At 40.6% G+C, this 124,417-nt stretch overlaps 3 protein-coding genes across 10 annotated transcripts; 2 read left to right on the top strand and 1 right to left on the bottom strand.

The window, feature by feature from the left end:
- The first annotated feature begins 4,434 nt into the window (after positions 1-4,434).
- MNS1 (meiosis specific nuclear structural 1) lies at positions 4,435-12,877 on the top strand. The gene is made up of 9 exons (XM_068143891.1): positions 4,435-4,639; positions 4,829-4,956; positions 5,823-5,925; positions 7,251-7,480; positions 8,179-8,395; positions 8,472-8,579; positions 10,029-10,286; positions 11,192-11,317; positions 12,581-12,877. The coding sequence occupies exons 1-9, from the start codon at positions 4,547-4,549 to the stop codon at positions 12,677-12,679; spliced, it is 1,362 nt and encodes a 453-aa protein (XP_067999992.1). The 5' UTR covers positions 4,435-4,546; the 3' UTR covers positions 12,680-12,877.
- On the bottom strand, positions 10,167-35,554 carry TEX9 (testis expressed 9). Of its 6 annotated transcripts, XR_010987988.1 has the most exons (13): positions 35,477-35,553; positions 35,314-35,399; positions 34,305-34,368; positions 32,838-32,908; positions 29,362-29,410; positions 28,380-28,465; positions 27,991-28,166; positions 25,930-26,012; positions 23,582-23,755; positions 19,433-19,567; positions 18,835-18,969; positions 12,641-12,726; positions 10,167-10,832 (listed from the first exon to the last, which is right to left on the bottom strand). XR_010987988.1 is itself a non-coding variant. In XM_068143892.1 (12 exons), the coding sequence occupies exons 1-12, from the start codon at positions 35,525-35,527 to the stop codon at positions 14,131-14,133; spliced, it is 1,191 nt and encodes a 396-aa protein (XP_067999993.1). In that variant the 5' UTR covers positions 35,528-35,553; the 3' UTR covers positions 12,933-14,130. The 6 variants fall into 6 exon arrangements, 5 of the variants coding, with proteins under 5 accessions (XP_067999993.1, XP_067999997.1, XP_067999995.1 ...); XM_068143892.1 differs by lacking the exons at positions 10,167-10,832; positions 12,641-12,726 and adding an exon at positions 12,933-14,211; XM_068143896.1 differs by lacking the exons at positions 10,167-10,832; positions 12,641-12,726; positions 23,582-23,755 and adding an exon at positions 12,933-14,211 and having other exon boundaries at positions 35,477-35,554.
- Positions 35,555-61,949: 26,395 nt separating this feature from the next.
- On the top strand, positions 61,950-116,845 carry RFX7 (regulatory factor X7). Of its 3 annotated transcripts, none has more exons than XM_068143890.1 (9): positions 61,950-61,968; positions 87,372-87,405; positions 95,373-95,455; positions 96,209-96,331; positions 102,295-102,415; positions 104,878-104,958; positions 105,522-105,729; positions 108,301-108,596; positions 109,524-116,845. In XM_068143890.1, exons 4-9 carry the CDS (start codon positions 96,222-96,224, stop codon positions 112,833-112,835), a joined length of 4,128 nt encoding a protein of 1,375 aa, XP_067999991.1. In that variant the 5' UTR covers positions 61,950-61,968; positions 87,372-87,405; positions 95,373-95,455; positions 96,209-96,221; the 3' UTR covers positions 112,836-116,845. The 3 variants fall into 3 exon arrangements, with proteins under 3 accessions (XP_067999991.1, XP_067999988.1, XP_067999989.1); XM_068143887.1 differs by lacking the exon at positions 61,950-61,968 and adding an exon at positions 62,029-62,350; XM_068143888.1 differs by lacking the exon at positions 61,950-61,968 and adding an exon at positions 75,544-76,657.
- Positions 116,846-124,417: the final 7,572 nt, after the last annotated feature.

Below are 124,417 nucleotides of genomic sequence, written 5' to 3'. Positions count from 1 at the left end.
TTATTGTTGTAAAGATCCTTTCTGCAAACTACCTAAGCAGTCTGTTTTGATGTTATACTGCCCTTTTAACTAGAATAACAATTATTTCATGTCTAACCAGAAAAAATGCACTCTGTAAGAAGCACGGGAGTGTAGTGTCACTGTGGAGTAAAATGAATCTGTGGTGTTTGGAATTTGTGTACTTAGTTGTTAGAAATAGGGTGTCTTCTCAGAAGAGTAGATAGGTGCTTTATAAACTTGAGTACATCAGTAACAGATATTAATAGGAAGTGCTAAGAACTCTGAATTTGCCCAGAAACACATGCAATGTGATGCTGTGGATATAAATGCTTTCTAATAGTTTTAGTCATGTCAGCCTTTAGACACTCAGCTCACCATTTTACTCAGTAGGACTGAGCAAATGTGGAAGGCTAAACAAAAAGCAAAGGAAGTACCACCTGTAAAAGACTAAATTTCTGTTCATTCCCTTTGCACAAACATTCTTTCTGGCCTGAGACACTTCATTTAATCTTTGAAACTCAATACTAAAGCTAAATATTTATTTATTAAGCACTGAGTATTTTTGTTCCTTAAAGTATTTCTCTTTACAGTCCATAATGTCATAAGTAAAAGATCACTTCTGCTTACTGCTGCTGTGGGACATATTTTCCCTACTACTGCAGGATAATTAAAAAAAAAAAAAAAAGGGAAAAGAATTGCACTAAGATTTTTCTTGACAGTGATAGCCCCTTAGCTGCTGAATCTGCTATCCCATCCATCACTAATCCCAAGCAAAGCAAGCATTAGTTTCTCTGCGACTTATCTAGGTCTTTAGTAGATCAATAGCACAGCTCAGATGTTTCAGACTCTTGCCTGTTAATTCACATTTATCTTTTCATCCAAAGAAGGTAAATTACCTCAAAGAAAAGCTGTGTTATCCCCAGTAGTGGCTTATAATGTTGCAAAGTCAGCATGACCCACATATCTTATCTCAGCTGGAACGCATTTGTCACTGTCTTATGTTATGATCATCTGCTAAAATGCCCTAGAAAAGAGGTAAACCTGCAAAAAATGGCTTCACCGTTTTCATTTAATGACCTTTTCTGTTGTGTGCTCCTGCATCACCTTCAATTTAGACTGCTAAAATAAAGGGAACTTTCTTTTTCCCTTTAGTGCTGCATTTAATCATTTTTATCATTAGCAAAATTTACATTCCTCAGCAGTCTTTATTTTTGCTGTCATGAGTTGATCAGTAGGTAGTGATACTGAGACTGAGAATGAAATCATTTCTTCATATGCTATGTTAACCCTGAGAAAGGACTCCTGCGTTTTACACTACTTTTGTATACAGTTCATTGCTGGTTACCTAAAGCTTTTCAGGCCCTGGGAGTTTCATGCTGTTAGGAAAAAGGAAGGAGAAGGAGGTCACTGTCCAGTAAGCTGTAACCAGGCTGCTGCAAGAAGAACAGTTGCATGAAATGAGCCTGGTACACAGCTGAGACTCATTACTTTACGAAGTACAGTAAAGCAGATATTTCATTATCTGCTTTTATAAAAACTTCATAAATTGTATTGTGTAAAGAAAACTTAAATGTAAACACAATGGACTGTAAACACACTGCTGGCTGCAAAACCAGTATGTTTTTTAATCTCTTCCTTCAGATGAGCTGAGCAGCTCTGTTGCCCAGACTGAACTCTGTGTTCTGCAAGTGTTAAGTTCTTAGATTTTTAACTGAGTAATTCGTTGGTGCCACCAAGGAGTTCTGCTTTTTCACATGAATAACAGGTAGGTCTGCTTTCAACACAGCACTTGATTTCTTCACAGGTAAGAATACAAGAGCGAGGCCCCTACATGGAGCAGCAGCTTGCTGTGACTGCACAACTGGGAGAGCAAAAGCAGATGCTTCATCCTCAGGTGGCAGTGGATCATCTCACTGAGGTGACCTTGGTATGAAGAACAGGATAGGCTAGAAGGGCACAGGACAGAAACCCTTGCCCAAGTGCAGGTGCACTGCCCATGTGCCTGCAACCCCCAGCAGCTTTGCAGGTAGCCTAAACAGGGAGGAGCAGTCAGTGCCCCTCGGGTACTGAACAGCAGCCCCCATTGTCATGGGAAGGGCACTGCAAAGACTAAACTGACAGAGAAGCACAGTGGGGGTCTGAGATATCAACAGTCACAAAATGAAAAAGAGGAAGTTCTGGCTGGATGTAAGGTGGGGGGGTGGAAAAATAAGGTGACCAAGCTTTAGGACAGGAGCCTGAAGTTCTTGGGGGAGCTCTCAAGAAGAGATGAGACCAGCAGTTGTATGTGGATGAAATTATTATTACCATCTTTAAGTATTCAGTTTCATGAAAGGAGCAGGGCAAGGGTACTTTGGGTGTTTCTGAAGAGTTTCTGGAGTGTTTTCCCCTCAATGTGACTGAACATTCTGAAAGGATATTCACCTTCCTTTGGAAATCTGCACACACAGTATGTTTACTGAACTCTCCCTGTGGCTTCATTGTTTGGAGAAAAAAATAATTAGTATGTTAAAGCTAAGTGTTTCTGAACACAAACTGTCCTAAGATACCAAAGATAAAAGAATTCTCTAGCTGCTTTTCTTCTGCAGCAAATCTGAAGAGCATGAGAAATAAAAATGAGGCACTGAGGCCTTGAAACTTTTCTCTTTGGGATCTTACTGGGTATTAGTGCTGTGTTCTGTCCCTTCTGTGAAAGAGACACTGCTCACGGATGCTGTTTATATGCAAATACAAGCCACCTCTTGAGAAAGAACTTTGTCAACTGACTTGGTTGGGTTCTGATACACAGGAGTTTTATCAAGCAGTTCTACTCCCACTTTTCTGTCCAAATGCCTTGCTGTCCTGGAGATTGAATCAAGGTGTACTTTTGTTCTCATTTTAGAGTGTAGCTGTTCCAAATTGAGGATATAATGTGAGCAAAGATGAAATGTCACATCTGAAGGTTATTCGCTGTTATTTCCAGGTGTGAGGTGAGGGAGCCTGAATTTATTTTGTTTGGTAAGGAAAATATTACATTTATTTTTAGTGAGGCATATAGCTGTTTACTGAGAAGAAGGAACAGCGAGAGTATCCTTTGCACCTTTATCCCTGCCACCACCTCCAAACCTTGAGCACTGACAGTGCTGTGCCAATGTAGCTAAAAGTTTTCTCCTTCTCTTCCTTGCCTACTGCTGAAGAAATGGAATGGTTTTGTGAAGAGCACTATAGTGGTAATACCACTTCAAAAGAAGCAGGGAAAATTTGATCTCTTTGTCTCATCTCTCTGCTTCTGTCATTTCAGTTAAAAATGTGGTCTCCTATAGTTCACTCCCCCCCCCCCCCCCCCCCCCCCCCCCCCGTAAAGCTAGTCCAGAGAACCTCTGGATTGATTGGTTGTGAACTGTGTAAGGTCTGTCTCTGGAAAAATTAAGGGCTGGATTTTACCTATGAGATTTAAATGAGGCATACTATATGCTGAGCAATCTTGTGGAAATCATGTTTAATTACGTATTTTGGTGATGTTGATGGTTTATGTTCTGGCTGTTGATTTCTCTCCTATGACTCTCTTCTAAATTCTTATTTGAGATCCATCGTATTAGTTATGAAGGAAATTCTTAATTAAATGCTGCCACCTAGGTGTTGTGGTTATAGGTGACTCAGGTGAAGCGAAGTGAGGAGCGAAGAAATGTTTCTCACTACTTTGGGGGCATTTATTTAAAGCTGTTTGTGTAACGATGTGCTTAGCTTTTACTGATTCCTGGTTCTCCAGCGCAAGGGAGAGTGAATGTGTGCGCCACATACTCAGCACAGGATGTTAGTGGCTGGAAGTGACCTCTGAAGATCGAGTCCAACTCCGCCGCTACTTGTCTTGCCACTAGGGTCCCCCGTCCGCGGGCTGTTCTCTTTTCTAGAATTCTGCTTACGCACTCCTGTAATGTGGCTCTGTGTGTAAAAATGCGTAGCACCTGCTGCTCATTTATACTGGAGCCCCAAGGAGACCGGAAAAAAACTTTGTCAGCACTGCGCCTGCTCCGGTGTGAGAAGGCTTGAGCCCCAGCGTGGCCCCCAGCAGGGCGCGCTGCTGTACGTGGGTTTCTGCCCCGCACCGGCCCTGTTCGCTCCTTCCTGAGGCCGTCGGCTATCAACCCACAGAAGCGGCCGCGCAGGGAACGGCGCTTCGGGGCTGTGAACTGCGGAAAACGAAATTCCACTTCTCCGCGGCCCAGCGACCTCTGGCGTTCTCCGCGTTCTCGCCTCGCCTGCTGCCTTTCGGGCAACGCTAGCCGTTGCCGGGAGAGGCCAAGGCACAGGGCCGGGCCGCCAGAAGCCGCTACCCCCACGGTCCCGGTTGCTCGGCGACGGCAGCGAGAGGCTCGAGTCACGTGTCGGGGTCGGGTCGCCCTCGGCCAATCAGCGCGGTGTCCCCCCTCCTCCCGGAAGTGAGGGCATGTCTCCCCTCCGCTGCGGCTCCGCTCGTTGCCATGACAACACTGCGCGGCCGCTGTAGGAAGGCCGGGGCCCGCCGCTCTCTTGTGGCCCACGGGCGTCTGTGCAACGGGACTCGGGTATGGAAGCGGAAGATCGCAGCGGTCGCAGGCGGGCTGTCAGGCTGCGGGCCACGCTGGAGCACGAACGGCGGCTGGAGGAGGCTCTGCTACGGGTAAGAGCGACGAGAGCGGGCCCCGAGGGTTTCAGCGTGTATGTGTGAGCCTGTACCCCGCGTCACCTTTCGTTAGCATCCCCCCCGGAAAGTTAGTCATGAACCGAACAGTCTTGGAACTGCTCGCTGGTGAATGTGTGTGCAGGTGTGCGGAGGATACTTGATATGGAAATTGTTGGTTCTGATTAGGCAGAAAAAAACAGAAAACGAAGAGAGTTGGAACTGGAGCAAGGGAAGAGGCTGGCGGACGAGTTGGCGAGGCTGAACCACGAAAAGCTTAAAGATGAGAAGATGAGGCAACAAGTAAGACAGAACAGGTAATGTTTCGAAACTTCACCATTCTTTTTAGCGTTACTGTAAATCAATCCTAACTCTGCAAAGGTTGTTTATAAAAGTGTTGTCACATTTTGGATGGAACACATGAGCACATTTTGGACTGGAGTGAGCCCGAAGCCTGAGATGTTTTCAAGGAACAGAGAGGAAGTTTTACTACGTTAAAATCAGTTGTACAATTTATTTCTTTAGAATGGACTTTCGTTTTTTTAATATGGGCAGCAGAGACAATCATATCTGGAAAAAAACATAGGAGAAAGTAGATTTTAAGGAGTGCTTAAGAGAAGGCTGTGTAATCAGGAGAGTTGGTCCAGGGGCTAGGAGAGAGTGTTGGAGGTGATAGCAAGACAGGAGGGGACAGGAGGTGTGACAGCCTGAGGTCATGTCAGTTAAGTAAAGACAAAGACAGTGTGTGAAAGCTGTAGCAGAAGTGGAAATGTATCTGACCTAGAAGGAAAATGTATTTGAACATCAAGGTACGAAAATAGTTAATTTTAAGGAAATTTCATCAATATGAAAAAAAAGTCTTCACAGAATTTTTATTTTGATTATGCACTAGATGTGTGCTGATAAATACCTGTAAGCATGTGTTCATATATGTATGCATTCATACAGTTAGCTGTACAGTATGCAGAACTACTGGTAGTGTATGTACAACCAGAGATAACTCTTACTTTAAAACAGATTCAGGGTTTTGTTTTCCCTATGCTCCTATACCAGAGCAATATTTTTCATCAAAAATTGTTAGTTTCCCTGATAATTGTTTTTTTTCTCATTGTGTTTCAATAGTGGTGGAAATTTTTACTTCTTTGTAGTAGGATACATATTTTATTTCTTTTTTTCCTCCCAGTCCTGAACTTCGAGAGTTAGAAAAAATGCTGAAAGCTGCTTATCTGAATAAAGAGCGAGCTGCACAGATTGCTGAAAAAGAAGCTATGCGGAGTGAGAGAATGGTAATGGGCTTCTCAGTGTATCCCAGCACCTGACTGCTGGAACTCTTTGTATGGGTTGTGCTGAAAATGCCTCCTGTGAAGGTGATCTTTTTATCCAAAATATTGTTAGCTTTAGGCATTCAGTGTTTAAGTGGCCAGCAGTAACCAGTTAGAAGAAAAAGCTTTACTTTGCCACTGTAATCTAAGTAGTAGTGGAGTAAGCTGTATGAATGGGTATAGTTTCTATTTTACTGGGTTCATGATATTTATCCAGGTTAAAACTGTGATGCACTTTGAACAGTGCATGCTTCTTGTGGTGAATCCTTACCTCAAAAGCCAATTGCTGAAAATGTTGTTACTTACATAGAAGCTTTGTAACAGTATCTTCAGAAGGAATTACAAGCTGGAATGTTGCATCCAGTTTTGGGCTCCCCAGTTCAAGAGGGACAAAGAACTACTGGAGAGAGTCCAACAGAAAGCTACCAGGATGATTAAGGGACTGGAATATGTGCCCTGTGAGGAAAGACTGAGAGCCCTAGGGCTTTCTAGTCTGGAGAAGAGAAGAGTGAGAGGGAATTTAATAAATGTTTAGAAATATCTGAGGGCTGGGTGTCAAGAGGAGGGGACAGGCTCGTCTCCATTGCACCCTGTGATACAACAAGCAGCAATGGATATAAACTACAGCACAGGAGGTTCCATCTCAATGTGAGGAGGAACTTCTTCACAGTGTGGGTCACAAAGCACTGCAACAGGCTGCCCAGGGAGGTTGTGGAGTCTCATTCTTTGGAGACTTTCAAGACCCATCTGGATGTGTTCCTGTGGGACCTGTGCTAGATTCTATGGTCCTGCTCTGGCAGGGAAGTTGGACTTGATGATCTTCAATGGTCCCTTTCCCACCCCTGACATCCTATGATTTTTGCCTAGGCAGATGACTTTGGTGATGTGACTATTTTATACAAAATTCATTTCATGCAAACTGCTGTAAAGACCAAGAATTTGTTGAAGATATTCCACATAGTTAAACCACACTCCAGTCATCATGCTGATGAGAGCTGGCTTCTCTCATGCTAAATGCTCTATTTTGTCTGCATTCAGTATGTATTCTCCTTCAAGTATTGGTAGTTCTCTGAGTTGTTTAGATATTGAAGGTTCCCTTGATGAACGTTCCACTTGCTGAATTCAGCTGTTAGCATGCTAAGGCACTGCACTTATAGACTGAGGTGGAAAACATTCTGGGTTTTGTGTTGCAGTATAATTCCTTTCTATCCTGTGTGGTTTTTCATTACAAGTTGTATTAGTAGGAATACAAATGAAGCTTTGTGTTGGTTTTTTTTTCTCCCTTACAGAAACAAGAGAGTGAAATAGCCCAGAAGATGAAGGAAGAGGATGAACGAATAATAAAAGAACAAAGTTCTGCAGAACAGAGGCGAAACGAGGAGAAAACAATGTATCACCAAGAACTGGAGAAACAGCTTCAGGAGCAGGAGAGGAAGAAACAGGATGCGTACGAAGAATTTCTGAAAGAGAAACTTGTGATTGATGAAATTGTACAAAAGATCTACGAGGAAGACCAAATGTTAGTTATTATGAGCTTTTATTCTTTATTAACTTAAACCAAACATACAGTTCTGTGTCAAAAGTTAATTTGTCTATGTTTAGTTCATAGACTCAAAGGCCCGTTTTAATTCCTCTTGGTTGCACGTAGCACTAAGAGGAGACTAACTTGTCTGGATTTTGATGTTTAAAGATCAGAATGTTTTTGTCACTCCAGTCAGATGCATGTCCTTGTTCCCCAAATGTGGAGTGCCCATCATGCTGGAAATTCCTGCATGTCACAGAGTTCTGCCTCACCTCATGTCTCTGCCTCTTCATGAGATGTGTTGTATACCTGTCTTAGGGATCAGAAAGGAGGTTTCTGAGGGCAGGGTGGTAGAGGTGGGGACAGAGTTGAGTATACAGAAATAGTTTAGGAGATTCTGGTGCCCTTAGGCTGTTAAGCTTCCTTCTCCTTTCCATTTTGATGGTGTATAAAATGCAGTAGTAGTGAGTACCTACATGTACAGTCTCCTCTGAATAAAGAAGTTAGACATGAGATTCCCTTTTTGGAGTACCTGGTTAATAAGGATTTTCAATTTAGATATCTAATTTTGAGATGAATGAGTAAGGAGAGTCATTTAAATCTGGGATATCTTGTTAGTGCTGAACACATGGTCTCTTACATTACTCTGCAATATGTTAAATAACTAGTTAAGCATCTTTTCCCATCTTTTACAGGGAAAAACAACTGAAGTTAGAGAAAATGAGAGCAATTCAAACATATATTGAAGAATTTAAAAAAGATCAAGCTGTCTGGAGGAGAAGGAAACAGGAAGAGATGGAGGAAGAAAACAGGAAAATTATGGAGTTTGCCAACCTTCAGCGACAAAGAGAAGAAGATTGGAAGGCTAAAGTGCGAGACACTGAGGAGAAAAAACAGAGACTTCAAAGCATGGTATCCAAACATGAAATTATAGAAAAAAAATTATTGTACATCCTTATCTTTTGTTGAGCAATATTTATTGTAATAGATTGCCCAGAGTCTGGAAAGAGAACAACAGAAGCGTGAAGAACTGGAACAAATCCGCCAAGAGCTGTATCTGGAAGAGCAAGCAGAGACAGAAAGGAAAAAGGAGATGGTAAGTGCTGGCAGGCAGATGAAGTAGTACCTGTGTCTGTACTGGAGGGCAGGAGAAATAGTTGTCTTTTGCTGGACCTCTCCTGCAGACACACACGGATATTTTGGTACTTGTCAGATAGTAGGTTTTTCCACGTCATATGTCCCTGTACATAAACTGTTTAGGGAAAATGGAGGTGGAGCATTGCAGCTTTGCCATAATCCCTGTGGAACGTTCAGGTTAGCAGAGCTAGTCTGGATGAAACTTTTCAAAAGTAAAACTAGTGGTGTATAAACAGGAAAGCACATAATTTATGGAGCACTTGTAGTTATGTCTAGACTAATCTAATTTAAACAGGCCAGACAGGAAAATTTCAAGGAAAAAATGGCACCATTTTGAATGACTGATCTAGAAAATAAAGTAAGTGCAGGAGGCAGCATAGTCCTCTGTCTCTTCCCTTCTCATGTCTTTCTGATAGTGCTCCTTCAGTCTTCAGATAGTGTCATTGGAGCTGTGATGCTGTAGAATATTCAGTGAGACTATATCCCACAGGCAATTCCTTCCTCAGCTGAGGATGCTGTTTGGTGGCTGTGTAACTCCCATATCCACCACCTTTCCCCTAGCAGTGCTGGCAGGGTTATTTATAAACTGCTCCCTGCTGGGATTTTGGGTTTTTTGACACTGGGTTTGCTAATTCTGTGGTGTTGTGACATGGAGAAGTTTTTTTGAGGGACTCCTTGAGCCAGTGTTGGTCTGTAAGCTGTCTCAAAGTGAAGAGCTTAATTCTGACATGGTTTTAGATGTGTTAAATGCATTTGTTTTCAATTCTGTTCTGGCACAAAGTGCCTATTTCCAACACCATTTCCTAAATGTTTTCAGTAGATGAGCAGTTTGTGTGTTAACTTAGTTCTTGAAGAGAAAATTCTGTCCTTTGAGTTTCTGTTGCTGTCCCTAATGTATTTGTTTTAATTTCAACCAGGAGAAGTGGTGAATGATTTGAATACCTTTGTGATCCCTTGTATACACCTCTTTGTCTCCTGAAGGAGTAGGCCAGTAACTTTCGAGTTCAGGTGTCAGCTAAGTAGGTTAACTAACTGCTTGCTTTTCCCATGTCCACTCAGTTTTTCCTACGGACCTGCCCACATTGTCTTAGAGTGATAAAGGAAACGGAACACAGGCTGAAATACTTAACACTTGCTTTTAGAGAGTTGTTGAGGAGGACTGATTTATGGCATCTTTTCATGCTGGAGAAAAGGAAATATTTTTATTTAAAATTTCATTTTGAAGATCTTGAGATGTTTGCCAAACGCCGGTTAATAGCGGAGCGTGCCATCAGGTCTGGAGTGTTTGCTCTAGTTGTTTATGCTAGAAGGTAACTGCCTCAGGAAATTTATTCCAAGATACAAACTGAGGAGACTGGCTTATGGTGATCAAAATTTTCCAAAGCATTTTATTACATTTCCTTTATAGGCAGAAATTGAGAAGAGAATAAGGCAACGCCTAGACTTAAGGCAAATATATGAAGAACAATTTGCTCTAAAGAGGGTAATGCAACAAGCTGTGCAGGAAGAGGAAGAAGCCTTCAGGCGACAGATGTTGGCCAAGCTCACAGAGGATGATCGCATTGAACAGATGAATGCTCAGAAACGAAGAATGAAACAGCTTGAACACGGAAGAGCTGTGGAAAAACTTATTGAAGAGCGTCACAAGCAGTTGATAGCAGAGAAAGTAAGAGCTTTCACATACACCTTCACTTTGTGCTGAAGTGTTTCAATATGAGAATATCTCTGCTATTTTAAGTGAGAAGACTACTGTTACTAGGAAAAGGTGACAGGGGAACTGCTGAGATGTGCAGGGGAGAAGCAGGCCTTGGGTTGCTGACAAGGGAAATCTTTTTGGAGCTGACATTTTGTAGCTCAAGAGTTTAGTCAGCAACATCCCTACACCCCCGTATCCCTGACATGCTTTGTAAAGATCTCTTCAGGAGCCATGGGATGACACTGTTGTCCAGTTCAGCACCCCTGATCTGCAGTGCTGGTAATGATGTGAGCTAGGGAAGTTCCAGCCTTGATTGTAGTTTAAGTCTCTTGAATTATCAGTATGAGAAGCCATAAACTGAAAACAAGTCATGGAATCCTGTGCTGCAGTTTTCAGATCTGTTTAGGGTATAAACCACAGGTGTAATGTGAAGTGCAGTTCCTAGTCAGCAGCACAAGAATGTGCACCCATTTCTTCTTTTCCTGGATTAGAATAGTAGGGCAGGAACAGACTCGTCTGAGAACAAAGAAGGAAGCAGAACTTAATACCTAATACCAGAACCCCTTAAATACCTTTTAGAAGGGCTTCTGTTAGGATACTGAACACTTCCATAGCCTGGCTAGCCTCATATCTTGCCATTCTCTTTTGTCTGAAACTTGCTAGTTAACAAGCATGCATTATTTAAATGCTGCTTTGTGGGTTTTTATATGCATTCTTTCATCCTTTTCTAACTCAATTATGTGATTAGGAGTAAGTGGAAGCTCAAAATCTACTCTGCTAAAAAAAAAAATATCTCTTTATAGTGTGGTATTGGTGGCAACAAATGTTCACAGAGCTGAAACAGGACTGTTACAGGAACTGCTTGCTCATTGTAGGAACGTGAACTTGAAGAAAGGCAGTTAGAGGAAAGAAGAGAGGAGGAGATGCGTGCAATTGTTGAAGAAGAGAGACAGAAACTCCTGAAAGAGCATGCATCTAAGTTACTGGGTTATCTTCCTCAAGTAAGTGAATTGTATTTAAAATGCTTTAGATGTTTATTCTGTCCATCAGTTTTCGTTTGGATAGTTCGAAGTTGCAGAGCTGTAAGGTTTTGGAGTCAGTGGATGACCTTCTAGTGTCAGCTTTCTTGTGCTGGGAAGCAAATTTACAAAAAATATTCTTTCTGTATGGGGGCTTTGGGCCCCACCTCAGTACTGACACCTTGTACAGAACTCACCACAAAGCTTCCTCAGTGCTGTGTTCACCCCCTTCTAAAGCAGGGCTTTTCCAGCTGGAAAGGAGTCCATGTTGCTACCAGATTTCTCAGCTGGGATTTTGGGAGCTACTTCTTACAGTGTTGGCTGTCTCTTAAGTCTTCTGTTACCATGGTAACAAGGCTTATCTCTGTTGCAGTGCAATAAACTGCAGTGCTTGCAGCATTTCAAAGCTCACTCACTGTTCATCCTTGTCTTTTGAAAAGTTGAAAAGATGGAAGCAGTTATTGTACCAGGAATCAACTACAATTGATTTTGTATTGTGTATCATCATCAGAAAGATCACCTGATGGTACACAAATGAACAGAGGGCTGCTTTAGGGATGTAAAAGTGCAGTTAGAGGAGGGAGGGAATTATCCAGCTCTTTAGAAACTGCAAAATGTTGTAAATATAGTGAAGTGCAATTTTTATTCACTCAGAATGGTGCTACCGAATTCTGAAGTCTCCAATAGAAATGCTATTTGAAATTCTTTGTTTCCAATGCTGGAAGGTTATGTTCTTCACTTTTAGTCCTAAAATCAAGTTAGAATTCATTAGAAATTCAGATTTCTGTGTTCCCCTGCTTCCCTTCCCCAAAAATATATTCTGAGGTTTTCAGTATCAGTTGATTTCCAAAATATCTTTTTTCTATGGGCTAATTTCAATGCAGGTAGGGGTGAAGACAGACTCCCACCACGGTGGGAGGCAGTGCCTCTTTTCAGTGAAATTGTTTACTAAAGCTGCACCTGTGCTGTGCTGTCTGCCACTACTGTTGGAAAGAGAAGGCAGATAAACATTTTCTTATGTGTATTGTGCTCATGGCGGAATCTTTATGGGGTTCTCGTCGTCATTTGTATGAAGAATAAAAGAGGCTGTTATAGGTGAGCAGCTGAAATTCATCTGTTGAACTTTTGTGACTGTTTTCAGGACTGTACCACGGATACCAGTTACTGCATTTGCTTGCAGAGATCCACTATAATCTCCCTACTCTGTTTTGCCTTCTGATCTGTGTTTTTTGTCCCTTACTGCAGGGAATACTCAAAGGCGAAGATGATATAAACATGCTTGGAGAGGAATTTAGAGTGGCTTACCAGAAGAGAGGAGGTAACGCCTTTTCAGGAGAGCACTGAAATTTCCCTCATCTCCTGGTCTGCCACTAGATGTCACCATCGGATGCCTAAGGAAAATTGCCATTTGCTGTTAACAGTGAGAACTTTTTATTATCATGAAGTCTCCATTTTAAGACTGGAGCTCTAAACAAATGAGCAGTTATTCAAGTGTATGTTGTGCTTGCATCTGTCATTAATAAACCGTTAGGAACTTCTTAATTATTCTCAGTTAGTGATGTAGCAACATTAAAAATGTTTTCACCAGCAACCCAGCAGAAACCTAACTTAGCATAAATTCACATTTCAGTATGAACTGTCAGCTTTTTTGAATTCACTCTGTGCTGGCATTGCCCTATAAAAATACTAATCTAAATGTAGCTTATTACGTCTGAGAGAGGTAAGTCTGAGTTACTTGCTTCACTGTTAGTCCTTGCTGCTTTGCTGGTAGGATCTAAGCAGAGACACTTTTCCATTTTGAGGTCAGAAACACCTTTGGTACCTTTCAGTGCAGAAATTTCCTATTAATGTACTCTGTTCTTATTCAGTTACTTTGAGGGAAGGAATCCATGCAAATAGCTGTGACAGGTTCATGCAAGCAGCACAGGCTTTTGTTGCTCCTGTTCTTTAATGTACACATGATATGCTCAGCTCACCCACACTCAAAACCTTTATCCAGTTCTTGATTTTTAATGATGACATCATGAAATCTTTTAAGCATACAATGCTTGTAGTGCACTTGTGGGTATGGAGCCATCACTTCTGACTATCTCAAAGCAGCAGCTGATGGCCAGGGAAAGATTCAATATTATTGTTACCAATTTTACGTAACACAAATGCATCAGCTACAGCGTCTGTCTGGATAGCAAGGGGCAAGTCTCATCTGTTTTTGCCACCAGGGTCTAAGGCAGGGTCTAAGCTACAAGAAGTTAAAATAATTTCTGTACAAGAGCTGGTGGAGCTTAAATTACACGCCAGCCAAATTTTCAGGGGAGATCTGTTACAGGGAACAGACAAGGCCAATTTTCCAACCACGTGTTTTAAGAAAGGACATGACATTTTCTTCTCAACTGGATCACTGGTTTATTTATTTCTGTTGCAACAAGGTATTTTCTGAGACTAAACCCTGACTACTTGGGACTGAATATTACCTTAGATAAGGTGCTGTTTTAAATGCTAAAACAGAGGAAACTGATTGCAGTGTTCACCTGTTGGAATGTTCCCTGCACGGTCTGTACTTCTCCACTCATTGAGGAAGGGACAGTTTAGCCTGAAACTTCCAACAGGAATTTTTATTTCATGTGATAATACAACACTAACCATCAGGCTTAGAAAAGTGAAACAATTTGAACATAAGCAAAATCAAGAAAATCAGTTCACTGGGATATACAGCTATTAACTGTTAACAAGGCGCTCATATGCAATGCCAAACTAATGTACCATCTGACTTGCATTTCAAGCAGAAGTGGGGTTTTTTAGCAGTGATTTCCCCACTCAAGAGCTGTCATGAATTCCTCTTCAGTAAAAGACAGCATCTTAGCAGCTTCAATATGCATCTTTAAAACAAAGGAAAAAAAAAAACAACAAAAAAGAAAAATACATTAGGAGCCAAAGGTAAAGTAGTGTGAATGGCTATACAGAATTCTGCTTCAGTGGGGCAGTGTCACATCTACTGTGCTCTGGTTCTTGTACTGTGGTATTGATGGATGTTCACCTGTTTAAACTAGAGCTGTTATTCATAGTTTTCTGCAAAAAATCTGCAGTGTAGTGATAATATGGTAAGTTTTGTGCTGAACATTGCAACTTCAGCTCTAGTAAAACAGGACCAATAACTTTTCTTAACTCTTTATGTTGCTTTTATAAGATCTCAATTTTTAGTGAGGCAATGACAGAAAATCCAGCAGCTCTGGTGACCACTAGAGAACACCTATAAGACAACCAGTAATACTTTCAAGCTGATCAATATACAGCTTAACTTTTAAGCTATTATGATTCAAATACATCTTTAAGATCATCATGCTAGTGCTTTTAGTATGTTACTTAATATTAAATGAAGATTTTAGCAATAATGACACCATTAGAATTCAACAATTAGCATAAACCAAATGCTAACTCTGCTATACCTTAACAAGAAATGCCTGGTAACTGTGTTGCCAAGAATCACACCCGACATCTGTGGTCCATAATGGGACATATAAACCCTCTCGACCCTCCACCAGCTGTACATCTGTCTTAAGTTTTAAAATGGTAGCACTCTGAATGTCTCTTTCCACTGCACAGAACATAGTATGTTGCTTTATATGGAACACTGAAAGGAACAATTAGAACTCTTTAACTTAGAATGAGGCTATTTTCTGTTTAAATCATGCAACTGCATGGGAAAGTGTCAAGATCATCAATGTTTGATGAGAAAACAAGTACTAAAGGGTCGGTATTTGCACAGAACTACTGATCAAAAAGCTCCCTGGGTTCCAGCTGATGTCACAGCAGAGGTTGCAGCTGTGCCACACAGACACATCACCACATCCCAGTATAATTTCTAGCTCTAATCATTCCAAGTGGAAAGAAAAGTGTCCTAGCTAAACAGTTTCTACTGAAAATGTTAATAAAATGCTTGTGTTTTAAAGAAACAATTCATGTCTACACTGAGTCTGTAGTTGTTGGTTTTCTATTTAAAGACACAGTGTCAGTTCAAAACAACAACAAAGTGTATCGCAGTTACCACAGGTGGAGTAACATTCTCCCTCTCCGTAAAGCTCAGACTAACTTCCCTTTATCCTGTTTAAGATTTTCTGTTACATTATGTCTCAAGGGAAGCAGAGAATGATTTGAAGAGACCAGCTGGAAACACTAGCAAGCTACTTGCAGCCAGCTGCATCTCATCCTAGTACTGATATTTAACACCTTTGGAGGATGGTTTTGGTTTTGTTCCCCCCTTGCTGTGCTTCCTGTGGTAGCAGTTCAGGCAGGCTCTACTTACTACATGCATCTGAGTTTGCCACACAAATACTATACAAATAGTCCAAATCAGGTATTTCTCATTCCTTCAATAAAAGGCTTGTGTGAAGCAGACGTCAAGTTCTCCAGGTGGTTATGTATGCCAAGCACACCTGAACTTCAGCTGCCCTTCCCTGTGCCTTCTGCCAGCAGCTATGAAAGGCAGTTAGCACTATTCTCTTTCAGGAACTTCCAGTCACTCTACTCTGAAATGACAACTACCAGTAAGTATCTGGTTTTGTATGAAAAGGTAATTGGCTTCCCCTACTATCTGCAGTCCTGATACAGTAATTGTAATTTCAAAAAAATACATTTAATGAAGTTTTGTGAAGTTTATCTGAGCCTATTGTCTTGGGTTAACACAGTATGTTCTCACCAGCCCCTTTCCCACACACACAGATTGGAGGGAAAGGAACAAAAAAACCTTTGGGTGGGATGAAGAGTTTTATTCTAAATGATGCAATGCACAACTACTTTAGATTATGTAGAGAAAAGTGCAGCAAAATGCAGCAGCAGAAGCAGTTTGCCCCACCCAACCATGCAGAAGCTAGTCTGGCAGAAAAAAACTAACACCCCAAAACTGGGAACCAGAACAGGAAGCCTCTCATGTTACAATCTGAACTTCTAGCCCCATGGTACTTTGCTCCAGCCAGCACTTCTGTTTTGAGGCTGGCATGACAAGAGCATAGCAATGAGTATCAGCAGCAGATTCAACTCAACCTATGACAGCTCTACTTTTAGTGCACAAACAGAAATACTGCTCTTTGGCACTCGTTTTGGTGAACTCATGTTCCAGAGGACAATGAGCTACCCCACATGTAAGTGTGTTCTGAGTGAATGCTGGGGGGGGTTCATTCTTTTAAAATTAAGTCCAAGAGCTAGAAGGGGTGGCCAAAGGCTAAACTGGCACTATTTCTGTTAGATGAATCCTTGGATCTCTGCAGCCTAACTGCCAGAAAAACTCTTTTCCACTAGAACCAGACAAGCAGTTCTAGTTTGTCTTGCAGTTATCTCCTCCTTTGTCCTGTGGTGGAGAGTATTCCACATTTAAGGGTGTATTTCTATACTGCAATTCCCAGTTCTTAGGGATAAGTATGTGCATTTTGTTACATGAAATGGCTACTCCATACAAAACTATTCCTTCTCTGGGAGGGACTCAACAGCTCCAAGAGTGGTTACAAAATGTCTGGAGATGACTGTAGTGCTGAAAGGGTAAACAAAATGTTCTGTTTTCTTATCTCAAAGGCTGACCCTTCTGCAGTGCTTCTGCTCAACAAATTGCTCGCTTTAGCTCTATTTTACAGCTTTGGTCTGAGAGTGCTAAAAGAAGTGCACTAAATCCATTCCAGAATTAAACATGTAAGTTCCAGCAGAGTAAGTAGTCATGGGTGACACACACTGTGACTTTAAGAACCCGTCTAGATTACTGCGAACCCCATAGCTCTGCACACATCTTCCGCAGCCTCAGAAGAACCTGAGGGTTAAATCCGGTTTTAGCTATATTTCATCTGAAATATTTCACACCTTTCTGCAAAAGCTGTATCACTAATTGTTCAGCATCAATTGTCAGTAAGTATTCTACTACTTATCCCCTGTTCAGTTTCAGCTTCAGCTGCTAAAGCAAGGAAAAGACAAAGGCCCCTACCTTCCCTTTCACACCCTGAGGGAAGGGAACAGAGGGAGATAGGACGTCACTTTCAACTCAAACAACTTTCAAAAGTAGGCTAGCTGCAAGAGTATCCATGCAGCCACGTGGGTGTCACTACAGAGTGTCTGACACATGAGAGCATAATATAGTACATGTGAGTCTCTGGAGACTTTCCCAACCTGCCTGGATGCATTCCTGCACATTCCCTAGGTGATCCTGCTTTGGACAGAGGGTTGGACTCAATGATCTCTAGAGATCCCTTCCAACCCCTAACATTCTGTAGTTCTGTGAAGTACAGAACACTTCAGAATATAAATACAAAGAAACAATATTGATGTAGGACAGGCTTTGAGAACCCAGGAAGAACGTAAATCTTAAGCCTAAGGGCTCCCTCCTGGGAGGGCAGAGTTACAGCCACTGCTGCCCTAAGTAATTTGCTGGGGGAGGGGAAAAAAGAACAAAAAAAGTCACAGAGGCTAAAAAGGATTCTACTGATACAGCACCAAAGGGAGTGCTGTTACTACCTGTACAGTATTTGTTCCTGAATCAACAGATACTGTTGGTCCTAAACCTTGTCAGTAGTTATCTTTCACCAAGACAGGCTGTGTTCCAAGGCAGCAATGAGGTCAATTCAAAAGACCAGCCTCCCCTAGGAAGTGATGGTGAATGTTGCCACATCCAGCTGGCAGCCAGTCACTAGTGGTGTCCCCCAGGGATCAGTGCTGGGCCCCATCCTGTTCAATATCTTTATCGATGACCTGGACAAGGGGATTGTGTCCATCATCAGTAAGTTTGCAGATGACACCAAGCTGGGGGCAGGTATTGATCTGTTAGAGGGTAGGAGAGCTCTGCAGAGGGACCTTGACAGGCTGGACAGAGGGGCAGAGTCCCCCTCTACTTCGCCCTGGTGAGGCCACATCTGGAATACTGTGTCCAGTTCTGGGCCCCTCATTTCAAGAAGGACAGGGAACTGCTTGAGAGAGTCTAGTGCAGAGCCACAAAAATGATTAAGAGTGGAACATCTCCCTTATGAGGAAAGGCTGAGGGAGCTGGGGCTCTTTAGCTTGGAGAGGTGGACACTGAGAAGTGACCTCATTCATGTTTATAAATACGTGAAGCACAGTATCAGGAAGATGGAGACAGGTACTTCTCAGACGTGCCCTTTGATGGGATAAGGGGCAATGGGTACAAGCTGCACCATGGAAGGTTCCATGTGAACATAAGGAAAAACTTTTTCACTGTGAGGGTGACAAAACACTGGCACTCTCTGGATATATCCAAACCAGCCTGGATGCATTCCTTTGTGATCTGCTGTAGGTGATCCTGTTCTGGCAGCGGTGTTGGACTGGATGATCTTTTGAGGTCCCTTCCAACCCCTAATGATCTGTGATTGTGTAATAAAAGTGAGGCTGCTGCTCCCTTGCAAAGAAACTTCCCAGTCTTGGGGTCTGGTTTCCATGATTGCCTTACCTGACTAAAGATTGTTAACTGAAAGAGACTGTTACTTTAAATGCAACACTGTTCTGGTCCTTACCTTTTGTCTCTTTAAAATATCAATTAACTTTAGCTGCTTTTTAAAACCTGCCATTAGCTCTTCTTTTTGTTTCTGTAGTTTCTTGTTTTCTGTTTTCAATTCTTCAATTATTTTCTGTTCTTGGTTAGCCATGTCCTACCATGGTAAGAGAAGACAAAATGCATTATTTGTGGAAGCAGTGCTTTAACTAATGAAACTGTAATTTTGTTATATAATGCCAAAAGAACAGGTAACATTTTTGAACAGGGATCGATTGAAGCATTCTCACCTCAAAACTTAAAACCTCAAAGACAACAGCCATGGTTTACAAGTGTATGTATTAGGGATGTGTGTGTACTGCTCCCTTTTTCCAAACCCATCTAATTTTCACACAAACAGGTAAAATCAGAATGGTATAACTTTGTACACTTCTTTCTCCTGCATAGGGTGCAGTAGTACTGTCCAAGATAACTCATCAAGCCCTTTAGTGATGTGCTCTAAGTTAATGTTAGGACAATTTGTAGAGAAATGATGCTTCCAAAGCTGCTCAACCCTTTTGTCTCATTCTAGCATTACGAAGCAATTATAGTCTGGAATTTCTTTTTCTAAGTCATTGTACCTTGTTACTTTGCTTCAGTTTATTCAGCTCCACTTTATATCTTTCCACTTCTTCCAGAGCCCTGTTTAAGCGAACCTCTGTTGCATTCTGACAGGTTGTGGCCTGCTTTTGTACACGCTTTAGATTCTCCATTTCCTATTTAAGAAGCAAAAGATAAACCCAGACATTATGATCATTTATTCTTTAATAATCCCATATAGACAACACATTTACAGTAAAGCTTACCCTTGCAAACTGAAGAGTCCATGGGCTGCTTTGGCCTGCAGGTAGAATCTGTCTCAAAGATAATTTCACTATTCAAACACCACTTCTCCTTTGAGATCTTGAAAAGGGATCTGTCTAATTTTGTTTTAAAGGCTTCTCACAATAATTATGAAGCTGATCATGTAAGACCACAGGATTGACTGAAAACCTTGTATGTTCAGTCAGAAAAACAAAAAGAACCGTTGTTGTGTCCACCTGGGCCAGATTTTGGCACAGTGGTAAGTATTCCCAGCTCCTCCTTCCTACCTGCTCTTTTACTACATGCAATTACCAACAAAAGTTAAAATGGCCTACTGAAGATGGCTGAGGGTAGCAACTATTTCATCTGGCAGAAAACAGTTGTTCAGGTGCTTAGGGATAGTATTTCTGTTGATAGTATCTCTGTTGATAGTATTTCCTAGTGCTGAAAGTGAGGAAATGAGAAAAGGAGACCAAGCTGAGGAATAGAATAATGTGCTTAAAGGTCAGGGAGTATTGATAAAAGAGGAAGAAATAAACAATTCTGGCATTGTCATTTGTGTCAAAGAAACAGACTTCTTTTTAAAAAAATAAAAAACACTATCAAAATTTTACTAAAGGGGATGCAAAGGTTCTTTTAACCAAATCAGGACAGCCATGGAATTTGCTAACCCTTGTTTTTTACCTTTAGATTGCCATACTTCTGAGTAATTTTTCTGTTTTCTCAATTCCACACCAGCTCTCATGGTGGTTGCTTATGATTTCTACATCACTTATCCAAGAAGTAAGTACCTACTAATTTACAGGTGTATGCAGCAAAGTTGTTATAATAGTTATGATAGGGACAGGTATTTCTGAGCAGCTTTGAATCTTCTCCAAAATGGATGAAGAAAACAAGAGAACAAAATGCATCTAACTAATCCTCAAAAATTCTGTTGGTGAATGTGTCTCCTCCAAGACTTTACAAAAACAGATGTTGCTTCAACATCTGCATTCTGAAGTTCAGGCTGGAGGTCAGGAGGAAGTTTTACACAGAGAGAGTGATTGCCCATTGGAATGGACTGCCCAGGGAGGTGGTGGAGTTGCCGTCACTGGAGGTGTTCAGGAGGAGACTTGACAGGGTGCTTGGTTACATGGGTTAGTTGATTAGGTGGTGTTGGGTGATAGGTTGGACACGATGATCTTGAAGGTCTCTTCCAACCTGGTTTGGTCTATTCTATTCTATTCTAACCTGTCCATCTGATTGAACACAAAAAGATGAGTAAAAGCCTGGCTAGTAGGTAGCAGAGCCCTCTTTGGATCACTTGCAAGTGCATCATCAGGGACCACAAATTCATTTGCTGGGAAGTGCCCCCACGCTTCCAAAGAAAACAAGCTGCACAGCATGCAAACCTTTTTGTCTTGTATCAGAATGATGGAGCTGTGAATAGAGTCAACTCAATCTTTTGTGTTATGCATTTTATTCTGCATTAATATAAAAAGCTTTGGAATATAGCCTTTTGAGCACTTAATGACCAAAAAAACCCGTCTACATGCAGTGCAGATGCTGTATCAGCTAATCATATGATTTACTGAAAGAATTCTAATAATTCTTGTAGGGATTTTTGACATTGACTGTCATAGATAGTACCTTTATCAAGGATTTTTTTGCAAGTCATCCATTGATGGTATGTTGTTAATTATATTCAAGTTTGTCATCTTAAAAGTGCCAGAAATAAGCATTTTATTTTGTAAATAGACAAGGATTCTGCCAATTCTTCAGCACTTCAGGTAAAAGCTGTATTGATTTTCTCATATAATGTCTCTCTAAGGTGGGGGGATTGAAACTGCTGTGTTCTAAAACTGCATCTTATGTCAATCTCTGGATTTTCTCCACTGTTCTGACATAGCTGAAGCACTTGAGTATCAGTAGGGGGTGTGATATTAGAGAGCTCCAAGAGTAACCCTCCCTGCAGGCTTTCTTCCCTCTCAGTAGCAAGCATACACAGCACTTCTATCTTTAGAAAGCTCAGCAACACCTGTCCACCCCAAAAAACATTTGAGAGAGAATGTTTGCCTAACGTAAAGCTTGACTGAATTAACAAGTGAGAAGAACACAGAGGAAGGTTGGTTCTTGTAGAAGGGTGGAGAAAGACAACAGGAGAGGTGCTATTATTTTTTAGATCAACCAGATGGATAAAAAGAGGAATAATGGGAACAATAGGAAGTTTTGGGGAGAATCAGAATTTGGCTGCTGCCTGAGGTGGGTGCTCCAGCAGAAATGGTCACAGAGACCAAATAATTAAATATAGTAATGAACTAATTACCACATTTCAGATAAATTACAAAACTACATGAGAATCTTTGCCTAGACACATTAAAAATATATGTGAAATTGCATAAACTGTTGATAATCTAAGGAAGCTTGTGAAAACATTTATCATTACTTAAGTCTTCCATCATTTATGTTGCAATAGAAATCACCAAAAAAGCAACAAAAGCCCCAAAATTAGAGGTTATATTTGTGCTAGCTCAGCTATACAGAAACCATTCTCTAGACTGGCTGTAGGAGTCTTTGGAGTTTAGTGGTAGAGCAGTATAAGTTTAAGCCCATGTTTGCCTATTAGGAATGATTAAAGCAACCTAAAACAGCAAATCCAGAGCAAAGACAAGTGAGGAAAGCATCCATACTTTGTATATGGTAGTTGCACCATATCCAGAAGTCAATAAGCCTTTTTTTCCACAACAGACATCTAATTATCAGGTTAAACTTTCCAACTCTGTGTACAAGAACCAGCCAAGACTGTCCAAGGAAATTATGGAAACTGCCATCACCAAAAGCTTTGAGTACAAGTTAAACTCACATCCAGATTATAATCCATGTTCCTGTCTTGGTTTAAGAGAAAGGACTAAATGACTTTGTAAATCTCATAGCCCTGTTTCCTGCTAGCTAAGGAGCAGTATGAGTACTACCACTGAATATTTTTTCCTGTCAGAAACAACAGTCAGGGTACTCTATTAAGGGAACTTAAACCTTTCAAGTACCTGCACAAAAAAGCCACAAAAACATTTTGGTTTTCAAATGCCAGAAGTACATAACATTAAGATGAAAGCATACCTATACAAATGCATAGTATCATTCAATTGAAGTATAATGGGACTTGATTGGGCTGCTTTTTGCATTCTGTATTCCCCAACTTAAGTGAAACATTTTTTGGTTACATGTGACACACAAATACTTCTATTACGTGATCTTGAAGTGACTATCTCTAGCTCTAATTAAAGGAAAAGCACATGCTGCTTTTACATTAAGTTCTAAACAAACAAAGCTGTGTGTGCAGGCCATCTGCTACAACTAGACACATACACAGTTTTGCATATGTGGCCTACAGGAGGAGCCAGGTTGATTCTGATTCATCCAAGTTGGAGTGGCTGGTTTTCAAACAGTCCATTTTCATGAGGAAAGACACAGCCTTTCCTCTACCTGCAGAAGATACTAATGTAAGATGCAGGTGGGTTTGGGTTTTTTTGTGGCTTTTTTTCCCCCAAAATGTTCACCAGGCTCCACAGTTTACAGTAGCCAGGACTAATAATTACCAAGAATAATTTTTAACAATTGTATTTATCATTATTTTTCAAGATTCCTTTGTGAACGTGGCAGCAGTTCCTGACAAGGTTGTTTTGTCTCTTTTGGGTCTTATATACAAGAATTTAATTTTAAAATACACAAATATACGACTGTAGAAGCAGAAGAAAGGTGATTAGCATAATATATCACTTCTCCCTTTAAAGAAGTGATTGGAGTATTTAAAGCCACACTTGTTAAAACTGTTATCAGAGATTGAAACACTAATGGGATCACTGGATACAAACTATCAAATCACCAAGGGCGATTTGATGCAGGTTTTTCCCCTTTTTTGAGAAGAATGAGACTAGTATCTGCAATACCTTTTCCAGTGCAAAGACCTCTTGTTTTAACCCTTCACCTTTTTTGTTAGCTTCTTGTGACAAAATTTTGTACTTTTCACTCTGAGCATGCTGCATACTGATGGCTCGCTGCAGTCTGGCGTTTTCTTCCTCAGTATCTTTCAGCCGAGATTTTAACTTTTTATTTTCATCATCCTGTTTGACAGCAATTAGCATTAAAAAAAAATACATTTTTGCAAGGAAGCAGAAGGATAATGAAATAGTAATGTTTTGTAAATGAAAGGAGGTAAAATTAAAGGAGGCAAACAAAGAAAATCCAAATACCAATTTATCAGCACAATACTTCAAAAACCAGTAACACTTTTTAATTTCATTTCCTGTAGTCTTTTACTTGGAACTATCTTGTAGCAGTATATAATACATTTAATTTCTCACAAGTCAAAGGTTTTGAGAACTATCAGAATGCTACAGAATAATATGAGAATATCTGTGTGCCACTGTTATTCACCAAAATGTCACAGAATAGCTAAATGCAGACATTAGGAAAAATTCTGAGAAAAAGAACAGAATAGAATCAGCAATAAACCAATACATTACGTTCTGAAAGATTCTCTGGTTTTGACTTAAAAGCAAGCTAATGATCTGAGATACATCAAGTGTTCAAATTTAAGATTCTCTTAGCATCAAATGAATCCTGTATTAGATTCATGACCTACTGGCAATTACATCCCACATTGAACATTATCATTTCAAGGCTTTTTTCTTTTATAACCTTTTAAGCATTCTAAGTGAATACTAACGTAGACTATTTGAGAGATCCATTATACCCTTCATTTCCTTAAGAAAAAGAAATCAAGCCATACACAGAAGTGGAGTTCCTATGAAAGTAAGTCTTTCTCTCCTGTCCTCATAGTCCCCAGGAATATATAGTTCCCACCTGGGAAATATGAGCTTTACTCTTCAGTTTCACGTGATTATACACACCTCAAACTTGACTTCTTTATAATTAAAACATACTTAATGCTTCCTAATAATAACTGGACTGTGAATTGGAAAAATACCCAGAATCAGTCTCAAGGCTTTGCCAATTTGACATTCTTCTGAGCTTCTGAATGTAATAAAGTTCAGAGAAATTATTATCCAAAATGATACCTCTGGATATTTTGGAGCGCTATAGGAGTGGGATAAGAATAGGTACAAGGTTGTCTTCTGGTATCTGCTAGAGTAACTGAATCCTGTAGTATTTTTGACATTGAATGATAAAGGCCTGTAGTTACTGACAAAATTATATTTGACTTGAAAATGAAAAAGATCTTTAAAACCTAATGCAACAACTTTGTATTGATTGTAGTATAAAAACATTGAAATCCAGAAGCATCTGAAGTACAGGTAAAAAATATTAAAATCTAATTTCCTCTAAAGTTTTTCTCCAGGTACCTATCAAAAATAAAAAAATCTCCAGCTCCTTAGCTCTAAATTAAAAGCTTGACATGTGTTTTGAATATCATCATCACATTTTGGCCTGGGGAATAGGTGGGTTAAAAAGCGTTCTGAAGGTAAGACCACAACTAAAAATAATCTAATTGTGTAAAGTGGAAAGTTAGTTTAAAAGCCTTGCTTGATTTCACATGTGAAAAAGAGGTGATCTTCTGGCAGAAAGACACAAACAAATTTGAGGTTTTACAGAAGAGATGTTTGAGCGTCAGCTGAAAACACACTGCCAGATAAAACTCACTTGTAGTACACTCTAACAGGAAAAGTTTTAGTGCAGCTTCAGAACGCCTCAACTTCAGTTTGATCTGCCTAAATACAGAATTCCAAATACAGTTCTCTGCTTCAAAGGTAGCCTTGAGAATCTTTTGATTACAATACTCCACTGAAAATGGATCACAGATCTGCTGTTTCTACACCAAAAACACCCAAAATTTCTCATACTTACTTATTTCTCATGCTGCCCTAAATATCCCTCTCCTCTCATCACCCAGCTTTGGGCACCACTCCTCTCTATAATCCAAAGTCTGTATTTGATGGCTATTGTATCCTTCCTCTGTTCCTCGGGCTCTGCTAACATGCTCTCCCCAGCAGCAAAGAACAGGGCAGCACCCCAGTGTCCCTACAGCTGGGACACGTGTTTATTCTTAGTGGTTCTTCCTCATCTCACCTCAAATTCCTTTTCATGAAGTATGTTTCACAAGCTTTTAGCCCAAGATCATGTTTATACAGAAACTATGATCCTTGACTCGAAATTCTCAGGAAATAAAAACAAACTTTAGCTCTTAATATTTGAAGAAACTGAAGAAATTCTGATGTGATTATTTGTTAAACAGGAACCTAGTCCATTTCTACAGGTAAGAAAGCTCACCTCTTACCTTTTTCCTGTATTCACACACTACACTATCCAGCTCTTCCTGCATAACACGTAACTTTGCCTTCAGAAATCTGATTTGAGTTTCTGTGAACATAAAAAGTTACATTTAATATCCACAAGTACTCATTATTCCATGCAGACAAAAAGCTGATGGAAGAACTTTTGTCTTGTTTTTCAAACACACTACAGTATTTGTAGCTATTAAAAATAGGCAAACAAAACTTCAGATGTCGAACTAAATGTTGCACATTTCCCACTCTTAGAGCAAAGCTTTGTATAGATTTTTCCCTTTAATGACTGAATTTGACATCTTTAAAATGTAAAAGATTTACAATTCTCAAAACTCTCATCACAACATGATACATTAGAGCATTCCTTGAGACTGAAGTCAAGAAAACTGTATTGCAGGGTACACCTACATTGCAATCAATCTGTAGCTGTGATTTGTGCAGTTACACCCAAAGTAATTTGAAACTGCTAACAAGGAATTAAATGTAAATGGCAAAACCCTCCTAACAGGTAAATACCCCTCCCACACAGCAGTCTATGCTTTCTAAAGTACACTGATAACATTATTTAATTGATAGTTTAGAATCAAATCCATTTAATCAGAAGTTTTTTTCCAAACAAAGTATTTTATTACTCTTGGGCTGAGAGAAAATGTATTACTGCCATGACAAAACCAGCTGCAAGTGAACAGTATGTTCTTTTACTCCCTGTTCCCCACCCTTTCCCCAAATCATTCACAAGGAACTTCTCCTGAACTCCCAGAGACACATGAAGCATGGGAATGTATGAGGATCAAGTTGAACAAGACAGGAATAACTATTATTCACAATAGGTACAAGAGAAAAAGAATAAAGTGGAGGAGGAGTATCTGGAGCTGAACAAGATGATGCTGGATGGGTGCATGTGTTCATTTGCTGTAACAAGAACTCTTTTAATTTCACCCACATTCCTTTATCAACTGTCAACTGCAGCTTAAGTTGTAACTCTGCAGGGGCAAATACTCAGTAGCATTTAGGAAAACACTACCAAAAAATAAGATGCAGACTGGCTTTCCTAGATTCTGGTAACTAGTGGCTATCCCAACACTGAGACCATATTGAAGCCATCAAGTTTAAAGCTCTTTTATACAAGTTCCAGATGTTTGATTTTCTTCATAAAACATATTGTGATTTGGCATTTACTAAGTAAATTAAACGTTATGTGAATGAAAAACTGATCTATAAAGAAATTTCTTTGGACAGCACTGAAAGTTTACACCAAATAAGAAAAGTATCTGAGGATCTGTTCTGCAACATGTATCAACAGAAGATGTACACAGAATTACATGATATTAGAAATCAAGCTACTTCTGTGTTGGCATGCTTGATGGCATCAAGCTGTTACCTTTGAAGAAGAGTTTGGGCATTTTGTACTACTGCAGTGAATCTCTGAATTAATGCTTGCTTTAGCATACATAAAATCACTTTCGCCATACCAGAGCCAGAAAGATGTATGTGCAATCATGCCTTTAGCTTCACTGGCAAATGCTGCAATCCCCCTTCTAGGACAAACACACACACCATTTTGATTTGGAAATTACTTGGAGAGCTCTTATTCAAGCACTGCAGACAAAACATTACTTCATTTAAGCCATTTACTAAGATCCATAGCACTGATCTGACAAAAGGCTGTTTCCTCTAAAGGCAGAATCTATGTGAAGGACTGAAGCTCCTCTTTTTGAACACACAAGCTTTGTATCATGTATTTCTGTTTCCCCAGTGAAAGGGCTCAAATGTTATGCACATATTCAACACATGTAACCACCCAAACATCATCTTACAAAGGTGGAAATCAAAATAAAAATTTACTTTCCCCCATGATTATTCATGTGACCTGATCTTCTTTCTAGGACTACCTAAAGAAGAAAAACCTTCCCTTCATCTTCCTTTAAGTTAAGGGCTTTAAAATCTTTCCATGTCATTTCTAAAGACTCTCTTTTCTGTTTTTCCCCCAGATGAATCCATATCTAACAGTCAGGAAGAGTAAAAATGCTTTACCATGGGCAGAAACCTACCTGTTTCAACTTCATTTCCAACACATGGAATGTCTTCATCCAGACAATCTGGTAAGCCTCCTTTCCTCAGTTTTTCTTCAGTTTTCTGTATTGCTCTTGCTAAAGAAAAATCCGTGCAATCCTCCAGGACCGCAACACTGTCAGCACCTTGCACTTCCAAGTTTCTTATTTTTGAACTATAAAAAAATAAAATAAATGCTACATTTAAATTTATCATTTTAGAAAAATTACAAAAAGAGTAGACAGAGAAGGATAAAAAGGTTGATACATTTATTTATACAACTGTATGTAACTGTAGAAGCATACATGGATAAAAATAACTGGATGGCCAAAAAAACCCCACAACTAAAATACTTTATTACTAAGAAAAAGAGATGTGTATAATATACCTTGAGGTTGTTCTTTTTCCCTTACTTCCAGAGTATGGTCTGTTTTCAGTCATGGGCATGGAACCACCTTTCTTCTTGTTTGCTAGCTATAATTTTTTTTCAGAAAGCAATGATTTTGAAAAAAAATTAGTTAGGCATTACTTTTCCCACCCCCATCCCCCTTTTGGTCTTTATCTTGTTCATATATTCAGACTCAAGGATCCTTTTCACAGTACGCCTTTCAAACTTTCAAAAGCACAACTTTTAGTTTTCATCTGCACGTATGTTGCTACTTTCATGTCTGTATGCCCATACTATAATACATCCACTTGTCATTTCCTTATGGGGATTTTTATGTAATTAATTAATACATATGAAAGGCTCTCAGCTATTATCAAGATATTAACTACTGGACTGTCAACAAAGTCCATTTATTTGGAAAATCTTTATCATATGTTCAAAACCAAGCAATTTGTATGCATTATTTTAATCTTACATATTCCCTGAAGAAGTAAGATCTAACAATATTTTTGTTGCTTTCACATAAATAAATATTATTAAAAAATGTGGGGGTCTTATGCTGATAAATTCTGATAAATAACTGAAAAAAGTATTTTTGGAAGCTCTATCTCACCTTCTAAAAATTTAACGTAATTGTAATTATAGACTATTGATTTTATTCCTACTATCAATCTCCTTTTCCCATTACATTTCCTTTCCCCTATTCAATTATTTTGACTGTTTATTAGTACATCTAGAAGTAGCACTGCTTTTAGTGTTTACTGCTGGGGAGGGACAATAGTGTTTTTAGAGCACAAACCAAAATGTGATGTAAGTCTGCTCAACCAGCAATGGCATGGCTCCTCTAGCACTGCTTTGAACATTGTTTCCTTCTGACTTTCACCAATGTAAGCCCCAACTGTGGCACAGCCTTAAGACCAGAAGTAAGATATCGAAATTCTACTGGAAGAGAAATTAACCAGGGTGGTTTTGACTTTGATACCTTGGCATGTGAGTGTCTAAGAGACAAAACTTCAGGACAGAGTGGATCTCTGGGGGGAAAAAAAAATAAATCACTGAATATGTGTAACAAAATAATCTTCCCTGTCAGAATCAGGAGCATAGCACTTTCTATGTCTAGAATAAACAATATAGCTAAGGTAGGAACATATACTGAGTTCAATCACAAATTCAGTCTCATTCTCCATCCTTAGGTTTTTACCTTATTTCCTATCTAAACCACCTGGTGAGTCCAAGGTACCCAATACAGCAGTTTATTAATTACTAGAATCTGAATCTCATCTTGTGCAATTCAGGTGATTGCTGCAACTACTCATTTATGAGATCAATGATTCTTTGTATCAGCAAGTACTTAGCCAGTGTGCAGGGTGTTATCAGCTTCAACCACAGAGATTGACAATCCATTACCAAAGATCACCAACAGCTCAGTGCTTAATGCGCTTGACATACAAATCCCTGAATTAATACAAAGAAAATGAAGACGTAAACCAGTGTCCTCTGTACCCTAAGAGGGAATGGAATTGTATGTTCAGACTGACTGTTGTCAAGTCAATTGGCAGGGGCTACTGAGTGAATATGAGGTGGGAGCAATGTATAAATTAAGCCTCACATAATTTTCTCTGAAACACAGGATAAATATTGTATCCATTTTACAGATTAAAAAACCCCACAAAACAAAACAACAGTAAAACCCCACACCAGTAATAAGAAAAGCAGCTTGCATGTCTGGCTGAAAACCATGCTTCCTAGTGACCAAACTTCAATGATTCTTACTAACATCTGCTGGAAACAAGCAGAAAGTTTTAGCATGCACTGTGTAGGTTGTTTCTTGTAACTATTTTGCTTTCAGAATGAGTTATGTGAATCTGTGTCACCACCCTGAAAGGTCACTGTTTACTACCCTTTATACTGTTTTACTTCAATTAAAATTCTGCTTCACAAAAGATTTGGAATAAAATTTAAATTTCAGGCACATCAAGGTCACCTCAGTATTTTTGTCTGTCTGATTTGAGCAAATGTCTGGATGCAGCCTTTACAAATTTCACAGACATCCATTCATCAACAAGAATTATCTGCACAAAGCTCCATATTTCATTAATCCCAAAACAAAACCAAAAACCAGGAGGAATCATCTGCATGTGGTTGGCAACAGACTTCCAGAATAGGATGATTATGTTTTGTCTATTTACCCTATTTTCCTCATGCTTCCTTCCTATTGGCTAGCTCTAGGAGCATGAAGAAGGTGAGTAGTTGCTGCCACAGAAATAGCAGTTATGTGCTATTCTGGAAAATATGAAAATACAGCACTATAATTAATAAAACAAGAATGTTCTTTTCATCAGTAGACTAATTTGTTCCTACTATATTTGTTGTCTCTTTTCAAATCAAAACAAATAAAAAAAGGCACAAAACCACCAAACCACCCTCATTGTTCACTAAATTCCTCAAATTGGTTTAACCTTTCCCCCCCCCCTTCCCATACGTTATAACCCATTTTAAAAACTTTATCATACAGTTCTATAATTGTGTGGCAAGTGAAAAGCTATACAAATAAGTAGCTAGAGTACTATGGCAACACTGAAACAGAAGCTAATGTTTCACAATTTCATCTCTGCATGTAAAGAGGAGATGTATGTGCATGAGCAAACCCTTTGTGTCTGCTAATCCTATTCAAAGCCTATAGCGTGCTTGCCCATGCGCGTGCAGTTCCCATCGCCGTTGGCCTGGCAATGCTCTCCAGAGTGAGAGTGTAAACAAATGCTGATTTCAGTGTGGTGTCACTGGAGCTGCTTTGTCTCTATGTAATTCAAGTTTCTCTGCACAAATTATGCTAATAAAAAATCCACTACAACTTTTTTTGAAATATACTGACTTGGAGAGTGGCTCATAAATGTTTTTTTTGCTTTTGTTTTGGGGGTTGGGGCATTTTGTGTGTCGTTGCTAGTTTTGTGGGGTTTTTACTTTGCATACTGATCCTTCCCTTTTAGCCTGTCTTTCCTTCCCTCCCACCCCACATCTTTCTTTGGTTCAATTTCTCCTCTTATTTCCAGTTGTTTTAGTGTTCATTCTCCTTAAAGGAGTCACTGGAAATTTCACATGGGTATTTAAAAACATATCTCAAGTGTTTCCTTTAGATTTATGCTCTATATGCTGGCACAACTTTGAAAGAAAGAAAAAAAAGTAATTAAATATTAAATACTTGGAACTAATCTAATTGAATTGCTCCGTGTTCACTCATGGATAATCAGTGTGCCCAATTCCTAGCATGCTTTTCTAATTTTTTTTTTCACTATAGCATGGGATTTCCATTCTTCTCTCATATAAATGTTGACCACAACATAAACTGGGGTTTTTTTCAGAGTATTTTAATTTATGTAGGTAATTGGTAGATCTGACATGCTAACTGCCAAGGTGGGCTTTTTTTAATTCTTCCAGCACTCCTCTGTATTTCAAACGTATACCATCGAAGTTGTGGGGCTGAATCCTCTGCTCACATTACTTCCTAAAACAGCCCTGTAACTCAACTCCAGTTTGAAGTTCTTTAAAATTTTCTGTCCACTCTTCAAAATCCATCTGACAGAATATAAAACTAAAGCAATAGCCAGAATTTGTTCACAAAACATGATTACACTGATAACACGTGGTGCTTCTTATTTTCCCCCCCTCTGTAAGACAGACAATTTAAAATAGCTCAGGAATACTTTTAAGCATAGTAGCAAACTTTTGCTTCTGTCTCAGAAGTAAATAATAATGCTCCTGACAACTAAGTAAATACAGCAATACAGCCATGTATCCACTCCAGAGCTAACGGATTTGAACACACAGGCCAAAGCCCTCAATTTTATGCACGCTCATGCAAGACAAAGATATGTTGGCCTCCAAACTGTAATGATAGCTAAGTTCCAGAAGGTGGCAGCTGCATGTTTGTTTGTCTTAGAACCGGGTTTGGGTTGCATTGTTGATTTTATTTTATCATGCCCTTCCTGTCCTAGGAACATTTAGGCCATCTTAAATATAAACCAGTACCTATTTATTAGTTTTGTCGGTTGAACTGTTTAAAACCCATCTGTAAACAGCTGTTTAGCTGTTTGGGTGGGTTGGATTGGTTGATGGGTTGGACACGATGATCTTGAAGGTCTCTTCCAACCTGGTTTGGTTTATTCTAATAAAGGTTATTTTATTCTACTGCTGAGTGTCTACAACTTGGTACTGCAAAGCAGCCTGTTGCCTTACCCTGCTTTTTAACAGATGTCAGCACTACTTAGCATCCTAGGTAGAACAGTTCAGCCAAATTGCTTGAAATAACAAGGAGCAACACTTACTTAGTATCAGTTGTTTTAAACAATAGAAAAAAAAACACATTATATTCCACCAGTACAGTAAAGATAGGTAAACAGGAAAGTGACTAGGGCACAAGTGAAGTGTGCAAATTACATGAAGCACTTGTAAAACACATACCTCTCTCTGTTGTCTTCATGTGACTTAGTCTGTACTGAAACTGGTCTAGATAATAGTCCCTGTTGGCCTTTCTTTATTAAAAGAAAAAAAAAAGGTAATAAATTTTGGGGGAATATAATCTATTACAGATGAATTATTTTGTACATCACAGATCACAGCAATGATATTCTGCTATGAAAAAGAATGGAAACCACGGTGTACTATGGAAAAGGACTTCTCAAACACAGGAAAGGATGGATAAAAATTAAAATGCCATTGCCCCAAACATTTATTTCTGCTCCACAACAGAAAAGTTTTGTTCAAAAAACTTTTGCCTAATTTCACATCATCCTTTTTCTCTGAAATACAGAAGCAGCAAATGCACAGCATGTGGAACAATTTTTCAGTTTTCCATATTGCACAATAAGCCTTAAAAAGAAGTATGTATTCATCCAGTGTGACCAGAATTGGACATCGACATGTTGCATGTACTTTAGAGAACAATTCAGTCTGAATGTTCAGATAGCTTCCATGTTGCTAAATTACAGTTAGAAAGCATAATCCAGAAAAAAATCCACTTGTCCTGTTTGGTGTTTTGGTGTTTGATTTGTTTTTTGGGTTTTTTTTTCACACCTATGACTGTTTTTCTTTGGTTGTTAAATGTATGCCCAACAGTGCCATGTGGTAAATCAATTGTCCTAAGAATATTTGATCTTCTGTATTTAGAGAAGAAGAAAAAGTGGTTTTGTTGTTACTGTTTTTTAAAGGAAAAAGACTGAATGCAATTTTGGCTGCTCCATCTGCTTCTTTTCAAATGACAAGCCGCTAGCCTCAGCCTGTTACAGCTCAAGAGAAGGACATGTTTGCACAGGACATAAAAATGAAGTTTCAACAGTATTGTTTTCTAGAAGTGGCAATTAATTGTTTTACAAGCCTTATTTATTTGAGTATGTTTACAATTCATATATCTAATATGTAGAACACCTTCTCCAAGCTATTTTGGGTATAATGCATACCTCCTCTGTTCCCTTCCAATTTCTGGACGAAAACTTGAGCCTAGGTGGTACGCAGCCACATCGACATCAAAAGGTAATACTGACAATACATTTGCAAATTTCCTAAGAAATCTGTCTTCTTGCTAACTATGTAATTTCAAAATCTGGTTTTCAACATTTTTTTTTGTATTTAAGACATAAAACTATCTACAGACGCGTAACTAAAGATTTTTATGCGCTTTTATGTACGTATCTGCACAAGCGCTCCACACGTCTGTGTAAACATGTACCAACATGAAAAACTTCTGCAAAAACTACTTTTGGATTTGTTTTTAGTAGGATTTTACAAGTTTGAAAATTTACAATTTGGGGGTGGGAGACTAATCAAATGTTTAGTTTGCATTTGAAAACAAAATACTTTACTTTTGAAACCTGACCCTGTGGGCTTGTGGATCAAGGCTGAATTATGTAACAGTATGCATAACCTACTCACCATTACTTCTTCAGCCTGACGCACCAGTTCTTCTGTTTTTGCTTCCAATTCTTCATTCATTCGCCTGAAAGAGTAAGAATGCTTGTCACTAAGCTTTGAAAGATTTAAAAGAAATAAATGTAAGCATGACAGGATCTCTTGCCTGAACTAAGTGAAATTTTAATTCCTACAAAGGAACATCAAGATATAGTTCAGGGTATTAACAAAGTTACATTTCAACAATTTGAGTTCTGTCAAGTAAATTGTAACAAAACATCTACACTCGTTCAAGGGTTAAGACTAAAACTGTAATTCTGAGAGGTAAACAGTGTCCCTGTTTTTGGCCATGGCATTTCTTAATACACATTTTATGTCTATTTCTTCAATACTTTCTGGTTTTAGTGCAGTCCTTACCTTAGGTGTACCTAGCAGCATGGGTTGGGAAAAGAAACATTTACAATGACATTACTTGGTCACATAGCTAAAATGCGGCACTGTATATACATACGGTTAAAATAAGCTTGTGTTCTTGCATTCTTCACGTTACAGCTTTTCGTGCAGCATGAACAATTATCTGAGACACGGATCCTCGTACATCCTCACCATTCACAGGGGCCAAGAACTGACAGGTAACAGCAAGTGCTTTAAATGTGCTTTAATGTTTGTCACAAGCGTTAGATCTTTTATGCCCCCTTTATACATATATATATATCTATAAAAGCCTTAAGCACTAATATATTCGTACTTTTAAAAAGTTTCTTGTTTAAACGCAGAAAAACCTCACGTCCACTGCTGCCGGACCAAAGCGAAGCCTAAGGCAGCATGCAGCCTGCCCCGAGGCCCCTGCGTAAAGCAGGGGCAGGAGAAGAGGTAAACATCGCTTTCGGTGCTCCCCTTGGTACGGTCTGTGGACACTAGCTGAGGCGCTCCAATACAGCAGGTTAACCGTAAACTTTGCCGGGACAGCCAGGAGCGAGCGGGACGAGACTGTGGTGACAGGCCCTGGCCGCCGCCCCCGGCCGCTCCTTACTTGTACTCCGCCTCCTTGGCCAGCAAGTCGCCGCTCACCACGCTGGTCCCCGCGGAAGGCAGGAGGGCGCCAGGCAATCTCGGCATCTGCAGCGAGGACGAGTTAGTATGCGGGACGAACACGGCATAGCCACCTTCGCCCGCATCCCTTCACACCGCCTTACCCCGGCTAGCCTCCCGCCCCGCCGTCCCCCGTCGCCGCCGCCCGCCGCCATTTTGTTGGCGCGCAGGGTGCTGAGTGGAGGCTGCTGCGTGGCGTCTGCTTCGCCAGGGCAACCGCCCGCCGCCGCAGAGGTAGCGGCTCTGCCTCCTGCCCTTCACGGCGTGTTTTCCTTCCCACCGCGGCCTGTGGCTCTGGCCGTGGCTCCTCCTGACGCTGATGGTTACAGAGAGCAGGGACAATGGCAGTCCCGTTTCATCCCTTGCTGCCAGGCCGTGGAAAGCTGAAACACTTTGTTCCTTTTGCCATGGTACAGTTCGGTGACAGGGTGACGCCATGTCAGGACCCCTGTGGCAGCAACTGCAGACCCAGGGCATGGGGAGAAGACTCATGACCAGGCATCAGCCGGCTCCTGGCATGGCACTGGCCTGCCATGGACATAGGTGAGGGAGAAATTACAAGGTCTGAGGGTGTATTACTTACTAAATACTTATTACTACCCCTCTGTTCAAGCCTTGTTGCCCTGCTACATACTGCCAATCCACCCTCCCTTTATTTCAGTGTATTAAGCATCCACATTTACAGCATTACAGCAACTGTTCCAGCCAATTTACTGCTCTTTTGTGCTGTCGTCTCTCTGCGTTTTCTCTTCCCAGTTTCTGTGATTGTTGGCTGTTTTTAGCCCTGTCCTCTGCCATGTGTTTGAATCTCTCCATTATTTTTGTCCCTCACCCCCACAATGTTTGATTTTGCTGCATTTCTCTTTCCCAGTCACCCACGAGCCTGTTGCCTCTCTCATCCCTCATCCTCCCACTCACACGCTCATTCACTCTGGTTTCCTTTCCCAAGTTTCTTAACAAATACTGCCCTTCCATGTGACAAAACCCCCAATGTCCTCACCCATACAGGTAGCTGGTAATCTGTGCTGCAAGAATAATGCAATTCTGTACCTCGAGTTACATGGGCTGTGTATGTTTTTAATGAAGAGATTTGCACAAGGGATATCGGAAGGGCTTAGCTGACTGGAGGTAGAAGGTCTGTGTGTAGTTGAAGGATTTCTGCAGAAGTATTAGTTGCAAAACAAGAATTGCTTGGAGATTAACTTTGAGCACTGAGATGTGCAGTGTAATGGGATAAATGGAGGTGAAATGAGAGACAGGACCAACGTGCTTAGTGGAAGGCAAAAAATAGAAATACCAATATAGAAAATGAAAATGCGTTAACAGTAATGTTGATACAAAGATACTGACATAAAAGAGTAAGCCTGTGGGGGGAAAATTAGACATTGTGAGAATTTGTCAGCCAAGAAGTCAGCTGATTACAATAATTTTAAGGTGTTTTGTTTTCTTTTTTTACTAATAAGAATAGCAAGAGGTTAATGGTGGCCTTTCTTTTAAGAGAGAGAAGTTAGAGAGAGGAAACAAGGTTGGCAGGATGTAAGCTACAAGGACAAACATGCTCTTTCCAAAGCATTATTGATTTTTTTCCCCCCTAAAAAAAGTACTGTTTTTGCAGAATTAAAATATCATCATAGTAATAATTTACCATTTTTAAAGTTCTTGTCCAATATAGCTGTAAGATCATAACACTTTTAAAATGCCAAAAGTATCAACTAGAGAATCTCTGCTAGTTAAATACCGAGGCCACAAAATCACTGGTTGAGATTAGAGAGATTAGAGCCATGGGTTTCCTAGACAGCTTTTAGATAAGTCTTAATAAACAAAAGAGGGGTAATTTATTGTGTCATAAATGATGAAATATGTTAACAAAAACAGCAATTCAAGGTTCTTTGTGTTTAGAGCACTTGGGGAACAATAACAAATACATATTGGGGTTGCAGATTTGCACATTTTTTCTAAGACCCACTACCTGATTTATTTCACATGATTTATAGAAATAGTGTAACAACTGGAGGTAGAATTAAACTATTTAAACATACTAATCCTTTCATATTATTTCAAATATAGAAAAGTATTTTTCAGTGAACTTGAAAGTATTTCTCCAGAGATGTACAAAACAGAAATAAGAGATTTTGGTACATCCTTGATCTGTTACTCCATTAAGGTTTTATCGCTTTGAAGTTGACCACGTGTGACCTTAACAGTTGTGGTTAATTCTCTAATACATAGTTGGTAACTGGGCAGAGAATAGGCTTATATTAGAGATGACAACCAACAGCAAGATACGTAATGAGATAGAAAAATTCACCTCCGTTATTTATCTGGGAAACAAAAGAAAAAAGGTTTTTGAAAGCATAGCATTGGTATGGTAAAAGATTTAGTCACCATTATTTATTGGCAGATTCTCATTTTCCATTTAATCCATTTTTTAAAAGTTGACTCAAACATCATGTCTGTAAAATCAAGATGGTTTTGTCATTTTAAAATGAAGCATACATCAGATTAGATGCAGATTTCAAACAGATCGATGTTTATAATGAGCTGTACTTCAGATCTATTGTTTGGGACCTCCATGATTAGAGTAACCTATCAGGAAACTCTCTTTTCCAAGTGTTTCAATTGTTCTTTGTTTTTGAGGATTATCAGATGCTAGAATTAAATGGCTCTAACAGAAATGTTTGATTCCAAATTAAGTGATTCACTGCATCACCACCGTTGCTATCCCAGTGAAGGAGGATTTAGATCACAGAGCAAAACAGATCAATCAATATAGCTGGTAGAAGTGGCTAGGGATAGCAAGGAGTGCATAGCTGAGTTGAAGATTAGTGTACACCAACATGCATGCATTATTTGTTACCTATGGCCCTCTTCCTTCTGCAGGCACAAATTTTGTGATTTCCCTTTCCTCCCCCAGTACAAATATAAAATATTTTTGTATTATGCTATTATCTTTACACCTTTAGACACGTTTTTGTTGTGCTAAAGATTAATTATGCAGAATTTTCCACACTTATAAAAGTTATGATGCTTACTAATGATCTAAAATTGTAGGAAGGGACACTGTAGGAAGGGACAGGATTTCACGGTATCACATTACTTGTCAGAAACAGAGACACTACAGTGGTTAAGGACAACATTTTCTTCCATAATAATCATTGCAAATATATCAGGCCAAACAAACACCCTTGCTCAAGGTTTATTTTTCATAAGTCCCATGCTAAACAAATAAATACCATTATGTATATGCAAAAATGCTTACCATCTGTGGGCCAAGAATCATTTAAGGGCAATATATTCTCTTTTGTATGTGGTAGAGCTAAATTAAATTAAAGTTTTTTATATATATATATATATATATATATATGTATGTATGTATATGTATATATATATCTATATCCTGTTGATTTCACTTCTAGAAGGAAAAGTCTTTACCAGGACTTCCTGTTGACTGTTGTACCTCCATCCTAGGAAAGAGGGATGCCATGTTTTTAGGCATAAGAATACAAAACAACCCAATCCACACTCAAAGGAGACCTGCATTAACACCAGGGCTGCCCCTACTGCATAGGTCTGCCATATCTCATGGTCCACGTGACACAAGCTGCCATTCACATTGCCTCTTACCAGCGTGCTTCACAAGCCGGGCATGCACAGGGAGCTTCACACAGAACAAAAACCACAGCCTACACAGGCTGAACCCAGTCGTAAGGAAGTAAACCAGAGACAGTCTGACTAGAGCACTCACAGATAAAGGCAAAGAATTTAATGCAAGCAGGCAGTTGTTTGTTTGTTTATTTATACTAAATGTACCAGAGAGGATGTCAAACTTAGATCCAAAGCATATCACTGTAACTTAAGCAGCTGTAATAATTACAGCCCCTTCACATTTGGATAATTTTCCTGCCTCAAATTTATGCTTAGGTTTTTTAATTACAGTTTTCAGGGGGAGGGAGGAAGAAGAGTGGACTTTTTGAATGAATTGTAGGTGAAATTTAATACTTAAAAGCTTTCTCAAAAACTCAAGATTTATTTTTTTTTTAGCTCTAAATACTCATGTTGGGTTTTGCTTTAAAAGATATAGTTGCTATTTAATATTCCTGTTGCAGGGAGTGGAAGTAACTGCTAATCTTATGTTCACACCCCAAAAAAAACCTATACTAAAATGCATAGATTTTGTGCAGTAATAGGAAAAAAATAGTGTAAACTCATGTACAGCATTTTCAGACATTAGTGGAGTGGTAGGATGTAGACAATGTGTAGCTATTAAATCAATAATCCTGACATCAAGGGAATTCCCCAGACAGCTGTTGGGTTTTTCCCCCGATCAGTAATAATAATCCAATGGTGTTTGAAATGGCATGAGTGTATACTGGAATGTATTTGTGTCCTAATATTTTCTCATGCATCTCTTAATGGCTCCCTAAAATAACAAAGATGACCAAATATTATGAATAGCCTTGTATTGCTTATGACAAAGCTGCTGGCTGTTTGGATATATGTACTCTGCAAAAAATCTTTAGACAGTACTGACAAATATCCTAAGCCAATTTACCGTTAGTACAACCTCACATGTTTTGTTTTCTAGCAGACTGACCTGATGGATGTTAGTTGCTTGTGTGGAGTTTTGTGTGGCAGGAGTCAGGGAGGTGTGTGAAAACAGAGTACACAGATTTTGAGGGACGACGTGTTTGGGGGATGGGCGAGCTGACCTTGATTTCCATCTCCAGTGTCTCCAGAGTTACTTTCATTCAGATTTCAGTGCAGTGGAAATGTTTCTTCTGTTTCTAGTAGTTGTGTAAACATATGCAACACCTGGTTTCTAGGCTACTCTGGTTTGGTTTGGTTTTTTGTTTGTTTGGGGTTTTTTTGTTTGGTCTGCTTTTTTTTGGATGGATTTTTTTGTTGTTGTTAATAGAGCTACAACCAGCATATTTAGGCTATCCAGGCTGCTATTTAAAAATGCAAACATTTTTCTTTGTTCTCTGCTTTGCTGCTCTATTGGGGCTTACTTATTTCAGTGTCATCCTTCCTAACCTAATCCAAACAATAACCTTCGCTCAACAACTTAAACATATTGAATCCCCAACCAGAGTAGTTTTCCCTAGTAATACTCTGATTACAGCAGCTTTTATGTCTGAACAGGAAAGGACCTTAAACACTAAATCTCATCAGCACTGTAAAAAATAAGTGGTGAGCATCAGTCACATTTTCTTGAAATACCACAAGTCTTTCTTAAAGCCTAATCCTTTAATCTCTGGATTTTGGGCACTTCTGTTCTGATTACTACAGATCAAAAGGTTTGGCAAATACTCTTCAGACCACTCTTCAAAGTGGCCACTATATTATTATCATGTTGTTATGACAATTGTATGATTTTTCATTGTAGTGGTAGCTGGTATTCTTGAAGAAAATAGGTAAGTTAGTTTATCAGTGCAAAAGTTTGCCACATAGCAAATAATAAAAAAAAAGCACTTGGTCCTCCATTACAGTGGTTCAGAGGATTTCAGAATGTGACAATGTCCAAGTAACAGGGAAATATCCTTCACTGATAATGGAAATTCTCCTACTGTGTTAGACACAATTATTTTTTTTTAATGTAGGAGAGCCAGACTGCTGCAACATATACAAATGCTGTTTTCCTAGATTGTTCTCAAAGCAACAAAGTAATAATTAATTTTTACTGAAACTAGAAATCTTACCAAATTTCCCACCTGAAAAGCTGTCATGTTCATTGGTCTCTTCTGGAAGCATACAGGTTTTTCTTAAATGAGATTATTTCCTTACTCTATTTCAAACAAAAGCTACATAAGAAATCGGTGACTTGTCCTCCCTGAGTTTCATTTTTACTTATGGCAAACTAGAAATACAATGTTTTTTTCCCCCTGTATTTGATCACTGGGACTCCTAAAGATCATCACTTTGCATGTCAAATCTCTGTCTAAAGAAATCAACCCAATCTCACTTAAATTTGAGAGAAGTAACAAGTTGCTTTTAAGAAGAAATTACTCACATGGGCAGATTTGAAAAACAATCTTGTCACCTAGATGCAGAGCCCTGCAGTTATAACAGGAGCATGTGTAAATCTGTCCATGCTATTCCTGTTCATCACAGCCTTCATTACTGGCCTGCATTTGTTTTTCCTGTCCATAAAGTTGTCGGTAAGAAATCCAGTCATGTATTTAGTACCAAAAACCCTGGAGCCTGAAAGAGACAAATACTCTTCTGCTGTTTCATTAATATTTTATTTGCCTAGGTGTGTCATGACTTGTATCTGAGTCTTCTTGGCTTGGAAGATTATGTTCTGCTAGGTAGCATAAAATTAATTTGGGCAATGCTTTTTGATACTGTTGCTTTTACGGGTCTTGCCACATTGTATGTTTGAGCATGCATATCAAGGGTGAATGAAGATGAAGTCTTTCAAAATTACTTTGCTGTGTTCATAGCAGTACAACAGATCTGACCTTTATTATCAACTTGCACATTTTTATTAATTTTTCATTCAATGCAGAGTAAGACATACTGGTTCTGAAATATGGCATCACCCAGCAAATTGATATTATGTAATGAATACAAGTTCTGACATTTTTAATGTGTCAGTGTTCACATTCCATGTTAAACTAGAGTGACACCAGTTGTGCCATTTGCTCATTCCATGTTACTTGCTAAAAAACACAGTAATTCAGCCTTTATTGTCAGTTCAGCCCTTGGCTTCGCTGTTAATGCCTTCTCTCTGTTAGAAAACTTGTTCCCATGTAATAAAGAGGTTTAAAAGTCAATCTACATGCCCCAATGTAAACTACCAGTATGAACTCACTTCACTTGCTATTGCATTAAACTGTGTTGGAAAATTATTGGAGGTAAGAGGAGGTACAAACGTTTTTGCTAACGGTAGTAGAAGATGCATAGCTCAGTGTTGGCTGTGGGGAGAGTATTAGTTTGTTATCTTTTGCCTGTTTTCATAATCAGATTCCAACAGCAATTGTTGTTACTGCAGAGCCAGCAGAAATTGATCAGGGGTTTTGTTGTTGTTGTTGTTGTTCTACCACACAGAAAAGAGATGTTATTTTAACAACAGAATGTTTGATAGCTTTTAAAAACACGAGGCCTAATTTTTAGGCATGCTAAGCCTCCTCAATTGCCATTGAAGTTGGCTCTTGCTGCAGATGTTGCACAGCAGTCTAAGATGTTCCTCAGATTTGAGATCCAAGTATATCAAGGAACATCTCTGATATGAGGATGGCCACCAGAAAAAGCACAGTGTCTTTTATTTTCTATATGTGAAGTCAAACTGGAATGAATCTTTTGAAAGGTGCGTATATTGAGTGTGCTCATAAACTTTGCCAAGGCATCATGGCAGTCAGCTTAGCAGTAATGTTCAAGCTAGCTTAAACTAAAGCAGGGCTTTTTAATGGAAATTGCTTTGTGAGAGGGAATGAAGAGGTACATTTTGGACATAATTTCTATAGAGTCACAGAATCATACTTCATTTGGAAAAGACCTTCAATATCATCTAGTCCAGCCTTAGATTAGTTCAAGGAGAAGAGGAACAGTTTCCCCTTGAAATCATATTAAGATACTGAGTACAATAAAATCATCTTAATATTTTATAATAATCTAACTCTTACCAGAGGACTAGTTAGTAGGTTGAAGAATGCTCTCCTCCCCCTCTATTCTGCCCTGGTGAGACTGCATCTGGAATACTGTGTCAAGTTCAGGGCTCCTCAGTTTAATAAGGACAGGAAACTTATTGAAAGAGTCCAGCACAGAGTCACAAAAATTATGGGAGAGGAACATCTTCCTTACAAGGAGAGACTGAGGGAGCTGGGGCTCTTCAGTTTGGAGAAGAGGAGACTAAGGAGTGACCTTATCAATGTTTATAAATATGTAAAGGGTGAGTGCCAAGAGGATGGAGTCAGGCTCTTCTCAGTGATGCCCAATGACAAAGTTGAGGCATAGGAAGTTCCATGTAAACATGGAGGAAAAAAAAAATCACTGTGAGAGTGATGGAACACTGGAATAGGCTGCCACGGTGGGTTGTGGAGTCTCCTTCTCTGCAGATACTCAAAACCCACCTGGACGCATTCTAGTGTGATCTGCTATAAGTGATCCTGCTCTGGCAGGGGGGCTGGACTAGATGATCTTTCAAGGTCTCTTCCAACCCCTAACATTTTGTGATTCTGTGACTATGAGTTTCTGAGACAGTACCAGACTGTCAGTGGTTTGCTCATAGCATTGCTGGTTTTTGTTCTCTTGCTCTGTAACAAATTCACTGTAGGCCTAACTTACATGTGGTATTTTGTTCCATTCACTGGCCTGAGGCACAGTAAAATAGTGTCTGTCCCATGTATAGAGGGTTAGAGGGAAGGAATTTTCAGTGGATGATTTGGGAGACGATGCTAGAGAACAGTGAACTGAGGAAAAGGAAAACAGATCTCCTGAAAGGGTTGGCAGAGTTCATTTAGCCCTGGAGGATAATCTAAAGAAAGGGTCTCCAAAGTCAAACTGGGATAAGAAAGTTAGAGCTATTGAGAGTCTAGCATCAATTGAGAAAGAGCAATGAGCAGAGTCTGATGACCGTCTTTCAAATCAAGCACATGGAAAGATGAAGAGATCACTTGACCCACACACAATGGGAAATTAAGGACTGGAAAAAAACTTTGTAAAATATTGCTTGTGAAAGAGGGGGAAAGGAAAAAAAAAAAAAAGCAGCAGCAGGTAGTGGCAGTGGAAAAAATAAAAGCTATTTTTTTCATTATTTATTTTCTTTGAGGTCAGTATAGGATAAACAGCAATCATGCACCCTTTCCCTGTGCTGCTCTGCCACCCTAACTCAGTGCTGGCCTGTAGCAGAGAAACCACCTACACCAAGGTTATGGTTTACTTTCTGTGCAGTTTTTCCAACTACTATTAACCATGAAGCTACATGTAATGGTATTCCATGCCATGTATAATTGTGTTGTTCCTTATGTGGTCAGTTGTCCAACAGGAAATTAAAATAAAATGCCTGTTTTCTGGGCCATGTTTAACAACCACTGGATAAGTGCCAACCACTTGTGTGTTTGAGTATTCACTGTTTTATAGAGCAGTGTCCAAGCTTGTGTCCCATTTTGCATAATATTTTTGTAGATCTCATCTGACAGAGATTTGAGTTTTGTTGGAGATTTATTCTAATGTTGGAGCTGTGCTTCAGAAAAGTGGTTAAGCTCATATATAGTGCTAAGCATGTGAGCTGTTATCTAACTACATTGCTGAATCAGATTTCTATATTTGTTTCATCTCCACTTGAATGGAAATTGATCCATCTTCTGAAATGTCACTTATGCTAATCAAAACTTTTTTCCCCCCCCAGAAACACAAGATAGTTGAGTTAATATTTGTCTTTAAAGTTTGATTTCTCCTGGTGGAGGAAATAGCTTATATCTGGGCTACAGATATAAGAGATGGGAGAAGCATATCCAGCATTCCTGCAAGTAATATGAAGCACCCTATTTTAATATTTGCTCTATGGCTATGCTGTGCTATTTGAGATTAATAAGACTTCATCTTTTGCTTCAAGTTTGTTCCTAATTTTTCAATCCCCCAAAGTATTTATCCCTTAAATTAGTAACATGGTATGAAACAGTTCTATCTCTTTCAAAGTTAATTTAGAATTTACTTTTATACATGAATTTAGCTCAATCTAAACCAAAAAAGTGCTTATGTTAGCCCTTTCCAACCTCTACTCCTTCACTTATCTGTTTATCAATTTTTTCTGTTCTTCTGCAGATTGTTTTTATGGCAGAGACCATCTTTGGGACTGATGATGTGTGATCTGGAGTCTTTGCAATGTGTATTGCAGTCACTGTCAGAGGGTAAGTCTAAGGTCAGTAACTCAGCTTTCCTCTCACACTGTGATATTTGTGTCTAGGTGGCTTTAACCTTTTACTCTTAAATCTTATGTCATTGTTACTGCCTCTGGTTCGGCACCATGAAAGTGCTAGTCTACAGACAGTTCATACTACATTCAAGTTTTTATGTTGTAGGTCAACTAGTCTTCAGACAAAATAGTGGCAGAAATGGGGAGAAATTACTCCTTTGGTTGAGGGAGAAAATGCAAAGAATGAACCCGCATTTTGTTACCTCAAACCACAAAGAGTGCTGACATTGTGAATCTGTTAGCACATACACACAGTTTGAGAATAATAGCCATCATGCCCAAATTTCCATGGCATCAGTTCATAATAGTCCCTCTTTCTCCATAAAAATCAAGGTGTTTGTGCCCTTTCTGAATTTGTTTTCTGCTGAAAGCTATGTATCTTAAAATGTGGATGCAGCTGAACTCTCTGGCTAAAGCCAGTTCTTTTTGGTTTTTGTACTTTAACCAAAGGATTGCACTGACAACTTCCTAGGATACAAAATAGTATTTAATCTGTTTACAGAGCTGCATTTTTTTTTTAATAAGAAAGAAGGAAATTAAAATGGCCAAATCTACATCAGCTGGTAGCTGTTCATAGGAAGGAGTAATTATTGTCTAGTCCTCTTACCTGGGAAAGCCCTCTCAGTTGCTTCATGTACCATGTAACTGCATCCTCCATGGACTCAAAGCTCAAAAAAGCATCAGAAAGCAATAAAAACTAACACACATGATTAGAATGAGAGGAATTAGAATAATTCCTGTGTGAACATATCCAAAGGTAATTTCACTTGTAGTTGTCAAATTGAGCTAAACTGGCAACTGAAAGAATGTGCATTTGTAATCAGTAGCTGTGCACTTGCAGTGAAGGAGAGACTCGAGCATGGCACGCTTGGACAGTATCACCTCTTTCAAATTCACTCAGCCTGTACAGTACCCTGCATTTTTTCTCTTTGCTTTTTTTTGGTCAGAGCTCACAAATCTGTGAATCATTCAAGGGGAAAGTTTGAGAGATGCTATGTGTCAGGTCAATCCAGGTTCATTCACTCTATGTCCTTAGAAAGCCAGAAACACTGGTGTGTAAACAATGGGGGAGGGGAAGGGAAGGTTTAACAAGACAACCAGGGCTAATCTTTCCTTTCAATATTGCATATAATTTGGTTTTCTGATTACACACTAAACTACAGTTGTATTTTCTTTAATTCAGTTATACAAACACAGCAGCAAAGGATGAACAGGGAAAATCTTTGTTCAGGTTAAACTATATTCCTCTACACAGCAACAGCAAAGTAAATGACGGCATTAATTCAATCCAGAATGCTTGGTAAATTGATAGGGGTTGTTTACCTAGTGTATGAAAAAGTCTCTGGGGATGGGTTTTATTGTGATCTGCATAGTCATCCATCTTCTTATACTGTCTGTGCTCATGTTTGTGAGCAAAGCATACACAGTAATTTAGTGTTCAGGTAATCCCACAACTATAATCCAGACAGATTTAGCTCAAATTTCTCCAGGATTTCTATTGTCTAGATTTAGCAGTGTGGTGTTGACTGGATGTTTTAAATTGCTGCAAATGTTTTATTCTGCAATAAACAACATACATTAATGTTCTCCTAATTGAAGCTGTGGATTCTTCCTGGCATTAACCACATGTAAAAATCTATCTTTGTAAGGACAGTGATTTCACTGCTGGAGCATGGTTTTAATGTATTCCAGCTATTTGACTACATACCATATAAGATCATACACTGTTTATATGAAAATCAATGTCACATATATGAAAGTACTAATGAGGATAATCTGAAGAATGCCATCTCCACATGGCATCTATTTGAAAATTAACTCAACTGCTTCAATTTTATAATGTTTTACTAGAGTATATTAGACAATATAATAATATGGACCCTGACTCTCTTGCAGCACTTTTCATAAATAGATCAGCGCTTTTATTGTTTTCACTTACATCAGACAGAACTTCTAGGCTTCTTTACTCAGCAGTTCTGAAGGAAGAAGGGAGTCCAGGGGAGGTAGAGCATCATTATCTGCATGAAAGGAGGGGTTATTAAGTCCAAGTGCAATGGGTACCTTCCACAGCATACCACCCTTTGTCATATGTTCCTCTGATTAACTGCAATTGTATTCAAGGGAGCAGAGCAGACACTGCAGAGAGGGTTCAAATATTCTTGTACCACAAATGCCAGCCATCCCACACTCACTAGCAGTGATGGAGCTGCAAGAGTAAGAATGCTTGTGTGGGAGATTTTTTGGAGGGGAGTCTACTGTGGGGAAAATTGTAAAGCTGCTTCTTTTACCCAAGTAGCTTGAGTGAAAGTGTCTGAATTGAGATAAACTGCAGAGCAGGGCAGTGCATGTACTCTGCTCTGCCTAGTAATTGTGTTGCAAATTCACAAAATATATTATTTAGCCACAGGCCAGATTGGAAGAGGCTTGTGCATGCTTGGCAATAATTTGATGCTAAGATTATGTCATCCATGAGTGTCTGAGAAATTCAAAATAAGCAAACTACTTGGAAATGTTTGGAAAACAAATGGTAATAATTTGGGATGCCATGTGTCATATTATTGCTCTCTGAATAGAGGATTCAGGTAGGATTCACAAGGTTAATTCAGGTATGCTGCCCCTGAAAGCACCTTCATCATACTGTGTTCCAGCTACTTTCTCTGATTGTGCGATATTGCCAACCCAAGTAACTGTAAAAAATCTTGAGAGAGAATTTCAGTGTGAAGAAAGAGAGAGTATGTTCCTTTAATCAGTTGTGATAAAGCTATTTAAGTTTTAAAATTTATTTGCTTAGTTCCCAAACTGCAGATTTGCCAGAAGGATGGGAAAACAAAACAGAGAAAAAAAAAATCCCCAACCAAACATGAATGAGAGAGACTTTTATAGCTGACAGTCATGATTCTAGGTAGAAACCTTCTGAAAGAAGTATGCTCCGTCTGTGTGGCAGTACTTTTGGTTTCATACCTGGTCCGAGTTAGTCTCTGCAGCACTATAGTGATGGGGTTTCAGAAGCGGCAGTATTTACGTACTTGCAGCGGAAAACAAGAGTCAGAGCGTTCACTTGCTTCGCTTCAATGCCCCTGCTGAAGCAGTGGGCCTGCTCCTATCACACTAAAAGCCCCCACTTCTGATGTGAGAAACTATATTTATGATGAAGTATCTATCCATATCCAAGTTTGTTCCCGAATAAGTGAGAACTACAAAGCTGTAATGTCAGTGAGATGGAAAAGCAATCTGATAGCTCTTAAACTGTTCTTTCTTTCAGACCCTGCCTAGGGCACCAGCTGTTGTAACTGGGAGTTTTCAAGCCCCAATGGTGTTTTTTCTCAAAAGGATTTTCCTTAGACCCCTGAAAAGTGGTATCAAAAAACCACAGATGAGCAGAGGAGTTTAAAATGGACCTAACATAACTGTGTATTGGCTGCATCCTTATTTGAACAGAAGTATAAATTAATTTAAAGTTTTACAGTCAGTGTCTGAGGAAGTTGCAAATGCACCCACGCCTTCTCCTTGCTGCACATAGCTGCTCAACTCACTAGCTGGCGTCTGGTTGCCAGCTCTTTTTTCAATTTCTTTGGGTTTCATCCTGTTGTGCTCTGACCTCTTATTCAGCAATTATTCTAAATCCCACTGAGGACACTTTTCCTCACTCCCTTTGGATTTTCACTTGCTAATGAAAATGCATCTCAAAATATCATCTTCCCAGGTTATTAGATCCAAGGCTTGATCATGCATACTGGGCTTAGTTGAAGTATCAATCCAGCGAAGAAAGACCAAAAATGAAAGAGTGCCATGTAAATATTGACAGACTGGTTTTATGACGAAGCTATGATTATTCTTCATTAATTTGCCTATGCTTACAGAAAGGAAGGGAGGAAATTTGAAAAGCAGAGTGTAACTTATTTATGACAGCAACGTTTGCTGTGACTGTAGAATTTTTTGTTCGAGAAATCCCTCAAGATCAAACAAATTCAGAGTAAACCCCAAAAAACATCTTTCAGTGAGACAAGTCTGGTACGTTTAAAAGTAACATCAGTGTGTTCTATGACTGCCTCTGTAATTTGAGATTAAATATGCTGTGGATAAGGTCAAAACCATAACCTTTTCTAACCACCCACCAGGCAGTTATGCAGCATATTGTTTCCTTTTTCTATGGTTAAATTGCTAGTAACAAAGTTCTGTATCTCTGGCATGACAGTGTTTGTCCTCTAACATCATTGTCCAACTGCATCATCTGCTATGAGGTGCCCCAGTACAGTGAAGGAAGAATCTGGGTCTATAATATATAGTTAATAATTCTATATGTCATTAACAGAGATGACATCTTTCTGTTTCCTCCCCATCTCAGTGCTTGAAGGAATAAAGAAACTCAAATTAACCAATTGCTGCAATACTGAAAATAGATTTTCTGTGGAAGAAGTTGTCATTTGCACAGTCATCCTTTTTCTCTGAGTAGCAAATAGCCAGAAGGTACCAAGTCCCATCTCTGCTTTGCAGAGGGAAGAATCTCAGTCATGGCTTTGTTAACTGTGCTCTGATGGTTTTTTAACCCATTGAGGTATTTTCTAAAGATGCTCTTATTTCTTTGTGCTTAGCTGGTGTTATGGTGATCATAAGTGAGTATATCAAGTTACTGGTATGGGAGTAGCCCTGCCAGGAAGCCAGAGGGCATGTTCAGTGCAACTGTTTTTAGAAGCCTAAATAGGCACAGCTCTAAGCTGGGTGCTTGCTATGTTAATAAAAGGACGAAACATTACTTTTCCTACCTCCTGAACATGGACAGAACACAGTCTGTATCTGAGAAAAGGCTTACTCCTGGGCTGATGTCATGATTAACTAGATGGCCCTTATAGCAGTATGGAAATAGCAGTATTCTTAAACTGGGGTTAGACAGTCAGATTTTTGAGCTTGAGATCTGCTAAGATGTGGGGGGCAGGACTTTTTTTAAAACTGAAAGGAGGGAAAATAAGAAGCAAACAGATAAATGCCCCTTTCCCTTCTGTATAGGAAATTTCAGTGAACAAAATATGATCAACTCATTCTAGGGGTTAAAGCAAAAAAGAAGAGCAGAGGGAAAGCTGCCCCTACTTCCTTTCTTCCTGATGGTTAAAGAGAAGTGTTCCTTGCTTTATGAAGGAGAAAAAATGGTCTGCCTCAGGAAAATCAAGCTAGGAAGGTGACCTACTCATTTATTTATTTTACTCTTCTCATAGGGGTATAAAACTGCAAAGTGGAGTGGTTTGTAAACTGAGCTGCCCCACTAGAAGTTGTTCAGATTAAAACCACCAAAAACCTCAGAGCACCATCCCAGTCAAGTCCAGAATTTCATCAACCTGAACTCTCACGTTCTCCTCCAGATGATATCTGTTGTAAAATGGCAGCTTTTAGCTAAATGTCCATTATTTCACACATAATATTTATTAAAAATCTATTGAAATATATCAGTCATCTCTTAGGTTCACTTAAAAATAGCAGAGGACATGAAGTGCTCTCTTGTACTGATGTTTGTAACTAATTCTGGTCTTCATTTGAGTTGTTAGAGAAATGTTAGAAGCCTGACAGCAAGGGAACAGCTGTTTCTTGGCTGTATGCAGTACTTATTTTTAAGAGTAGTGATATTATAACTGTTTGAATAATTAAGAAATTGATAAAGCATCTTGATAAAGGATGCCATTCTTTTCCTATCCAAACTGATTTGCAACTGTTTTTTTTGCTGGGTTGAGCATTCAATTCAAACATGTTGGTTAAGACCACAAATATTCCTGTAAATACTGAGAAGGCTATAACCACCACAGCTGACTCATTCACTGCTACACTCACCTGACATGGGAACCACTACTCAGGTTTTTCCTCCTACCCCTGTTCACATGTTCTTATCTGCTCATGGACTGTGTTCCCTCAACAGCCCTCTGGCTTCATCCTGATCTCAGTAATGTGTTTCCTGATAGCCCAGTTTTGGCTCTGAGCTAGATCCAGTGCCTAAATAGGATAAGTACAAGATTTCAGCCAGATGGATCATGAAGAACATTTTCTTTTCAATGTTCTTGGCTCCAACCCTACTGAAGATTGCTTCAACCCAACAGAATAAAATCCCATCCTTCAGGCAGCTGAGCTGATTGCCTTACTTTAGCATGCAATATAATTATCCTGTATGTTCCATATAACATGTATTCCACTCAGAGCTTCTGTTTTGCATCTGGAATCTGGATGTGCTGCTGACTTCAAGACCACACAGTATGAACTTCCTTACAAAGGTAGCTGAAGGTATTAAGAATCTGAATGTATATATAATATCATAAATAAACTGTCTTTAATTTCTTATATTAAACCCTGATAAGAAAAAATAGTATCCATGCTCTACTGAGCTCTATGCTGGTGAAGAAAACTCCCTGTGAAGCCTATGAAGGTATTCAGTGCAAATAGATAATATGACTTTGTTTCCCAACTTGATTCAGGTCATAAATACATGAAATTTAGTTTTCCAGTCCTTACTAAATATTGCTATAATCACATATTCATGCTGAAGAAGACCTTTCAGTGAGATTCTTTCGAGGATAAGTCTTTGCCAGCAATTGAAAATGGGATCAATGCAGAGATACTAACATTTTCCTGCTACTTATCAAATGCAACCCAAATCTGCCCAGCATCTTTGTTAATTATTTAGTGCGTAGAAGCCAAAGCTAATAGAATTAGTATTGGAAGAATTTATGATCTGTTATGAAATGAAAGCAGTATTGGGAGGAACTGCCTGTGTGAAAACTTAAACTGTATCTGTGTGCATAACATTCTTGTCTCCCAGGAAGCAGTGGGAGTAATACGTGAAAAAGAGTTGTTCATAAATCAGTATCCTTGGGAGCTCTCTGGATGACTTTTCAGGCACTTTGTGATATTCTACAAAAAGACAGATCTTCTATCCCCTTCTTGAGCCTTTTTATATCACAAACTGTGCAGACAAAGCCATGTGCATAACAGCTCACACTTCAAAGGACACAGAATAGGATTCAAGTACAAAACAAAAGCTCCAGTCCATGATGGTTGTTACAACTACAAATCTCAGTGCAAAATAATGTTAATCATTAAACCAAAGGTGTTCTTAAAACTGTCACCATTATTGAAGGCTGATTTATCTTTCCGTATTATAATGGAATGAATACTGAACAAGCCTTTGCATTGCCTTCACATACAGCTTAACAGGAATCATGAATAGTTTTCATAATGAAGTCCACAGCCTGTAGAAGATTTGTATTCCAAGTGTATGCATAGACCCTGTTGCTCCAGATTGTACTTCTTCCTGAAGCATGCACTGACAAGCTCTTCAGTATGTTTACTACTGTACAACACTGTGAGCCAACTAATGTTTATTACTGGTTGTGCACTAGGTCTGTTCAGAGTTTCACCACAAGAAGATACATTTTCATTGGTGTCTGAAGGGCACTGTCCCATATGGATCAGCTTAATGTTGAGAAGAACCTGCATCTTAATAAGCATGGGCTGAGCTCCTACCTCAGCTGCAGGGGAGAGTAGGTGGAGCAACAGGTCCTGTCTTTGTATTCCCTAAGCATGACTACTCTTGATTTGTATCTGGCCTTTTTCTAGAGCTCTAGGATGGAGGAAATCCTCTTCATGTCCTGCCTCACTCCATATAGCTTCACTAAGACCAACCATAATTACTGGTATGTGCAATTACTGGTATGTGCAATTACTGGTATGTGTATTAAGTTTAATAATGAAGTCCATGTAACATCATAAATACATATGCATTGTGCCTAAATTACATTCGTAGAGCAAAGATGCATCCATAAATATATGTACCAGACTGCTACACACACAGAAGACAGATGGTGTTTATTCTATATTAATTAATAATGCATGCAGAATTTCCTTCATCTTTAAATATCTTTAAAATTCTTATTTAGAATCTAAATGTACTCATACAGATTTTTTGTTGCTTTGACAGCTGTCCATTGTATTTTATATCCATTCAACAAAGATGGCCTTGGTTTGTTCTTATAAGTACTGTCTTGTGTACCTTCAGTCTAAATATCATTACTGTAATTCTACTTTCTGCTTAAATTAATTTTATGATTAAATTATTTAATAATTTTAAAGATGGAAAAAACCAGTGGTGCTAACCCTCTTAACGTTTGGAGAGCTAATAGGTCAGGTTTAAAATGACTGGGGTCTGCAGGTGTTGGCTTCACTGGCCATCACCTTTTTACATAGTTTGGTTTTCCTTACTCACTTGTTTCAGCCTAATATTAAGCATAAGGATGAAATCCAGCCACTGCTGAGATTTTACTGCTCAGTGTAACTTGCTCAGAAATACTGCTTGAGACATGTGGGCTTTGCCATTGTACTGTTACACTGGAACATTTCTGCCTTACAACTACAGCCACGTGTAGATGTGGCTAAAACCAAAAAACCAATGGTACTGTCACAAACATTCAAACCCCATTGCTTTAATGGAAACTAGGCCAAAAACTTGACGTATTTTTAAAGGCATGGCAATCTGTTCTTTTAAACTATCATTCACACTTCATTGAGTCCTTCTTTCTTTCCTGTACCACGAAAGCTATCGTACAGACGCAAGATTCAGAATTATTCTCTGTATTGTTTCCCATACCAATATTGCAAGTTGAAGTCTCCAATTTGATAATTTAATGTTTCTCCACCACTGAGCTTGAGAACAAAATAATCTTAACAATTAGAAAATGTATAAATTGAACTAAGTACGTGTAGCTAACTAAAATTGCTACATCACTGCACTTTCTTCCTAGAGTTAGCATCAAAGGATCCATTTGGTAATTAAAAGGTCTTAGGATTTTTGTTTCTAGAGAATTCCATGTTTTGCATTTGAAAATCACAAGCAGTAAGCCATATTTCTCAGATATTTTGTTTGAAATCAGTCTGTGAAACTCTGTTTACTTTGTGTTGGACTCCTGCCAGAGGAGGCCTGATTTTAGCAGATGGTGGTGGAGCAGAGGCCAGACGATTCATGCTGCGTCCTGACGAGGCACTGATAGCACCGCTCCCAGGCACAGGCAACACTGCCTTCAGCAGCCACCCATGCTGGAGGTGTAACGACTGCTGGCAGAAAGGTGGTGAAGATTCTGTAAAGCAGCCCTAAGGGCAAAAGCCTTTGTGAACAAGAAGTTCCAGACTCAGTGCTAAGTGGTGGTGGAGCTGCTGGCCAGAAGATGAACAGGGAGAGGGCTTGAGTTTTGACCAAGAAGAACTGAAGTGTTAAAATCATATGGACATAAACTAGTAGTGATGAGATGTGATTTTTTTGATTTTTGACAGGACACACCACTGTCTTGTCATAGAGAGCTGAAAGAAGATGAAATGGAGGCTATACCATCCTACTGTTATGTGGGTTTATCTGTCTGCTCTACAGGCATGATGCAGGTAGCATTTTCTTTCCCCACCATTTCTGGAGTGCAACTTCTCTGAGAACAAAATTCCTTGGTGTGTCATCAGGCTGGTGTTTGATCATTCAAGATGCTGTCTGTGCACCAGATGGAAAATCAAAGGGCAGTGCCATAATCACAAGCACTTCTGTATCACTGGATCACTGTCTTGCCAATTTGCATATAGGGGAAAATGCAAATAGATTTCTCAGGATTCCTTCAGGCAATAGTAAGATTGAAGGCATTAGTTTATTGGGAGATCCAGAGCTTGGATCAACATAGTCAACATGCTTCTTTTGCCATGTGGCTCTGCACTTCAGGATTTGGTGCTCTCCCATCCTCTCCTATCAGATAACTGGGGCCACAATATTACCCTCTGAGGTTTATTTGGGTCATGATTTTGTGCAGGTAGCAAGGCTTCTGTGCACTGCAGCTGGCCCTCTCCTTGCACTCCAGCCATTCTGCAAGTAGGCAGGTTTAGTTTTGAATGCTTGTGCCTTTCCAATTTACTACTGGATCTCAAAAGGAAAAAAAATCAAGTAAAGATTGAGGTGTTGATTGATTAGCTACATGAAGCTTGCATATATTTCTCTCTCCTTGGCCTTGATTCTGCCAGAACCTTCCTAAAACTAAGCCTAAACACAACTGACAAGGCATCTGACTGAAAATACTTTACTCTTCTACATGAAGGAGCATCAAAGATTCAACAAGGAAGGATGTCTCTGTTTAAAACTTCATTCAGTCAAATATCAAACTTTGATATTTCTTTCAGTGCCATGGCGAGGGCAGGAGAAGGGCAATGAACCCTTTTCTCGCCACCAGGAAGCTGAGCTGCTTGGAGCCACCAGCACCTCCCCCACTACCAAGCTGCAAGCCAATCCAGATGCATGCCCTCTGGTGGAAGCCCCTTCTGCTCTCACAAAGGACATTTAAAATGTCTGTAGGGGGTTGATTTTTCTTAAGCCTCTGGCACCTTGCTTTTGTCCTTGGGTGCTCGGGCAACTAGCAAATGGAACATGACCACATGCTCAAACTTGAATTGGGTAATAAAACAGGGTGCTGCTGAGAGCTACCCCCCTGGTTTCTGGTGTGCTCTCTCTCCACGTGGAAAGCAGCTACTAGCAGTCAGGAGAATCTCTCCATTTAGAAAGGAATTTAAAGGAGTCTCACTCTCTCTGCAAACCAGCTTTTGTTAGTATAATTCTGGGTCTCTGGGGAGATCTTTCCTTTTAGAAGAGAGTGTGCAGCTAGTTTTGGTTCATCTTTCCAAATACTGCAATACTCCAAGTAATTGATATCTGACCAGCTGTAACAGAAATTCTCAACTGGAGACTCAACCCACACATTCTGGTTTATTGCAAGAAAAACAGATCTAATTGTAAATAAATCAGAGTTTGTTTTTATGACTCTTCTGGTTTCTCTGTCTCCTTTGTAACATTAAAATGGTGCAGTGAGCAGGGTCTTCAATCGCAAAATTTCTTTATAATAATTGTTGTGTGCCCTCAGTTCTTGATACTGCGTGGGCTAAGGAAAACTGGCATGATCGCACTGCAATTGTGGAAAAACTGGAGCAGAGGTCTGCAAAGTTTTGGCATGGCACCAGTATGGTAGCCATGTGTGCCATTTTAGGAGCTTGTTTAATCCAGACACATGAATGTGCTAAAAAGCTTGAGGGCGAAAAACAGCATTTGAAAAGAGCTGCACAAGGAGAGAATGCAGACCTGTAGGCTGCTTGACTTGCTAGTCTTACAGGTAAAGGAATCTTCTGCTGCTTTCAGAGTTCAGGAAAAACTGAATTTCCTGCTTCCCCCAGAGTATTGGAGCAAGTAACTGAAGCTCCAGCTACACAATACAAATGGGCTACATGCCCCCACTGAGTCTTGAAAAAAGTAAACAGAAGTACAGATTCTGGGTCCTCAGATTCAGGATCATGCAGAGATTCTGAGGAAAGCCTCTCTGATATAAGATCCTCTGGATCAGAATTACTGGGGGGAAAATGAGTGAGACCCATTATTAAAACAGAGACACAGATGAAACCCCATGGTGGAAACCCATGGACAAAGGTTTGTACAACTCCCTGATCTGGAGCTGAATTAAATGACCTGCAGGAGAGATTCTCATGTAAACCAAAGGAAACCGAGACGAAGTACTTGTGGAGAGTATCTTTAAATGGAGGAAACAGAATATTGCTTAGTGATGATGAAGCTACAGACTTCTGGGGTCTGGCTGGGTTTTTGAATGATGGTTCCCCCAGGGATCAAACCATTATTGCCTGGGTAAAGAATCTCACCCTCTCTGCAAACCAGCTTTTGTGAGTATATTTCTGGGTCCCTAGGGAAATCTTTCCAGTTTTGGTGCATCTTTTCAAATACTGTAATACTCCCAAGCAATTGATAATCTGACGAGTTGTAACAGAAATTCTCAACCGAAGACTATCGTATTGCAAGAAGAACAGATCTAATTGTAAACAAACCAGAGTTTATTTTTATAACTTTCCTAGTTTCTCTGTCTCCTTCATAACACGGCCTTGTATAGGACAGCCTGAATCATCACTTTCATGAACCACTTTCCCCTTCTAATTTTTTTCTTAGGCTGTGATAGTTAGTGCCTTTTTCTTCCTTATTGACTTGATTCAGCTTGAAGGTAAGTATGTAGTATACACGAATGCCATACTCACAACTTCTTCAAGCTTAGCAGCTGATCCCATTTGATATTACATTGAGACAAAGACTTATTGTACTGTACAGAAGCAGTCTACAGAAAGGAAGAGTTTCAAACTATCTATATCATCAAAGAACCTGGATGGATCTTGGGAATTTAATCTGGTTATTGTATTTTACAGAATGCAAATGTATGTTACCCCAGAAAAATGCCGTACTCCTCCTCTGACTGACCACAGCAACCTTGTGTGAGGCTTGTGTGAGCCTGGGCCATGGCTGTCTTACACCTGATGACCATCCACCTTGTCACAGGGTAAGGGCTGCATAGTCATTTCATGAGTACCTTCAACTGCCTTGCAGAGATATAAATGACTAAATGGATGGCAAAACAGAGAACTGGAGCAGTGATTGCCATGAAAACTGTTTCCGTAACTAGTCAGAGTGGTAGATAATACTCTCGCTTTGCTGGAGAAGGATTCATGATCATGGGGGCTACCTCAGACTTCCCTAGCATTTTTCAAAATGTTTCTCATTATTTGCCAGGTTGTGATACTGCCCATGACACAATGCTTGCACCCACTCCAAACAGATGCTACAAGACCCAGCAAAGCTTGGCAAACTCGTTGTTAAGCAGGCTTTCATTATAATTAAAATAGCCCCCTTTTCACTGCCAGATTTGAACACAGCCTGCTTTCTCCTGTCTGTATGATATGAGTTTGAAGGTTTCCTAGGTAAACTGGCTCCTCTTTTAAATAATTGAAACCATAAAAGCTGTAGTATTCATTAAAATTGATCAGATTAATTTCTAGTTATTGCACTTTCATTTTACAGGTACATATGAACAGAGATAACACAGAGAACCAGGGGAAGATATCTTGGGCACAGCTCAGGATACATGGAAACAAACATCCCTAGGGAAGAAGAGTTTCAAAAAGGCATTGAAATGGAGTTCACTGAACCAGCATTTAAAGTGTTTGGAATATATATATATATATATATATATATATTTTTAGCAAGCTTTTAAAGTAAATTATTCTCACAGAATATGTTTTACGTTTGTCTTGAGGATAAAGATAGTGAGGTTTCATTATTTATCTGCCTCATACCTCACGTTAGTCTTGAAGCGTGCAGGACTCTGGTCCTGTACTAGGCAAGAGGTAGCAGATCCCTACTGACAGGAGAGCAGGAAAAGCACCTTCCCCTCACTGAGGCCTCGAGAAAGGGCAGTGAGACATTCCTTCTTGAAAGCATAAGAGTGTATATCCAACCACTGTCAGAGACAATTCATAACAAGGAAGAAAAAACAAAATAAAGTCACACATAAATATACTAAAGAAAATCTCAGAAAATAGGTTAAAGAGCATGTGAGCACATCTTTTCACTGCAGGGAAGGCTTGTTAGATCCTAAGCTCTAGAAATGGAGATTGTCTTTGGGCAGACAGCTGGCTCTTTTTTCCCCAAAACCAGCTTTTTCATTCTCTTTTGAAGATCAGCCTCTAATGAATATATCTGTCTGGTGCAGCAGATTTCCAGCACATTGGAGATAGAAAAGAGAGGAATTTCATCAGTAATACAGCAACATCAATTTTTAGACAACAAAAATCTGTCTACAGAAAGGGAGAGTAGGACAGGAAGTCCCCGGCCTACCTGCTCTGGGCTCAGCTGCTGCACTTTTCAGACATTTGAAAGAGTAGGTAAGATCCCAGTCTTGCAAATATTAGTCAGGTTTCTGACACACTTGAACTTTCACACATGCCTTTGTTTACCATAATGGGACTTATCATTTACTCCTTTGTACTGTTTTTTGTGTGTGTTTTTATACAGCACTGACCAGGATCTCAATCTCTTAAGCCAAACAAAGGCATTATGTACAGAAACTCCATCAGGCAGTTGCAGTGATCCTTGGTGGAGATTACCTGGAGGTCTCCAGTCAGTCCATCTGAATTCAGGTTTATCTTTTGGCTGTTAAATAATTCTCCTCAGTGTCTTCAATTTAATCCTGTCAGCACAAACTGTTTATACAATCATTCTGTTCTTTGCTTTAGTTGTATATAATCACGTTAACTGTATAAACTGCTGCCGTTTTCCTTTCACCCATTTTGCACAGGTGCAGAGACCATATGAAACACAAGGCAGGTTCAGCTGGTTATATAGGAGTCAGCTAAAATTATCTCCATTTATGGGCCTTACCTATTACAAAAGGCAAAAATTTCCTCACTTGGTGTTAAAATAGGGGTGTAACAAACCTGTACCAAACTCCATGCTCAGCTCCACTGAGGCAATGTGATTAAAGCACTGAAGGGGAATTACACCTAATACGACAAAGCCTCTTGGAGGGGCACAGTCTGGGCCTCTCTGCTGTAGCTGTACACAACACAGCCCTGTTTATGTCAAGTATCATGCTGGGAAAAAGTGTTACATTCTTCTTTACTGTTAGGCCTGAGGAGGAAATTGCTTTCTTACACAAAATGAGACCCTGATCTCATTTTGGGCCTACTACTCAAATCCAGCAATAGAAAGTGGCTTACAGTTGAAAGGCTTCACAACAAAAAAACACCGGTAAAAAAAATTTGGTTAAAAAAAAAGTGAATTGATGGTGAGATATTGGAGTACAGACATAGGTCTTGAGGCCCACTGACCACTTCCACCACAAAAATGCAAGCACAATTAATCTCTGTGCCAATTTAATTCCATTCTACTTTAAAACACCTGGTGTGATTACAGAGTGGCGATGGTGGCCCTAGGGTGCCAGCCTGTGCCTGCTGTGGCAGATTTTGCAGATAAGATGTGACCTTCCCCCCCCCCCCCCCCCTTTCTTTTTGGGCACATAACACCCATACAGCTGTACATAAATGTGATTACAATTTGACATGTCTGGGAACTAAATACATGAGGAACTAAACAATAAATTTGACTTCCAACTTCTGTTTTAGACTGAAAGCCACACTAAAATGATGTATGCTTTCCCAATTTATTATAATAGCCTACAATCCTGCAAACATGATGCTCATCTGTTGAACTTTGCAACGTGTAGGCCCACTGATTTCAGTGAAGAACTAAGAGCTATCCATTGGCCGAAATGCTCTTACAACTGGGATCCCTGTTAGGTTAAGCTCTGGCCAGGCAGATGCCACAGGGTCCAAACCAAAGATCTCAACAGAGGCAACCCTGTCTGTGTTAAAACAATTAGAATTAACAGGCAATTGCATAAAACTAGAAAATAGCACAAACATTCACCTTTGTCTTCCTGTGCCAGTTTACACTCACATTGATGTATTTTTCCTGCAAAAAGCACAGCAGCTAGGGGTTTCAAATGGATTATTTTTCTGTTTATTTCTAATTACAATTTTTACTTGCATTTTTACCTTTTTTTTTTTCATGCCCTTCAAAAATTTTCAATCATAGTTTAAAAAAATGTTTTTAAATGGGGAAAATACAGCATAATTTTTGTCATTCTGATGAGAGATTTATAAGAAGAAACTCATCATCATCATATCTATTAGTGCTCTGATTTTCGAGCTGTGAAAACATAAGCAAAGATTTATTTTTGAAGTCTCACTTTGGTTGGTGACATAGTAATTTAGAAATACTCATCTCCTAAATTTAGCAATGTCATGTATCTGTGTGTGCATTTACATTATTAGCTGTCTTTAGTCCTACATTTTCTGTGATCAGCATAGGACAGGAAGCCACTTCTTTATCCTTGCGTACCATGGGAAAGGGCACTTGCACATCCATCCATTGCCAAGTCCTGCCCCAGCGGGCTGAGCACAAAACTTGTGAATTTCCCCAAGAACACTTCCAGAATTGGAGTTATTGGAAAAAGAGGGCAACAAAGGGGCAGGCTGAGCCATCTTTGTTTGTCATGGAAAGCTGAGGGTAAAGGCCTGTAGGACTAAGGGCACCACGGCCCCACGTAAGTCCAGGGGACACAGAAGGTTGAGCAGAAGAGGTGGTCCAGCAGGCCATCACACCGTGTGAATGGTTGGCTTCCTCACGGACATGTGAGCAGTAAGGAATTTATTTTCTTTTTTAACAGTCACGCATTTCCAGAGCGCTGCCAGCGCTAGGAGGCAGGGGAGGATGCAGACAGCACCCCGGGAGGCACCGGGCGGCGGTGGTGCAGCCCGCTGATGTAATGCTGCTGCCGCCGCAGCAGCGGGGTTCACGTGTCTTCAGTGCGCAGCTATGCACGGTGCACCCTATATAAATCATCCCCATCTACGCTTATTATCTCTGCCTCTCTCTATCTATCTATAAAAACCCTTACAGACACACACGCGTTTATGTGTTATTTTGGCCGCCGGCTCGCAGTAGCGGCTGCTCCCGCTGAGTCGGGCCGCTGTAGGAGGTGCCTATCACCCCGCGGCGGGGACCCGCAAGCCCTGGCCCAGGGCTCTCGGAGAGTGAAGCCCCTACTCCCGGCTCCGGCTCGTCGCCGCTGGCCGTGCCCCCGGCCCCCTCCCGGGTGGTGGCGGCGGCAGTGGCGGCGGCAGCGGCGCGGGGCGGCCCGTCTGCTCGGGCAGCGCCGAGTCTGCGCACTCGACGCCCGGGCGGGCACGGCGGCCGCGGGGCGAGGAGCGGCGGCGGCGGCGCAGGGCGGGCCGGGCCAGGTGCTGCGAGGCGGGGGGGAGCGCGGAGCGACCCTGCGCGGGGGCGGCGGCGGAGGACGTGCCGCCATGCGCCGTGCTGCGGGCCGGGCTCGCCATCCTGCTGCGTAGCGGCGGGAAGCGGCTCGGCTTTCCGCCCGTGATGTCCCCAGGGCAGCGGGGGAAGGCAACTCACTCGAGGGCTGCGGCAGAGGCCTAGTACGGCCAGCGCCGTTCCGCGTCCCCGCCGCCGCGCCCCCATGGCCGAGGAGCAGCAGCCGGAGGGGCAGCCGCCGCGGCGGCTTGCCGGCACCCCCGCGCCCGGCGGGGCCCTGCCGGCCCTGGTGCCGGGGCTGCAGGGCGGCGAGGCCAGCGCGCTGCAGCACAAGATCCGCAGCTCCATCTGGTAAGGGCCGGGCCCCGCTGCCGCCACGCCGCCCTGGTCGGCTGCGCCCCAGGCTAGCGCTGGGGTACGCTGGGGGTGGGGGGCGCTACGCGGGCGCGGCGGCCCCTTTGTGCTGGGGAGCGCGGAGCTGCGCGGAGGCGCCCGTGACACCTCCCCCTCTTCCTTCCCCCTCTCCCGGGGCGCGCCCCGAACGGGCACGGCGTGGAAAACGCGCGGCCGCGGGCAGGTGCGCGGGTCGGGTTGGTTGTGGCTGCTGCCGCGCCCGGTACTTGTTATTTTCCAGGAATGAGGCAGCCCGCCGTGTGCCGGGCGTGGGTTCGTGGTGCTGCCCATCTGTGTGCAGCGATAATGGCAATTGTGGAGCAGCTCTGCACGGCCCAATGGTACAGCCTCACCTGCCGAAGGCATTTTAGTCAGTCGGCATCTTACACGGCCCTCTGGGTTTATGTCTGTATTTTTTGACGCTGGTGTGAGACCCCCGGCACAGCGTTGATGCAGCAGGGAATGCAGAGCGACGCAGTAAGGGTGCATTTTCCCACCCTTCTTGTAAACCTGTTTTTTTGAGTTTCCAGTCTGGCAAATGCAATTTTGACTGAAACTTGTGATGATGGCTTGCAAGTTCCTGCAGTGGAATCCAATATTTTTTCCCCCTCACCCCTAAAAACTACAGCAAATTTTGTAGTAAGCCGAGTTTTTCTTAAAAGAATATTTTGCCTGTAGTTGAGGAAAAGAGATAAATTGAGTTTAGCTTGCCTTGCAAGTAATTTTTTTTTAAAAATAATATCTCTGAGAGGCTGTCACTTGCAGCATTTATATTTTGTGTATGCTTTTAAAAGCTACTTTTGGCTGAGGGGTCTAGGAAAGTATTGTGGAAGCTGGGAGTTATAGGTTGCTGGTATGGATTGCTTTCCTTTATATATACACACCATATTTTATTTTTCTTATGTACTCCTAATGAAAACATACTGATCTGTTTTGTATATGACTTCATAGCATAGTTAGATTTGATGTTTTGAATTGACATAGATGGAAAAGAAAGAGAATCTAAATACAATTTTACCTTCAGATTATTTCATTGCAAGGTATACTGAAATTGCATTTATTGTTTGGCTGTGGGTTGGTTGGTGTTTTTATAATATAAACAGTAAATAATAATTCATTGTTCTCAATCCACACTTGCTACCTTTTGTTTTGGTTTTCTCTGCAATGTGACCTAGAGAAGGGGTACAACCTGCAGAATTTCCAGTCTGTTTGGATTACAAAACCCTCACACCTTCCTAATTCATTATGGTATTTGGTGATGGCCTTTTTGTATTTTCTTCCATGAATGTGCTGTTTGGAAATAAGCCTCAGAGAGCATGTTTACATTGCATTCAGATTAGGTATCATGTCCAAGTTAAGACAAAATGGCTACTAAGTAACACCTCAGCTTTTATTATGGGTTTTCTTTTCGAGGAAAAATAGTGCATAGGTTAGTCTTTTAAATGAAAGCTGCCTATTTCATGCAGGTAAACTTGATGAATAGCTTGAGCTCACGTTTGGTACAAAGGAATGCTGTGTTTTGCCTGCTTTAAATGGCTTGCCTGGTGCCAAGTGCCTGTGACCAGCAGAGGTTTTGCCAGCACTTTGCAGCCCTGTCTCCTGGTACTTTCACAGACATTTCTCACCTCTCCACGAGTGTACCTTCTGGCTCCTTGCTCCCTGCACCGGGCTGGGTCTTGCCTGCTGCTTTCAAGGGGTGAAAAGGTGCTGCTTTTCCCTGTGGGTTATACTGTTGAAATGTAGCTTTTGAAGATAGGATTATTTTTTATAATAAAACCTTTTTGTTTTTTAAATATCTTCAAGTCTTTCATATGGGACCACTAGAAATTCCATGTTTCTGTACTGTGATTAAGCAGTCTTCATTTGAGGCTGGAGTTTAATGTTAATTTGCATATTCATGTAGATGTGGTGATTGTTTTTGAACAGCAAGGATAAGCATTGCCAGGATAATCATGCACACTGTGGTTGAAGTAAACAGCAGAAAGTCTCCTTCTGTAGTTGCAGTCTGTATCTGTTGTGCTGCTCTGTTCAGCAGGTGCTGTGTGCTGGTGATGGATAAACAGTGGGAGAGATTGTGGAAGGTCGCCTGTGGAAATGGCAGTGCTCTGTTACAGAACTAGGTGTAATGTGCAGAAGAGAGCTTCCTCTTTTCTGTCTTCTCCTCTTCCTCCCCTCCTCCCCTGCTATGTCGGTTGTGTCTGCTGGCAGATTGGCATGTTCAGTTCCTCCTTTGCTTCCCAAAGAGTTAGCACCTTAGATTAGTACTCCTGTATTATTTTCACTCTGCCTCTTTCATCCTGTATGTTTCTGCATAGTGGATGGATGTTTTCAGTTGGTTGTGTTTGGGGTTTTATTTTTTTTTTTTTAAGTTTAATTCTTCAAATTGTGTTGTCAGTGAAAACAGTAATATGGCAAAATATAGCAGCTACTGAAATACTGGACTTGAGGATCACAAACAAGTCTGTGCTTGTCTTTCCACGGTACAGACAAATACAAATATAGTATGTGATGTAGGCCTTGAGCGGGACAATGAGTTATTCATATCTCAAGTTGTACTTCATTTATTCTATTTATTAAATTACAGTGTAATTTGACAAAAGTAGCTCAAGTAATTGTGAACATGTGGAGTCCCTTGAAATGAAACAGTAGGTTAAATCCTGCTGGTTAAAATTGCCAGCATGGTTAATGTATGTACTTAAGACTTAAAAGTGGGCTTGCTAGGAGTCTAGTCAGTATTGGGGTTTTTTGTTTGTTTCTTGGGTGGGTTTTTTTGTTTGGTTGGTTTTGCATATGAAATGACTATTAGTTTGAACTGAGAAGGGAAAGGAAGCAGAGTTTCTTAACTGTGCTTGAAAGTAAATTGGGAAGTATTTATTTATATTGCATCATCACATACAGGTACTTTAATCAAACAGCAGTTAAATAATTGAAGTTCACCACTGTGTAACTTGGGTGGTTTTTTTGATCCTGTATGCCCCATTTGAATGGATCCAGCAAAGCAGTGTCCATTTTTGTTTCATGTTATGCCTGTGAATTGCTGAGGCAGTTGGATGTGTTCTTAGCGCGTCGATGAAATGCACAGAAATAATATTAGATGTCTTTTCCTGTTGATGGATTAGAAGTCTAGACAGGGAGAACACGTCTTTGAGAGCGCAGCCTGGCTGATTAGCGTCAGATTGGAAGGGTTTGTAAATTGCCCTGGTCTTTGCTGGATGCTAGGCCTTAATCTGCCTGGTTTTGTTTCTCTTCAGATTCATTAAAGCTTTCATATTTATTAATAGGTTTTTTTATCCGGACATTCGAGCCCAAGGCGAGAAAACCTCCCTAGTCAGCTGTCTGAGTGTATAGCCTAATGGGGTTTCAATTGTTTACTGTGGGTGAGGGTACTGTGCTACTAAATGTGTGTTACTCATGTATGATGTTTCTTTATTTAAACATACGGTGTTGAAGACAGAGTCTACTCAATATTACATTAGGCTGCCAAAGAGTATCCTATAGCTGAAGACAGTCAGCAATGTATGTGTGTGTGGGACAAGGACTGAGATGTGGAGACGATCAAGGAAGGAGGTTGTTGGCTGAGGGTTTGGTCTCGCTGCTATGAAAGAAAAAGGCCAACAGTTTTAGGCAATAAATCCCTCCACTCACTACATTAATCTAAAATCCAGACCTTAGCTGCAAACATTGGAAGAATGGATAGGTTTGTTTTCTTGTTCACTGTTGGGAGTTACTGGTGGTGATTCTTCAATGAGTGCTTGTTTACTGTTGTAAATAGTGATCTGATGCTTGCATCTGTGCATGAATTTACCTTAGCTTCTTTCACCTTGTCTGCATCTCAGCTTTTATTGTCCAAAAAGCATCTGTTAGCATTTGAATATAGTAATTCTCATGGAGAGATTAGTTTCTTTCCTCCCCCTCCACAATATTTCATGTGTAAACTGCACTGAGGATCACTTTTGTAGCTGTTTCAGTTGAATGTGGATTTCAAATCCATAATGTGCATTCTCAGATCGCTTTCCTACCTATAAGTCATATTGGAAAACCACATGAACAAGGCTGAGCAGTGACAAAATTATGTCCTAAGGCATAGTTTTTCTCATGTTGAAGCAGGAAGTAGGAGATGAACTGTGCCCTTATTAGTTTGGGGTTCTTGGTATTCATGGATTCATAGAATGGTTTAGGTCGGAAGGGATCTTAAATAATCATCTAGTTCCAACCCCCCTTTCCTTGGACAGTTACATCTTCTGCTGGACCAGATTGCTCAAGGCCACCACCAACCTGGCCTTGAACATCTTCATGGAGGGGGCATCCACAACCTTCTGGGGGAACCTGTTCCAGTGTCTCACCACCCTTACTGTAAAGAATTGTGTTAGAAAAACAGATTAGCTGATTGTAACACCATTTTTTTCCTAATCTTTGGAAGGCTGCATTCTTTCTTACAACTAACATCATTCCTGCACCCTCCTGCAATTGTATCTGTCACTCCTCATTAGGCGTGGATTGTCACTTAACTGTTGGCAGAGTGAATGTTCTGTAATTTGGGAAATGCCATTGAGACTCTTTTTGTTGATAATAGGAATTGCTGCTTACATGTATGGTGAGGTCAGTAGAAAAAAAGATTGATAATCTTGATATTCCTTATAAAATGAAGAGGGAATCTCAAGGAGTATGTGTTTCAGGCTCTTTGCAAATGCAGGCGAAAACACCTTTTTGGTTGTTTCATCTGCAGCTGAAATTCCTGTAACAGCCTTATGTATATATTATTTTAAAACACTGATTTCTTGAGTCAGGTTGGATTTACTCTCCAATTTTCTCTGCTTAAGAGAGGAAGACAGGGATTAAGAACAACAGCAGAAGCCCTCAAACACAACAAAACAGACAAACAACCCCCACAAAACCATCAAACCAGGAAAAAGAAAAAGCAAAGCAAAAGCCTGTGTATTTGGTTAAAAGGTCTGTCGAAACTGAATGGGTCCCCAGCCCAAAATGCACCAGTCGCCATTCCCTTCTCTGTCCTGGTTAATTCATTGTTGAAGATGGGAACTTAGAATTCTTCAATGAAAGATAAGTAAATATTGAGAGGAAGAGTTAATAATTGTAACTGACAGGCATGCAGGCTGTGCTAATTTCACTAAATCTATGTAACATCAGGATTGTGTTTACCTTCTTTGAAGAAGCGCTTTGAGACCCTCAGCTCAGAGATGCTGTGTAAAACTGCAAACATGTCTTGTCACTGACCCATTTTCCCTGGTTTTATGATTCCTTTGTTTACAGGTGATGTTAAAACTTGACTTTCCTGAAAGTATTTCTTGATAAGGTGTGTAAGTGGTTGAACACATAAAGAATGGAGCTGTGGACTGTATTTTAGGGCATTTCTTGTTGATTTCAGGGAAGGTCAGCCTTCTGGGGTAAAGCATTTAGCAAAGTGTTCTTCTGTTTCACACTGCTTCCCCAAATGGGTAGGAACCTAAAGTAAAATTCATTTAATTTTACTTCATTTCTGTGTGAGTTGGTCAAAGCAGGTCACTTGTAGCTTCTGCGGATAAAATTCAGTTCTGAGGAGAGGGCCATCTCCTGGGGAAGAAGTTTGCATAAAACAATCCAATCACTTTATGTGCCTATTTCTCTTTGGCTGTAAGCAAATTTTAAACTGTGTGACTGATTGCAGCCATTGGTGATGCAGCTCTCTTGAATTTGGCAAAATAAATCCTACACCAGTTGTCACCTTTTCAACTCGCCTTCTTTTCTTGGAGGATGGCTGCTCCATCCCCTCCAAGGGTTATTTTGTGGATCTTCCAGTCACATGAACAAGGTCCAGGTACACGCATTTATTTATTGCTACACATTTCTATATGAGGGAGAGCCTCCTTTTTGAGGGAAGCCCCATGGAATGATTCCTTCACGCAAGGGAAGCTTAAGAAGGCATTTACTTTTCTGTACTGAAGTGCATCTCCTTGCTATTGGGAAAGTCTTCCTCCATACCACCAACTGCTGGGAGCAGGCAGGCCAGCAACTTGCAACAGTTAGTGCCAGATCAGTGTGGGAGGAGAAAGAACTTTCCAAAACAGGGAATGGCCACCATGGTGGTGGAATTTCTAGGTCAGCAGATGTGGAAGCCAATTTGGTCTGTAGGCATTTTTACAAGGTTAGAAAGTAAACCTGAATAAAAATGAATGGTGACCTTTAAGTAACCTTTTGAGAATGGAGAGGAGATTTATTGAAAATCGTGGCCCCAAGTTGGATGGAATAGCTTTGCAGGAGAAAGGTCTTTGTAAATCTGCTTTTAGGAAGAGTGGATTTTTCACTCTTGCTAGTGGGTGGTGTTTGTCCTTGCTTCTTGAAATAATAGGATCTAATAAAGTGTATGGGGGAAACACTATTCAAGTAATAGAAGATTTGGCTAAGTTTTACTGCTGTCACATTTAAAATCCATGGGAATGCATTAAGTTCGTGACTGTGCAGTGTCAGACATATGCAATTGTTTCATAAATGGTTTACTTGCCACCACAGGAGTTCCCTTCGTTGAAGCAAGTCAGATTGTGTGACACTGGGATTCAAGGCAGCATTTCTAATGAGTTGGTAACAAGCACAGAATTGCAGGATTGTCATCCCAGGCCTCTGTGGCTGGGTTGCTTGCCATTTGGGGCAGTTCAGTTTGCTTTGCAATGTGTCTGTATGCCATTGGTGAGTTGTAATCCAAATCTCTATCGGAAAAGAACACTTAGTACAATTTTCTGGATCCTGTATAAATTCATTGAGGAAAAAATGACTGTAACTGGATGAGGTGACAATGCTGTTCAGGTTTGGGTGCTCAGATTTCTACTTTAGCGCTGATAAACCTTTTAATTATTTGGGGCTTGGGGTGGTTTTGTTTATCTTTTCCATGTGTGTGTGTAGTTTTGAGAGCAAGGGTTGAGCTTAATGTTTTTATTCAGATCCCATAACTTATGTGTGTTGCCTTCTCTTGTTACTCCACTCTGCTGCTTGCCAAACAGAAGTATTTGGAGAAGGGCCAGAGCTGCAAAATTCAGATCATGATCCAAATTTGGATTTTTGGTTCTAGCCTTTTTAATATCTAATATTACAAAGCCTCATGTATGAATAAGGACCTCCTTATTTTTAAATTGCTAAGATGAGGCGATGGAGGTAGCTTTCTGTCTTGCCTCTGGAGAAGTCCAAGTGGAAAGCTGGAGCCTTCATTTGCAAGGCTATCATCAAGTGATTCAAAAGGTGGATAGATGAAAATGCAGTGCTTTGGCACTCAGTGCCCAACCAGAAGGCCAGTGCAAATTGGTACTCTAAAACTACCAAGAAGAATCTCCTTAATACATCTAAACATTTTGTAAGTGCTGGGATGTTTTGCTGTGTTCACTTCAGATCTTTAGGAATTTTGAGGGCTTGGTTTGTTTTTGTCGAAGTGGAGTTAGCCAGTGTCTGTTTTAACACTTCCTTGATTCATTGGAAAAAGGGTTATCTGTCATCAGGTAGGATGCTTGTTACTGGCTGCTGTGCCATCAACAGGCTTTCAGTAAGCTGAGCTGCCAAGTGTTCTCTGTTGTTGAATGTTTAATCATTAAGACAGTGGAAAAAACATTCAAACTTCTTGAGTATTTTGCTTGCTTTTAGTTAGAATAGAATAGAATAAACCATGTTGGAAGAGACTTCGTGTCCAACCTATCATCCAACACCGTCTAATCAACTAAACCATGCAACCAAGCACCTTATCAAGTCTCCTCCTAAACACCTCCAATGAGTTGCTTGTGGGTGCTGGGGTGACAATCTGCCAGTGAAAGGATGGGGAGGCCATGTGTTGCTGCAGGTGCCTCTGGGGATGAGCAGGACCTGAACCCTAGGAGTCCTGGCAGAAGGGCTTCCTGTGGGTGACAGACCTGTCAGGCTCTCCTTTTGGGCCTGCTTGGTGCTGCACCTAGTCCGTGGGCTAATCTTTATAGTTCAGGTTATGTGAGCTGTTACCTTTTTCTCACTGTATAATCTGTAACATACAACATAGTTCAGTGTGTGACGGTTATGGAGGGAGGGCACGTGTCTCAGGACATATCCACACTCCAGAGCAACAGGTCCTGCTTAGCTCTAACCTGGAACTATCAGGGGATGGTGTCACTTATTGATTGTCAGGTAGTTCAAGTTTGGGAAGAAAATCTTGTTCCTGGGAAGAACTAATTTGTTAAATGAGGCATGCTTCTATCTCCCCCTGAGAAGGAGTTTGTGGTTAAATGTCAAGGTCTGTGATTTATGGCTGTTGTTTTTGATGGATGGTCTCCCAGGCATGGAGGCAATCCCTATTTCTCAAAGATTCCTAAGTGGCATTATAAGGTTGTTGGGACTCCTGCCAGGGAAAAAGTTGGATTGCACTGGACAGCAGGAATTACAGTTCATTGCTTTGGTTGCCTATAAAGTAATGAATTAAATTATTTTTAAAGCTGTCAGCAATAAATACAGGCTGTTGGAACATTGTCTTACTACCAGGTTGCCTGGAAGTATCTGCTTGGACAAACAAGAATGAGCTTGTGAGCAAGGTGTGCTGGATGGGCAATATGGGCCATATGTTGTACTGCATTTGCCTATGATACTGTCCTGACTCTAAACAAGATACCTGGAAATACTTGGAGTAGTCTTTGTGGCTTGGTGAAAATGATCCTGTGAGCTTTTCCCTTCTTATTCAGAACTGTTTACCATGGTAAAATACTTAAAACAGTTACTCAGTACAAGTGGTAAGCGTTTGAAGGCCTGTAAATTGGAAAGCTTAAACATTTATTTAATATTTTTGGTGAAGAGAATTCTAAGTCCTTTTTTTTTGTGCTATCAAGAATAGTGACAATTCCCTCCTCCAGAATTACATGTTACTTTTATTGCAAGTTCAGTAGAGAAGAGTACTTGAGAGGGTTGGATGTGTAGTAAGCTCAGCGGAGAACTGAGCAAGATGATGCCAGATGCCAAGTGAGTGCCATGTCTGGAGGCAATCTGCAACTATAACTTGAGGCTTCTACTTTGGAGCTGGACATCATCTGGCAGGACCAATTTATTGTCTGTGCTGGTGGTGTGCGGGCAGTAGTTACTTTGGAAGAACAGGCAGGTGTTGAGGGAGGCTCCCTTGAAGGATGGGTACCCTGCCCAAGTGAGCTGTGTGTGTTAGCATTGTTTGCCTGTGATTGCCATCTTCAACACTATGTTCAGTTTCAGATTCTTTGTGCTTCTCATAGTGTTTCTAAATGAAAAGTAGATGTTCACTCTATGATCCTTGTGTTGGCTGTATCAAGGTTGGTAGCTGTGGGTGAGGTGCCTGTGAGGCTGGCCAGCCGGTGCTCAGGGCTTGCAGAAAAGCTGCAGGTTTTCCTGCTGTGATGGGACTATCTGAAGCAAAGGCCAAACATCATTTCAAAATAACCTTGCAGCAGTCAGACTGTGCCACAGGAACCTTTTATCCAAACTCTGACAGTGTGGTGTTTCTTTCATTAAGAATACAAAGTATGCCTTTTTTCTTTAAAATTGGATTATTATTTTATTAAGCCTGTTAACATTATAAATCATGATCTGTTAGTGGTCATGTGAACTAAATAAATTAGTTGATATTTAAAAGACTCACTGGCAGTATTGCAGGCTGCACACCTGGAACCACAGTTTGCTGAAGAGGGAAGCCAGCTGTGGGCTGCAGGAGCCTACTCTGCAGAATTACCCTCATTGCACTTGATTCCAGTGGTATAGTTCAATGATTAACTGATAAAAAGTTGATAAATTAATTGGCAGCTGAGAGGAAAGTGTATTTGCCTGTTCAATTCAACAAGGGAAAGAAGTGTGATTGACAGATCTAGTTTTAAAATATGGAAAAGGATATTCTTAACAGAAAGCATCATTTGTATTTAACAAATAAAGAGAGTTTACTGAGTGAAATAAAGAAAACAAAACACCCAAGTAGTCAACAAATGTGCTAACGACATGAGGAAAAGCACATTTTTCTTTATGCAGCAATTTGGAAATGCTCATTTATGTGTGTTTAATTACACTGGGCAAAAGTTTATCTAATTGCAGTTTATAGTGAAATCTCAGTTAAAAATTCATCTTGTAAATGACCATTTTATTGTACAAAAAATGCTGACCCTGAAGATTTGGTAACATGCTTAATTCAGTCCCTGGTCCGTGAAGATGCTCAGACAACTATCTTACACTGATTGCTTCCAAGTGGAAGCTATGTGTCTGATTACCCTGTAGATATATACCAGAATTTACACTATGAATGGCCAACTTTGAATTTAACAACTTTAAAAATGGCTCTCAGGCTGAGAATATAAATGAAAAAGAGAATTATTTTTTTAGTTTAGTACCAGTAAGTTTAAGCAGTCTCCATTTAGCTTTCATTGCTCATATTGCTGTGGACTGCATCTTTCTCTTGCTACAAGCTTCTTGTGCTCCAATTAAGAAAGTGAGGTTCATGTACCATCTTGGTTTGTACGTGCTAGTCAGTGAAATTTGCAGCTTGACTGAAAAAATAAATTTAGATTGTGTACAGTGGCTCAGCATGTGGAAACCCTCTCTCTGTGAACACTTAGATTGTGCACTGAGCTGTTGCCAGTCAATAGCTTCAGATGTTGAAGTTGAAAATATTTCTAATGGATGTTTGCTGTGCAAAACCCAATAATTGTTATTTTCACCTCATTCTTCTCATTTCAGAAATGTTCTTAGTTGTCACTAAATACTTTCAGTACTTAGAAATTTGGGGCAAATTATGCCCAATGTAGGATCAGGAGATGTACCAGGGGAGGTTCAGGGTGGATGGTAGGAAATGTTTCTTCAGAGAGGGTTACCAAACATTGGAATAGTCTGCCCAGGACAGTGGTAGAGTCACCATACCTGGAGGTGTTAAAGCAGTGTGTAGACCTGGCGCTTAGGGACATGGCTTAGTGTTGACCCTTCGGTGCTGAGTCGAGGGTTGGACTGGAGGTCCCTTCCAGCTGGATGTTTTCTGCGATTCTGTGATAGCTTGAGTACTTTACATATGCTTCTGGAAGAGATCATCCCTCCTAAGTTAGTCAAATTTGGAGTGCTGCAGTTTTGGCTTGAAGAGTTCAGCAGCTTGGTAAGGGAGTGAAAAAGCAGCATGTAGTTCACCTTGAAAGCTTAAATCAAATATGTTAATCAGGAAAAGACACTTTCATTCCCTTAATGCAGATACCAGCTCTCCCACTGGCATGTTTATGCATAATGTTATTCTCATGAGTGAAAATGCAGACTGATCGATTCTGTAGTGCTGTTAGTGTTTCCTTCTGGAAGGACTCATCAAACAGTAACTGTGGATAAGGTCATCATAAGACTCACATACAAGCATATTTCACTAAATTGTTAGATGCTGGAAGATGTTGGCCAGTTTTGTGCTTCAGCCTACAGGTGAAATTCACAAGGGTTAGGCAAATACTATTTTACTAGCTCTCTGTCTACATCTATCTTAAATGTAATTTGACGCACTGAATTTAGGGAGTGCAATGCTCAAGCAATGCTCAGCTGGTAGAAGGATATGTTTTAGCCCTTATAGGCCACAGACCTTGGGAAAAACTGCAACTATGTAGAGAGAAAAAAGCCATTAGCTAATTACCAACGGCCATTGTGACTCAGGAAGCCCCACAACTACCTGAGAATTAGAGCTGGTAAACATTGCAAGAGAGTCTTTTGTTTTCTCTCTGAACTTAGATAAGAGATGCTTGATCGTTTGCCTTTTGTCTATCACCTGCCTGGGCCTTGCCTGGCTATGTGTGTTCCCTGGTATTTTCTCGGCAGCCAATCACGAATCTATAACTGTTGGATGGACACATTTAATTGCCAATCACTAGTTACTTTTGATTATGTTAGCCTATATAAAGAGCATACTTTGTACAATAAAGTAGACACTTTGCTTGCATCAAGCTTTGTCTCCATCTCTCAATCGCGGTAGTAATTCTCTGTTCCTATGATTTTTTGAGAGTTGGAAGTTTAATGCATCTTTTCTGAAATCTGTTCTAGACTTGTTTAAGGACAGCATTTTCTGTTTCTGACTGTTCTACTGAGTAAGTTGTGGTTTAACTTTGCAGTTCCCTGGGATGTCTGAAGTGTATGTATTATGAATAATGAATCCATGTAGGTATTCTGCAAATCATCTTAATAGAGTGCTGAACTCGGTGATTTGCATAGCTGTGGCTTCAGTACTTTGTACTAGGGCAGGTGCCATGCCCTCTGCTGTCTTTTCAAATGAAAAGCATGACAACATGAATACTTTAGATATCAAGTACTTATGGACAGTGCCATACCTGCAAAACAGGTGTGTTACTTCAGAAGAAAATGACTGCGTTCTTATATTTTTTGTCTCCCATCCCACCCAGTTGTCTACAGAAGGAGGATGGTGTGGCAGGGCCAGGCGTAGCACAGTCGTCCTTTCATGAACTGGCTGCATGCATTGTTCCCTGTTCTCAGGAGGCACATTACTGAACCCTGAAATTGTGGGGTATTAATTATAGGTCAGATGCCTGTTGTTCATAATTTCCATTCATGAGTTAGGTTTTATAGCAAAGAAATGATCTGAAAGACTTGCTCATTTACTCATCATGGCTGCAGAAACATCATAGCTTTGAAGGAGGCAGTGGGTGGAGCGGAGCTGACTGTGGGAATGATGCTTACCTGCCTTACACTTGTAGTTTATGCAGTGCTGGAAGTTTGTCCTGGCTGCTGTGAAGCTGAACAGGCCTAGTGAATGCCTTGGCCCAAGAGCTGGTAAATATAATCTTGGGTTGGAGCAATCAGTCCTACAGTGCAGGCTCATTAAAGTGATTGTTTGACACAGTTAAGCTGCTACCAGGAGTGAGTGCAGTTGTGTTCAAACCCAGCTTTGTAGGTGCAAACTGAAATGGATGTATACAGGTATGAACTTCCATAGCTTTAAGTTAATTAAATTTTGTGCAGCTTTAATTTTAACCAAGTGCACCTTGCAGGTTTAGACAAGCTTTTGATCCTGCAAGTAAACTAAGGTTCACTTGGGTTGCAGGCTAGGCAAACTCAAACTTTCCAAACTAAATCCTTGAGAATTGGAGTAGCATGTGTTTGTAACTTCTCTGAAGATCCTACTTTAAGGATTAAAACCACTTTAAATGATTCCATTAGGACTCGGTTGTTTTTAATGAAACACTCTCCAGAAACAGAGGGTGGAGTTACGCTATTTTAGTGTTCAGTGAACTGACCTTTGAGGTAGTCAAAGGACTCCTGACTACTTGCAGCTTTTTATTTGCAGAGACCAGACAGTCCCTGTGCCTGGAGTGGGTCTAGGACCATAAGCAGAGGTGAGTGAGAAGTGCCCCAGGGTCCAGGGGTAAGGCTGAATGGAGACCTGAAGAACTGCTGCTGAACAAGGAGGAGTTTTTTGAGATGGGTTGTATGGCTGTCACTATCAGGAAGCAGTGCCATGTCCATCCTGCATACATTCAGCTTTTAAACTTTCACCTCTAGAAAAAAGGCAAGGACAGGAGTAAGATTATGGGATGTGCTATTGAACAGTGTGAGTGACATGGGTCAGGGAAAGAGGTTGCTTTTCCTGCAGCATTGAAGCTATGCCCATTTAGTGTGGAACAAGTGACCCTTCAAGTAGGCAGGTGCTTGGAGAGTACTTGTAGATACTTGCATTACTCAGCACCGGGAAACATAAGAGGTTGCAAGGATTGCATTCCCTGGGAGTTACCAAGGTCAGCCCTTGGGTAAAGATTCCTCAAGTGGGAAAAAAGATATGGAGGATCTGTGTGACAGCTATGAGAGGAAAGGGGGCAAGGAGGAAGAATGTAGACCTCCAGACATGAAGCAGCATTGGGCGGAGGGGGCTAGATAAAAGCTGCATTTGTTTGCAAGAAGGCAAACTGATGCCTGTGGGTGAACTAGTCAGTGTGGAGGGGAGAGCTGGATGTCTGTGGCATGGAGGAGGGACAAAACTTATATCAGGTAAGCTCTGTGAGTTAAGATGAGCCTCCTGAGTGAAGTGTCTGTGGAGGAGGGCTAACAAGCCCCACCTTAACCCTTAAAATGCTTCTCTGCTTCTAGCATGCTTCTAGCAGGCCCCTGGTACCATTGAGATGGTAACATGGTGTTGAAAGATGAAGCTTGTTTCTAGGCTAACGGGGCACCTGCAGCTGTTGGCCCTACAGTTTCTGCAGTGAGGATGACAGCGTGGGATGTCCGAGCTCTTGCTTGTCTTGGTGGAACTTGGACGATCTATGGGGCTCAGCATTGGGCCTGTCAGTGCAGGTGGGTCTGGTCTGCTCAGTAGGCACTTGCTCAGGATTAAGCCACAAAATGCCTTGGATAGGATTGTGTTATGGCACTGCTAACCAGCTGATACTTCCCTGGGTGGTAATAGGGTAATGAAGATGTACAACCAGTAGCAAACTCGTTTCTTAATAGAAAGTAACCAGAACAGTTACTTTGCTCTAACATTATTAGGATAGTTATTAGATCTACTCTGCTCTGATGAGACCTCACTGGGAGTACTGTGTCTGGCTCTGAAGTCCTCAGCACACGAAGGGCACTAAGCTGCTGGAGCAGATGCAAAGGAGACCATAAAAATGATCTGAGAGTTGGAGAACCTCTGCTGTGAAGAAAGGCTGAGAGAGTTGGGGTTGTGTCTAGGAGAAGAGAAGGCTCCAGGGAGATGACATTGCTGTCTTTCAGTATTTAAAAGGGGCCTACAAGAAAGATGGGGACAGTTGTTTCAGCAAGGCCTGTAGCAACAGGACAAGGGGTGATGGTTTTAAACTCAAGGAAGGTGGATTTAGACTAGACAGCAAGGAAGAACGAGAACTTTTTTATGGTGAAGGTGGTGAGACACTGGCACGGATTTCCCAGAGAGGTGGTCCATGAAGCATTCCAGGTCAGTTTGGACAGGGTTCTGAGCTACCTATCTAGCTGAGGATGTCCCTGCTTAGTGCAGGGGAATTGGACTAGGTGACCTTTAAGGGTCTTTTCCAACCCAAACTGTTCCATGATTCTATAGCTGTGGGTCATGGACATGTCAGAGGAAATGATGAGAAGAAGAAACACACCTTTTATCAGCAGGCTTAAATCTGCCACTTGGGTGCCTGTGCCAGTGCTGGGAAATGTGTATGGTAGGAGAACATTGCAGTAGAGCTGCTGACACTGGAAGCTTCTATGTTAGATTCAGCTGAACATTGTGTAACATATACAATAAACATAGCTCTGTACAGATTTGTACATATATGGATGTGTATTAAATGTAAACAGAGTGTGGAACTATTCCTATTTTCTCTTGAGTATTGTTCCACTTTCCCATCAGCTGTCCATAGCCACCATTTCTGAAGGGGAATGCAATGGAGGACCAGGTCTGTGCCCTGTGGCAGGTTGTCATGGACATCGAGGTGCTGCCTTCCTCCTCATCATCTTGTTGGCTTTGCGTCCATGCAAGTGGAAGAGTTTTCTGCATGTGTGTTTTGTAAATGTGCTTTTTTCCCCCCCACTCCTTTGTGTGTTTGTTGTTGGGTGTTTTTAAATGCTGCTGGAAAATCTCACTCCTTCATTTTCTCTGGGCGTCCTGTCTCAGACGTGGGACAAAGGCTTGAGGGGAAAAAAAAATCACATCATGCTTTATAGCATCTCTAGTTCCAACTGCTTAGAAATACTAGCCTTAAGTAATAATGTTGTGACGAGACTTGTGCTGATCAGGACAGAAAGTACCACAACAGATCTTTTAGCTATCTATGGACTGAATTCAAAAGCAACCAAAGATGGTTTGTTTAGTTTTTTCTCCATTGTTAGTTTTAAAACAGAAGTTTTGTGAAATGTGAGCTGTTGCAAAGAATGACTTGCAATTAGCCACAAACCTGCCTGTCTGGCGACTGTGTCCATTCTACTTTCAGTGGGACGTAATTTAGAGTAGGTTCATACTTGAGCACCCTTTCTTCCTTGCTTTGCTGAGATCACACTTTAGCTTTTGTGTTTAGCTTCTCTAGGCAATTGATCCTTGCATATTGATTTTAAAACAGTGCCCTGTAGTGCCCTGTGTAGACTGTTCCTACTAAACATAGGATGCGGCTCCTCTGAAGTCATATTATGACACATAAACATAAGGAAAAACTTTCTTCACTTGTGAGGGTGACAGAACAATTTAAGAGGCTGCCCAGAGAGGTTGTGGAGTCTCCTTCTCTGCAGATATTCAAAACCCACCTGGATGTGTTCCTGTGTGACCTAGTCTAGGTGATCCTGCTCTGTCAGGGGATTTGGACTTGACGATCTTACAAGGTCCCTTCCAAACCCTAATGTTTGTTGGTTCTGTGAATATTTTCCTACATAGCGTGCAGAGGACACAGCATCCTTGGAATAGAGCCCTGCCCGAGTATAACAATGTGCACTGAGAAATGCTGCAAGAACTGGAGTGAGAGCTGTGGAAAAGCATTTTCTTTGTCTCTTCTAAGTCCATTAAAGTTACTTGTGGCAAAAAAACACTGTATTTAAATAAATGTAGAAAAACTCCAGGAACTTAAATGACTGTCTTGTTGCTGGAATGGAGCATCCAACAGTGTCTTATTTGTTACATGTTCTTCCCAGATACTTTAAGTATTTGGGTTTAAGTTTTTGGTGTTGAATACAGCTACATTTCTTTGGAGAGTGAAGAGATGTTTATAAACCTAATTTTCAAACGTAGGTATTCTGATGTTTGCTGATTCATTATTTCAGGCAGACAGGTACCAGGGGGTACTGGTTGATAGCCAGCTGAACATGAGCCAGGAGTGTGGTCAAGGTGGTCAATTTCATCCTGGCCTGCATCAGCAATTGTGTGGCCAGGAGGAGGAGGGAAGTCATTGTGCCCCTATACTCAGCACTGCTTAGGCCACACCTTTAGTGTGTCCAGTTCTGTGCCACTCAATTTAAGAAGGACATTGAGACACCTGAATGTGTCCAGAGAAGGGCAACGAGGCTGGTGAGAGGTCTCGAGCACAAGCCATATGAGGAGAGGCTGAGGGAGCTGGGGTTGTTTAGCCTGGAGAAGAGGAGGCTCAGGGGGGACCTTATTGCTCTCTACAACTACCTGATGGGAGGTTGTAGCCAGGTGGGGGTTCGTCTCTTCTCCCAGGCAACCAGCACCAGAACAAGAGGACACAGTCTCAAGCTGTGCCAGGGGAAGTTTAGGCTCAAGGTGAGGAGAAAGTTCTTCACAGAAAGAGTGATTGGCCATTGGAATGTGCTGCCCAGGGAGGTGATGGAGTCACTGTCCTTGGAGGTGTCCAAAAGAGGATTGGACATGGCACTTGAAGCCATGGTTTACTTAGTCATGAGGTGTTGGGTGACAGGTTGGACTTGATGATCTCTGAGGTCTTTTCCAACCTTATTGATTCTATGATTCATTAAAATGGGCTACATTTGAGACTTGGGTATTTCATTAGCAGCCTTATCTTCTTTGTTCAGCTCTTTGTATGGTTGGCATTATTTAATGCTCATAAAATCATTGTAATGTTGGAAATGGTGAAGGGAATCAGTTTTTATTCTACATGAGATATTTTAATTGCATTAATTTTAGTAACAAGTGTTGAAATTATGTTTGTCCAGTTTTAACCTGCAGTAACTTAAAATGTCATGGCATGCTGAATTGCTGCTTTTTTCAGCACCAGGATGCAGCATTGCTCCTTGTGCCTGATGGAGAACCAATCTGGATTACTCTCTTTGGTGAGTGGAAGGAGGTAGATTAGGTTTCAGAGCAGATTAAATAGTTGCAGCTTGCCCTTGTTGCACTATTTTATCAGCTTGCTGTTCTTGTTGCTTCCTTATTTTGCTGAGAAGAGTGATTTTGACTTGAGAAGTTAGCCTGCAAGCTTAAAGAGACAATATTTACAAATGGGTGCATACAAACTTTGTTTACTTTTTGAGGCTTTAGAGTTGGGCACTTTTCTGCATTTTAAGTGGACACAACTCTGTGTTTTTACACTTTAGGGAAATAACAATATTTCATATGCTTCCAAGATGCAATTACAGCCCCTTTAGCTAAGAGTGTATCTATGTTTGAATACCAGAAGATTTAATTTGTCTGGTGTTAAATGTTTTGCTTCTGTTAACTTATGTTTGTGCTAAGCCTAAGTGCCTTGTGTCAGGGCCTGACATTAAATTGTCCCCAGGGGAGGGAGAAATGCAGGCAGGGAGAGAGCCCCTAGGTGGCATCAGAAGCCACCTGATTTTTGTCTCCTGTGTGCCAGAGGGTGAGAGGTGCAGATGGGAGGGGAGTGTCCTGCCCTCTGGGATGCCAGGGTTGCCTTGAGGACATGCCCGGCTTGAGTGTGCTTTCCTTTCCCTGTAACCTGTGCTAGCGAAAGCTCTTACTCCATTAGCCGAGCAGTATATATAGTCGTCATTTCACTAATTCAAACATGTTTCAACCTTTTGCAGCTCCGCTTTCTAAATATTTAATTGAAATGCTTTTACAGCCATTTAATTTCTTTATCAATGTGAGCCAAGCCAGACAATGTAACATGGCATATGTTAAGATGTTAATTGAGTAGCAGCGCACATAGGCGGCTGTTTCATAATTTTCTCCTTAGATGATCCTTGGCTCCAGTTTAGCATTTCTTTGTGCTTCTGAATGGAAGGTTATATAAAGATATATTTAGAGCCCTTTAGCCTAAGAAAGAGGAGCATTAGTTCAGTAAGATTAAGGATTAAGGGCTGAATCCTGCAGGCACTGCAGGGACTTGGTGTTTGTTGCGGTAAGGATGTGTTAATAGTACCTTTCTGATAGTGCCACTTACTGTAAAAGGGCAGGTAATGCTTTTATGGAGTGGTTCCTCACAGCATGCAGAGTAAATAGTTTTATTTATTTATTTAAATGTCACCTGGTGTTGTCAGAGTTGTGGACGAGGTACCAAATCTTTCCCAAAAGGTGTATGATCAGTTTGATGATCATCTGTATTTTAACAAGGCTTTCAGAAAGATAACTTGGCCAAAACTGTTGCTGTTGGTATTTGGTCGTGGTGTCTTAACTTGCTCTCCGTGGGAGCTAACTGGGGTTTTGCAAGAGGTGAAGAGGTACTACGACACTGCATAGGACAAAGAGCTCCTGGATGCTGTCAACATCCAAATATTCCCTGTGCCTAAGAGACACAGACTTGGCAAATAGTGCTCATGTGGTATTGCTTCCCTTGGAAGCAGCTTTTCAAGACTACCTGTGGACCCTATTAAACAGTTTGACAGCCAGCCTTTGGAGATTGCATGGAATGACTGATATAATGGGAAATGCAGGCTTTTCAGACCTAAGTAGTTTTCAAAAGGCTGTGTGGCCAAAATATTTCTTACTTGGCAGACTCCTCTAACTGCTGCCTTGGGTATCCTCATGCAGAATGCTTGTCTTCACATACCTGAGTAAAAATGTTTGGGCAGTAGTGTGTTGACATACAGTGTTAGGGTTGTGTGCATGGATTATGAGTGAGCAGTTGGGAGATCCCTGTGGCTCTGAAGAGCCCCTACTCCTGTTCCTCCACTCAAGCTGTGCAGAGTTGTTGCTGGTGTTGGGCTGAACTCTTCAGAGAAAAACTTAGGATTTTTTGGTGGTTTTGTTTGTTTTAGGTTTTTTGGGGGGGCTGTTGGTTTTTGGCTTTTGGTTTTTATTTTTCTTTCTCTTGTCTCTCCTCATCCATTATTTGAGAGCATAAGTGGTAAGCCTCTGTCTGTGGTTTGCCGTAAACAGTAACTAGTTAACAGTGCTGCTGATAACTATCCACTGCAGTTTTCCTTTCTAGTTGCAACTTTTCTTACTGTGTCCTGTATATCCAGTAATAAGATGATGTAACATGTGAGAGCTGGAAACTGGGAGCCCTTCAGGAGGCAACACTTGCTGTATGATCAAGAGTCTTACTGGGTCTTAGTGATGGGAAGTGATTCCTTTCCATAACTTGCATTAGGGTTTAGCAGAAATAATGTTTTCCCTATGCTGTGCAAAATGTACCAGGCACATGAAACAGCTACAGAGGGCAGGTTTTCTTTTTGGAAGGGTGTTCCAGTTTATGCAAATATTTGCAGTCTTGGGCTGATGGGAATACAGGGTATCTGTGGCGACTTAACTGATGCTATGAAATCTATAATGAAAAAAACACTCAGGGCTTCCTGAGTTCAACCACCTAGTCAAAATGTTACAGTATTTTGTACAATAAGTTGTGGCTGTACTTGTCCTCTGAATTTTGCTGAATTGGACTTGTTGCTGCTGTTGACGTCTTCCTCCAGTCGATGACAGAGTCTGTTTCTAGTGCCTGCCTGAATGATGAGAGCTGCATCCCATGTGACTTTTAGGTCTGGGAAGTCTCCTACCTGAGCAGAGCTGCAGTTTACTGGAGGTGCTGCTGTCCCACTGCTGCTGGGGACACAACTGTGAGTGCCTTCTCCAGCAGCCTTGTCTGTGCAGAGTCCCCCAGGACAAGGGTTATGCTGCAGTGGATATTCATTGCAGTGTGTTCACTATACACGTGTACATGCCTTTCCCACTGTTATGCTGCTGCCTTTCATGGAGAGTGAATAATCTGCCATTGGAAAGCTGATAAGGGTTAGTTTCAGTGACTGTGCAGCCTTTGGAAGGCTTAGAGTAGATAATAAGTTTGAGAGATTTTTTTACCCACTCCCCCATGCTAGGTAGAAGGCTTCTCATATCCTTTGTGATTATATGGCTTCAACTATTTACAGCATTAAGGAAATGCTTGGTGTGTTCAGAGCACCTGAATTCTGCCACCTGTTGCAATATGATAGTCCCATATTGCAACTTGTAGTTCAGCTACCTATGCCTGAAAGTAAAGTATTCCTTAATTAGAGAAAGGTTGGCAGCATCTGGTTTTAATGCTGCTTCAAAAAATACTATGTCTCTTTGCCTCCTCTCCCCCCTTTTTTTCCCCTGCCGTTTCTCCCTCAGTGCAAACCAAACCCAGCTGTGCACCTGGGGAGAGAAACACACTCCTCATTCTGCCCATGCCAAGTCAGGGTTGTTAAAATGGGCTGTTTTGAGTAGAAATATATAAATAGGTCAGGGAAAGCAGATGTGCATACTTTGGCATAAGATAGAAGAGCACTATGAGGAAATTCTTTAGTCTGATTTTTCCTCTCCCCATCCTCCCCAAGGTAATTCAGGAGTTTGTCAACGTGGCTTCAGCATTTAGGAGCTTAAATACTGCAACCTTTGAAAGCTACCCTCAAGATTCTCTCAGAAGTCCTGGGCCTAAAGATTAAATCAAAAGTTGAAGCTGTTAAGATGGGCCATAAGCTTTCCAGTAAGGTTTTGTGCTGCAGACCCGAAGCAGCAAATGCATGTTCTGTGAGAGGATGTAGGACAAGGTTGTCTATGAAACGCAGTGGTTTTTGCAGGAAGCCAACCTGCTATGCTTCTCTAAACCACAGGCTAAGAAACTCCCTTTTCTCTGCTTGTTTTTCCCATTAGTAGAAGCTAGGTACTTGGTTTTGAGTGGATGATGGTAATTCTTCAGAGGTGAGAAGGTTGATCCAGACTGGTGGTGTTTGGGACAAAGTTGACGTCTTTGAGGAGCATTGCTGTAGACGGTAGAGCAGGACTACATTCCTCTTGAGATGTGTGAATTAACTTTCAAACTGTCTACATGGTGGTATCAACTGAGTGAAAGTTTCATCGCTGGTTGTGGTAGTGTCATTGATTAGTTTGTTTGCTTGGTTTTGTTTGTTTGATTTTTTTTTTTCCCTCCAAAGTTTGCTGTAAGTCTTATGCTTCCAGTTTCTTGTGGTGAGTCAGTACCTGGTACAAACTGGTAAATCCAAGGCAGCTGTAAAAGCAGCCACCTTTGTTAATGCTTTTGAGAGACAGCAGTCTCCAGAATGAGAAAAGGCCCCTTCTTGTCCTGACACTGCTTGGAGTAGGGGGAATTAAATTTTACATGAAGTGAAATAGTTTAACTTCAGGGAGACTGTCATTTTGTAGCGTGAAGAGCTACAAAAGAACAAAGTAACATCAGCTGTGCTTCTAGGTGGGAGAAAGTGACCCCATGCCCCCAGGAGCAACTCTCCAAGAGAAGCAATGATGGCTGCTGGCTCACAGTACAGTTTGTATGTTTAGTTTTCCACTGGGGCTACAATCCCTACCAGATTCCGTTGCTTTAATTAGTGAGAACATCTATCACTCCTGCTGCTCTCTTGAAGCTTTTTCTAGACACATAGCAAGCAAAGTGTGTGGGTAGCAGTCTCCAAACATTAGAAACAGCTCCGTGTAGGGCCTGATTCAGCCTTGCTTTTGGCATTTCTGGTTGCAGTTACTGTAATTGTGGTGGTAATTAGGTAAGGGGTGCATTTGACAGAGGGAGAAGCAGACTTCTGTATTTGTAAACAAAATTGCAGCTTCCAAAACAAATCTGTACTGTTAATGAAGGAAGATGTGAGGTGAAATACACAGAAGTGGCCAATGCATTGTAGCCAGGATGGCTATTCCTTTGTCCTCTTCCCTCAGAGCTGCAGTGTTACCAGATGGAACTTTTATATGCAGTGCTCAGGACCATGAGAAGGTTCTGTCCCAACACTTTTCTAGTCACAGATTCTTGAGGTTAAAGTTGCTTGACTTGAATATGGATCATTGGAAGGTAAATAAGTATCTATGTCATTAGGCACAGGCATATAGAGTTGGGCCATGATAACCTGTGCTCTGGTTAGGATGAAAGAAGCCTCAGTCTACCAGTAACATTTTAATGATGTCCTCCCAGGATACTAGAGAACGTGGAGCAGGAGATCAAAAAAATGAACATCATGCTTATCTCTACTGAAGCTATAGGACTGTTGCCTTTTAGAATGTCCTAACATCAGGTTGGAGGTTGTGAACTGTGCCACCAGCTGATAAGGAAACAGAGAAACTGTATTTGTTTGCCTTGATATTGCTCTTCTGCTGCAGCTTCTTGACACTGCTGCTTGGTGCTGTAGGACACAGGTCACAGCTGGAAGAGCCTGAACTATATTTGAGAGTTTGCATTTACTGACTCAGACTGGTATTTGGAGATAAAAGGACAGCTCTAGGGAGCTCCTGCACAGATGACTTCTGGCAGCTTGCCTCTTTCTCCTTGCAAGAAGAAAATATTAATACTAATGGGCATGCTTACACACAGTTTGGCAGACCTTAGCAGGACAGGAAACTGCTGGCTGAAGCACGACCTCCTGAAAGGCCTAGTGCAGTGTCATCTGCAAGTCTGTGGAGTAAAGGCTATATTTAGACTAAGTTTGATCTGCCTATAGCCTGCATCCCCTTACCCTCTGTGCTCTTCTTTTCTGTATTAAGCTATGATGTGAAGCTGTAGAAAAGGATTTAGTACACATATGCCTGAGCCCTGTTGCCTGCTGCTGTGAGTGCCAGTTTGTAGGGGAGGCTATGGATCTATAGCAGCACAGGGACTGTGAGACCCTGCTAGGAGCAGGAGGCAGTGGGGCAAGGTGGAGTCCAGGGTAAAAGAAGTGCTCCTGGAGCAGCCATCTGTTCAGCATGCCTTGGTGAACTATGAGTCAGACACAGTGATCAGTAGTAGCCACAGCAGCAGGTTTTCACGCTTGGTATCCTTTGACTTTTCTAGTAAGGCAGTGTGTTTTGAAGAGTCAGATGGCATTTGGGTTCTCTTCTTTGGTTGCTGCGGTAGATGTAAGCATCTTCCCCAAGGCAAGGGAAAATTCACATTTTACTGTCCTCACAAATCCCTAACAGCTCTGCTTTACTCACTCCATGGTGCTCCCAAGCATCCACCAATCTTACTGTCTTCTCTTACAGTCAGCTGAAGTGTATGCCCGCTGATGTGTCTATTTCAGTGGCCTTGTCATATTCATAACTGTTTACATTTTTGATTGTATTCTGTCACTACAGTGTATGCAGTTCTTGCATGGGAAGGGATGTTAGTATTATCAGCAGCTCCTGCAGAACAGGTTTTTAGACCATCTGGTTTCAAAGTGAGGTATTACAACAAGCAGGGAAACCAAGCTCCTGCCTCTGAGCATCTGATACAACAGTAGATGCTAGTTCAGTAGCATTGATTCCTGTCACCACCAGGCACTGCTCGTTTCTACTGTATATTTTAGTATATCCATTGGATATCTTGCCTTTTCTTGGTTGGTTGGGTTTTTTATGTGGTAGCACCTGTACAAAAGTAAAATAACTGGAAATGAGATGTTCTGTTGTGTTAACAGGAGACTGAATTATGTTTTAGTCTACTAGGAAAAGTATAGCTCACTGAACTCCAAGTGATTGTTCAGTAGATGCCAAACAGAAAATACTACTGTTATTTGTACGTTAAAGCAACTCCTCATCAGAGCAAGGATAAAATGCCTTCAACATGCAGTCAAGCCAAGCATGTGAAATACAGCACCCTTAAGAAACACAAAAGCTGTTTCTGGGTGTGTTTATATGAAGTATGGTATGTTCCATACTGCTGCACTCCATGGCACATGTACTAAGGTCATTTATGGCATAACTTCAATTCAGTCCCCACCCATTGTTGTCTTAATAAGCCAACTGGGAGGTGGTGAGACCCAGTGGAAAACTCCTAAGCTGCTAGTAGGGCACTAGTTGTCTGCTTTGTAGCAGCTCTTTGGAAAGCTACAGAAAAATGGATTGAAGTGATGGGATTTACTGAAGCATGGGGAGAGGGGGGTGTTACTTTTGTTTACAGATGAATAAGTAAAATGTAGCTGAATTGTGCAAGATCTTATAATAAAAGTAGTGACAACCCATCCTGGCTGCTTTGCAACTTAGGATAATAGCTCTCAGTTGCAATTCTGTTTCATTAGGAAAGAAAACACAGTTCTCATATAAAAGAGCAAAACATGAAAAATTCTAACAAACAGTTAAGTTTGGATCGACTTCCTAACAAAAAAATAGATGACTACTCTACAGACCACCAGGACACAGTGATAGAAATTCTAACATGCCATGTTTTCATCATTGCTGCTTAGATTAATTTGAGATTTCTCTCTTTTCTTCCCTCACATCTAGCAAAACTGTACAATCTAAAGTGGACTGCATTTTGGTAAGTACAACCCTAGAATGCTTTTAAATGTTTAAATAAACTGTAAGACCAAAATAGATGGCTCTGAAGAGTGGCAGCTATTATGAAGCCTTTCCTTATCAGTGCTTAAAGGTGCTGCCACTAAATGTCATCAAATCCAGATCTCATTGCCAAAAAAAAATAATGTGAGTTTGGTGTTTTTCTGAGGAAGCATTGACCTCTTGTTGCTAGCAGCAAGTGGTAGTGATTGCTGCTTGTAGAACTGTCAGTACAGATGCAGTGCAGAAACTGCTTTTGTAAGCATGATGTTATTAAACGCAGGATTATGTGTTGCACGGATCAGAATATGCAGGAAGCTAGTTGTGCCCTTGAGTTCCATTGCTCTCTAGGCCTAGACAGTATGTATTGCTTTCATTCTTGTTTGCTTGAAGCAGTATATCTGTGGTTAGTGCTATATTTTAGGGAAAGAACTAGACTGACAGTCATGTTTGCACAAAACATAAAGCCTGGCAGACTAATGGCCTGCAGGTATCATAATTACCAGATTCAAACAAAAAAAAGTCTTGGTGAGAGTCAAGTGTAGCACACAGTCCTAGGTGCCATTGCAGAGATGTGCAGCTCTATAGCTCCTTTTTGTTCTGCTGTACAACTTAGGACACAGAGACAATTTCTTGAAGAAGGAGAATCCTTGAAATGTGTGTCACCTTCCTTTGTTAAAGTAACATCTAGACAGTGATGAGAGGTTATTTCTGGGAAGCAGGTATCTCACACTAACTCAGAAAGAGCTGTTGTTTGGTTTTAGTAGTGAGCAGGTTGCAAGTTTCTTTAAATTAGAGCGAGTTCATAAATCTTGAGACTTCATAAATCTTCATAGATTCATAAATCTTGAGAAGGGGCTGCTTATTCTGATTTTCCACTTACAGGATTTCATTCAGAAGTACAGGTGGGTGAGGTAAAACATGACCTAGACAACCATCTGGATACTATCAGAGAGAATCTGTTAAGCTGTATGGCCAAGCTAAGTAAGAATACTTCTTAAAGTCACATTATGAAAGGTTAATTCAGATGGCACTAAATTCTCTTTCCTTAAAAGGTTCTCTTAGTTTATTGTGCAAAGAGGTTTGAAGTAAGATGTGTTGTTTTGCAGACAAATTTGGACCTGATTTTGACTATATGAAAAATGTTTGGATGCATATACCTAAGATAGAGATGCCCACTTAGTTATTTGTTGATGTTTGTGGACACAAAGCAAGCGTCCTAAGACTTTACTTTTTTTGGTGTGCTGGTCTTCAGTGGCAAAAGGGCAAATTGCAAAGCTGTACTTGAAAGACTCTTTTTCACATCATGTTTTTCTGTGGTGAAAAATGGGAAGTGGAGTAGGTGTTACTAAGTAGCATCTGAGAGGCAGCGACTAAGTAGGAGGTTAGCCAGTCATCTGCTTCTTGGAAACCCATTTTAAGAAAATGGAATTACACTGACTATTCTTGCATTAAATCATATGGATTTGTGGACATCGAGTAGTGAGGCAGGGATTATCAGTTTGTATAAGCCCATTCATTTGTGCAGGTCTCATCATTTGCATGAACAAGCTATTTTTCTGAATATTGCCCTTGGATGCAAAGCACTCTGCATAGCATGATTTGGAGCAGAGCACCAGTGTCCTGAAGGTCTGATTTTATGTTTCAGATACCTCCTTGTGTCTCTTGTTGATACGTTCAGAGGAGTCCTGTGAACAGTGTAAGGGCCACCCTAGGTTAGGAAAGGTAGATTTAATGCTGCCCAGGTAGTTTTGAAAAGAGAAAACCAAGATAAGAATAGTTTCAGGGGAAAAGAATTAATGTGAATTCTAGCAAAATGGTTCCTGCATTTTTACATGCTTTTGGACAGTTGTGAGCTGCAAGACAGAATGTGAAATTATGTTAAACTGAAAGGTCTTGACTGTATAGCTCTAAATAACATGTTTGGAGCTTCCTTTGCAGCCCTGTCCAGCTTTGTCCTGGAGAAGGTACATGAGCAGGTTCCTTCTTTGGTGGAATGTGAATGAATTTGTCAGACTGGCCCTATGATTGGGGTACCAGCTACCAGCAGAGAGTTCATGCTTGTAGGCAGGTCAGAACATTTCCTTTAAATGCATGTACTTATATGTTTGGTTCAGGGCCTTTGAATCAGTCTCATGAAGTGTAAAGGGACAACGTCTGTCCCTTAGTTCACACCTTACTGTAAGGAGATTTGGAACTAGCTTTCAGTTACATTGGGAGGTGGTGCTGATACATTAAAACATTTTGACTTGATCAGTTTACTAGCAATCTTACAAGAAAAAAAAAAAAAAAAGAAGAAAAAATTCAGACTGCATTTGCAGCCTTTTTTGTTTGGTACCACCAGTCACAGCTGGAGTGCACAAATGTTCTTTAGCACTTAGACTGCTGGTTCAAGATAGGATAGCAAGAAAGAGAGAAATAAGAAGCAGAAACTGAGGTGATGAAGGATATGGATCTTGTGGAGGTAGCTGGTAGCAGGGGACTACAGAAAACAGCTAAGTGTAAGGGCAGTGGGACTGCAATTACTCATACAGGAGACCAAAGTTAGCAGCCTTTTACTTGTTTTAGTGCACCATTTGCTTTCTGACATGCTGTCAGTTTCTGAAAGATCATAAGAAAATCATTGTGTGCTGTGCACTCCAAAAAAAAAAAAAGATAATTAGCAAGAACTGTGGTGTAAACAACCATTAAAAATTCATTATAACATCTTTTTAACTGCAGTAAACATGTCTAGCAGTAGATTCTCTTATGACTTCACTGGTTACATTTGTTGCCACATACTAAGTGAACTCTTGAACCTGATTTTTAAAATGATATGCTCCATATAATCGCTCAGCAAGAAGGTTAAGGTTTCTTTCCTTGGTCCTTTGAAAAAAAGGTCAGTGCTGGTGGGAGAGTGCTAGATTGATGGCCATGAAAACCAAAGCTGCTGATTGATGGAGCAGTTACGGTGTGGGCAGCAGCAGCGTGTAAGATCTGTTGAAGCAGTGTGCCTTGAAGAAGGTCACTTGGCTTTTTGGCCCTACAGGAGACAGCTAACAAAGTTGCATAGAGCTGCTGCCTATGTTTGGATGCTGTCAGTACCAAGTTACTATGCGTTTTTAGGTCTTGTTGGGAATATTTAGCACCTGAATTATGTTGTTACTTTTATTCAGATAAAGCATATCAAATGTATTTTATTAGCAGCTTTTTAGATTAATAGCTTCTGTTTCAAGCATTGGGTATTTTCTGTCTTGACCATATTTCCAACAAACCATCTGACCTGGAGCAAATTTTTTAACCTCTGCTTCTTGTTTCTTTGTTCACCAAGTGGAGACATGATTGCTGGTCTACTTTGCTATTCTTAGTCTGGTTCTTAAATAATAGATGTTTGTTCTGCTGAAGCATGACAAGTTTTAGAACCAGTCTGCCAGTAGGAGTAAGTTATATTGTCATTGGCATAGCATTTTTACTTTGATTAGGGTATTATTATAGTTACCTATAAATACTCAAGGTGTGGAAAGAAATACTAAGTTCAGTCCATGCTCTCTAAAATAGTAGCCTTGCAAAAAGCTTGCAGCAGTGCCCCGGCCTTCATCTCCTTTCCACCACAACTCAAGGACAGAAATAACCTGTAATTGTGCCTTCACTGTAGAAATAGGAAATAGCTCAAATGTCAATGCTGTTTTTCTCTTTGCTCATTACAGAAGTTGTAAGTCTGCTAACTGTTTCTTAGTCTGTTATTCCTTTAACTTATTTAAAGGTTGGCTTGACAAAATATTTCATTCTTTAAAACAATGCAGAAGAAGCACACTCCTTGAAATTTTCCTGTGGTAATCCCTTTGACAGCTCCAGGATGAAACTTCATTAATGTTTGTGACCTGATGCTAGATCAGCAGTCAGAGAAAACCAGATAGAGACCAAACTACCAAGGTCAGGAAACCTTAAACGGTATTTTCTGTTTCTGGAGGCTGATGTTCAAATCTCTAGGTTCTCTGGTTCAAGCAGAAACATGAATAAACTCATCTTTCCTGTTACAGAAATTAAGTCCTTGGCCATGTTTTGTGTTGAACTGATTTTGTCTTTGTGCTGCGAAAAATTTCAGTGTCTAGTTAGTGCATCTCGTAATGGAGCCAGATGTCAGAATCTGCTCTTTTCATTTAAAAAAACCCTTAACCTTCAATATTTTGGCCATCCTGGTTTATTTCCAGGCTGTTTATTTGCACAATCAAAATGTCTGTTGGAATGAAAAAGGAAGTTGCATCTGTTCCTGACATCCTTGTTTTGTGCCTTTCCTAGGCAGAAAAAGGACTGCTTCATTTGGAGCAGATCTGTGGCTTACACAAATATAAATGGATTTCTGGTTGAATTTCTTTGCTGTGTGTTTTGTGCATGTTAAAAATGAGTTATTGGTACCTGTCATCACACAAATATGTGAGATTTCTGCTCTTTAATATTTTAATGAAAATCTTTGCTTAGCTGTGACTCGAGGTTTCTGATTTACTTTTTGTTTGTCTCAGAACATAAGATCACTTGAATATTTTGCATACTTGAGACATTTTTGGCTAAATTGAAGCCAAGTTGTGAAAATAAGTATGAACACTGCTTTCTCTCCATCTTCGCTGTGTTTTCCTTTAATGTGGTTGAAATTGCAGGAGATAATGTGTGAAGACCAAGAGTAAGAGAGGTGGTGCTTTGTGATGGCTTTACACCTCACTCTTGCCAGTAGTTTAGCATATTTAGGCATTTTTCTAGTGCAGCTTCAAGAAACACAGTTTATAAATGGCCTTTGGAGAATTAGGTACTTTACATCTGATGTGATAGAACCAGCCAGTCAAGGTGAGGAAACTATAAGCAAAATTTTTACTGAGATTCTTTTAAGTAGCAGAAAAGGATTCCCCAGGTATTTTAACTTCTGTATGGGTTTTAAAACTACTGTAGCATATAAGCTTTAGGGGGGCAGGCAAAGGGGAATTTGTCCAAGATGATACCAGCACTGCAGTCATCCCTCTGCTGCTGTGACTGTCTTCCATTCTATTGACCTATTTTTTTTGTGCACTAGTGACCTATTTGGTGTGGTGGAGAAAATTTGTACTATGTGTTCCTGTTGCTTCTTTTCAGCCGTTTCTCTATGCATCCAACTTAGCCCAAAGACAAACTCAAGATCAGTTAACCTTTTTTGTCTTTGTCAGTAGGGTAGCTGAAGCGTTCCTCCACTTTGCCAAGTTCTTTTCTGGTTACATTAAGAAATTTGAAAGTCTTGATACTTTGAACCGTTGTAGTAACAGTTATTACAGAATTCACAGGGCCTTTAGTACTGCGAAACTGGTATGTGTCAGCTCACATTTAAGAAGAGATTTACTGAGGCTGTAAACTCAAATTTTGAAAGTTTTAGAGAAGCTTAGAGAAAACAGGCTAAACAAACCATAATGCTTAACAAATCTTTAAACTAAACAAACCCATAATGTTTCCTGAAACCACTTGCACTGTCACAGTCCAACCATTTGTTTCCACTTCCTCAGTTTTAAGATTATTTTCTCTAAACAGATTCAGTCTCGTCTAATAAGCTTAGGTTTATCTAATTATCACCAGGTAGGGTTTCCTCTGTGAACTGCCTTTGACTTCTGGCTGTGTGTTAGCCCTCCTGTCTTAAGGAGGTCCTGCCTCCCTAGAGCTGCCTCACAGCCACTGCAGGAAACTGAAGCTGGAGGAGTTGCACAGAAAATGTGCTTCGGATCAGGTGCCTAGAGGAGTGGGTTTTGAGTGAGAACAGTAAGATAACATGACTATCCAGCTGCTGCTGCTGAGCATGTGCAAAAGCCATAATCCTCAGCTTCTCTTCAGTTCTAGGAATTGGTTCCTTTGGAAAAGGCTCTGCTAACACAATCACAGTCACATTTTTTTGTCTATATGTATGTCCTTGGGGCTTTTTGTTGTGTGGGTTTGGGTTTTTTGTTTTCTTGTTCGTTTCTCTTTTTTGGTGCAGTGTTTCTGGTGTGGGTTTTTTTGTTGTTGTTTTGTTTGTTTGTTTTGTTGGTTGGTTGTGGGTTTTAATTGGGAGGTCTGACAGATGGGGTCTGCATATTATTTCCCATCCACACAGCCCCTTCCTTCTGCCAGGATGCAGCAGAAGTTACTTCAACTCTAGTGAGCACTGAGACTACTGCAGTGGTTTTTGATAAAAGATTTAATGTTTCCTTTGGTGTGCTGCTTGGCATTGGTTGTTTAAAACAGAAAGTATCTGAGTTACTTGAAGCAGGCATTTAATAAATAATTGCAAATTTTCTTGTTGCATTTCTTTATCTTCATACTTAAATTATTACTTTTCTGTAAATTCTTTCTTTTCAATGACAGATTTGTCAAAAGAAGGCTCACCAGATGCTGTGATTTTTGCAGGAAAGTAAGGATAGTATTTGACAAAAATGCACCTTTTAAAAAGTACCTCTCTAGATATTTAGTGGTCTGAGCTCCACTGCTGTGTAAGCTGCTGTAGAGCTATGCAGAAATCAGTGTCAGCACATTGCAGGAGTTTGTAGGAGGGGAAAAAAACCCAAATGTTGTGGTTTGCTGCAGCTTATAAAAGCAACAAATCCAGCATCTGTTACCTGTCTGCTGCTGGCAGTGTTTCTCTTGGCTCTGAGAATGTCTGTTGCATCGCTGGTGGCCTAGATCTGTGGAACAGTTTTGTGGTAGGTTTAGATGGCAGGGATTAGTAAGCCTCTGCACTCTCCCAGCACCCTTCCCTAGATGGCAAGTCCTGTTGGTGCTTGCCCAGAGCCTGAAGTCAGGATGGGAGCCTGTGCATTGAATGTAAAGGCACTTGAGGGGCAGCGGGAGCTCACCTCTCTAGTACTAGTGTTATTTTTGTGCCATCTGAAGCAAATTGGATCTGCACATGACTTGGTGGGTAGGGACCCCCAGTTTGAAGTGAAGCATAGGGGTTTAGATTACCTGCTCTCTTCAGTTCATTGCTAAAGTAGTGGTCTTGCTACCCGTCAGTCCTGCTCTCCTTTTGTTTTGGAAAAGGTTATGGTTTCACATCAGTAAAGTAAAAGAGAATTAACTGCAATCCAGAAGCTGTATTCTGACTTTAAAAGGGATCATGTGAGCCTTTGATTCTGCACTGATGGTGCACCAACCACCTCATGCATTGCTTCTGCAGCATCTTACTGAAGAGGAACCCGTTTGCTCCTTGCTGCTTGACTTTATTCATGCTGCTGCTGAGTAGGCCTGAACACACTACCACAGCTGACTTTCCTAGTATTTCTAAGTCCTTGCAGCAGATTGCAGATCACCAAGGCTAGTTTGTATGTAGCAATCACTATTTGGATACATCAGGTAAAACTCTTCCCTGTCTGATCCTCATTTCAGCTGCTATCCTCTGGAGGAGTCTGGCATCACCAAGATTCATACTGACTTAATGACTTCTCTTCAGTAACTAGCTTGCAAAGGAAACAAACACACCCATATGCATTAAGATAGATTTTAAAGCATCAGAGATTTCAATAAAGATATTTTATTATTAATATATAGGGGATCACAAGATCAGGTCTGGCATCCCATGTTATTACAGCATAGCTGGTTTTTGGTGCTGCCTTTTCCAGAGGTACTTCATATGTGTGCTCTGAGAAAAAGTTTGTGTTTGACATGTCTGGTTACAGAAGTGATCTATTACTGACGTTTTTCCAGTTGCTGCTTTTGCTGCATGTGAATTTTGCAGTGGCAACAAGTTTTTTCTACTATGTGATAGTGTGCAAATAAAATAGAAAATAGCATTTCAAGTCCTGGAGTGCTCATGGTCTCATTCTTTCACATAAGTAAATATTTTCTTGTTTAAAGTTACATTGTTTAGGAATACACTGTCAGATGGCAGTTTTTAGCTGTCAGCTCTTATTGTTTGCTGCTTTTACCCCCTGCCTTACCCCACCTTCTTTGTTTTTTTTTTTTAACCAAAACACCTTTGTTATCTAGCAAGAAGTTGAGAAGTTTACAGACCTAGAGAAACTCTACCTCTACCTTCAGCTGCCTTCGGGTCCCAACAATGGAGACAAAAGGTATGTGTGTGTGTTTCTTTAATTCCTGTGGCCCTTATCTGCTGAGGAACTGTTCAATGTGGTATATTTGGTAGCAGAAACAGCCTTCATTAAACATTAAAGACTCTTCCTGAAGATATGTTTTTTAACTTTGGAATCTTTAGTGCTTGAGTAGCTTGTAAATATAAATCTAATACACTAGAGTCACCAGTCTAAGTGTAGTCATTAATTCACTTTTTATGTGGGAAGTGATAATACAGCAACAAAAATGTGATGGTGGGGGAAAGAAGGAACTAACGCTGCTTCTGGTAACATTAAAAGGAAGGTCTAGAAAACCAGCCTGGAGAGCACAACAAAATAAGTATATGGTCCCAGTAAGATGGTTGTAGGCAGACGGGTGCCTACAGGAGGCACACGGCGTTTGCTGGGAAAGTTGGCTCTTTCTGAAGGGCGGCTGGCAAATTGAGTGGGCAGAAGCTTAGAGTTGGTCAGTAAGGAGCAATAAATTCAACGTGGGAAGTGGATGAGCTCTCACCCATCACTGTCTACTTCTGGCTGTGGTTCAGCCAAGAAACTGGAGTGTGGAGTCATTTTGCTGAATTGTGGATGGAAAAGGGAGTTAACTGCTGCCCACACCTTGAGAAATAGTTGAATGGGTGAGGTGCTGGTCCTTGTCTGTCTCTCCACCTGTGTAGGGAGAGAATTACTGTGTCTTATAACTGAGGAGCAGCTATGGAGCAAAGTCTTCATTGGCACTGCTTTTTCTTTCACTAGCGATCAGATCTCCATGTCATCCAGCCGTGCCCAGCAGATGCATGCCTTCTCGTGGATACGGAACACCTTGGAAGAGCATCCTGAGACATCCCTTCCCAAGCAGGAGGTCTATGATGAATACAAGTGAGTGCTCCTGAACTGGATTTATACTTGTGATTTTAGCAAGCGTAGATAGTTCTGTGTCACTGGCTCTACAGGTGCTTCACTAACTTACATGTGCAAGTGCATGTAGCTGAACAAGGCCTTCTGTGGTGATGTACCTGAGAACATGCTAGCTACAGCAAGGCACTGTATTCATTACTTCTGCCAGTTGTGCATTACACATGCTGAAGGAAAGGTATGAGTATTTCTTAACAGGTAAATACCTGTATGAATATTGGTTTTGTTCTGTGGACAGAACAACACAGGTAAAAAAAGCAACAGGTACTACATTTGGAGGTGCCTTCCAACACAGACCATTCTAAGATCTTAGAGTATCTTTTGATCTGCTAGTATATATGTATGTATACAACTGCCTTAACGAGGAGGAGAGCTTGAATTGTGCCTCCTGGAAGTGCAGCTGTTTTGCACATAAGATCTAGTGTGCCACACCTTTCTTTCTGAAAAATGCATAAATATTGGACCTTCCTGCAGCTAACCTGATTTCTACGGAGGCACAATATATCTGAATATGTATGAAACCAGTAACCAAGGCCACTGTGAGTCTGTGTCGTCAAGTCTCAAAGCTACCGTGTAATGAGAAAGTGATTAGAAGCAAGGGAGAGGAAGCTGTCTAACGGAAGTTGGATTTGAATTCATTTACAGAACATTTCCCACTGTGGGGAAAAAGATAATCATACTCATCCCTAGTTGCCTGAAGATGAATAACAGATTTGTGATCTAGTATGAATATTTCTGTAATCTGAACGATTTACAGTTAATTTGCAGTGAGCCAAGTCCCTTCATCTTTGAAGTGCCTACAGCACTCAGCCCTTAGTAAGTGTTTTTGCAGAGCTGCCTTCTGCAAATACCTCCTTTTAAATAACTCTCTGGTCAAGTTTTTTACTCTGACAAAGGTGAAACATGGTGGCATTTGCTTGTCTGGGGTTCATAAACATGCACACACCTATTTCTGAAATCTCACCATAGACTGGAGTGGTGACGCAGCCTAGAAATACAGCCAATGGCACAGACGTGCTGGCGTGGCCAATCCCTGAGCAGCAGCCACTTGCGCAGACACAGCAACAGCAGCAGCTGCTACATGGGAGAGAGATGGAAGCGTTATTCTTAAATGTATTTCTTATTAAATAATTTATGGCCTGCTTCAGCAACAAATCTGCTTGGCTTCCATGCTGTGCCAAGCTGCAGACGCCCAGAAAAATCATCATCTACAGATTGTGGAGTATGAAATTTGGATGGCTTTTATATGTAGCTGCATCGAGGATTTGTGTATGGTATTTTTTTTCCCTAACAGAATTAAGGGTGATTGGACTAGATGATCTTCCAAGGTCCCTTCCAACCCCTAATATTTTGTGATTCTGTGATTCTTTGAATATTTTCATGAATTACTGGTGCACACCAAAGGAGAAGCAGTCTCAGAGTGGGAGGTGGAGAGCAGGTATATCAAGAGATAAGAGAGTTAGTCTTGATAAATAATTTTTTTTTGGTGTTTGGACCTCTCAAAACTCACTTCTGTCATATTAGCATGTTACCATTTCTCTCCATTTTGTGCAAAGATAGGTGTTGTATGAGCTCACAGGGAGCAAGTTTATGCACTCTGCACACCAGTCAAAATTACAGGGCTTCAAAATTCCTGCTGAAAATTTTGGTCAAAATAAACCTTGCAAAACTAGTGGGCTTCTACATTGCCTTTCATGTGTTTTTTATTGGAGGTTTTTTAATTGTGGAGCGGGAAAAACAGAGAAGCTTGCACTCTACGCAAGTTCAGCATTGGCAAGTGTTGATTGTGTTTCCAGCTCCTCGACAGTTCAGTAGCTGCTTCTTGCTGCTCTTGTTCAGCGCAGTTCTTTTTCTTACTCTTCTATTTAATTGTGAATTCTCATCTCTAACTAGATAAAAGAAAATGGATTCATCTCTCTTTTGAAAGAGAGAAAATTGAATTTAAGAGAGGAGGTCGATGAGATCTAGTTTACCTCTCTTGGTGGTATGATGCCGCTTGCACTGGCAGAATACATTGGGCTGTAAGAAGCTGTGTTTCTGTTGGGCATAAGCAATTCTGCCAGTTTCTGCTGGCAGTTATGAGGAAGCGTGGTCTGGAAAATATGAGAACTTGTGGGGAGCTAATACGTTACCTAGCCTGCTGAGAATGGATGCTGCTTCCCATAAAATCCTTTAAGTGTTTTCTTTTAAGTTAGTTTGACATAAGTATCTTCCACCTATTAGTAATGTTCTTCTGGAAGCAGCTGGATATAGATTTGCCTGAGTTTAAAGAATCAGGAATTTGAGTCTCAAGTGCCACACCAGCAGTGCTTATGCAGACAAAATCTCTGTTTGCCCACAAAATGATTTGTTGAGCCTTTGGTACACATCAGGTTCTTCTATCTTGCTGCTGCTGCAGTGGTGCAAGTAAAGCAAACCATTCGTATTTAAGTTTGGTGCCCTGAAGATTCATTTGATACGCTTAGTATGGATTAGGAGATCTTTGATTCATCCCGTATCTCTTTCCTTCAGTCTGTACGTCATTAATCCTTACTTTACTGGCTGCTGGGCCACTTGATGCCACCTGATGCATAGATTATGTTTGCTGAGTGTTAAGGATGTTAACCCAGAAGTTAGAAGAATATTGAAAAGAGGGCAGCGGGTATAGGAATACCATGTCCGTTAAATCAAAGACATACAGATACATACTAATCCTGTCTGATGGTGCTTAAGCAGAGTTTTTAAGTAGAACTCATAAGAATAGGGTAAGACTTACTGTGTTGCAAAGTCCAGTCCTCTGTCATAAGCAACTACCTATACATTCCTTTTAAGCTAATCAAACTTTATCTAAAGCAGTTTCCCACCTCAGCTGCTGCTCTTTGGAGTCTGCCCTCCAATTTAATTTTTCCAGTGGTTTTTCAAACATCTGTTTCTCATCCTACCTGATTTTTAGAACTTATTTCTGTGTCTGAATTTTTCATCAGCTTAATGAGAATCTGCCTCTTCCTAAGGTTCTTTGCTCTAACGCATTTTAGAGACCAGTTTTGCTGGATGGGATAAGCCAAGATTGCTGTTTTGTTTCATGCAATAGGTTCTCTATTATTTGCTTTTCACCGTGGCTTTTGGCCCAGGAAGCTATAAGCTGGGCCTCATAGCCTATCTTCATTGTCTTTTTGGTCATTCTTTTTTTGTGGTTTAATTCAGGTGCACTGCCAGAATATTTTATGGCTTGAGTATATTTAATTTGAAGATCTTGCCAAAAGAAAAGAAAGAACAGGAAAAAAAAAGCTTTTTCTCCTTATGCTGGGGAGCTCTGTACAAAAGAACATAAGAAATTGTGTGTCCCTTGTCATTCCTGTCTCTGTGTAGACCTTCCCTCCCCCCATCTCTTTCCCACCCACTCTTCAAATAAGCAAAACGGCTCCTGGGCGTAGCAATGTGCCAAGAGTGCAAGCAGCAGAGAGAAGAGCTTCAGGGAAGAGACTCCTGGTATGTGTTGTCAAGTCAATGAGAGACCACAGATGGACATGGGGGGTTCTCCGCCGAGCCAGGAGGAGGAAGGGCTGTGTGTGATGATCTGTCTGAAATCTGAAACTACATAATAATAGCTCAGAAATCACAAGCTTGCAGGAGATGCCAGTGTGGATGTTTTGCTGCTAGCAAATTATCTTGAAATGTGCTAGACTTGAGGAACAGTTTAGTGGTGGTTTTTTTTTCCCCTTATTCACTTGTTTATTGTCTGCTTAGGGGGATAATTTTAATTTTAAAGTTAAAATTGATTGGTGGGCCCCTAATCCTGTTGTTTTGATGGGTTATTTGTTTTGTTTGTTTTGCTGACATTGGTGAGTTTCAGTCAAAGATACTGCTGACTGTGGCAAGGAAATTCAGAGAGCCTTTGTTTTCATGCTGGTTGAGAGTTAAAATCCCGTAATCAGCATCAGTGAGTGATGAAGACCCATGTTTTATGAATTTTCAGAGTAAACTTAAAATCCACTGGAGCCTGGAAAGATGCAAAGGAAAAAAAGCTGCAGTGAGATCTGTCTATTGCATGCAAAACAACGTCTGATTGCTAAGCAGGTGCAGCGAGGCAGAAATATTCCTTTGTATCAACTTCAAAGGAACACATCCAGAATCCCAGATTTTGTGCTGACATGCATTGAAGTATATTGACACATAAATTGGGTAAAAACCTTCTTAATGTCCCATACAGAAACTAGTGACTAACTATACACCATGTTGTAGACATCTCCTGCTTTGGCCCAGTAGCTGGGGGAAGTGGACGTACACAAGTTCTGTGGGAACATGTCAGAACCCAACAGTGTAAACTTTGCTGTTTATCATCACCAAAATCATTGCATTTATGGTAGTGCTTTCTGAGTGGAGAATACCTACCTGCAGCCAAGGTAAAAGTAGCAGATATGTGCTCTGTAACGACTGGGTTTTTTACAGAGCAAATAAATAGAGTGGAAACATCTCAGTATCAGTAAAGACATACTGCTTTCTGTAGAGCTATGATTTTTCAGAGGAGACATTTTGACTGGCCTGCTTGGATGCAATTGCCATTGCTAATTGTTACTGTTCTCACTAGCTGATGCTGGGAATAAAACGTGTTTCAGGAGCGCTGCTTTTTCTTTCTTTCTTCCTTTTTTCCTTTATGAGCAGGGGTTTATTGCATGTATGTACCTGATTAGAGCAGCAGGTGATGTGGTGTATGATCGTTTTTCTGCTCTCCTGCTGATGCCCACACAAGATTGTGCACAGTTGCCGCCTCTTGTCAGAGGTGGGTTGATTTTGTGTATTGCTGGTAGGGCTTATCACAGGAAAGGAGAGCCTTGCTATCTGGTGCTGACTCTGTGACTACAGGAAACTGGAACGAGGATGCTTTAACAGTGTGATGTGGGCCTTAAGACATGAATATCTGTGAAATACCATGAGGCTCTTGAACAAAAGGCAATATGGCATACATATCTATGTGCATCTTTAAGTACTTGCTGTGTGGGTAAAACTTCAAGAGCAGTTCTGGATTTTCTCTTCTGCTTTCATGTTTGTGATTTTTCCAGAACATTCATGTTTTGCAGTGAAATCAATGATTCTTGTTCTGTGCCAAGGAGGTATTTTAAAAATATCTGAGATGTTGAAACAGCTGAGTAAATGTTGAAACAAAATTCCTTCTGCTGTTCTTGAGAACTGAAGAGAGATAGCAGTGCCCATTTTACTAGAATAGGTAAACTTAGCAAAATAATTACATTGCATTGCTTTATTCCCCTTTATCATCAGTTTGTATACTCAGTCATGTGAAGATCTACATTGGCAGACTGTTAATGAACATGACTAGGCAGCTCTTGTAGTTCAGTAGTGGTGCAGTGATAAGAGGACTAGGTTCTCAGTAAGTGTTTGTTAGGCCTATGAAGGTGAAGTTGGTTCCCTGGGAAGATATGTTTTATTAAATGCTGTTCTGTTAAGGTCTAATAAATTGAGATGGTGTAGGCAGAATCTTTCTCTGGACACTGATAAACCTCTCACCTACTGTTTTTCTGATATTCCTGAAGGACTTTTCAGGCCTTACCACACTCAAGCTATACTTCTGGCTAGAACAATATCTGCTTTTATTTCGAGATGTAATAAGAGAATTGAAACATATGCTTGAAAGTGATTTATGGAGTAAATCTTAACTGTGCTCTAGATAATGCCACTAGTTGTTATGTCTCTACGTGACTTGTCTTTGAACTCAGTAGAGAACAAGGCAAAAACTATGGTATTAATAGCTCTGTTTATACATTTTTAATGCATTCATTTCGTTGTGGGTAGCTTCATTAATGTTAAATGTGATTCTAAATATGGATGGATATAAGTGTTTTCTTTTGAAAACCTTTGATGGAGTCTAGCATGCAGGCCGGCCTCTTGTATTGACGTTGACTCCATTCACACTTTCTTTCTCTTTGTTGCAGGAGCTATTGTGACAATCTTGGCTACCACCCATTAAGTGCTGCTGACTTTGGAAAGATCATGAAAAATGTCTTTCCAAATATGAAGGCCCGTCGTCTAGGCACAAGAGGCAAATCAAAATATCCTTTGCTAGAACACTTTCTCAGTAATTTCTTCCACACTTGCCTGAAGAACATCTGTCATTATGGCTTAACTACCAGCTAAGTGTAGAAGTAATGTTAAATAAAAATTTTAGACACCACCTCAGCGTTCTTGAAAGATTATTAATTGTGGGAGTGTAAAGATAAACTAGTTCAAGATAAACTACAGAAACAAGCACTTAAATTTAGCTCCTGACACTCGGTTGTCACAGCAGGGAGGAATCAAGTAACTTGCCTTATGTATGTGCAGTAGCTAAAATTTTATTGGTAGCACAGCTCAGAATTATCAGAACATTTCTTCCTTTTATATTAGGCTTGTGCACACCAGTAATTTAAAACTTAGTTGTAAAGCCAGAGATCCTTCTTAAGCAGTGCTGCAGATGTTTCAGAAAGCTGTGTCTCCTCAAACATTAGTATTGCTTGAAGAGAGAACTCAGCAAAGGCTGATTTCAGACTTGGAAAGCACAATCTGAGGCTTGTCCTGCTGTCAGAGAAGACTGCTTCCTGTACTGCATGGTGCAGATCTCCTGAGATAGGAAAGACAATTCAGGGCAAGAGCATCTAGAATGAGGAATGCCGTCTGTCTCTGACTACAGTCTTGCTCCCTGTATCCAAAGTTGGAATTTGCCTTTTTAGAACATCCTAGAGGGTATACAAAAAAACACTGCTTCATTTTGTTGTAACAAAACAAACCTAAAAGGACTTAAATTGCTGTTGTCAATGTGTGACTAGACATAATCGTTACAGGCAGAACTATACACAGTTAGATCTTGGGGCATATGAATTTATTAATTTATAGGCAACCATTTGGGGCAAATGCTGTGCAAAAGAATCTGCTCAGAGCACTGGTGATGATGATGCTTCATTGTAGGGACAAGAAGCTCTGCTAGGAAAGAAATGGAATCATCAAGTCTAAAGGCTATAGAGATGTGAATTTTCCTCAGGCTTTTCTGAGACTGAGCTGCAGTTTGCCTGGTCTATAGCACACTGAGGTGTTCCATTTTAAAAAAAAAGCAACAAAAGCTCTTAGTGATTTTCACAGTCTTTTTTTTAATCAGCAGCAATAGTGTCTTCTCCTTTGAGAATCCTCAGAAGCCATCATCAAGTCACCTGCCTGCGGCACCCCCAGGGTCAACTCTTGCTGGGTAGACTAGGCCACTGCAGTAAGCAAGGGAAGGGAGAGCATTAAAAGACCAAAGGACATCAAGTGGCTTGTAGGATCTGGTTAAAAAAAAAAAACACACTCAAAAGCAATGATGATATGGACACACTGTGATAGTGGCCTTTGCCAAGGTCTCCCTTGAAGCATGTGCTTGAAGAGAATTAAATGCCCACAATTATTTGTCTTCCATTGAGGGGATAAAATGCACAGCCTTCCATGTAGTAGTAAATGGAGAAGTTGACAACTAAATTGTTTCATAAGACAATTTATTAGACTATCCAGCAGCGGAGTCCAAAACTTAGCTGTAATGTTCCAAATAAAACTAGATACATTTTAAGAAAGAAATTATAAAATGTGGTTGTGCCTTGATCCAGGGCATCTCTTCCAGTTCTGTTTCCTAAGTTTCTACTTTAGAATTATTAAAATGTGAACTTATCTCACACTTACCTTAATACCTAAGCCTCCTTATATTTATTCACTGTAACTATGCATCATCCAGGTTAACACAAGTAAACAAATTCACTGGTTTGGAAGAGAAAAATACATTTACAGAATGTGGAAAAATTAGTGATCCTGAAAGGATTTCTGTATCACAGAAGAGACACCGTAGGTGAACTCCCAGAGGAAGAGGAAAAAAGGGTGATTTGAATTAGATGTAGGAACAAGTGAATAAGAGTAGTGGATGGAGTGTGTTTTTGTGTATTGATTTCATGATATCGGTGTAAGAATAGGTCTGTGGTTTTGTGTCTGTATTAGCACAAAATAATTACCATGGGTGAGGAGAAAGGCACAGAAATCTTTTGAAATCTTGCAAGAAATGTCCTCATCAATCACTTTATCTTGTCATGGGGAACTTCTGCAGTTTGTAGAAGCCCCTTGGGAGAAGGAAGTGTAGGGAAATTGGCAAAAAGAGGCAAAAAAGAAGAATCCATAATGGAGTCAAGTCTAAATTTGGGGACTCATTTTTTTAATAGTGATCAACTTCTAGAAATGCGTCCTTCATCTCATTTTAGGCCTAGTTTAGGAAGGGAGTTAAGCCCAAATTTATGTTAATGACTTAAATATTGAGTCATCAAATGTAATTCATCACATCCACCATCACTTTCTCCTCTGCGTAGATGGAGTTTCTGGATGTCTGTGAGACTATGTTAATGACAGTAGTTTAAAGAACTTGTTGAGTTTGCTTATGAAGCTTATGAGCGGTATCAGAGGAATTTTACTGCCCTTCCTATCCTCCACCTAACAACCAGAGACAATTTAAACCTTAATTCTTGTTCACATATTGCTACAGTGGACTGAGGAAGAAGGCTTTTGTGCATATGCCAACACTGCCCAACCTTGACTTTCATAAAACTGGAGATGGGGTATGATACATACTTTTCTTAGTTTAATATATCTCTGCAAATGAATATTTATTGTGTTGTTTTTCTGTCTGAAGTTTCCAAAACCAAGCAAAGAGAAGTGTAGTTTTTAAGATGATTTTTTTTTTCTTTATGATACTTATATTCTGAATCTTTTTTTGGTGTTTTTCTGTGGAGTTCAGAATGAATTGCAGTGCTGTTAAAAAGGTAAGTTTAGAAGGTGGAGCAGACTTTCACAGTGTTGCCACCCACAAGCTGTACCTTCTTAACTTGGATTCTGGTTTTGGTTTTACTGTGTATTTATTTGTTTTTTTTAAAGTCAGTGCTAGGGAAGAGGAACCCCAGTGAAAGAAGCTATTCCTGGGTAACAGTGGGTGCTGAGTTGCCAACACTCTGGATGTGGGAAACAGCCAGTAGATGAATGTTGAGACATTTCACCCAATTTTATGAAAAACTGTCAACATACTTGCACAACTTTTTGTGTGTTTCTGATCCTCATGTTTTTGTTTTCATATCTTAATGACCCTTACTAATTAAAGTAACCTTTCCTCCTTTGTTTGTTTTAGTTGGATGGGGCAGAGCCATCTGGGCAGCTGCAAAGTGCTGATGAGGAAGTCGTCTCTGCGGCCTGCCGGCTTGTTTGCGAATGGGCCCAGAAAGTGCTGAGCCAGCCTTTTGACACAGTCTTGGAATTGGCTCGTTTCCTTGTGAAAAGTCACTACATCGGTACCAAGTCAATGGCAGCTTTAACAGTAATGGCCGGGGCACCAGCAGGTAGATAACAGAATGCTGTCTTGCTGAAATTTGGGATCTTTTGTTAAGCATAACAGCAGCTTGGTTTGGGGCAGTGCTTCTCTTCAGGGCTAAACGTGACACTCGAGTGTTGAGCGTGCCTTTTAGTCCTCCTTGCTCCAAAGGGGTACTTCTCTTGCTGCTAGTCTGTGCAAAGATAATAACCAGTGGTTTCAGGTTGAGTCTGTGATCCTTCCGTTCCTCTGATGAGGACCATGGTCTTTTAAAGCACTTCAGGGCATGTGAGTAATTGTGCTGAATTTATGTACTTTGTTAGATTTGGTGCCAGTACAGTGCTGGTTTGCAGACAGACTGCTGGTGTAGCTGTGTTTGTGTCTGATAGCTTGCCCTAATTTGGAAACAACTGTCTGTCTTAATTTTCTCTCAAGAGCAGATTTTCTTACAGGCATTTCTGATATGTCAGATAGAGATTTTCCTGAGGTATTTGATCAGTGTCACATGTTAGCTGCTGCTGTTATTGATCACATTAGAGAAGCACTGAGAAGGACAGGAGAGTCTTCTCCAGGGGCAGTTGTGTGACTGAGATTCCAGCACTCAATTTTGAATATTTAAGAATTGCGGTAAAGAGAAGAGTTATTTTGTATCTTACTGCACCACATCTCTGGGAAAGCTTACATTTGATATTATTAGTTGTACATTTGCTTTTGTGGTTTGTTTCCCTCTTCGTGCTCAAAATTAGTCATTTAAAATGGTTTGGGATTTGTTTGTGGCTGTGGATGAAGGAACTTACAAAAATGAAGGATGTGCCCTGCAGATTTCCCTCTGGGAAGATCCGCCTGGGCCTGTCAAGCAAAATGTTTGGTTCAAGGCAAGTGTCTTGACTTGAGACAGGCAATTTTGAAATTGAAACTGGTGGTCAGGGCTGTAGGTTAGGGTGATCCTTTATGGATCATGTCCTACTTCTAGTTCTCTTTTCTTTATTGCAGCTTGAAACTGGCATTTAGCAGTAGCAGGTTCTGCTGCATTTATGCTCCTTTTTTCCATGTTATTGCCTGGCTTCATTGATTCTGTCTGCTAGAAGGGAGGCTAGGTATATGTACAGCTTTTCAACTCTTGTAGATTCTCTCTCTTTCTTCCCTCCAGAGAAGATGGTTTCCTTCAAGGATAAGGGCAGTTATTTCCAGTGTATGCTTCTGTGGCTTGGATAGTAATTTCAGGAAGGATTCTTTCTAGAATGGCAAATAGAATAATTCCATATCTCTCTGTCACAAAGGAACTACAGCATCTCTGTGCATTAACTGAGAGGAAAAGCAAACTTTAATCCTCAAAGAATATTTTTTTTGTCTCTCATAAATGTTACTTGTCTTCAGTATTCAGCCTACATAGATTATTTTCCAGTAATTGGATGGTATTTGGGCATTTTACTGCTTGTGTGAAGAAAGAATTGTGAAAGTGGAAAACACATTGTGGTGTTCAAATTCTCATAGTACATGCTGCTGAGAGGCTGGGCTCCCACACCACAGTTCCTAAGTACATACTGGGTATCTAAAACTGAATATTTGCCCTAAAATGTTTTGATTAATGATTCATTGAAAGTTACTTTTAAAACTGTGAAGCCTGCAGAGTGTAAATGAAATGGTGTTAAAGCATTCTCAGAGGAGCAGTTCAGCAGGGTTAGTTGGTCACTGAGAGAACATGCTAATCCTCTTGACCGTTAGTAAACAAAAGATCGTAGCTGTGATGTGATCTGATTTGGAAGGGGAAATTGGTACCAGCTGCTCAGATCAGACTAACTCCCTGTTGTTTTCCCTGGAAGCACTTCATGCTTGTGATCAGCAAAGGCATTGTCTCAAAAAAAAAAAAGAAGTTCTCCTGTTGTAATTTCCATACCTTTTTCATCTTTTTCACCTTTTTCTCCTTTCCTCTTTATTTTTTGTTTCTTGAGGGGTTTTTGTCTGTTTGTTTCTTGTTGGCATGGGTTGTGGTTTTGTTTTGATTTGGTTGTTTTGGGGGTGGGGGGGTTTTGTTTGTTTTGGCTCTGGGGTTTTTTGTGTTTTTTTTTTCTGTGTAGGGTTGTGATCCATTCTGATATTAGATGTATTGTGTTTAATGCCTTGGCCATTAGATAATGTCATCGGCTGCAATCTGCTCATCTGTGACACAGACCCACAGCTTTCTGGAAAGATTTTTTTCGTTTTTAAAGCTGCCTTAGACATTGGAAACAAAACAAAAACACAGTAGGTGATTAAAGGTTCATCTACAACATGTCCACTGCCCTCTACTGTCAGTTCAATGAAATGCATTGTTTTTTAGAATCTGCTGCCACAAAAGTTGCAGTTTGGGATTACTAGAAATGAGATTCCTGTACGTAGTATTTTAGCAGCTAATGCCTGATGCAGATAGAGGTTTTGTCACAAATGTGGAAATGAACTGAAACGATCAATAGATTTGAGCATGAAGTAGATGGAAGCCCTTCTTGGGGAAGGTGTTCTCAGAATGTTTGTGAAGATTCTTGCCGTGTATTGTGTATGGTTAGATACAGAAATGGCACTACAGCAGACGAGTTATAATTCATTCTTCTTTTGTGTTCAGGAATAAAAGGGATTCCCCAGCCCTCAGCTTTTATACCTACTGCTGAAAGTAATTCCTTTCAACCCCAAGTGAAAACTCTGCCATCTCCTGTTGATGCCAAGCAGCAGCTGCAGCGTAAGATCCAGAAGAAGCAGCAAGAACAGAAACTGCAGTCTCCTTTGCCAGGAGAGTCTGCAGCAAAGAAAACAGAAGGCACAGCAAGCAACGGCGTGCCCAGCATATCCAACGGCAGCCCCGCAATCCTGTCTCCTCCTCCTATTGGCATTGTTGTGGCAGCTGTGCCCAGCCCTATACCGGTAATGTTCTCCAGCAGCTCTCTAGAGAGGGTTGTAAATTGCCAGTAACTAAGCAGTGGTGTCAGTGCGATGGAAGAAAGGGTTTCTGTTGAAAGGCTTGGGTCCCTTGATGTTTTCTGTCCCAATGACTCTGTTATACCACATGAATTATGGGATCAATTCAGAGGCAGTAGATTCCAATCACATAGTGTGGGCTAAGTTTGTCTTTGAACAGTGGGATTTCAGCTAGCAGTAATTGAGGTTATATGTGGGAATAATTGCCCTTGAAGTGAAGTTTAAGCAGATGAGACAGCTGACACCAGTCATGTGGGTCACAAAGTCCCGAATATGGAATCTAAATTGCCTTTCATTGGCCTGACACATTTAGTGACAGCAACAATTTTAATTTTGCATGAATGTCTGTAGCTTGGAACATCTTTGTCTTTCAGCCATACAAAACTGGGCCGAGGGGAAAGGTTATTTGTTTTTAAGATGTTAGCTGTGTTGTCAATTTGAATAGGTAAGCCAATTTTTCTGCCTGTTAGTGGGTTAGTAGTTAACTCACTTTTGAAACCTTAACAATGAATAGCATTTTGAATACATCCTCTCTTCTTTAACCTTTGTATGTCTGTCTGTTTGTTCCATGTGGCGAAGGTTTGTATGAGAATGACCCTTTCATTAGCAGAAGAGCAGACTAGTGTGTAGACCATTGCCTCAGGCCTTAAAAATTGAGGCCATGTATCTACTAGTCCGTAGGCAGGACAAATAGAAATTGTCTTGTGTATAGCTGAAGAGCTTTTTTTTGTGTTTCAAAGTGATGTTCACTAGCTGTGGTGTATTGAGCTGTGTTTGTCCTTCAACTTACAAATGCTCAGGGATTAGGTGGTCTGTGGACTTTGAGGACTTTCCTACTTCTACGTCACACCTTTTCTTTTTCTCTCTCTGTAGGTGCCAAGGACCAGGCAGTTGGTGACATCCCCAAGTCCTGTGGGATCATCTGATAACAAGGTCCTGCCACTCAACGTTCAGGTGGTCACTCAGCACATGCAATCAGTCAAGCAGTCACCAAAGACTCCCCAGAACGTTCCTGCGAGCCCAGTTGGTGACCGCTCTGCTAGACATCGCTACCCACAGATCTTACCGAAGCCAGCAAACACCAGTGCTCTCACCATCCGCTCTCCCACAACGGTGCTCTTCACTAGCAGCCCAATCAAGACTGTTGTGCCAGCTCCACATGTGAATTCCCTCAATGTGGTAAAAATGACAGCAATATCTCTTGCCCCAAGCAGCAGTAGTGTGCCTGTCAAACAGACACCTTCGGTTAGCAGTAGTGCAGTAGCAGTGGAAGAAGGGAGGACTGGTCCACAGATCAAAAATGGATCTGTTGTTTCACTTCAGTCTCCAGGATCCAAACCTAGCACTGCTGGAGCTGCACCTGCAGTCAAGATCAAAATGGAACCAGAAGCACTGCTGGATGAGAACTCCATACAGGGCCAAGAGAGCTCTGATGTATCTAAATCTATAAAGGCAACACCTGATGTGCCTCCTCTCCAATTAGTTAATTTTGAAGTTGCAACCTTGAAAGTTTCAGCTGATGATGTTGTGGAGGCAAAACCAGTACAGGGCTGTGATCAGGGAGCTGAAGAAGCAGGGACCAAATATAAAACACAATCTAATGAGATCACACCAGTTTCTTCAGCAGGCAATAATCAAAGTACTCTGAAGCTCTCACTTGCCAGTCAAGACTTATCTGGCATCAGCATCAGTTCACCTCCTACTGGTGAGTCTACAGTTAAAGACAAAGCATGCACTAAAAGTCCAAGAAAGCGACAGCCTTCTACACTTCAGGATTCCCAGGTACCACCTGTAAAGAAAACACTGGTGGAGCAGCTTTCAACTGGTAATGCTGTGGAGGGTCAAAAAGCAAACAGTGTTAAGAAGTCTCCAAAGGCTGGATTGTTAGCTAGCAGCGACAACACGGCAACACTTGCCCAAGTTCCCAGCAAGGTACCTGTGAATGTACCTGTACCTTCTGCAACTGCAGTAAACTTAGCAACAGACCTTTCTTTGAGCACTGATTTAAACACCAGTGATTCTAGTTTAGGACAGCAGCTTGTGTCAGCATCATCTCCAGATATAAAAGTAAAATTGGAAGGAAGCATGTTTATCATAGAAAATGATTCAAAATCTGAAGGCAGCTTTAATCCAAATACATGGCACCATATCACCAAAGCCTCCGACTTTGCATCTGTGAATTGTGAGCAGCAGCAAGATATCAGTGTTATGGCTCTTGCAGGGCACTCTGGCTCCAGTGACTTGCAGGAATCAGCGTGGGAGGCAGTGCACTGTGAGGGTATGCAGCAGGATGCCTACACCCAGCAGCTGCAGGGCCAGATACAGGACTCCTCCCTGGGTCAGATACAAGTACAGTCTTCAAATCCGTTACCTCTGCAGTCAGAGCTGAAAGAGTTTGAACATACAGTCCCTCAGTCAAATGAAAACTTCTTTTCATTTGATGATGACCTTACCCAGGACAGCATTGTAGAAGAGCTGGTGCTCATGGAGGAGCAAATGTCCATGAATAATTCTCATCCTTACGGTGGTTGCCTAGGAATGGCACTTCAGAGTCAGACCACAGCCCAAGGAGCTCCTGTGTCATCTCATCCAAGCAGCACACACTTTTACCATTCGATCCATAACAACAGCACTCCAATTCACACTCCCACCCCGACCCCCACTCCAACTCCTACCCCAACACCAACCCCAACACCCACCTCTGAAATGATTGCTGGATCTCAGAACATGTCCCGAGAGAGCCCTTGTTCAAGGCTGGCTCAGACAACTCCTGTGGACAGTGCTCTAGGAAGCAGCCGACACACACCCATTGGCACGCCACATTCAAACTGCAGCAGCAGTGTTCCTCCGAGTCCTGTGGAATGCCGAAACCCGTTTGCATTTACTCCCATCAGCTCCAGTATGGCTTACCACGATGCCAGCATTATATCGAGTAGCCCTGTGAAGCCAATGCAGCGGCCTATGGCTACCCATCCTGACAAAACCAAGCTCGAGTGGATGAATAATGGCTACAGTAGTGTTAGCAATTCATCAGTTGCGAACCATGGCATCTTGACGAGCTATCAGGAGCTGGTGGAGGACCGCTTCAGGAAACCTCATGCTTTTGCTGTCCCTGGCCAGTCGTATCAGTCTCAGCCACGCCACCATGATAATCACTTTGGTCGTGTGACTCCTGTTTCACCTGTGCAACACCAGGCAGCCCCTGTCAGTAGCACCAACAAGCAGGAGGGCTTTGCTGTTCCTGCGCCTTTGGACAACAAAGGAACTGGTTCCTCTCTCAACAACAGTCTGAGATGCCGCAGCGTGAGCCCTGCTGTCCATCGCCAACGTAATCTCAGTGGAAGCACCGTTTACCCGATTTCAAATATACCACGCTCTAATCTGACTCCTTTTGGAAGTCCAGTGACTCCTGAGGTTCACAATGTATTTGCTAATATCCACGCAGACACCAGTGCCAATAACATTGCACAAAGAAGCCAGTCAGTCCCGTTGACAGTGATGATGCAGACAGCCTTCCCATCTCTTCAGAAACAAACAAACACTAAGAAAATAACCAATGTGTTGTTAAACAAACTTGATTCTGATAGCGATGATGCAGTGAGAGGTTTGGGAATGAACAACATGCCCTCAAACTACACAGCCAGGATGAATCTCACTCAGATTTTAGAGACATCCGCTGCTTTCCCTAGTGCCAACCCGCAAAATATGATCAATTCCAGCACTTCAGTTTATGAATTCCAAACACCAAATTACCTCACAAAAAACAGCAGCACCGATCAGATCAGTTTTTCTTCTGGAGATAACCAAGCACAATCGGACATTGGAGAGCAGCAATTAGATTTTAGCAGCACTGTAAAAGACCTTTTAGGGGAGGACAGTCTGCCAACAAACCAGCAGCTGGTGAATCAGGTGGCAGATCTCAATAACGTTGCATCTGTCTTTTCCAACGACATCAGGTTGTCTTCCGAGCTCTCAGGCAGCATTAACGATCTGAACACTTTAGACCCAAATCTACTGTTTGATCCAGGTCGTCAGCAGGGACAAGATGATGAAGCTACACTGGAGGAATTAAAAAATGACCCCTTGTTTCAACAGATCTGCAATGAATCCATTAACTCAATGACTGCGTCAGGTTTTGAGTGGATGGAGAGTAAGGATCATCCTGCTGTTGAAATGTTGGGGTAATCTTGTTTTATAATCTGTATGTAGCACACTGTATCTAAAAGACAGACGTATTGTATTTGTCTTAATGGAAGTGCCTCCCGCAGCAGAAACACTTGCTATGTATTGTGGCATTTAAAAAAAAGTTTGCTGTACCTGTTGCTCATTCTTCAGCAGGGAGAACGCAGTCTTACCAATTTTAAACAAACCTCTGAAGGTGGTGGGCTATCAAAGAGCCAGTATTAAATTTCAATTTTATAGTGTTTCCCATTGAACATTTCTTAGTGTAGCAAACAAAGAAGTGGTTAATAGCCAGCCAGCAATGACAGCTATAGTTGAAGCTTTGGGAGGGTTTTAAGTCAAGCTCATTAGTAGGCTTTCCATACTTCGTATTGCTCCTTACTTCTTACTAGAGGATCCTTCCTGACCTTTGTCATTCAGGTCTGAAAGGCGGGGTGCCTGCAGATAGGTAGAGGGTGGGGACTGAGCACAAGTGAAGGTCTGGTCGTTGTGCAGCTGCCTTGAGCACTGCTCAGTCATGAACCATGTGGGAAGTCTCTAGCACTGATGCCATTGGTATCTCTGGTAAAAGGCAGAGTTAGAAAAGAATAACAAGTGATCAAAGAAAAAGATGCACTATATTTTTTAAGAGAAATTAATCCGTGTGGTAATTTAACCATTAATATTCACTGCATACTTGATATTTTAGTTCTCATGTCAAATGTTTTTATATGAGGTAAGATTCATGTGAAAAGATTTTGAGCACTGAGATTTAATCTAGGTATAACATCCTGTTTTGAAGTGATAAGCACTGTTTAATTATGTATCAGTGCTAGGGAAGGAACGTGATATTTTCCGTCCTTTTTGGTTTGGTTTTTTTAATAAAAGAGCTGCTGGAGCTCTTTTATTTGTTTGCTCTTTCCTAACCTGGTGGAGGGTGTAGGAAGGTGTTAGTTTCTCTGTATTTCAGTGGGTTGAGTCTTTCTGTCTGTCTTGCTCAAAAAAAAAAGGACAATTAAAATACTAGAAAATGTGTTGCTCTGAAAATATTTCAGATGAGCCATAGTACTGCCAGGCACTTTACGGATACGCAGTAAGACGTGATCTTTCTTTTGGTAAAGCTTTGTTGAAAAGAAGTACTTACTGTTTTAGAAGCCTGAATCCCATTTTCTTAAGTGATTTGACAGGACTGATAAACATTTTATTTTTAATTTATTTTTTTTTTAAAGCCCTTAGCTGTCCCTCTGGAAAATGAGTTAGACTTCTGCCTCACTAGTTCATTTGAACTTGAAAAAAGACCTTTTCTTTTATCAGCATGGCATAGATCTCTCTAATGATCAGAGAGAAAAGTATTTTAAACAACCACGGCGCTGATGCCAGAAAGAGGGCTTGCCCAGGCAAGCTTTTGCAAAAGAAGTGGTGCACTGAGTAGTATAAAATCTGTTACTTGTTCTGTGAGCTGACAGTTACAGCAGAAAATGAAGCAGAAAACATTTTCTTCTCTTGCTTTACTTCTTCGAATGAGCGGGCATAATTTATTAAAAGGAAGGCCCAATAACCCCCTGGCTTTGCTTCAGGGGAAGATGCTCAGATTTTTCAGGTGGTAAGTGGTTTTTTTTGCTGAAGTGTCTTGTTTGCCTTCTGTTCCTTCAGTTTTTGCTAGTGACTTGAGATCCCAGTACTGGTCAGGCTTTTTGGTGGTGCTGTTTAAACTTGTGCTGATGCATTGGCACTTGAAGTGCCGGTGTGCCACGGCTTCTCTTGCTCTCACCCTAATTCATCACCCGGTCTGTGGCCTCTTCTGCAGGGAAGTACAGTTGTGCCAAGCTATAGCACCTTCTGGGGGCCCAGTTTCACTGTGCATGCATCATAAGTTTTGCCACTGTCAGAAACTGACTGGAAGAGTTTTACATTCCTCCGTTGAAGCACATAGATGTGCAACAGTGTGGTTTGCTTTGTTTAAGTTTTGTTGAGGAAATGAGGAGACTAAGAATTGCATGGTAGCTTTCTGCTTGTTACCTTTCCAGGTATCTGACAGTAAGGCTTGAATAATTTTTTCTTGTAGGCTAAGGTTGCTGAAGGCAGGGCTTGAATTTCACACCTGCCTGTGGCCTTTTGTCAGAGATGTGCTGAACATCCTCTTACTATGTTGACTTCACTGGGTTTGAGAGACACTCAGCACCTCTTTTTTCTGGTGGTGTGGGGTTTTGTTTTGTTTTGGTTTTGGTTGTTGTTTTTTTTCTTTCTTTCCTTCCCAGCCCTGTGTGAAGTGCCAGCACTGCTGTGAATAGGTGAAACACACCTTCCAACGGAGGATAGTGGGGGAGGACGCGAGCGCTGGCGCTGCGGGGAGAAGCCGCACACATGCTGCAGCAGCCCGTAGGTTTGCATGATGTGCTAGCCTCGCCTCAGGTCACTAGCACTGAGATTGAGATGGACTTGAGGGAAATAAGATTTTGCCTAACCACTAGTTTTTTAAGAGCATTTCTCAGAGCAAGAGTAGATTTAAAGCTGATGCATTCTAAATTATGCAGCCTTCACCAAAGGTTTTTAAAAGTGCTTTTACAATTATTTTTAAATACAAGCATTACATTGGGCCTAACATGTTACTTAATTAGCAGAAATATTCTCTAATGGGTGGATTTAAAGCAAATACTTGTTTAATTTAAGAAATGTTAAATTTAATAAGGATTGTTCCAAGCAAAATCCAAGACACAGGCACAGCTTTGTACATGTCTTATTTTAGAGGTGTTTATGTGTTGGTGTTATAATGAATAATGTTAGGTCCCTGTACTTAGTGCTAGTTAGTTCTTTACTGTACATTGAGACAGAGCACTACTGCACACCAAAGTATGCAATACCCAAAGGAAAAGTGTGATTCTAACAAATGGAAGCCTGTCTGTGACAGATACTCCAAAAGTGAGAATTTGAGAAAGTTCTGACCCCTTGTTTACATTATTGACTTCCTACTAACATGAGAAATAAATTATTTTGATAGCAGTTTTTGCTAAAGTATACAAAACTAGTGAATTTGTACCCTGTGTACAGTATTGCAGCAAACACTTTAAATTTGGTTAGTCCAGCAAACTTTCTGGGTTCATATATTGCACTAAAATTCTGTTGAACCTGTGGTAGGCACATTCCTTAGGATAAATGCAACAAATACTGCCCACAGACTTAAAAAAATGGCAAAAAAAACAACATCAAAACAACAACAACAAAAGTACTTTTTAATGTGTTTCATTATTAAAAGGCAAAATGTCATTAAAAGTGACAGCTGAAATTGTCTTATGTAGCAATGTGCATTGATCTCAATGAGATATTTCTATTTCTTATTCTCTTACATGAGAATATTACAGCAGGAAAAATTAAATTTAGTTTGCTTCACCATGTTAATACATGATCACAAAATGTGCATGAGTGTTAATGACTTAATCTTGTACAGTACTAGATATATTCCTGTAACCACTTTTAATTTTTTTTCATTATTTTGCTGTATTGAAACTGGTTCAGTGTTAGCCAGGTGAGCATAGTTATTCACAAGTTACTTACTTTTTTATGTTAACTAATTTAGCTTACTTATTGTTGAATATGTTCCTTTCCTGGGTTATTTTTTATTGTTCTGGTGTTGAAAAAAAAAAAACAAAACATTTTTGCATCATTTTATCATTATAAGAATTCATGAAGTAAATAATTTGCAAATAATTGCAATAAGCACTGACTTCTGAACTGAAAAGAAGGAAAGCGTTTCTTGTGCAGTGCATCTGAGGTTCATATAATAGTCTTGTACTATACTGTGCTTTATTTACTGCACTGTAAGGAGAAAAAAAAAGATATCCCTGTTCCACATTTTCATTTAGTGCAGGAAATCCAGTTTCTCCCCTCTTCCCCAGTGTTTTGTTGTCTGTTGTACTGCTGAAACTACAGTAGTTGAATATTGCAGTAGCATTTCAGTTATTTTTTTTATTGGAAGTGCTCAAAAATTGTTTTTTAAATGTTTTCAAAACCAATAAAAACCTTTTATATTAAAATTACTTCTAGAGGATTTTTTTTTTTTTACTGTGGGAAGCGTGCATTAAGTTTGAGTAAAACACAGAGCTTTATAATTTGTATGAAGACAGATCACAGCTGCCCAGCCGTACCGACTTGCTGCAGATGTTGAGCCCAGTCATACACTTACGGGTGAGCATAAAGGTGAGTATTCCCAGCTGGGATGCCTTGGTCAGTCAGTGCTCCCAGAGTAATCTCTTGAGAGGAGTTGGTAGCAATGACCATTCGTTGTATCTTTTATATTCCGTTTCATTAGGTATTCTTTTTAAGGGGAAGGTACTTGTGTGGTGATGCTAGTGCATTTAGGGGGTACAAAGAGCTGCAGTTTGCAATTGAACCTAGCAGTTCAAATTTGCCGTCAAATATTCAAATACTATTTTACTTCCAAATAAGGTGGTGGTAGTCACACTGGTCAGAGTTGTCATCATGTGCAGCTCTTCTGCTGCAGACATCCCTGTGTGGGTGCAGGTCCAAGCGTTCAAGTCTGGGTGGTGGTTCTTCCTGTTGTGAAATACAACATCTCTTGCCCTCCACAGTGGCGGCGCTTGGCTGGTTTTGCCGTTCATCACCAGTAAAGCACTCTGGCAAGACAGTTGCAGTGCAGTTTGACTTGCTGCCGTAAAGGAGAAATGCACTGTTTTGATCTATGGAGTCCTTTACTGGGGTTGTAAAATTGTATGTAAACCCAGCAGTGTTTCCAGATCAGTCTATGTGAACATGATGGGAAAGTATTGCCACAGAGCAGAAACTGGCTACAAGAAGATGAGTATAAATACTCAGGTTTTCATGCCCCAAAAGAGAAAACTGCCTAACAGACTCCTTCCTAGACTACAGAGGTGCTAAGATGAGCTGGCAGGTGGCAAGATTGGATGGTAGCACAAAATTGCTTAGGTTTGAAGAAAAAGAATCATCAGACATAAATGAGACTATGTAAATGAAAGAGCATCAGATTAATTTTAACATGACATTGCAGGGAACTCTATTAATGCATTTCACTAGATTCTAAGTTAAGATGTTCTAAAAACAGTTCTCAATGAACAATTCACAGACATGCTTCCTCTGTGTTCCACAGCCATTAAAATACACATACACATAGATTCCCAAGGAATGAGATGAAACATGATGTAGAAGCTATAAAAGGTTATTTTAGAAGCTGATAGTTCATCTGAAGTATTAATGGGTTTTAATTGGAACCTCTTGGCTGTGTAGACTGCAAATAATTTGCTTTAATAAAAAAAGGTCCGAAGACCAAACCAATCTGTGACTGTGAATGGAAATGACCTAACAGGAAAGATTTAAGAAGGAGGAAATACACAACCAGATGCACCATCAAAATAACTATCTCAAAACGTTGAAATGAACATTGCAGGTTTCAAAAACACTAGATGATGGTCTCTTCTCCCAGGCACCCAGTACCAGAACAAGAGGACACAGTCTCAAGCTGCGCCAGGGGAGGTTCAGGTTGGATGTTAGGAAGAAGTTCTATACAGAAAGAGTGATTGCGCTATGGAACGGGTTGCCCGGGGAGGTGGTGGAGTCGCCGTCATTGAAGGTGTTCAGAAGGAGACTTGACGGGGTGCTTGGTGCCATGGGTTAGCTGTTTGGGTGGATTGGATTGGTTGATGGGTTGGACACGATGATCTTGAAGGTCTCTTCCAACCTGGTTTGGTTTATTCTAATAAAGGTGTTTGTTTATTCTAGATATGTATATGTTTAATTAAAAAAACATCCATTAGACCTGGGAAGGGAGGTGGATTACATGACCTCTGGAGATCCCCTACAAATCTTCCTTAGTCAACAGGTGCATTAAGGAAGGAGGGTTGAGTAAAGCTTGTATTGCCAGCAAATGGCATTTTAAGCAGTACTTAACACTGAGTCTATTTGTTACTGTTATTGCAACAAATCAGCGCCTCTTAGTGCATTATTAACATGACCTAACAAAATTGCCAATTAATTTTAGTCTCTTGCTTTTCCTGCTCAACTTGTAAAAAAAGGAAAGATAAAAGGGTGAAATACAAACCAGGTAAGGCTGAATCAATTAAATCAAAAGTGAACTGAGAGCATGGACAAATATGTTTAGAAAACAGAGTGTGTGAAAAAGACAACTTCATTCTGCAGATTGCAGTGTTTAAACACCCAAACCAGAAGACCATCTTGGTGTAATGCACAGCATACAACCAAGCGATTTCAGTTCGTGATAGATCATAACATATTTAAATATGTAGGAGATACCCTACTGGTGATGTGAATACATGGGATGTATTGCCTTTGAATAGTGGAATATCTGTTCTCCAATGGTTTTGTCATGGCTCCTCCCACGTCTGTTCTTCCTGGGCCCGCCTACCAATTTTCTATATCTGGTAATGCCTCAGCTCTGCAATCATTGAAAAAGGCCCATTTTTGTCCCTGTAGCTCATCTTTTCTCTGTTGTCAGCTCCCCCTTAATAAACTGCTTTTATATGGATGATGATGTTACGTATCATTGGAATGCTGCCTACCCACACTACCTAATTAGATGATGCCTAATAGAATTGAATTCACAAACTGCTGTTTCAAATAACTTTAGCAGTGTGCTTCTGAACTGGAGCATACTCTGCTGCATATGTGGGGGGGATTTGACACAAAAGTTAAAATTGTACTTGAAAAATTGGCCCAAGGATAGGAATGAGTCTCAGGAGCATATGAGAAGGTTCTGTTTTAACCCAACTGCATGTGCAAGTAGCCATTTTTGGTAGAAATATTTTCAAAGTAGTATAGAAATTACACCATTTTTTTTTTTTAGCATTCATGTATCTTAATGGTAGAATAAAGAAGATGAACAAGAAGATGAAAATAGTCTCCATTTATTCAGGAGTTGATAGCCTTATGTCCAGTTATTAACTTGGTGCTAGTGGATTTTTGTGAAGATTAAATACTGGGGCTCAGATGTTCTGAGCACCCTGTGGAGGAGGATGGGTAGCAGGAATGATGACAACTGGTCCCCTACCTCATTCTTCAGGTAGCTGATCTACCCATCACTTCAAATGTGTCCTTTTCAACACCCTTACTTTACAGAACTATTTGGTTCCCTCTTCTCAAAGATTCTCCTTTGGTTTATAGTATGAATGGGAAAACACAGCTGAGGCAAGATGAGGCATTTTGAAATGTGCTGTTTAAAAAGATTACTTCTGGAAAGCAAAACTGATGCCGGGGCCTAAAATGGCTATCTAGGCAAAAGCAAAACAAGGGACAATGTTTACTAGTAAGAAATTGATTAAGGCCTGTCGAGCTGCACAGAACTTCAGAATTATTTTACTGCCTCAAGAAATATCTGAAGTTGCCCCTTTTTTTTTTTTTTCCCTCTTTTTTTGATAACATTTACAAAAGGTAGCTGTGTAATACAGGAGGATATTTGCATTTCCCTTTGTTTGGCAGAGATGATAGTCTTCTCCCAAATGGGTTTTTTTTTACAGCATGTACTGAGCCCTACATCCTTGTCAGACATCCTGTTTTAGAAGGTTAGTTGCTTGTGGGATGATATTCTATAGGAGCCAGACCTGAAGATGGGGAGAGACTTCTTGGATGGTGTGCTATGATATCTACTTTGGCCTTAGTGATAATTCACAGCAAGAACACTTTTATTGGAAGCCAGTCAGTGGACCAAATAGAAACAGTGAAAATCTGTGTACTTGAAAGCATCTGAACACTTGAAAAAAAAAATCAGAAGTAATTAAAAACCAACTTATAATGGCAATTATTTGCTATTTCTGTTTTCATAATGAAATAAGGAAGAAACACAACAAGAAGTATCTTGTGTGAAAATGAGACATGAAGATGGGATTGAGTGCTGATCAGTCACAGGCCCAGTCAAAACAGTAGCTTCCTCCAGTCTTGGCAATGTTTTATGCACTGGCATAGAGCATATAGCATGTACTACTTCATACACATATGGAGAATTATAATCTCAAGGTATTTAAAGAAGAAAAGCCCAAATATGTCATCCCTGGAAAGATCTGTACCATTACGACGGGCTGAGCTGTTAGTCGAAATAACTCACGATGACTGTGTTAACCATAGGATCACTGGCGGTGAATTAAACTGGGAACAGCGTGACAGCAGTTGACTGGCGCTCAGCACCTCCGGGTTTCGGTTCTGGCAGCTCTCCTCCCCCTCAAGCTGAAAATAAAGAAAGATGACATCTGAGAGGTGGTGATTCAGACAAACGTTTACCACTTCATTCAAATGCATATGCACAAAATGAGTGCGACTTTCCACCTCCACCGTAGTTGCTCTTCTTACTATGCAGCTTTGCTCATCATGCCAGAGAGACTTCCAAAAGAAATTGCTTTTAAACTGTTACAGTCACAAAAATTAGGAGCAACATTTCTTACATCTTTCCTCACTTACAGCCTCCTTCTGGGAGACCTGGAGTTTTCAGCAGCTTTCCTAGAGTACAAAGATCTCCACAGGCAGGACTGAGGGAGCTGGGCCAGGGTATGTGTTAGTGCCTTAGGAACACAGACCCACTCTTTGAGAGCAGTGTTAAATTTTGTCTGCAGGCTGTCCAGAAAAGGAGTGGTGTCTGTCCCTGTGCGATGGGCACCCTGCAGTCATCTCGCAGGGACAAGTAGGGCTGCAGGGTTTGATGTAGCTGGAGGCAGTGACTTAGCAGCAAGCAATGCAGAAAACAAAGCATATCCATGTAGAAAATTTGTTGCCTTTAAGGGAGGAAGTTGAGGAAAAGAGGAGCAGTGACTTCAAAGAACTGAAAATGAAAGGGAGCACGAAGAGGCTTGTAAAAACCTGAGGGTGAGTTGAGACACCAGTCCATCTGGGGTGACATCTGCCAGATGGAAGTTCTTGATCGCAAAACGTAACCTTTCGCCTTTATGAATTTTACATCTTATAATGGTATTTGAAATCTAGATTTAAACTCCAGGAGCTAACACATACTTGGATGTAACTGTAGAGCCAACAAGAGCATTGAGTCTTGGACTCTTAGTAATACTTCTGCTATTAGTCTCACTACTGAGTCATTGCCATAGTAGTGCAGAAATTGAGATTACCAGGCTATCAATAGGTATTTACTTCTTTTATTCATAGCAATGACTCACTGACAATACATTGCTGTTCCCCCCCCAGTTAATTCTCTCTTGGATGTAGTTTTCCATTTACCTGCCACTGTGGTGTTTTCAGTCATTCACCACAATGTTTTCTATTGCATGACTCAGTAGAACAAAAGACAAAAGGAAAAAAACACCTGTTTGTGTTGTTTGCATCTGAATGTTTTTGTTTAATTGTGGTTGAAATTACTTCTGATTCCTTTGGCTTAAGTGGAGAGCAGCAAAGATAATTTACCCAAGTTGAATTAAAATCCTCTGTAGCAAAAGTGTACTCTATAGTTAATAAAATAAACCCACCCTACTTTCACATCACTTGATGTCAAATCTTTTGTGATTTAACTGTGAGCATACTTAGTATGCAATTTTATTATGATAACCATTTGGAATTGTGAAACAAGACTATTTTCCCCACATTATTTCCTCATTTTAGAACAAACACTGCTTTGTATATTTTTAAAGCAGTTCCATTTTATAGTATGGATTCTCTTCATTTTATGAAATAATTGATGGCAAAGCAAGACACAAACCAAATGTAGATGTATACAGAATTCAGACCCCAAATTCAGTCTGTCAGGTGGAATGCCATAATATAAGAGGTGGAAATATATTTAAGGTCTGTAATTTTTCAGTCTTTTGTAGGACTGAGGGTTAAGTTAAATGGCAAGAGAAACCAAACTTATGAGAACTCCCTAATGGGATGGAGTGACAAGATAAAATATGTTTTTAATGGTCTTTGTATACAGTTAAAGCATTAATTCCATTGCACCCAGATGATATAAATGCAGGTTATTCTCTGCAACTGAAAATCAGTTATTTGCAGAAAGAGCTCTCACAAGAGCTCTCTTCCATTATTAGTCTCTAGTTCTGTAGTGCCATAAAATATGAAATGCTAGAAATATATACCTTAAATAAGGACTGAATATTTGTTAACAAACAGGTTGTGATTTATTTCCCCCTGTTTTAAAGTAAAAGACTTATTTAGAATTCTTCTGTTTTGAGTGAAGGGCTGGAGGTCTTGCTGGATTATTGAAGATAACTATTGATCCCACCAAAAATGCACATAGACCTTATCTTAGCTTATGAATGCCTCTGGCTAACAAACCCAGAAACACAAGCCTTGTTGACAGCACATCATCTGCTTATGGATTTGGGGTTTGACTGTGTTGTAACTTGGTGACTTTTCCATGAAAAAAAAAATTAGTCAGTAAGATCTTATTTTGTGCTGTTACACTTTGACACTTAAAAAAATCAACATAACAAATTGAGTATGTTAATACCCTGTTGTGTCAAAAGAACATTATTTTGAATGCCCAGTTTATTGAAATTACACATTACTCAGGATTTTGTGTTTGAGTTTTGATGTCTTGAAAAAACACCAACAACTGATGTGCTAATAAATATTCACAAACCCAACCTTTGTTAAGCAGGACTTCAGGATGCTTGAGATGCTGCTTCTCACAGCCTTCTAGTGTAAAGCTGAGAACGAGATTCCAAAAAAACAGAGGAGCAGAGTCCAAGCAAATGATAGTAATGCTGGAGTAGGAAATGTATATGGAGAAATAATCCAGTATTAAGACCAGTCAATACCACTTAAAACCAATCCAACACATAAGCTTTTGTGGGTTCTGTGTTTCTCTCTGAAATGGTTTTACACTCTAGCAGTGTGTAAGAGACAATACTATGAAACCAGGTATTTGTGCTCAACAGCCACAAACCCACACATTTTAAGAATAATTTACTAGTCAGTGTCAGGCTCAACCCCAGAAACAAGTTCTTCACAAAGTAATTGGACCTGGAAATGATGGAAATTATGCCTGCTGTAATTTAGGCATGTTTTCCTTGCTTGGCTGTCACACAGCAACCTTCTCACTTAAATTTGGACAGCCTCTCAACTTGTGCTGGGAGAGCGCTGACGACAATGCTGAGCAAGAGGAAGGGGAAATAAACATTGAGTGTCCAGAGAGGCTCAGTCCAGATACAGAAGTGGTGTGTTTTGGGTGCTTGTGGGTTTTTTGTTTTGTTTTTAGCTTTTGTTATTTTTAATTGCCCCAAAGGTTATCTGTTTTGTTGTTTTTTCCAAACTTTATCACTTTTGGTCTAATAAAAGACATTGTTTACCCATGTAAATCTACCTCTACATATTCATAGATAATCTTGACTATGAAGACACTTGCCCAAACACGACTTTGTTTATTTCTTAGCTGCTCACCTGATATTTTCTAAGTAACATCCAACTTTTTTTGGGACACACACAAACTGATATTGCTGTTGAGATTGTCCTTCCTTGGGGTCTCTGGGAGGACAGTGAAGTGTGTGTGATAACAACACAGGTTTGCATGAGCCCCGCAGTAAAGCTGTTAGTTACCTGTGTGTTTCGTGGTCTGCTCGGGGCACAGTCCAAAGAGCTGAGCCTGAGTCTGTTTGTTTTGGAAAGGGTAGATTTCCTCATGGGAT

The sequence above is a fragment of the Melanerpes formicivorus genome, unplaced genomic scaffold (genome assembly GCF_026170545.1).
Source record: "Melanerpes formicivorus ecotype bairdi unplaced genomic scaffold, bMelFor1.0.p_v2 SCAF_10, whole genome shotgun sequence".
Classification (NCBI taxonomy): domain Eukaryota; kingdom Metazoa; phylum Chordata; class Aves; order Piciformes; family Picidae; genus Melanerpes; species Melanerpes formicivorus.
The sequence above is the reverse complement of the archived record's forward strand: the minus strand, read 5'-3'. Positions and strand labels throughout refer to the sequence as shown.

Bases quoted from the DNA above. Each gene is read 5' to 3' on its own strand.
- TEX9 (XM_068143892.1), bottom strand. From the start codon at position 35,527: ATGGCGGCGGGCGGCGGCGACGGGGGACGGCGGGGCGGGAGGCTAGCC. The intron at 35,400-35,476 runs GTAAGGCGGTGT...TCCTCGCTGCAG, and splicing joins GGGGCGGGAGGCTAGCCGGG to ATGCCGAGATTGCCTGGCGC. The intron at 34,369-35,313 runs GTAAGGAGCGGC...TTACTCTTTCAG, and splicing joins GCCAAGGAGGCGGAGTACAA to GCGAATGAATGAAGAATTGG.
- RFX7 (XM_068143887.1), top strand. From the start codon at position 62,205: ATGGCCGAGGAGCAGCAGCCGGAGGGGCAGCCGCCGCGGCGGCTTGCC. The intron at 62,351-87,371 runs GTAAGGGCCGGG...CCTCACATCTAG, and splicing joins AAGATCCGCAGCTCCATCTG to CAAAACTGTACAATCTAAAG. The intron at 87,406-95,372 runs GTAAGTACAACC...TTTGTTATCTAG, and splicing joins CTAAAGTGGACTGCATTTTG to CAAGAAGTTGAGAAGTTTAC.
- MNS1 (XM_068143891.1), top strand. From the start codon at position 4,547: ATGGAAGCGGAAGATCGCAGCGGTCGCAGGCGGGCTGTCAGGCTGCGG. The intron at 4,640-4,828 runs GTAAGAGCGACG...GGTTCTGATTAG, and splicing joins TGGAGGAGGCTCTGCTACGG to GCAGAAAAAAACAGAAAACG. The intron at 8,580-10,028 runs GTAAGTGCTGGC...TTTCCTTTATAG, and splicing joins CAGAAAGGAAAAAGGAGATG to GCAGAAATTGAGAAGAGAAT.